We start from the raw sequence: 144,179 nt of genomic DNA, 5'->3' as shown, positions 1-144,179 counted from the left end.
AACATATACCCCTGATAGAATTCGCCTACAATAACAATTATCACGTCAATATTGGGATGACTCCATTTGAAGCCTTTACGGACGAAAGTGTCGATCACCACTGTACTGGGACAAAATAAAGGAGACATCTATGACATGCCAGAACTATTCCAAGCGACAATGGAAAAATTGGCCATTATCAAAGACATACTCAAAGCTGCATAGGACCAGCAAAAGAGTTAGTCTGATCTTAAAAGAATACAAGTGGAATTCACAGTGAGTGAAAAGGCTTATATAAAGGTCTCATCAATGCAAGGAATCCTTAGATTTAGTAAAGCTGTAAAAGTGAATCCTCGATACGTAGGACCGTTCAAAATTCTGGATAGATTGGCACGTTGTCTTACAGAATAGCATTGCCATCAGATATGTCTAGAATCCATAATGTATTTCAGAAGTCCAAACTAAGGAAATACACCTCGAGCCCAGACCATGTTATGGAAATTGAACCGCTCATGATCAAAGGTAACATGGGGAAAGAGCTGAAATATGAAGATGTCTCTATTTATATTGTGGTTAAAAAGACCAAGTACCGAGATGATGTATCATTCCCTATGTCAAGGTGCAATGGTCAAACACACAGAATGAGAAAACTACTTCGGAGTTTGAAGAGAAAATGTGCAAGCAATATCCCTACCATTTAGAAAGTCAAGCCGACTCAAGTTTCGAGGACGAAACTTCTAATAAGGAGGGAGGGATGTGAGAACCCAAATTTTTGGACACGTAATTAATTAAATATAGACATGTATAAGAATTTATTTTCGAGTTATAATAAATTCGAAAATAAAAATAATACATGGAAATTCCAAGTCAATAAATACATGAAATTCAATATTCAGTACAAATCGTGTATTAATTTCGAAATAAGGCTGGATATCAATCAATTTGGAAGGAAATATTACACACAAGGTAGATTTTCTCAACAAGGTAGCATCCTAATATTTAAGGAATGAGTATCTCGATAATTATGGAATAATTATCTCGAAATTATGGAAGAAATATCAATCGAATTATGGTAGGATTTTTACATCACGCTTATAAATAGGAGGACCCTCTCATTCAGAATTTACTTGAATTTTTCGAGTTCCTCCCCAAATTTTCGAAATTTTGCTCCTAAAATTCTGCACGAGTCATCAAAATTCTTTCGAAGTTCAGAAATTCGTTTCTCTTGCTCTAGTATTCATAATCCGATCTTCACCGTTCAGAACATGCTTCGGTATGTTTTGCATAACATATCCAAATTTCAGCAAAATCCAACGGTTAGTTTTTCGTTTATAGCCTTTGAAAGAAAACTGCTCAGATTTTAGGCGGGAATTCAGCATACCTACGGTTTTTCTGTATGAACAGGTCTAAACGACTACCAAACCCGATCTCCACCGTTCATAATATATTTAACGTACTTGTGAACGTACTGTAAAATTTTGAGTCCGATCCAACGGTGAAATAAGGCGCAGTGAATTTTTCAAAGACGGCTGATTTTCCGGTAGATGTGCTGCTGTGTCTTCGAGGGGTTGGTTGCATGATTCTTCTATAGTTTCAGAGTTCTTCACGTTTTCTTCCAGTCTAAGGTAAGTGGGCTTGTTTTTAAAATTAAACTTTCGTTTATGCATATTTATTTCGTGTGTTTTTGAAAATACGGTCGAGTACATGTTCTTCTCCTACTCCTTCTTGTATTGTTGTCATTCGTTTTTAAGCACTGTGAGGAGTCGACTGTATATGGGTGGGAATCCCAACCAGGACGTACCCTTACGCGGTGGGGGATATAACCGCTATACGGCCTCGCTCCCTTAGAGGAGTAAAAATTAGGGACTGATATCAGTAAACCATAGAAAGTTAGATAAATCACAGTGGCTGGTAAATGTTATGCATGTGATATGAATGATGTTATGTAAGTGCAAGTCATGTGATTTTCGAAATTATGCATGTTGTTATATTGTGCTCGAACGGCCCCCACTTGCTGAGTGACGACCATATCACTCACCCCTTACTCTACTCTCCCCAGATAAATCAGAAAAGAAAATCGAGGAGGATGAGCAAGACCAGTTTTGGGGCTGATAATAAGATGATTCAAGAAGTTTATTTTAATTTTGGCTTAGTAAGTTGTAAAAGCTTCCACATATTATTTTTATCATTTTAAGAATCTACGTTGTAAAGACAATCTTTTGATTGATTATGAGTAATAAACTGGTTTTTGGTTTATACTGTACTACGAGGCTTGTTGTTTTCAATTGTGTGGTTGTAAAACAACGTCGATGTCAACTAACCCCGGTCTCGGGGCGTGACATATTGCATATTTTTCATGGCATATTTAGGTTGCAGCGAGCCTGGGAGCGATCCAATCCATTCAGTAAAATTGTTACAGGATATTTAATTCAGTTATTTAATTATATTACGTGCAAAAATATAAATTTTGAGATTTATGCGATATGGCTTGTGGTCACTTTACTATCATGATTAAATCCGGTCGCCAGTTACCGGTCCGGTCGTTAGTTACCGGTTATGAGAGCATTACTAAGTCCTGTCGCCAGTTACCGGTCAGTTCAGTTGTTTCACCCAGTACTGTGGCAGTGGTCTGATCAGACGTACATTACTAAGTCCTGTCGCCAGTTACAGGCCCGGTCGCCAGTTACCGGTCAGTTCAGTTCAGGGACCACATGCGTAGACCATAATCTCACCAGAAAATTATTACAGGCTATTTTAGTACAGGGCTCCAAGGAGCAAATATTTTCACTATGATTTTCAGTTCAGTTATGCACGTATTATAATTAATCATGACACGATATTTTTACGTTATGCCTCATGACATGATATTTTCACTTGCATGCAAGCTTATTATTTATTTATTTACTTGCTATTTACGATATATGCATGTTGAGTCTTTAGACTCACTAGACTTGATTGTTGTAGGTGCTGATGATGTCGGGACCGAGGGCGGGGACCAGTGAGCAGGCTCGAGTCGGCAGTAGTAGGACCCGAGGACCTCAGTTCAGCATTTATTATTATTTGATGGCTCAAACATTTTAATTGTCGTTGGAAAAACCTTTTACTGTTATTTCGAAAATGTTATTTTCTTCCGCTGTCACTTTGAACATCAAACTTTATTTATCAGTTCAGTTATGATTGAGGCAATTTTAATTATTTAAAAGAAAAATTTTAAATTTTCCGTAAATTTTCAAGTAAGGATTTTTAGGCCTCGACATGATGGGAATAGGGAAGATGGTAACATGGGTAGTATTAAGATGAAAATTCCTTTGTTCCATGGGAAATCTGACCCGGAGGCATACTTAGAATGGAAAAAGATGGTAGAGTTCGTGTTTGAATGTCACCACTACTCAGAACAAAAGAAGGTGAGGTTGGCGGTGGTGGAATTTATAGACTATGCTCTCATTTGGTGGGATCAATTAGTGACCACTAGGAGGAGGTATAATGAGAGACCCATTGAAACTTGGGATGAGATGAAGAGGGTCATGAGGAAGAGGTTTGTGCCCAATCATTACTATAGGGAGATGTTTAAGAGGCTACAAACTTTGAGGCAAGGCTTTAAGAGTGTTGAGGACTACTATAAAAAGATGGAAGTAGTCATCATTATAGCAAACATAGAGGAGGATAGTGAAGCGACAATGGCACGTTTTCTTTGTGGTTTGAACAGGGAGATTCAAGATCAAGTGGAGCTTAGGCACTACATGGATCTAGACGAGATGGTGCAAATGGCCATAAAAGTGGAGCAACAACTCAAGAGACGAGGAGTTGGCCGCACCAATCAAACGGGGAGTTCATCATCTTCTTGGCAACCAAATGTGGCAAAACGTGATGAAAATAAATTGGTGACCAAGCCCAAGATTGAGACCAAACAAGAGACGCCTAAGCAAGGAGTGCAAGGTAAATCTGAAACTCCTCTTAATCGTTCTAGGGATACTAAATGTTTTAGGTGTCAAGGGTTGGGTCATATTGCTAGCCAATGTCCTAATAAGAGGGTGATGATTTTGAATGACTATGATGAGTATGAATCTCAAAGTGAGGGTGATGACAAGGGTGATGATGATGAGATGCCTGCGTTAGAAGATCCTGATGAGGGATATGGGGCGGTTGTAGGTGAAGCACTAGTGACTAGGCGGATCATGAGTGCCCAAGTCAAGAAAGAGGAGACTAACCAAAGGGAAAACTTGTTCCATACTATATGTTTTGTGAGTGGTAAGGTTTGCAATCTTAACATAAATGGGGGAAGTTGCACAAATGTGGCTAGTAGTGAGATGGTAGAAAAGTTGGGTTTGCCTACGTTAAAGCACCCTCAACCATATAGGCTTCAATGGTTGAATGATTGTGCGGAAGTGAAGGTGAACAAACAAGTGTTGGTGTCTTTTTCGATTGGGAAGTATATTGATGAGGTCTTATATGCTGTAGTGCCAATGCATGCTTGTCATATCTTATTGGGAAGGCCGTGGCAATATGATAGACGAGTGACACATGATGGGTTCAAGAATAAATATTCATTTGTATTAAAGAAGGAATCCATTGTATTACTTCCTTTGTCCCCAAAGCAAGTGTTGGAGGACCAATTGAAAAAACAACAGAGAGATGAGGCCGAAAAAAAGGAGTGAGAAAAAAAGTAAGATGGCCTTTGAAAGAAAAAATGAGATGACTGAAAAAAGAGTGACCAAAAGAGTGAGATGGCTATACAAAGGAAAAAAGAGAGGAAAGAAAATGAGGGGAAAGAAAATGAGAGGAAAGAGACCAAGAAAAAAACATATATGGCCCAAAAGAGTGAGTTGAAGCAATTGATAAACACACATGAACCACTTGTGTTGATTGTTTATAAGGAGATCCTCCTTAACACAAGTGATATAGCCGGGTCCCTTCCGAGCATTGTTGTTTCACTTTTACATGAATTTGAAGATGTATTTTCGGAGGAGTTACCTCAAGGCTTACCACCATTGAGGGGAATCGAGCACCAAATTGATTTCGTGCCTGGGAGTGCATTGCCAAATCGTCCAGCCTATAGGAGCAATCCGGAGGAGACTAAGGAGCTTCAACGACAGGTAAGTGAGTTGTTGGATAGAGGTTTTGTGCGTGAGTCCATGTCTACTTGTACTGTATCTGTTTTATTAGTTCCTAAGAAAGATGCTCATGGCGTATGTGTGTAGATTGTAGGGCAATCAATAACATAACCATTAAGTATAGGCATCCCATAACTAGACTAGATGATATGTTATATGAGTTGCATGGTGCTTGTATCTTTAGCAAAATTGATTTGAAGAGTGGTTATCACCAAATTAGGATGAGAGAAGGTGATGAGTGGAAAACTGTTTTTAAAACCAAGTATGGGTTATATGAGTGGATGGTTATGCCTTTTGGCTTAACTAACGCTTCTAGCACCTTTATGAGGTTAATGAACCATGTTTTGTGTGCATACATAGGAAAATTTGTTGTGGTTTACTTTGATGATATCCTAGTGTATAATAAAAACTTGGATGAGCATGTTAATCACACTAAGGGCTAAAAATTTGTATGCTAACTTAAAGAGATGTGATTTTTGTACAAGCAAAATTGTTTTTCTTGGTTTTGTGGTAAGCTCACAGGGAATACAAGTGGATGAAGACAAGGTAAGTGCTATTCGAGATTGGCCAACGCCTGCTACTGTTGGTCAAGTCCGAAGTTTTCATGGTCTTGCAAGCTTCTATAGGAGGTTTGTAAAGGATTTTAGCACACTGACAGCACCAATGACGATGGTGATCAAGAAGAATGTTCCATTTTATTGGAGCGAGGAGCAAGAAAAGTCTTTTAATCTTATCAAGCAAAAACTAACTAATGTTCCTTTACTTGTTTTACCTGATTTTACTAATACCTTTGAGATTGAATGTGATGCTTCAGGTGTAGGTATTGGTGGGGTGTTGATGCAAGGAGGACGGCCGGTGGCATACTTCAGTGAGAAGCTTAATGGAGCAGCATTGAATTACCCGACATATGACAAGGAGTTCTATGCACTTGTGAGGACTCTAGAGATGTGGCAGCACAACTTGAGGTGTAACGCCCCGAAAATTTAAAGGTCCACACGAACCACATGTATTTGAATTATTAAATTCTCTTGTATTTTAATTAAATGTTTTAATTACATTAATTAATTATGTTGTGTATAATTGCATGTTTAAAATATATTTTTCTACATGATTGCATTAAAATGTATTTTTAAAGGTTATTCGAGTTGCGATCGAGGAACGGAGATCGATGGTTGAAAATGTAAAATGTTTTTATTAAATAATTACTTTTAATTATTTAAAATATGGTTGATGCTTTTTAGTATTTTTTTTTTTTTGAAAATAAGAGGTTTTGAGGTGATTTTATACGCCGAGACGTAAATTTTATCGGTGTTGGCTTTTCAACTAAAATACAGGACTTTTTGGCAACCCGGCTAATAAATTCACTAAGTTATTTAACCAAAGTTATGGTAATATTTTATTTAAATCCTAAACAAGCACTAATGGGCCTAAACTTGGCTTAATAGGCCTAAGTTTGAGTTGATGACTTTATCTACTATATAATATACAAATTTCCACAACAAACCCTACTCATTCTCGCCCCACTTTTCTGAAAATCGGCCTAAGCTATTTAAAATTCTGAAAACACTCTTCCAAGCCTCACAACTCCACGGCACACACAACACAACACCTTGAAGGGCTTTCTCGAAAGGGGTAGAGGAAAAGCTAGCCAAAAGGTCCCCTCCGTTCTTCGTCGTCAACGGATTTTCGAGCGTATAAAACGCAAAGGCACGCCTATTCTTTCCTTCAAACCATCATCACATCATATTATATTTTTATGAATGAAAAGTTTTGAAATACGTAACACTTTGAATTATTTTCGTATGGATGGCTTATGCCAATATTTTTGCATGAACTTTCCTTCAAAATCCATGTGTTTGTATTGCTTAAGGGGTGCCATGACTTGAGGTATCATCACACACGGTTTTACATGAGATTGGAAGCCTTAGAAACCAACAAAAACACCACACGCATTAGAACAAAAGCTGTGCAGCAACTTGTTGTCATGGAGCAAAGGGGTTCGGTTTTATTGTTGCAGGGGCTAGGGCTTGGTTGGCTGGTTCCAGGGGCTAGCCAAGGTCGTGGGTGAGTCAGGGAGAGAGTCCGAGCCATGCTGGGACTCGCGCTCAAGGGAAATCGCGTGCAGGGGCTGTGCTTGTTGCAGGCTCGTGGGCGCTGTCCAGGGGGCCTGGGCTGGGTCAGGTCGAGTCCTAAGGGTCCTAGGCGAGTGCTGGAGATGCTGGTTAGGGAGCCCAGTTGAAACAGTCTGCCCTTTTTATTGCTTTAAAAGTGCTAGAAATATTTTTTTTTACACTCAATTTTCAGTCATATACATTTTCCATATGAAAATATTTTTATAAAATATTTTACCCTTTTAAAATAAAATACCAACCATCTAGCCTTTTAAAAATCAAGTGAAATAGTCATAAAAATTGAAATCGTCTACTGTTTTACCAAACCTAGAAAAGCACTAATTTGAAAAGTATAGCCCATACTAAACCTCTCAAAAATCCCTCAAAAGCATAAATAAATAGTTTAAAAATCTTTAACTGAAGTCATAATCATAAAACGTAAATGCGGAAAAATAGAAGCGATGGTCCTCGGGTTGTGTGCGCCATTAATCCAGTCAAATCATCCGTCAAGACCTCCCTCAACCTCACCTGCATCCATCACACCTAGTGAGTCTAAAGACTCAACACACATAATCTTGATAACAAATAATACGTAATACAGTCAACATATAACAGTGAAAAATATTTGTACTTAAAATATCGTTTTCATGAAGATGCATAAACTTCAAACATGAACATTTTCGTAAACCTTTTATGATGCATGAACTTTAAATAGGAACATTTTCATAATGATGCATCAACTTTAAATATAAACATTTTCATGACATGCATAACATAAACCTTAACCTTTCCTTTTTCCTCAACATGGCATAACATAAACATTTTTCATGATCATAAATATTTTTTCTTTTCTTTTTCCTTTGTTGAATTCAGATCGTTAATTGTGACTTTCCTGATCATGATCATAAATCGATGGATCCATCTACATGTAACCACAGTACTGGGCGGCGGGGGACACCAGCAACACTTTCACCGGTCAACTGGGCCCTGGCCTATCATTTTTCGAATAGAAATACGATCGTCAGGGCTCCCTCTAGGGCCTTTTCCCATAAATGGGCTCCCTCTGGGGCCTTTTCCCCTCACGATATCCTCATTCTTACCGTTACCACATATTCGTAATGATGGAAACACGATCGTCGGGCTCCCACTGGGACCATAACCCTCACGACGTCGCCAACATTAACGAATTAGTCACAATTACTTCACTTCCTTCAACATTTACATTCTCATCACTTTATAAAAATCATGCATAACATAACATTTTGTTTTGAAACCAAGCATGCAACATGTCTTATAAATGTCTTCCTTAAATCATAAAAATCTCTTAGACATTTAAAAATCCTAACTTAGTCATGAACATTTCATAAACATTTAAAAATAAAAAAAAACATTTAGGGCACTGCCATGATGTTTACTAATTTTAGGTTTAAAAAGACCGTTTTACCCCTGGACTCGACATTTTTCGATTTTGACTTTTTTCTTGATTTCATGACTCTAACATGTCCCACATGATTATTGAAGCTTACATGAATTTTTTTCATAATTTTATTTAGCTTAAATATTAGACTTTTTTATTTATCTTTAATTAACTGTTTTGATGGTATTTTAATCCCGAAAAATCCCCAATACTTTAATATAAAATTCCTAAATTCTAAATTTAGTCTTTTATATTATTTTAGCCCTTATGGACTATGACTCAACCCCCGTGAGCTGTTTTCTAATTTTTTCTTAGTTAAATACCCTAATTTGATACCTAAACTTCGACCCCGAGCCAACTTACGATTTTCACGAGTTACCCCCAAACCATGTCGACCCAAAACTTGACCAACATCCTAAATTAACCTACTGGACCCTTAGACCACTAAGAAATCCATCCTAAAGCCAAAAACGAAGACCCCCTCTACTGCCCATAATCTGGCCGAGAGTTACACTTTGTGCGGGCTCAAGCTTTGTGCACTTAGGGACCTAGCCGTCAACCTAGCACCCAAAACAACCCCTAGTGCACCTTCATATGACCCTAATGAGTCACCCTAGCCTAACCCACGAGCCCTGGAACCTGCCTTCCCTCCCCTGCAAGCCGCGCACCCCTGCACGTCCTGCTGGTGCTCCTCGGGTAGAGTCCTAGCGTGGCTAGGACTCTTCCCCAGCCTTTACCGTGAGTCCTAGCTTGGCTAGGACTCTCCCCCTGACCCATGACAGACTCTATCTGAGCCCTGGCCCAAGCCAAGACCAAGCCAACCCCTGGAACAAGGAACCTGATCCCCTATACCCTTGACAGCAAGGTTACGGTTCTGGTTGTTCTTGTTTCCTTCTTTCTTTGATTCAGCCGAGTATTGTGTGGTGTGTGGGACTTCAAATCATACAAAAGCTTTACTTAACCATACCTAGATGTCATGGAAGCCCCTTCAGAAAAAAACGTGAATCATGGCCTCAACAATTTGCGTAAAAATCGAATGCATGACAGGAAACAAAAACAGCAAGTTCTAGGCTTCATGTTTTCATACAACTATTTTTAAAACTATAATATGACATGATGGATGAGAAAAGGAGATGTATGGCGTGCCTTTGCGTTTTATACGCTCGAAAATCCGTTGATGATGAAGAACGGGACACAACCTTGGCTTTGTTTTCACTTGAACCTTCGAAACACCCTTGAATGTGATGTGTAAGTGTGCTGCCGTGTGTTTGTGAGAGTGCGGGGAGAGTTTTTCAGATTTTAAAAAGTGGTGGCCAATTGATTGTGATGCTAGGAGTGTAGGGTTTAATATATTTTATACACTAATTAACTACTAACTAGGCTTTGGCCTATTAAGCCAATTAAATTAAGTCCATTAGTCTAATTAGGTTTTAAATAAAATATTAACAATGTTTTGTTTAATTAAACATGTGAATTTATTAGTCGGGTTGCCAAAAAGTTCGTATTTTAGTTGAAAAACCAACACCGATAAAATTTACGTCCCGGCGTATAAAATCACCTCAAAACCCTTTATTTTCAAAAATACTAAAAAGTATCGACCATATTTTAAATAATTAAATATAATTATTTAATAAAAACATTTTTCAGCCCTCGGTCCCCGTTCCTCGATCGTCACTTGAATATTCCTAAAAATATAATTTTATGCATGATGACAATAAGAATCTCATTTAACATATAAACATGTATGTCACATAATTAATTAGCAATTAAAGTCACTTAATTACTCATTTTTCATTATTTCCTAGATTCGCATGCAGTTGGATTACGTCGTCTTAATTTTTGGACCTTACAATTCCTCCCCTCCTTAAATAAAATTTCGTCCTCGAAATTAGAACTTATCGAATAGAATAGGATAGCGACTCCTCAAGTCTCTCTCAGTTTCCCAAGTAGCTTCCTCTTCCGAGTGATTCAGCCACTTGACCTTGACTATTGGAATGACTTTGTTCCGCAATCGTCTTTCTTGCCTTGCTAAGATTTGGACAGGTCTTTCTTCATATGTGATATTTGGAGTTAGTTGAAGAGGTTCATAATGAAGAACATGTGACGGATTCGACATGTACTTCCGCAGCATTGAAATGTGGAACACATTTTGAACTCCTGCAAGTGCTGGTGGCAATGCCACTCTGTAAGCTAGTGTCCCAATCCTCTCCAAAATCTCGAACGGGCCTATAAATCTAGGACTAAGCTTGTCTTTCTTGCCAAAGCGCATAACACCCTTCATAGGCGCTATTTTCACAAACACATGGTCGCCCACTGCAAATTCTAAGTCCCTTCGTCTTTTGTCTGCATAACTCTTTTGTCGGCTTTGTGCAGTCTTCATTCTATCACGAATTTTGAGTACAAGCGCGGCAGTGTCTTCAATTACATCTGGACCAATATCTCTTCTTTCCCCAACCTCATCCCAATGAATAGGAGATCTACATTTCCTTCCATAAAGTGCCTCAAAAGGAGCCATTCCGATTGATGATTGGAAACTGTTATTGTAAGTGAACTCCACTAGAGGTAACTTTGGTTCCCAACTGCCTTGGAAATCAATAACACATGCTCGCAGTAGAGCCTCCAAAATCTGAATAACCCTTTCTGACTGACCATCGGTTTGAGGATGGAATGATGTACTGAATAGTAACTTGGTCCCCATCGCTGCATGCAGACTTTTCCAAAAAGATGACGTGAATCTCGGATCCCTGTCAGAAACGATGGATACAGGAATCTCATGTAGCTGAACTATCTCTCGAATATACAAGTCGGCATACTGAATCATGGTGAATGTCGTCTTAATAGGTAGAAAATGCGCTGATTTCGTAAGACGATCCACAATCACCCAAATGGCATTCGATCCTTTGACGGTTTTTGGCAATCCCACTACGAAGTCCATAGTGATATTCTCCCATTTCCACTCGGGAATAGGGAGTGGCTTCAATTTTCCCGCTAGTCTCTGATGCTCTGCTTTGACTTGCTGACAAGTCAAACACTCGGATACATATCTCAGAATGTCCCTCTTCATGCCTGGCCACCAATATAACAACTGCAAATCTTTATACATCTTTGTACTGCACGGATGAATGGAATATGGTGAGTCATGAGCTTCCTTCATAATAAGATCTCTCAAAGAATCGTCACTAGGAACCCATAGACGGTCTCGATAACGGACTAAACCATCTACTACTGAATATAAACTCCAGGCCCTTGGCCTCATCTCTTGCTCTCCACTTTCGCAACTGCTCATCAGTAGACTGTCCATCACAAATTCTGTCTCTTAAAGTCGACTGCACTGATAATGTGGCAAGATTAGGGGCCTCGCCCCTAGCATACACTGTAAGCTCAAACCGCTGTATCTCGGACTGCAACGGTCTTTAGAGTGATAAATGAGTGATAACTGCTGCTTTTCTACTCAACGCATCTGCAACTATATTAGTTTTCCCCGGATGGTAGCTAATGTCACAATTATAGTCCTTTACCAATTCAAGCCATCTGCGCTGTCTCATATTCAACTCCTTTTGGGTGAAGAAGTATTTCAAACTTTTATGATCGGTGAATATTTTGCACTTCTCCCCATAAAGGTAGTGTCTCCAAATTTTTAGTACAAAGACTACTGCTGCAAGCTCAAGGTCATGAGTAGGGTAGTTCTTTTCATGAATTTTCAATTGTTTTGACGCATAGTCGATAACTCGGTCATTTTGCATCAGAACTGCGCCCAAACCAAGTTTAGAAGCGTCGGTATAAAGAACATACTCCCCTTGCCCTGATGGCATAGATAATACTGGTGCTGATATCAAGGCTTGCTTCAACTTGTCAAAACTGTCTTGACACTCGAGTCCCCAAATAAACTTTGCATTTTTCTTTGTCAAGGCGGTCATAGGTACCGCTATAGATGAGAACCCCTGAATAAACTTGCGATAGTAGCCTGCTAGTCCCAAGAAATTGCGAATCTCGGTAACACTTTTCGGTACTGGCCATTCTTTCACTGCTTCTACTTTACTCGGATCAACTTCCACGCCATCACTAGAAATGATGTGGCCTAAGAACGCTACTCTATCAAGCCAAAACTCGCACTTGCTGAACTTAGCATATAGCTTTCTGTCTTGCAATACCTGCAGTGCGATCCTCAAGTGACGGCTATGCTCTTCTCTGCTCTTGGAATAGATCAATATGTCATCAATGAAGACAATAATAAACTGATCCAGATACGGCTGAAATAAGCTATTCATGAGATCCATGAAGATCGATGGCGCATTGGTCAACCCGAATGGCATGACCATAAACTCATAGTGCCCATATCTCGTGCGAAACGTTGTCTTGTGAACAACAGACTCTTTGACTTTCAATTGATGGTATCCAGATCGCAGATCAATCTTAGAAAATATCGATGCTCCTTGCAACTGATCAAATAAATCTTCGATTCTAGGCAGTGGATACTTATTTTTTATGGTAACCCGATTAAGCTCACGATAATCGATACAAAGACGCATGCTACCATATTTCTTTTTCACAAACAATACCGGAGCGCCCCATGGAGAGTAACTAGGGAGATGAGACCCTTGTCTAGCAATTCTTGAATTTGATATTTCAATTCTTTCATTTCGGCAGGTGCTAGACGATATGGTGTTTTTGATATAGGAGCAGTGCCCGGCATAAGATCAATAGAGAATTCCACTTCACGATCGGGCGGAATGCCAGAAACGTCCTCGGGAAAGACGCTAGGAAAATCTCTCACAACATCAACATCTTCTAACTTCTGACTGGTAGATGCATGTGTAGTAGTGACACATGCTAGATAAGCTTGGCATCCATGCTTAATAAGCTTCCTCGCACATAGACAAGAGATGATATGCGGCATTTGCTTGTTTCTCGCCGCCTCAAAGACAAAAGATTTACCACTAGGTGGCCTAATAGATACTGATCGCTGACGAAAATCAATCGAAGCTTCATTCGCTGATAACCAATCCATCCCAAGTATAATATCGAATTCGGGCATAGGAAGGACAATAAGATCTGCCCGGACAACATCTTTGAGTAAACGAAGCTCCAAATTCTTAACAATCTTAGTCGTGAGCATTTGATCACCAGAAGGGATAGTAACTTTGAAACCCAAACCCATATCTTGAGGAGTAATTTTCAATCTTTTTATGAAGGTTTCAGATATGAAAGAGTGTGTAGCTCCTGAATCTAGCAACGCATAGGTAGCTACACCTAAAATGATGATCCTCCCTGCGATGAAAATTGTCTTTTATATCATTTCGCGTTGAATCTTAAGGATTTACTATCATTAATTCCCAAGGTTATATGAAAATTTCGTGTTGAACTTAAACATTTCTTGAAACAAATTGCACTTTAGTCCCTCAATTCTTTTTTTGAAATTTACATTATTGCCCCCAAATTTTCGAATTATTGCAATTAAGTCCTTATACTATTTCGAAATTTTGTATTAGTCCTTTATGTTTCGAGAATTGCACTTTTGATCCTTAAGAATTCAGAAATTGCACTTAGGTCCCTTATATTTCGAAATATTGGAATTTGGTCTCTTAAATTTTTGAAATTGCATGTTAACCCCTCCAAAAATTCGAAATCCTTCCCAAACCCCTTAATTCTGATTTCCTTTAATTTTGGCCCTAAAACTTTTTATTTGGAATCATTTCATCCTTCACATAAAATAAGGCACAAAATTCAAATCATTTTTCATGGTTTCTAAAATCATAACTTAAGTCCAACTAAGTAGAACATGCAACCTAATTTTTCACTAGGTTGAATCTTGATTCCCAATCAATTCTAATAACCAATTTAACACTTCATGCAATAATAAGCAATATAAAAATGTTAAATGACTAGGTTACCCGTGATGAGTGTAGTGTCTGCCTCTTCCTCAGCTTCCTCGGCATTCATAACATAAGCTCGGGCCAGTCGTAGCTGCCTTCCTCTTTGGGCAATCAATAGCTTTGTGACCAGCCTCCTTGCAGTAGAAATATTTAAATGATCCCAACTCGCATTTGCCAAGATGTAGACGGTTGCACTCCTTGCAGGGTTGCCTTTCAGCAGGCTTTGGTGCTCCAGAATTTTGTGGCTTTGGTGGAGCTGACTTCTTGACTGAACCTTGGGACTTTTGAGGCCCTTGAGGTCTAGGAGGACCCGTGTATGGCTTCTTATTCGACTGATTATTATTCTGATAGTGCTGCCTCTTGCGCTGAATCTCAAAATCGATGTCCTTCAAAGACTGCTCAGCCTGATATGCATAGGTAACTGCTGTAGCATAATCCCCAGGGCGCTTCATCATAACTTTATCCCGAATGGTAGGTCGTAGGCCATCCATGAAATGTCTAAGCTTTTCTTCTGCATCCCCAGCAATAAGGGGTACGAAGTGGCAACCCCTATCAAACTTCTTCACAAAATCAGCAACAGATATGTCTCTCTGACGGAGAGTCATAAATTCCCTCTTTATCCGGCTTCTGACATCAGCAGTAAAGTATTTCTCATAGATTTTGTCTTGAACTGTGCCCAGGTGAGTGTAGCAAGGTCAACACCATGCTCGGCTCCTTCCCACCATAAAGAAGCGTCGTCCCTAAGCAGATAAGTAGTACACCTCACACAGTCGGCGTATCCCATGTCCAGATAGCGAAAATGTACCTCGAGTGAACGGATCCAACTCTCAGCAGCAAATGGATCGGTGGTGCCAAAAAATTCCTTCGGCCCTAGCCTCTGGAACTGCTCATAAATATCTTGTTGTGGCCTAAGTGGCTGCTGTAACTGCTGTTGTTGCATCTGTTGTAACTGCTGCTGTAGCTGCTGCTGTTGTAATTGCTGCTGCTGTAACTGCTGCTTGAAGAGACGAGCCATCCCCTCAAGAGCACGAGTAGCAGCATCTGGTGGTGGTGGTGGTGGTGGTGGTGGTGGTGCATTCCTTTGACTATTCTCTCGACGATTAACATTGTTCTCTTCCTGATTCTCAATAACGGGAGCGCGTCTAGGAGGCATTTTATCTGAATGTTTTCCAATTTCTAACGTAACCAACATGCATTTAAATCTAGGTTCTCTAATCATGTGACATGTCCTAATTCATTTTAGCAATTTAAGCATGCAAAGCATAAATACTCAAAAAGCTAATAAAAATGTATCATAAACATAATATTCATATCGTCATGCAGGTAACAACATATTAAATCACATAAAGCATGTAAAACTTACAACTCTGAGGCTTGACGACTGATCTTCCCGGCGCTGATGGTGGCACAACCCTTTACAGGACCTTTGCTCTGATACCAACTGAAACGTCTGCCCTTTTTATTGCTTTAAAAGGGTTTCATGTGGAAAATGTATATGGCCGAAAATTGAGTGTTAAAAAAAATATTTCTAGCACTTTTAAAGCAATAAAAAGGGCAGACGTTTCACCATTCATGGGCTAGAGTCCTAGACACAAAAAACGTAAGGGTAATGCACACGCAATTCTCGGCCAGCTTAGAGGTAGGTGTGTGAGGGCTTCGTTTTTCTTTTGGGGGTGTTTTCTGTGGGTTCTTATGGGTCAGTAAAGTACCTAAGTGTGTTGGTAAGGGTCTGGTTTGTTATTGTTCGAGGGTGGCCCGATAAAATCGAAAGATGGCTCGGGTTGAACCTTCAAGGGTCAATTAAGGGTTTTAATTACTAAATTAATTGAAACACGGCTCACTGGGGGTCGAGTCATGGTTCACGGGGACTGAAATAATATAAAAAGACTAAAATTAGAATTTAGGAATTTTATATTGAAGTTTGGTATTTTTCGGAATTAAAACGCCATCAAAACGACTAATTACGAATTAATTAAAAAGCCTAGTTTTTAAGCTAAATAAAATTATGGGAATTTTAATTTAGGCTTAAATAATTATTTGGGACATGTTAGAGTCAAGAAAATCAAGAAAACGTCAAAAACGTAAAACGTCACGTCCAGGGGTAAAACGGTCTTTTTATACCGGAAAATTAGTAAACGTCGTGGCAGTGCCCTATTTGCTGTTTTATATGCTAATATGATTATTTTTAAGGTTTATGAATGTTTACATGTTAAAATGATTATTTTATATGTTTATGGATTTTTATAACAAAATGTTTATTTTAAATGTTTATGATTTAAAATACTAAAATGTTCATTTTAAATGTCTATGGATTTTTATGATGAAACGATAACGTTAAAAGACATGTTGCATACTTGGTTTAAAATGGAAAATGTTATATGCATGATTTTTATTAAGTGATGATAACATGTTGAAGGAGGTGAGGGGATTGTGACTAACACGATGATATGTTGGAGATATCGTGAGGGTTATGGTCCCAGTGGGAGCCCGACGATCGTGTTTTCTTGGATACGGATATGTATATGTATATGATGATATGTTAATACGTAAGGCCAGGGCCCAGTTGACCGATGAGAATGTTGCTGGTGTCCCCCGCCGCCCAGTACTGTGGTTACATGTAGAAGGATCCATCGCCTAACACGTATATGAAAGTCACAATCAACGATCTGAATTCAACAAACACGAACATGAATATGAATATGAATATGGACACGAATACGAATATGAACTTGAATATGTTTAAGTGATATGTTTAGGTCTTTTGAAAATGTTTTTATGCATCATGAAAATGTGTACGAAAATATTTAAGTTTAAGTTTATGCATCCCCATGAAAATGATATTTTACGTACAAGTATTTTTCACTGTCATATGTTTACTGTATTACGTATTACTTGTTATCAAAGATAGGACGTGTTGAGTCTTTAGACTCATTAGGTGTGTATGATGCAGGTGATTTAAATAACAATGATATTGGAGGTCTTGACGAGTGACTTGCTGGACTGTCGGTGCACATGACCCGTGGACCAGCGCTTCTATTTCCGCATTTAAAGTTTATGATTTTAAGTTAAAGATTTTTACGACATTTTATTTCATGCTTTTTGAGAGATTTTGAGAGGTTTGGTATGAGCTATACTTTTCAAATTTATTGCTTTTAGGTTGGTAAATCGTCTTACGATTTCTTGTTTTGACTTTTTCCTTTGGATTTTTAGTGGATGGTTTATTTTAAAATGGTGTAAAAGTATTTTATGTATATGTATATGTTTAGGCCGAAATTTGTGAGGTTTTAAAAAAAAAATTCTAGTACTTTTTAAGAAAACGAGTAAGCAGACGTTTCAGTTGGTATCAGAACAAAGGTCCTGTAAAGGGTTGTGCCACCATCAGCGCCGGGAAGTTCAGTCGCCAAGCCTCAAATTGTAAGTTTACATGCTTTATATGATTTATATGTTGTTACCTACATGATCAAATGAATTATATGTTCACGTCACATGTTTAATAGCATTATGAGGATATATGTTTATATATACGCTATGAAATAAGAAATTATTTGATTTCAACGCATGTTGGTTTTGTGGTGGAATTTATGTCGATTTTTGGGTTTTAGTATTGACATTCTACTTTTGGGGCCGTAAGTTTATCGTGAATATTATGAATGTTTTTGGGACATGTAGATTTTCTAAGAAAATATTTATGATTCGTGGTTACTAGTTGAATTAATTTTTGGGAATTACTAATAAGAAATAATGATTCGAGGATTTGTGATGACTTTGGGAATAAGAAAATGTATAAATTGGGATTTTAAGTTTTGATGAAAGGTAAAATTGGTTATAGGAATTGATTTTGGGTAAATAAGTTTAAATTATCAAAATTTATGATATGGAAACTGTAGAAGGAAATTAAGAATACCAAAAACTTATGGGTTAATCGTAGGATTTTTTTTCGAAATTTGGGACCAATTAGGATGATTTTTGAGGAAATTAAGAATTTATTTTGCAATTATTACGGAATTTGGGAACTAGTATAACAATAAGTGAGAATTGAATGGGTTAAATGATAAGAGTTTTCGATGAAGAATAAGAATATTTGGAAACCTTGGGATATCTTAGGTTATAACGTTATAAGGAATTTTAATTAAGGGTATAGTAAGATGAATCAATATTAGGCTTGGAAATCTAAGAATTTTTACATGTGTTTGGGATTTTAAGATTGAAAATTGATATGTTGATGAATATTTTGGGTATAAAGTAAGGAAAATAATATACGATAAGTATGGTCATCCATCTTTTAATATTGGGAATTGTAAGAAAAATTGAAATTCGAGGTTATAATAGTAATAGCATTAAGTCATTTGGGTCTTTTTAAGTTGCGATTTGAAAATAAGGATTTAGAAGATAAAATTAATTGGGATCAAGGAGATGTAAAGACAATCTAGAACTTAAGTTTTATCAGAGTAGCGCAGCGGAAGCGTAGATTTTTGGGATACTAGAACTGAATCAAAACTTTGGGTTATTTAAGATAAGCGAATTTCGAGGACGAAATTCAATTCAAGGGGGGAGATTGTAACGCCTCGAAAATTTAAAGATCCACACGAACCACATGTATTTGAATTATTAAATTCTATTGTATTTTAATTAAATGTTTTAATTACATTAATTAATTATGTTGTGCATAATTGCATGTTTAAAATATATTTTGCTACATGATTGCATTAAAATGTATTTTTAAAGGTTATTCGAGTTGCGATCGAGGAACGGAGACCGATGGCTGAAAATGTAAAATGTTTTTATTAAATAATTACTTTTAATTATTTAAAATATGGTTGATGCTTTTTAGTATTTTTTTTTAAAACAAGAGGTTTCGAGGTGATTTTATAGGCTGGGACGTAAATTTTATCGGTGTTGACTTTTCAACTAAAATACGGATTTTTTGGCAACCTGGCTAATAAATTCACTAAGTTATTTAACCAAAGTTATGGTAATATTTTATTTAAATCCTAAACAAACACTAATGGGCCTAAACTTGGCTTAATAGGCCTAAGCTTGAGTTGATGACTTTATTTACTATATAATATACAAAATTTCCACCACAAACCCTACTCATTCTCGCCCCACTTTTCTGAAAATCGGCCAAGCTATTTAAAATTTTGAAAACACTCTTCCAAGCCTCACAACTCCACGGCACACACAACACAACACCTTGAAGGACTTTCTCGAAAGGGGTAGAGGAAAAGCTAGCCAAAAGGTCCCCTCCGTTCCTCGTCGTCAACGGATTTTCGAGCGTCAAAGGCACGCCTATTCTTTCCTTCAAACCATCATCACATCATATTATATTTTTATGCATGAAAAGTTTTGAAATATGTAACACTTTGAATTATTTTCGTATGGATGGCTTATGCCAATATTTTGGCATGAACTTTCTTTCAAAATCCATGTGTTTGTATTGCTTAAGGGCTGCCATGACTTAAGGTATCATCACACACGGTTTTACATGAGATTGGAAGCCTTAGAAACCAACGAAAACACCACACGCATTAGAACAAAAGCTGTGCAGCAACTTGCTGTCATGGAGCAAAGGGGTTCGGTTTTATTGTTGCAGGGGCTAGGGCTTGGTTGGTTGGTTCCAGGGGCTAGCCAAGGTCGTGGGTGAGTTAGGGAGAGAGTCCTAGCCATGCTAGGACTCGCGCTCAAGGGCTGGGAAGGAGTCCTATCGCTTGCAGGGGCTGTGCTTGTTGCAGGCTCGTGGGCGCTGTCCAGGGGGCCTGGGCTGGGTCAGGTCGAGTCCTAAGGGTCCTAGGCGAGTGCTGGAGAGGCTGGTTAGGGAGCCCAGTCATGGGCTAGAGTCCTAGACACCAAAAACGTAAGGGTCATGCACATGCAATTCTCGGCCAGCTTAGGGTAGGTGTGTGAGGGCTTCGTTTTTCTTTTGGGGGTGTTTTCCGTGGGTTCTTATGGGTCAGTAAAGTACCTAAGTGTTGGTAAGGTCTGGTTTGTTATTGTTCGTGGGTGGCTCGATAAAATCGAAAGATGGCTCGGGTTGAAACTTCAAGGGTCAATTAAGGGTTTTAATTACTAAATTAATTGAAACACGGCTCACGGGGGTCGAGTCATGGTTCATGAGGACTGAAATAATATAAAACGACTAAATTTAGAATTTAGGAATTTTATATTGAAGTTTTGGATTTTTCAGAATTAAAACGCCTTCAAAACGACTAATTACGAATTAAATAAAAAGCCTAGTTTTAAGCTAAATAAAATTATGGGAATTTTAATTTAGGCTTAAATAATTATTTGGGACACGTTAGAGTCAAGAAAATCAAGAAAACGTCAAAAACGTAAAACGTCACGTCCAAGGGTAAAACGGTCTTTTTACACCAGAAAATTAGTAAACGTCATGGCAGTGCCCTATTAGCTGTTTTATATGCTAATATGATTATTTTTAAGGTTTATGAATGTTTACATGTTAAAATGATTATTTTATATGTTTATGGATTTTTATAACAAAATGTTTATTTTAATTGTTTATGATTTAAAATGTTAAAATGTTCATTTTAAATGTCTATGGATTTTTATGATGAAACGATAACGTTAAAATACATGTTGCATGCTTGGTTTAAAATAGGAAAATGTTATATGCATGATTTTTATTAAGTGATGATAACATGTTGAAGGAGGTGAGGGGATTGTGACTAACACGATGATATGTTGGAGATATCGTGAGGGTTATGGTCCCAGTGGGAGCCCGACGATCGTGTTTCCTTGGATACGGTTATGTATATGTATATGATGATATGTAAATACGTAAGGCTAGGGCCCAGTTGACCGGTGAGAGTGTTGCTAGTGTCCCCCGCCGCCCAGTACTGTGGTTACATGTAGATGGAACCATCGCCTAACACGTATATGAAAGTCACAATCAACGATCTGAATTCAACAAACACGAACATGAATATGAATATAAATATGGACACGAATACGAATATGAACCTGAATATGTTTAAGTGATATGTTTAGGTCTTTTAAAAATGTTTTTATGCATCATGAAAATGTGTACGAAAATATTTAAGTTTAAGTTTATGCATCCCATGATAATGATATTTTAACTACAAGTATTTTTCACTGTTATATGTTAACTGTATTACGTATTACTTGTTATCAAAGATAGGACGTGTTGAGTCTTTAGACTCACTAGGTGTGTATGATGCAGGTGATTTAAATAACTATGATGTTGGAGGTCTTGATGAGTGACTTGCTGGACTATCGGTGCACATGACCCGAGGACCAGCGCTTCTATTTCCGCGATTAAAGTTTATGATTTTAAGTTAAAGATTTTTACGACATTTTATTTCATGCTTTTTGAGAGATTTTGAGAGGTTTGGTATGGGCTATACTTTTCAAATTTATTGCTTTTAGGTTGGTAAATCGTCTTACGATTTCTTGTTTTGACTTTTCCCTTTGGATTTTTAGTGGATGGTTTATTTTAAAATGGTGTAAAAGTATTTTATGTATATGTATATGTTTAGTCCGAAATTTGTGAGGTTTTAAAAAAAAAATTCTAATACTTTTTAAGAAAACGAGTAAGCAGACGTTTCATGAGGCCTAAGGAGTTTGTGATCCATACGGATCATGAGTCTCTAAAGCACCTTAAGGTCAACAGAAGTTGAACAAGTGATATGCCAAGTGGGTGGCCTTCATAGAGACTTTTCCCTACATGATCAAGTACAAGCAAGGTAAGGAAAATATAGTGGCCAACGCACTATCACGGAGGTACGTACTAATCTCTACCTTGGAGTCAAAAATTTTGGGTTTTGAGCATGTGAAAGAGTTGTATATGCTAGATGAGGATTTTAAGAATGTGTTTGAAACTTGTATGCATGGTCCACATGAAAAATTCTATTTTCATAATGGTTTCTTGTTTAGAGAAGATAGATTGTGCATCCCTAAATCATCCATTCGTGAATTACTTGTTAGGGAAGCACATAGGGGTGGTTTGATGGGACATTTTGGTGTGGCTAAAAATTTAAGTGCATTGCATGAATATTTTTATTGGCCACATATGAAACATATGTAGAGCGTGTGTGTGATAAGTGCATAACTTGTAGACAAGCTAAGTCTAGGACGCAACCACATGGATTGTATACACCACTTCCTATCCCTAGTGAACCTTGGATTGACATATCTATGGACTTTGTTTTGGGGTTGGGATGCGATATTTGTTGTTGTTGAAAGATTTTCTAAGATGGCACATTTTATTGCTTGTCACAATACTGATGATGCATCTAACATTGCGGATCTGTTCTTTAGAGAAGTCATTAGGTTGCATGGCACGCCTAGGACTATTGTTTCTGATCGTGGTGTTAAGTTTCTGAGTTATTTCTGGAAAACCTTATGGGCTAAACTTGGCACAAAATTGTTGTTCTCTACTACTTGTCATCCTCAAACGGATGGACAAACTGAAGTTGTTAATAGAACTTTAGGAACACTTTTGCGTGCAATACTTAAAAAGAACTTAAGGAATTGGGAGGATTGTTTGCCATTTGTTGAGTTTGCTTATAATCGTTGCGTGCATTCTACTACCAATTATTCGCCGTTTGAAATTGTGTATGGTTTTAATCCTTTGACTCCGTTGGATTTGATGTCTTTACCTGTGAGTGAAAGGTTAAACATGGATGGCAAAAAGAAGGCTGAATTTGATAGGAGTTTGCATGAAAAGGCCAAGGCCAACATTGAGAAGAAAAATGAGCAATATGCCAAGCAAGCCAACAAGGGGAAGAAGAAGGTAGTATTTGATAAAGGTGATTGGGTGTGGCTGCACTTACGGAAGGAAAGGTTCCCCGATAAGAGGCGCTCGAAACTACTACCTAGGGGTGATGGACCATTTCAAGTTCTTGAAAGGATCAATGAAAACGCCTACAAACTCGACCTACCAGGTGAGTACAATGTGAGTTCCACTAACAATGTTAGTGATTTGTCGTTGTTTGTTGTAGGCGATGAACAAGATTTGAGGACAAATCCTTTTAAAGAAGGGGAGGATGATGCGAACATGGTTGGTCAAGCACCAAGGAAAGCATGGGACCCTTTAGAGTTTCTGGAGGGACCAATCACGAGGGGACGTCTGAAGAGGTTCAAAGAAGCATTGAATGGGCTTATGATCAAAGAAGATGGATTTACAAGCGAGGTACAGAGTGATGAAAGGTTCGTGATGCATGGGAATCATATGAACATTATTCAAGCATCCATGCAAAACGGAGCGCAAATCTGGACAGAAGATCTCGCGCACATGTGAGAAGACAAGGCGCGCATATGCGCGAGCCCGCGCACATGCGCCAAGAAGGGGCGCGCATATGCACGAGAGGTACTGGACACCGAATATTTTAACAGAGGACTTCGCGCATATGCGCCGGATTAGGGTGTGCATATGCGCGCGGCGCAGAATATTTTCCTTGTTTAGAATTTCAATTCTTTTGGCAACTTATCTTTTTGATATCTTTTTGAGTTTGTATATGGACAAAATTGAGGAACACAATTCAGATTATTGATTAAGTTTATATCATAGTTTTGAGTTTTCTCTCAACTTTTTCAAGGCTTTAGCTTTGTGTTCAAAAATATAACTTATCAAAGTTTTTAACTTTATGGCGTTTGTCGATCGTTCTTAGGCGGATTGTCAAAGACGAGTTCTTTGAAGGTTCGATTGAATTTCGATTGTTTTTTTTGTGATTGTTTATTACTAAACCACGTAGTTTAGGTGTGAAGATCACGTAATTTCTTGAATCAAAAGATCGGGACATCGTAACAACGATTCTTGTTCGTTATTAAATTGAGGGCGTGATTCATATTTAATCGTGTTTGTTTTTCTTCGTACGAGGATTCATATCAACCTTCTTTGATGATTGGCATAATGTTCGAGTTTTCCATCCTCTTACTTTCTTCAGAACAGGAGGTGCATTCAGTAAAATGGTGAAGAATGAAGAAAAGGTGTTTGAACTTGCCAAAACTGAAAATGTGATTGAAGCTATGAGACGCCGAGGTTTCATTCTTGAGCAGCTGAAACAACAGAAGCTGGAATAAATTTTAAAGACTCTTCAGTCTAATTTTGATGCTATGATTCCAACTGCTGCTCAGGATCAAAATGTGATCCATTTTTTGGCCGAGAGACTAAGATTGATAAATGAGCAACTTCTTGCTCAAGAACAGATGTTTGGAGAACCTGTTCAATATTCAGTAGGCTTCGTTCCAGACTTTGCTCAGACTAAGCCAGTTGAGGAAAAGACTACAGCTCCAGCAGAAGCTAAGGTCTCTAGTACTCCTGCATCTCCGAAGCAGCCTACTCAGTCTTCATCTCTTCTATTTGTTCGTGAATTGGCTTCAGTGGATAAAGTCATTCAATCTATAGTTGTTAATGTCTCTGCTGCACCAGAAGCAGCTCAAGCTGATGACATGGTTCAACCAGCAGCTCTAGCAGAACAACGTCTAACAGAATCAGATGCTGCCCCATCTCAATCATTGCCAAATTTGGAGATTTTCTCTGCTGAACATCAAGCAGAAATGGTAGCCATCTTGAGCGATCAAATTCCAGCAGTTGAACAACTAGAGGCCATGGAAGCCGAGCAACCAGAAGAAAGAGCACTTCTTAAACCTTTTGCTGCTGCTGAAGGATCTTCTGCTGAACAAACTACTGCTGTTTCTACTGGTCCAACAGATCCTACTCCTTATACTGCCTTAATCGTCCTTCCTACTGAGTCACCAACTCGCATTGCTCACATTGCGCATCTAGCTGAAATCTCAGAACGTATGCTCGCTAGAAGTCCATCCTCCGACGAAGAACGCTTTAATCTTGAATTTGAGATTGATATGCTGAAACGAAACATTGACAGACTTTCAGAGATCATCAAACAGATTTCCTTTGAACATGCTGGTGAATTCGACGCCACCAAATTCTTCCGAGAACGCATGAAGAAAAATGTCATTAAAACGGTAGAATCGTTGGTTAAGATTGAAGTTGAATCCGAACTCTTCAGAAAGAATGTTTTGGCCAGTGACGCCAACATCATTCTTGGTCAATCTGATGTTCTACAAACTATCGCTGATCATGAGTCGTCTCTACAGCTCAATTTCAACTAAAATGGAGGCTACTGATTTGAAACTGGAATCATTGATACCAAGATTGAGTCTCAATCTCAATCTCTTCAGACCCTGAATGATCGTGTTTCGAATCAAGTCCCCTTCTTGGAGATGATGAATGATAGCATTATCCGTCTTTCTGAACGAATGGATGAACTGCTAACTCGCCTTGATGTCAAAAAGGGGGAAGCAGTGGGTAGAACAGAAGTAAGGACAGAGGAAGGTAGATCAGGAGGACATCATCAAGCAGAATCATCCTTCAGAAGCCAAGATTCTCAGGATGATGACGATGCACTTTTCAAAGATATTGGGACTGATGATTAATCTTTGAGATTAATACTCTTTTAAAACTCTGATTTTCTACTTATTTTATTTTCAATTATTTGGTTATAATTGCTATCTATTTATGTTTTTAACAGTTCTCTTCATCATACTAATTTCTAGGTTTTGGAATCACCGCAAAAGGGGAAATTGATAGATTGATAGACTTAATTTAATTGTGGTGATGATAGTCAAAACCAGTAGATCTCGTTAGTAAAACCAGAAGATAGTATAAAAGCAAAAGTTCGCGTATCGCCTTAACAAAGCAGTAGTCTTCGAGTACTTATCAGTTTAGAAAAACAGAAGCAGAACTTGACTTTTGCTAAATCAGAACCTATCGTTGATATATTAAATGTTACCGTTACTTTACCAAGTACGAGTATTTAATGCATCATTAAATACTGAACAAGTCATTTAATACGTTTTACCAAATGTGGTATGAAACAAGACTGATTGTTCTGAAGCTTTTTGCAAGAACCTTTTTGGGCAATAAAGCTGATCCTATCAGAAGTCAAAGAAGCTGTTTTCTTTATAGACGTTGGATTCAAGACTTCTATATATACGCAAGATCAACGACATTTATAAGTTACCAAAAAACTACGAGCACATTCTTTAACATACGAACGTTGATTTGAGCACTCAGATTTTCTTATCATCTTCAAGCTCAATTTACAGAAAAACAGCACATGCTTCATATCAGTTATCTGATCTTTTGAGATCATATTGTGCTGACTGTTTCTTACTCTCTCTACAAACATATTCACGTTACTATATCTTTGAGAAGAGTTTGTAAATCTGGAAAAGAGTCTTTTCCAGAACTTTGCTGTATTCGTTTTATACTGTTGAGAAACTAAGAGTTTCAGTAGGCAAATGATAAGTCCTATTGAAGTGGGTGTGTACAAGTGTTGTACTGTAAAAACCAAAGTCTTTTAGTGATACCTTCTGGAAACAGAAGAAGGGGAGACGTAGAAGATTTTATCTTCGAACTTTCACAAACAACCATTGTCTACTGTCTACTGTTTTATTGTGTTTCACCGTACTCCATCGGATCATTTCCGCACGTTTTATTGTGATCTGCTGGACTTACTCTTGAACAAGAATAGCTATAATCTCTAACAGGATTCTAGCATCCTTTGCAAAAACGACCGTCAAAAGAAAGAGTATACTCACCCCTCCCCCCTCTAAACTCTATATCGATCCCCAACAAAACGGTTTGAAATATGAGCATATACCTCTGGTATATGACTTGGATGCAAATCCAAATCCCTGGTCGGCTCTTCAGCAGCCGGTTGTTCTGTCAGCGGAGCGTGAACCTCTTCCTTGCTTGGTAGAGACTCCCCATCCCCTTAATTGATGTTTTCTTACCTCCTTGGCGGCATAATGATGTTCCACTGGGCGTGCCGAAAATTGTTTGCACAATATTTTGATTTTCGGGCGTGTCAGGTGCAAAGATGTACCAATTTGTCTAAAAATAATGAAAAATATAATTTCTAAAAACTCGGCGATTGTTGATAATAAATTTGACCGTCCGTTATTATCTCCTAAACAAATGTAATGCCATAAATAAAGAAAAGTAGATAAACACTATTGAAAATTAAGAGATGAACTCCTAATATGATTTATTTTAAATAAAATTTAGAAATTCACAAAAAAATTGACATATACTAAATAATGTTGCTGAAATTTGAAGGGAATTTCAGGGAGATGACTTGAAATATTGAAAACTGGAATGAAAAACTATGAAAACGATTGACTAAAACATATGAGAACTCTGTAGGGAGTTTGCTAGAATTTGTGCGAGATATTGTTTGTCTCTTCTGTTGCTTTGGCCGACCTTTTTTCTTCTGAATGTTGACCAGTTCTCTCCACTCTCCCATGATCCATGATCTTCCACCCTTTCATCCCACAATCCTTATCTCTTTCTTCCCACAATCTTATCCTCTTTCAGCACTTCGTAATTAGTCCAAATCGATAGAAATTGATTTGTCATTTTGATGGGCTTGCATAATTTAATCGGGCCTGTCTAATTTAATTTTAGCCCAAACAGATACTAGGGTGAAAAAAATTGGAAAATATTATTACATTATACAATTATGAAATAAAAAAAAATAGAGCTTTCAAATTTAAAATAAATTGGAAAAAATGAAGAGCAGATAGTGAGAAATAAAAAGAAGAAATTTATATACTAAATTATAAATTACAAAACGATGGTCTTCACATGCATATAAATATAACACGAACACCCATAAAGTGCGAAAAAATGAATCCGGTTCCGGGATTGCACCATTTTTGTAAATTAATTCTCTTGCATTGCATCAATTTTGCAAAATTTTATTATTTTTATATTATTATTTTTTTCTTGCATTGCATCAATTTTGCAAAATTTTATTATTTTTATATTATTTTTTAAAAAAAAAAATTAGCCGAACTAACACAGACAGCTTTCTATGTTTAGTTTATAATCTATTAAAATTTATATATAACTTTTTCTTAAAATAAAAACTGTAATTTATACATATATTTAAATTTTACTTATTTTGATTAATTATTCTTTTCTTGAAAATGATATGAGACTAATTGCCCATGCATGTGGTATTCCCTTTTCGGAACCATATCGTGTATTAAAAACCCTACGATGTGTCACAGCATTTGCATGTGATTTTCTATTGAAGACACATGCATCATCATAGCACTTCATTAAATTTATATGTATGATTCAATGATTGATTAATTAAAGAATCACATTTTATAGAATTATATAAAGTTCATTGTAGAGACTACACAAGATCCAACCATATCATAATATAGTAAAATTACAATTATTCTGAGACCTATGATTTAAGGATTTCATTAATTAATCGCTTACATGCATAAACAAGGATTATTCTACGCTATACTTGGATATTTTTCCTCCTATGATCTGGTCATATGTTAACTTTTGGATAGTCTAACACATATGTCAATTTTCATAAAAATGTGAGGAACTCACATGATTTAATGATAATTGAATAGGGGAGAAACACTCTCGTTGTAGCATAGACTAATCCTAAATAAAGAGTTGTTCTCTTGTGAGACGTTCTCATAGTTCTATATCCGTGAAACAGATTGACATGGTCCACAACTATAATGAAACATAATATTTTTACTTTTAAATCAAGTGCCACGGTCAACAGATCAAGTGGCTTTTGGAACCGTGGCTGTTGGAAATCAACGACCACGATTTAATGACTGTTTGTCGACCTGACGGGTCGATCATTTGATTTTTTTATTTATTATTGACTTTGAAATCAACGACCAAGATTTTTGGTTGATGATCATCAACGGCCATGTCATGTGCAATGGTAGACCCGCCAAATCGATAATTGAATTTTTTTCCGATTTTCCCCTATAAATACCTCCTCGGCCCTTCATTTTTTTTTCACACAATTTTATCTTTATCTCTAATTCTCAATTCATTTTTATTATCGAAATATCAAGTCTCGATTATTGTTTTATTGATTGTTGATTTATTTTCATATTTATACAAATGACCGGAGCCGAATCAAGTTGTAGGTGTGGCAAAGCAAAGGGAAATGTCATTATGCCACCTGAGTTCAAGCATCACGATTTTCCTTCATTCAATGTCGACGACTGTGATCTTGATTTTTTTGATGAGGAACATGAAGAACAAGAACAAGATGCTCAACAAACACACCATCATCAAAATAAGAAAGTATGAGCAATTCGACGATACCTAAAAGTAAAACTCGAGTGTTGTTTTGCTCGAAATTCGATTTCTTCATCAAATATTTCGAAATGGTTACGCTTCCCTCCAGTGATTTGCAAGCCAAATGCAAATATTGTACAAAAAGTTGCAAATTTCAATAAAGAGATGATTATAAACTTTAACGCGACACGTCATGAAAAATCATCCAATGAAAATTGGTATTGATCATTATCAAACTCAAATTACACATTTTCTTCTGAATCAGGTAACAATTCTCAACTTTTTTTTTATTTTTCGAAGCTAAATTTAGAGAAGAAACGACTAAATTTTGTGCAGTCGAACAACTTTCTTTTAGTTTTAGTTTTTAGTGATAAATTATCTTTTGAAAAATTGACTATCTACAAATGCAAATCGAAATATACTCAAACGCATACTTTAAAAATTAATCGTTGAACAAAATATTTAATTAAAGAATTTGCTAATTTAAATAATAAAGGTTTTTTGTGTTCGGATATTTGAAGTGATAATTAATTGACAACGTTGTTCATATATGAGTATTATAAACAATTGAATTGATAGTTTTTGGAAGATTTAAAAAAGATTGCTTACATATAGACGTTTTAACGAATCACACTTTTAGAATAATATGATCTAACTTCTCAAGTTTTCCAATTTCTTTTGATAATGTCAATGCAAATACTTCTAATATTAGTTAGCTCTCAAACGTGTAACCATTACTACATGGTAAATTTTTTCATATTAGGTACACATGTCATATTTAAAATTTGTGTACTCAAAATGAACTAAAAAATTTAGGATCACATATTCAACCAATTAAGATCACAATTCATTATCTATAAATACAAGTTATGAAACAATATGATAAATTTTGCAAAATAAATGATATGGGTTTAAACGGTTTGTACACGACGTTCCAACTCATTAGAATTAAACATATAAATTGTTATTATCGTCTTTTTGGTATAAAAATTTATTATGTATATTTTTTAATCAATATGTTCAAGTTCATGATATTTATTTGTTTTCAAATCAATCGAACATATGTACTAGTATTTGTGAAATTTTAAAAGTATATGATGTTTATAGTCCTACTTCTAATTTAGTTTATCACATTGTCGCAAAATTGCATGTATTTTTATTGAACATATTAAATATAATTATGATGTTTTAGTTCAATATATTTATGTCAAGAAAGCAAAATAAGAAAAATATTTTTTAGAAATTCTTGAAATATCTTTATGTGCTTTTATTTTATATCATATATATAAATTAGACGATTTACAAAAAATGTTTACATTATATTATGATTCTTTAGAATCTATTACGGAAACTGTTCCTTCTATAATTCTATTTAATTGATTTTGTTTAATACTAGAACTCATTTATATGATTTTTATAATGAATATAATATCAAATATGATGGATAAATTGTTCCACATGAAGCACAACCTACTACCACTAGTAATATTACTTTTAAGCTTACTAAAACACAAGTTTTGTATAAGGAACGAACGAAATGTCTACGAGGATTGGAACTCGAATTTTTTGATAAAAATTATTGATAATACCATATTTTAGGAGTTTTAATTATGATTTGATTCATTGAAGACTTTTGGAGAGAGATTTTTATTGAGATATATGTTTTCCATTTTTAAGAAATATTTGTTAAAGTTTTTAAAAGTGCAAGTCCTCTTTTATTAATTTTTTTATTCTTTACATTTTTATTAACAAATAATAAAAAAAAAATCAAGGGATGACCGGACCTGGACCCGAACAGCTGGGTTCATAACATGGAGCGTAACCAACCACGAGCAGGCCCATTAAGAGTCGAGATTCTCGACCGGAATGGGAACAAATCCAGTTTAGTTGATGTATGATTTATATTTCATCTTTCATTTCCTTTTCGTTTGTTTCGAGAAATCTATCAATCAATTCCGGTTCTTTTTTTCCTCTTGATTCTTCTCCGATCGAGTTATATAGATCATGTTCATGGATTAACAAAAAGCACAAAATTTCGACCCGGGCGTTTCTCTGCGTATGCTAAATATTTGATTGTTTCGTGCAAAGGAGATGCAAAACGAATATTAAAGAACGATATCCGAAATGCCCAACTAATCAAACAACAAAAATCTAGAGAACTGAGAACCAAATGGTCGGAATCACCAGAAGTTACAAGATCACGAAACAACGCTTCACACAGGTTCAACGAAGTCTTCACACTATTAATTGAAGAAACGAAAACTTGAAAGAAAAACTTTTATTTTAAGAGCCAGGATGTAAAATCTCAACCACGGAATCTAGGCATCAAGCTGTCATTTCTGTTAACCAAAATACTTGTTCTCTGTCAAATTCAGGCTGAAATCCCACAGTTTTTTAGCCAAATCTCTATCTCTGGCCAGTGAACTCGGATAAGCAATATTGCTGTCCGCAAAATACTTGCCACTAACTCCCTTAACCTGTGGATGGAGAGCTACATAGCATGTTGTTGCCGCTCCCTAATGTCAATCAACTATATGACTTCAGTTCAAGAATGCAATCTAATAGAACACGACGTCTATTTTCTTTACATATGCATTAAACACAAGCAGGGGGAGGACCAAAAGGCTTCAAAATTTTCTGACTATTATTTTATAAATATGTAGAGCTTTCAAAATAAACGACGACTACTCTTCTTATCAAGATTTCTGAGGTCAAAGATTGAACAAACCTGAGGAATGTTTTTAATGAAGTATTTGCCAACCCAGTTAACAATGCCTGTAAAAGATTAACATATATTAGTCGAGGAGCATTTTATGCATGCAAAGGCAGTAACTTGCTTTGACCGGACAAATTCCTGTCACATATCATCAAGCGATAACCATCACTTTACACTTTATTCTTTCTAATTCGTGAGTCCTTTCCATTTTTTAAGACGCGATACATCAATTTGCACACTCCCTTCTTTGAGAAAACCAACTATTAAGGTTAGATTCTTTTGCGTGCTACTAGCTCGACTGGTGGATAATGCATTTCAAATGCCACTATCTAAGTATTTGGTGAATCTTACTTTACCCTTTGTGATGCACCAAAATGGTAGATACTTACATGGAGTACATGGTGAATTCCTATAACATGATTTGTCAATACGACGAATTATACTATGTGAATGTAAATTGACCTAGTACTTCCATAAGTTATTAAATAAGTTGCAAATAGAATCCAAATGCACATAGTTACTCGTACCATTTTTCCCCAACAGAGTGGAAGGTGTATGATAGATGACTTAATTTCCCACTTTGTTTTTTCCAGGAGGGTAATCGGCTATAAAATCTTGAAAGGATTAACTTTAACATGCTGATACATCACAATGTGTAACTCACTCATATTTTCTCACCATCATTGGGTTTTTGAACACGTGACACAAATCATGCTTGATCCCCATTTTGTCTATATTATTGAACCCATTTAAAAGTATTTCTCAACCATTATATGCGATAATAAAAATATTTCAGAGCTTCACCTTCAACAAAGCCATGATGTCGCATAAGGTTGGTGGCAATTGCTCCAGGATGCAAAGAATTTGCGGTTATTTCAACCCCTTCTTCCTGCCATTGGAGATATTACATCTTTTTAGTGCTACTGAGTACACATCAGTGAAACAGCTTTCCGGAACGCGTGAACCACATTTCCACGAATGCAGAAACTTTACCAGTATCCAAAAAGATCAAGTCGTCAATTTCATAATAAACATCCTGCTCACTCCTTAACACAAATTTTGGTCTCACATGATCTGATAGCCTAAAGCTGTGATGACTTTTGTCAGCATTCTAATGTGAAGAGTTCCTATTATTACCAGTAAAACAAGTGTAATCAAGACCAAACAGCAGTCATCAGTTCAATTTAGATGAACTAAAACTTCAGCATCTAGGATGTTCACTGTTTAGGCAGAAGAGCAAGCAAGGATTTTATGACCAGTTTAGTTACATCCCAGTTTCCTGGAGCAGAGAAACTAGATGGCTCTAGGCTTAGGCAGAAAAACAAGCACGAATTTTTAGGTACATCCAAGTTTTACTGGAGCATCAGACTAGACGGCTCCAAGCTTCATGCTAGGTTCTCAAACGAGTAATGACATGTTAACAACAGAAATCACCCATTTACAACCCAATTTTTTCTTCAAAAAATGAAATAAATTAAAAATATTTTGGTCCCTTGACTTGCAAGCCGATGAAAATAGAAGGCAGAGTCGCAGAGAAATACAAGCATTAATCCATTATTCCAAAAAAAGATCCAATAGACTTGAGTGTGTCGACATTTTTTAACTTAGTCCTAGTTTGATTTCAAGATCCAACTCAAACACTGTCTTTAGAAAAAAATTCAGCAGGTGAAAGAAATCAGAAATCAATGGCAGTATGATATCCAACTCAATGAACCATAATAGGTGATAAAAGAAAAAAATATAGTCACACCAAATGTAACTTTCATTCAACTCTCTCCGTGTTCATTCGAAAGAGATCTAAATGTACACTTGCAAAACAAATTGAAGCCAAATTACTATTGCAATTCTTATTGGATCCAAAATCCAATGATCAATGAAGGAAAAATCTTTCATGCCACAATACCAGGCTGCATACATTACCTTCAAGCGACTGGCGAGTTCATTGGCATGCAATATGTTAGCCAGCTTCGACTGTCCATATGCGAATAAGGTGTTGTAACTATAGATCAAAGGCACATGACAAAAAGTATTAAGCGACTTCCCATTATTGAAAATTGTTTGATGAAAAGTATTTAAAGATAAAAAAAGTAATCAGGAGGCATTTCACTATCTCCAAAGAGGTGATCATTCAGATGTAATTTATTTGTTATAATAAACAAATGAAGTGAGTAATAATTGATAAAAAAGTTTGACACTTAGCTCGGACCATTTGACTGAAGAAACTCTAAACTGAAAAAGAAATTAAATATATACATACATATAGTAAGTTCATGCAAGTTCCTCTTTCAATTAAACCAAAAATGTCAATTTTCCATGCTTAATATCCCCCTAGTGGCCCACTATAGCAAATAGATAATAGAAAAAAAAGGTATTTTCATAACATAGTGTCTGCCTTTTCTAGTGGACAAGGTTGTTTTTATGCACCACAGAATTGAAAATAGCTTTGTGCATTTCTTGATTATACACTTCACTCAGATAAATGTCTAAACCTATAATTTTGGAACAGCAAATGTAAGACACGGTCTGTAATTACCAGTTGCTTCGAAATGGCATTTTTGAGTGACTAATATTAGTTGAACTAAGGATAATCAGTGAAGCTTACCTCGAGCTATCATTAATTTGATCAAAACGAATTCCTTCACGATATGCAAAACGATGACCCTCTGATGAGACAATGACAATCCTTCCTTCTTTCTGGCTCTCACTAGCAGTCTTTTTCATGTTATCCAACAAAAGATTTGTCAAAAGAAAATGGCCTGCACCAGAATGTAAATTTGTTTATTAAAATTGGAAAATGTCCTTGGCAATTGAACAGGGAAAGTAGATCATGATCGAATATATAATGATATTGACAGAAGACACACACGTAATAAATAAATAAATACAACTTGAAAAGTCCGTGAATATACGTTCTAGGCTTCTAGCACAAACGACGTAGATATGGTTTAGGAGAGATTGTTTCCTGCAGGTTTACCCCTTTCCAAGGAAAGAGCTGTTATTTGTCAGCTCTTTTTCAAGGATCCTCCTCAGTTTCTACGAATCACAACGCTGATGGCTACTGAAAAATGAGATGACAGGAAAGCTCATACTCTGAAGTCTGAATATTTCATCGACTAGAATTTTGAATGATTTAACAAGGAACCAAACTGGAGAAACAAAACCCAGACATAATTCGAGATGGGTAACTTTATAAAAAAGAAAGATTTCTGAGGTCCTGAAGAGGACTAATTCACACCATCTTATCTGCTCGCATAATTAATGCTAAGTACGTTGCACATCAATATCCATAAGTTGCACTCGAAAATATAATTGTCTATACTATTAATCCATTAGATGGTTCAAACTGGAAGAAAATCCCTATAAAAGATTATATTACTTTAATAAATTTGAATAATCATTTATAAAAAATCAACTTTAATTCTAACATCATCTAGAGAGTCAAAATAAGTTTTTCTTGATAAATTTACTTGTCAACAATCTAAAGAGCCCCAAATAAAAAAAACACTCTTGGAAGAAGATTTGTGGGAAGAAATGTTTGAGGGGAGGATCTGGGGAAGGTCTTCTTGTCGAACAGAAATTATGGTGATGTGAAGTAGACAAGATGATTACGTAATGCCATATGGTGAACATACCAAAATAGATCATTCTTGGTTTTGTTATAATAAAGATATTTAGGAACTCAACCATAAATTTTCAACAAAGCCATACAGATCAAAAGATCAAGAGATCCCCGCCAAAATCAATTCCAAAGTTGAGCTAAATCTTTATTACTCAATACAACAACCCTTTATTCAAAAAACAATGTGATAGGAAAATAAACTTCAAATTAAGTTTGGATAAGATGCAGGAAGGCATACCTAAATGGTTCGTTGCAAATTGCAACTCTATGCTGTCTTGTGAAAGTGTGAATGGTGGAGCCATTACCCCTGCATTATTACTTATAAATAAGAAAGATTGTAAGATTTTAGTAGTTAAAATTTCTACTTATGAGAAATAAAGTGAATCAACTTAGTTGATGGTTAAGAAACAAGAGGCTGTTGGTGCAACAGAATGAAGTGAGTCGTAAATCAGGAAGCTACTAAATATTAGGAAACTTACATGAGGATGTTTAGCCGTAACGACAAGTTGTTGTATTCCAACGCAAATTTCCGGATTGATGACATAGAGCTGAGATCAAGTTCCATAACATCAACCTTAGCATCATGATTTTCCTTTATTATGGTTTCTTTAACTTTTTTACCACTGTCCACGTTGCGTACTGCCATAATCACGTGGACGCCACATTGTGCAAGGATTGTGGTAGTCTCTATTCCAATGCCACTAGATGCTCCTGACCATGCATAAACAAATTATTCTATGACAGCAGCTTTTTAACCACCGGACATCTAAGTGCTTGACACAATACAGATTGCTGAAAGAGATGCATTTCCACTATTGTAAGCTCTTGAGAACAAAATTGTCCAGCTAAGTAAAAACATAAACATGCAGATATATGAATTCATCTCATTAAAACTCAATCCTTTACTAGCATAATGCGACTGTTATATCCCTTTTTCCATGCTTTATACCATCAAATAAAATACCCATGGTAAAATCACAAAAAATTTGCATTCTACTAGAGTAAATTGCTCGATGAAATTTAGGCAGGTATATTCAAAAAGACAAGAATGTGGTAAAATAAATTCAGGTCACCAAACTATTCATTTGAGTAAAAAAGTACAATAATATGAGTACTATTACATGAGTACCACTGTTATTTTAGAGTAACTAAAGATGGCAGCAAAGAAAAAAGGATAAGAAACGGTTTAAAATAGCAAGATACTCAATTCCTAGTTCAGATTTTTAATAGCTGCAATTCATGTACTGCCATAACTTCATTCTTTCACAACGGACTAATCTGTAGTGAGGGAAAACTGAAATAAGACACCTCTACCAATACAACATTTACCCCAATGATGCAAATTTAATCTTAAACAGGTAAAGTCATCCAGCACACACAAAACACATTCCAAGAAACTTAAAAGCACTACTTCCATTTACAAACAAACAAGTATCAGGACGTATAGTTTACTCAATAAACAACCTAACAAAAGATTTATGGTAAAAATATATACCAAAAATATTATTGCAAAGCAAAATCTTTGCAAAATCCTCAATACGAGTACCCTTTTTAATCAACTAACTAATCAAGAATCACAACATAAGAACCACGACGATACTAAAAAAAAAATCGCCTAAACCCCAATAATAGTAACAAACCGGTAACAATGGCCGTAAGGCCTGATGCATCAATCCCTTGAGCAACTTCGGCAGCTGTCGAACACGCCGAAAAACCCGATGCCCCTTTTCTTCCAAAAATCCACATGTTTCGCTCAAAAGTTTAAAGCTTTAAACACCGATTGCTGCGGACCTCTGACGAAAGGGTTGCTAAAGCAGAAAATTTTGCAATTTATATAATTGTGCAGGAGAGTTTGATTCCCATGTATAATACAGACGAGAGGAAGCCGGAAGGTGACAAAAACAAGAGAGAATAGATATATACAAACAGGAACAATATGATTTATAGGGAGAGATAAGCAGAAAAAAACCGTGAAATAAATTAACGAATTTTGAACAACAAAGTTGGCTGGAAATAAATTATTTTGGAAGAACAAAATAAATAGTCGAATATAATTTATTTGTTTTTTTATTTTTTTTTAATATAATATAGAATTTTCATTTTTTTAAAGTAGATTAAGCTTTTGGGTATTAATGTTTGAATAATTAAAATTGTGACAAAATTCTCCAAGAAAATAAAATAAAATCAATATAGAAAGTTAATATATATAAGGAAATTGATTACTTTAGCACCTATTAAATTATTTTTATTTATATAAAAGTTGTAATTAATTGAGAGAGTGGAAAGGGTAAATGAAGGTATTTTAGGATTTTTATAATATTAAAAGTTATATATATAATATTTAATATATAAGGTTATATTTAAAATTACGAGACGATTTCACTTATTTACAATAATATGTAATATTTTGTACTTAAAAAATAATATTTTTTTGCGTGAATCAAATACGAGATCTGTTTCAAAAATTGACTCGTGAGATCGTATCATAGAAATTTTTGTATTTTAAAATATATCCTTAACATGACCTAAAAAAAAGAAAATTCTCTTTTATTTATTTGAATGAATTGGTTAACTATTGAATGTAAACCATAAGCTCATGCTTGATATGATTGAATGAAAAAAGATTGGAATGAAATGAATTTTGAAATGGAACGAAGATAAGAATGAAATAGTATATATATTTAATTTTTATAATTAACATGAAAAAAATATTAGATACAATTATTTATAATAATTAAATCATTAATTAAATCAAAGTTCAATTATTTATTTGCAGCAACCAAGTAACATATTGTTCCATGGAGCTAAGGTCCAAAATATAGAAGAAAGAAGCGTTTCCCCCTTGTTCAAGGGATTATTTCCTAACAAGGGAAGTGTTAGGTTAATATTTATTCTATTTTGTTCATAATAATTGAACAATTCTGTTCGTAGGAACAAAGAGAAGCAGGTTTATTCTATACTCGATAAGTACCAATACGCAACGGAGGGTTGATACCATTTTCAATGATTACACGCGTCCATCCTTAATTTATCTTAAAAGAACTTATTCGTCAAAAAATTCCTTCATTTATTTTTTCTTTATTTTTGAATTTTTCTAATCTATGGATAAAATTAATTATGATAAAGTCAATATTATAAATACAATAAAACCCTATTGTTACGTTTTTATATCAAACTGAAAGAAATAGAGTATTTAGTTCTTTTTTCTTTTAATACATGCCTATTGGTGTTCCAAAAGTACCTTTCCGAATTCCTGGAGAGGAAGATGCATCTTGGGTTGACGTATAGTGCGACTTGTCAGAAATATGGGGTCATATGGGATTTCCCCGTTCTCTTCCCCGATCGAGATATCCTCTGTTTCGCCCAAGAAATAAAAATGGAATCATCAAAAAATTGGAGCGTGAAGTGCATGCAATTAGATCCATTGTTTGGGGGGGATTCATAGTACTATTATCAATTAGAATAATTTATAGTTGGCTTTGGTTGGACTAAAAAAATGAAAAATCCATGCTCTATTTATAAATAAACCCAATTGGTAATATATCTACGATTACTGCACGTATGAAAAAGGTTCCTCTTTGTTATTTGTAAAGATATCATATCTGAGAAACGAGGGAATCTCAAACTAAATACTTGGTGAAAGATTTTGAATTAATTGAAAAAGTCCTAAAAAAGAAATGGTGATCAGAAGATTTGTCCTATATGTGCAAATCAATATCGGGCAGATCTTTACTCGGAGTAGAGCAGAAACCTAAAAAGATGAAAAAGACCTATTCATGAACAAGAAAATACCATCGTGGTTTGGATTGAATCTTGATGAAATAATACATCAATGAGAAGTTAATTCGATTAATTTAGTGACCATTTTCTATTCTAAGAAAGGAAAAATGTCCAAAACGCGTCTTTATTAAAAAATCGAAGAAAAAGTCCTTTCGTTAGAAGTTAGAAAAAACCTGCTATAAAAAAATAAAGAATAGGCAAAAATAAAATGACTAGAATCTATACATTGATTCTTTTTTTTTTCGCAATCTTCTTTGAACCGTATGCATCAAAAGGTGCACGTACGGTTCTTAAGGGATGCAATTTTACCCTAATCAATCGAATTTATCGAGAAAGATTACTTTTTAGGCCAAGATGTTAATAGCGAGATCTCGAATCAACTTATTGGTCTTATGGTATATCTCAATATCGAAGATGATACTAAGGATCTGTATTTGTTTATAAACTCTCCTGGCGGATGGGTAATAGCCGGATTAGCGATTTATGATACTATACAAATTGTGCGACCAGAAGTCCATACAGTATGCATGGGCTTAGCTGCGTCAATGGGATCCTTTCTCCTAGCTGCGGGAGAACTTTCCAAACGTCTAGCATTCCCTCACGCTTGGCGCCAATGAGGTTTTTTTATTTGAGAGAAAAAAAAGAACTATGCCTTCGCCATATAAATATTAAGTAATAATAGCATGGCACTTCGAATTCGATATGAAAAATTTTTTGTATTGTCTTTTTTCCAAAAGATTCGATTATGTATCGAGAGAGAAGTATGAAATAACAAGGATTTCCGATTTTCAATTATCTATCGGAAGTAGAATCCAGCGTCATAAACTTTTTTGTTTTCACGCCGAAGGGCTCTTATACAATATTTTTGTTACAAAAAAGAGCGCGAAAAAGATTTTTTGGATAAAAAAATAAACTTTGGGATTGCTCACTCAAAGATATAACAAATAATCCATTTTAAAATAGAAAGCAACGGAGCCATCATAGTATTTTTTATAGCATTTTTGAACTTCTACGAAAGGAAGGGTGGCAATTTGATCATTTACCCATCTCGGGCTGATAAATTCTCTTTTTATCTTTCTTCAATCTTCAATGGAGGGTAAAAGAGTCAATTTGATTCTAGAGCCGTATGCAATGCACAAAAGATGATGCCCGTATGGTTATATAATTCTATCTTTTTTCCTATTATTCTTTATCTTTCTTTTCTGTTCGCTTCATCACACCAGATAGAAAACCCTTGTATCATCAGGGTAATGATCCATCAACCTGCTGCTGCTTCTTTATATGAGGCGCAAACGGGAGAATTTATCCTGGAAGCGGAAGAGCTGCTGAAAATACGCGAAACCATCACAAGGGTTTATGCACAAAGGACGGGCAAACCATTATGGGTTGTATCTGAAGACTTGGAAAGAAACATTTTTATGTCAGCAACAAAAGCCCAGGCTTATGGAATTATTGATCTTGTAGCAGTTGAATTAAAAAAAATGAATTTTGTTCAAATCCGTGATTTTATATTTTATCTCCGAGTTTACTATTCTATATATTAAATAGAAAATTCATAATCATTCGGTTAGGATCAATCTAAACCAGCCCATTATGTATATGATTCAACATGCCAACTATTAAACAACTTATTAGAAATACAAGACAACCAATTCGAAATGTCACGAAATCCCCTGCTCTGGGGGGATGTCCTCAGCGTCGAGGAACATGTACTAGGGTGTATGTGCGACTCGTTTAGATCATAAGCTGGCACAAAAAAAGAAAGAAAAACGCTTTGCAATATGAATGATCAGTACCTATGAATAGGATAGAATAGAAGAAGGAACGCCCTTCACTGTCTAAAAATAAGCAAATTGATCACTTATATTGTGTATTAAAGTTTATGGTTTCTGTTGGTGCAAATCTAATCACCTGAATTTAAGATGATAAACAATTCTCCAGTGGTAGCAAATTTATCCATTAAGCGGAAGAAATCTTATTTAATTTAAATGAAAAAAACAAAAAAATGAAGATCCCACTCGGTCAAGAACGGACTACAAGGGTCAGCTACCCATCTAACTTTCATAATTAAATACCGTTACTGTTATATGTGAGTCTGACTGTGAAAGACCTATTACTGGATAATTCAGGGGTAGAGCCAAAGAGCGTGGTGTGAACCATACAAGTTCTCAATAACATTGATTAAATGAAGTTAAAGGCTCCGGTGTATAGAGAAGACCTCACCGTTTAAGAAGTAACCATAGAAACGATGGAACCCACTATTTCTTTAATCCATTTAATTTATATTTTTTAATTGACTCTATTTTTTTGACACCTAGCAAAAGAAAATTTATTATTTCTTTCGTATTTTGCAGTAAAATGACTACAAAAAAAGAAAAAATAGTGGTTGGGAAGGTTATAGTAGCCAAAGCCGTTGGAATCTTTTTTATATATATTGAAAAAATTCGTTTGATTATTAATAGACCAGGAAAGTGGAAAAGAATAACTGAAAGAAATGAAATCAATTAGTTATTTATCAAAGTCTTATTTATTAAACGACAAGAATTAAACGCGAATATATAGCTCGGAGACGTAGAACAAAAATTCGTTTATTTGCATCAAGCTTTCGAGGGGCTCATTCAAGACTTACTCGAACTATTACTCAACAAAAAATAAGAGCTTTAGTTTCGTCTCATCGGGATATGAATAAGCAAAAGAGAAATTTTCGTCGTTTGTGGATCACTCAAATAAACGCAGTAATTCGAGAAACGCGAGTATCCTATAGTTATAGTAAATTAATACATGATCTATACAAGAGACAGTTGCTTCTGAATCGTAAATACTAGCACAAATAGCTATATCAAATAGGAATTGTCTTTATCTGATTTCCAACGAAATAAGAAGAAAATAAGTAGATTGAAAGAATACACCGGAAAAATTTAAACGAGGTTCCCCGGAGAATGAACTCCGGGAAGAGATGAAGTCGAAATTACTATGAGAAAATATGTTTGTTAAAGTAGTCAAAACGAATGAACACGTTCAACAAAAAAAATCATTTTTTTCCGATTCGGTTTTTTTTCTTACAACACGCGATAATAAAATATGGATTCTCATATTTGTCGAACAAAATACCAATCTGGGTTTGTCCAAGTGGCTTTTCTTTTTGTCTAACCCACTTCTTTTTTTTCTGTGTGAGTTTGGGGAATATCTCCATTCATAGGTTCGAGATCTACATCTATGAATTGAAAGGTTCGAATGATCAACTATGCAATCAGTTGTTAGAATCAATAGGTCTTCAAATTGTTCATTTGAAAAAATGGAAACCCTTCTTATTGGATGATCATTATACTTCCCGAAAATCGAAATTCTTGATCAATGGAGGAACAATATCACCCTTTTTATTCAATAAGATACCAAAGTGCATGATTGACTCATTCTATACTAGAAATAATCGCAGAAAATCCTTTGCTAACGCAGATTCCTATTTCTTAATGATATTCCACAATCAAGACAATTGGCTGAATCCCGTGAAACCATTTCATAGAAGTTCATTGATATCTTCTTTTTATAAAGCAAATCGACTTCGATTCTTGAATAATCCACATCACTTATGCTTCTATTCTAACACAAGATTCCCCTTTTCTGTGGAAAAGGCCCATATCAATAATTATGATTTTACGTATGTACAATTCCTCAATATCTTGTTCATTCGCAACAAAATATTTTCTTTGTGCGTCGATAAAAAAGAAGATGTTTTTGGAGGGAGAGATACTATTTCACCAATCGAGTCACGGGTATCTAACATATTCATACCTAACGATTTTCCACAAAATGGTGATGAAACGTATAATTTGTACAAATTTTTCCATTTTCCAAGTCGATACGATCCATTCGTTCGTAGAACTATTTACTCGATCGCAGACATTCTGGAACACCTCTAACAGAGGGACACATAGTAAATTTTGAAAGAACTTATTGTCAACCTCTTTCAGATATGAATCTATCTGATTCAGAAGGGAAGGACTTGCATCAGTATCTCAATTCAAACATGGGTTTGATTCATACTCCATGTTTTGAGAAATATTTACCATTCGAAAAGAAGAAAAAACAGAGTCTTTGTCTAAAATATGCGTTGAGAAAGGGCAGATGTATAGAACATTTCAACGAGATAGTGCTTTTTCAACTCTCTCAAAATGGAATCTATTCCAAACATATATTCCATGGTTCCTTACTTTGACAGGGTACAAATATCTAAATTTTATATTTTTAGATACTTTTTCAGACCTGTTGCCGATACTAAGTAGCAGTCAAAAATTTGTATCCATTTTTCATGATATTATGCATGGATCAGGTATATCATGGCGAATTCTTCAGAAAAAATGGTGTCTTCCACAAAGTAATCTAAGAAGTGAGATTTAGAGTAAATGTTTCCATAATCTTTTTATGTCCGAAAAAATGATTCATCAAAATAATGAGTCACCATTGATATCGACACATATGAGATCACCAAATGTTTGGGAGCTCCTCTATTCAATCCTTTTCCTTCTTCTTATTGCTGGATATCTCGTTCGTACATATCTTATCTTTGTTGCCCAGGCCTCTAGTGAGTTACAGACAGAGCTCGAAAAGATCAAATCTTTGATGATTTCATCATCTATGATTGAGTTGCGAAAACTTCTGTATAGGTATCCTACATCTGAATCGAATTCTTTCTGGTCAAAGAATCTCTTTTTAGCTGCTCTGGAAGAATTAAGAGATTCTCTAGAAAAAATACGGGCTTCTGGTGGCAACATGCTTGGTCCCGCTTATGAGGTCAAATCGATACGTTCTAAGAAGAAATATTTGAATATCAATCTCATTGATATCATCGATCTCATACCAAATCCCATCAATCGAATCACTTTTTCTAGAAATACGAGATATCTAAGTCATACAAGTAAAGAGATCTATTCATTGACAAGAAAAAGAAAAAACGTGAACGAGGATTGGATTGATGATAAAATAGAATCCTGGGTCGTGAACAGTGATTCGATTGATGATGAAGAAAGAGAATTCTTGGTTCAGTTCTCCGTCTTAACGGCAGAAAAAGGGATTGATAAAATTCTATTGAGTCTGACTCATAGTGATCATTTATCAAAGAATGACTCTGGTTATCAAATGATTGAACAACCGGGAGCAATTTACTTACGATACTTAGTTGACATTCATAAAAATTATCTATTGAATTATGAGTTCAATACATCCTGTTTAGCAGAAAGACGGGTATTCCTGGCTCATTATCAGACAATCACTTAATCACAAACTTCGTGCGGGACTAGTACTTTGCATTTCCCATCTCATGGAAAACCATTTTCGCTCTGCTTAGCCTTATCCCCCTCTAGGGGGGTTTTAGTGATAGGTTCTATAGGAACTGGACGATCCTATTTTGTCAAATACCTAGCGACAAACTCCTATGTTCCTTTCATTACGGTATTTCTGAACAAGGTCGTGGATAACAAGTCTAAAGTTTTTCTTATTGATGATATCGATATTGATGCTAGTGACGATATTGATGCTTATTAAATAATAATTATTCTATAATTAATTCAATTGCTATCATCAAGAATGAAATGAGATTGATCACACCTCATTCCATCCTATAAATTATGCCCCAAAAGTATCATATACGGGATAATCATTTTCAAAAAAGAGTTTCTAATTTTTGTGTGTTCTTTAGCCCAATAATATATTAAATTATTTATAATAGAGATATTACTCATTTTCGTCCTTATTGTTTACCGCTTTTTCCATTTCAGTCCCTCTTCATTTTTTACTGCTTAATTAATCCTTCAAGTTTTCAAAATCTTTCCGAATTGGTCCCTATCGTTGTTTTGACGTTAAGATTAACGTTGACCCACATCATGTGCCTCTCACATGATCATTTCTTTGTGAAGGCAGTCGATTACTCCTTTTCATTTTACTCCCCACATGTACAACAACCCTTACTCCCCACCTTTACAACCCTAATTCCAAACCCACGACGAACTCGAAGAAAATTTAGCAATTCCATATTCAATCTACTACAACATCTGCCATGGTAAAGGCTTTTCATTATTTTCCATGATTTTGTTGTTGCTTCTCGATTAGTATGTTCGTAGCATTCTTATTCTGTGAACTTTTATGTAATTTTGAAGTGGATATGAGTTGATCCTAAATGGTAAATGGAATATATATCTATATACTGTATCTCAACATTTTGGAATATAAATTTTGAAGGTGGTTTATCAATATTTTTCTAATTTGTTAGGCACATCCTGGTAGCATAATTATCATGCTTGGATTTATTTATTTGGTGTAGTTTTATGTAATTCTCCTACTTAGTTATATTTAATTTTTGATTTTTGCGAAATTTTTCAACAGATTACTAGCATGATTATTTTATTACAAATTTAGTGTGTATTTTGTAACTTTCCCTGTGATTTGCTTATGTGATTATCATGTTTAGTTTATGAATTATTTTTAAAATTTGAAATTTCTTATTTAATGTAGAGGAAAACATATGTTGTATTTGTTGGACAAAAACCCGGTGTTTACGACAATTGGGAGGAGGCTCATGTGCAAGTGAATAAATACAGTGGAGCTTCTCACAAATCCTATTGGACTAGAGAAGAGGCATTGAAATCATTTGATGAGTATATGAAGAAACAATCTGTTGGAGCTGCTACTTATAACTCTAACGAGGCAAAATGTTCAAGTTCAACATCTGATGCAAGTTCGAGTAGAAAACCAAAAGAGTATGAAAGAATAGCCCACTTAGTAGATGCTCAAATGGAATTGGAACGTGAGAATCACAAAAATGCATTGAAAATGGAAGAGTTATCTAAAGAGCTCAAAGAAATATTAGAGTCTCTACACCTTGGTGAAGATAAATAGAGTAGTTATTGCTTCTGTTGGTGGCGCAGCTAATGAGGCACATCTAAGTGAGGAAAGGAAAGAAGAGAAGGAGGAGAGTGATGATGCATGTGTTTCTATCATTTTCGATTATGTTGCACTTGTGTAAAAACTAAAGTTTGTTTTTTGGATTATGGGATTTGAATTAAGAATGCAACAATCTGTCTTTAACATTGACTTGAGTAAGATGTTTAATATTCATCTTATGTTTGCAACTGTGATTGGTCATTCTTTGTGTTCAATTTTTTATTTTCATTATTTTTTCAAATTGTTATTGGTGGAAGCTTAGCATAGCTATTTCCTTCTTTTTATAGTTCTAAGAATCTGCAGCTACTTACTGCTTTATAAAGAAAGAAATGCCAAACGAGGGATTAAGAAAATAGAGAACCATTCCATGAAAAAAGCAGAAGAAGAAGAAAGAAGATGCATACCATTGATTTGTTTGGTTTTTCTCTTGCATCTAAAATCATGTTGTTGAAACATTCACACATGTTGTTAAGAAGTATATCACATTTTGGAATTGTGCTAAAGTATGCCTTGGACCAGTGTTGTTCAGGTTTTTTTGTCAACCAGATATAGGCATCATGATTAATCTTCTTCAAGTCTTCCATCCGCCTTTTGAACTCTTCAACTCTTGTTGCCCTAGCCGCAGCCCAAAGAGCATTTTTTATCACCACACCTTTGAAACCATCATATTTCATGTTGGTGTATAGATGCCTAACACAAAATCTATTTTCGGCATTTGGAAACAATTTCTCAAATCTAGGAATCAAGACTTTTTGCTTATCAGACATGAAGGTCCAACCATCTTGATTCTCAAAGCCAATATCGTTATCCAACAACCATAGAAACCACATTCAACTATCCTTTGTCTCTCCTTCCACCAATGCATAAGCAATAGGAAAAATGTTGTTATTTAGATCTAGGTCAACTACTGTCAATAACTGCCCACCACTATTAGTTTTCAAAAAACATCCATCAACTCCAACCACAGGTCTACAAGACTCTTTAAAACCTTGTTTACAGGCCGAAAAGCACACATACAGCCTCTGAAATCTTGGCCCATCATCTTCATCAGTCAGTTTCAGAATCACAGAAGCACCTTCATCGGACCTTCTCAGTTCAGCACAATAATTTCTTATTCGGCTAAATTCTTCCGCTATGCTACCATCAACTAGCTTCAATTCTTTTTTCCGACCCAAATAAGCTTGTTTATATGTGAGGGCTACATTCAAAGTAGATTTAACCTCTTCTCTGAACTCTCTGGTACCTAACTTAGGATTTGATATTTATTCACAAAAGTTTCACCTAACCAGCTTGACTTGATGTTTTTTTTCTTAACATTCCAATAGCAGTTTTTCTGCTCAGATTCAAATGTCTTTATCTGCCAGCAATTGTCCTTATTCATTGGTGACACATGAATAACCCATTTACATCCTTGATTTTTGCACACACCTCGAAGCCTACTTTTGTCATTCTTGACAAAGTTCACTACCATCCCTCGTCTAATACAATGACTTTCTATAACAAACTTTGCCTCTTTTTTTGAATTAAATGTCATACCAAGCTTCAAATCAGGATTTTCCAAATATTCATACGTTTGGAATTTTTGTGGATCTTCCTCTTCAGAATCAAATGCACTCTCTAACTCATCACTTTCTGCACAATCATCATCTCCTTCATCACCTTTCATTCTCTCAAACAAATCATTGGAAATATCACCATCAATGACTATATTTTTCCCCTTTCCCTTAAAATTTTCATCTTCATCAAAATCAAATTCACTATCATAAAATTAGACATCATCTTCATCATTGATTCCAACCCTTGTTTTCGGTTCAACTTCTTTTGGTTTCTCTAGAACACCAGATGCATATATCTGATTTATTGAAACAAATTCATCATGTTCAATATAAATTTCCACTTCAAATTTTTTGGGGACATGGTTCCTAATTTCAACCACAGCAGCATCACTTTCCAAATATCTACCATTGTTCAAAGATTTACCCATTTTGTGCCAAAATCTGAACCTTTCTTTCTCCAGGCATCCTACTTCCTCAGCATAGCCCCAGAGTTCAATCAAGCCTATCTTATCCATATCTATAAAATCAAAGTATTCAGTGCTCCCACCTTTGTACATTTTCCTCTTGCAATCGGTTTCCATTGAACCATTGTAGTACAATTTAATTGTAACAAGAGTGAGTTCTCCCATCCAGCCTAACAAACAGAATATTAACATGTAAATGTGATAAATCTCAATAAATTTATCCACAAAGTCATCACATTAAAAAAGAGAAACATTACCATAATTCGGGTGAATTCAAGAGAATGTATACTTCTTTTAGCCATTACCGACTTCCACTTTAGCAAATCTACCAATATGTAATTTCAAAAAAAAAATCTGTGAAATAAAAATTTGCGTCAAATATTTGTTGTGTATATCCAAGGAAAAAAAATTCAATGGGGCCAACACCCTTTCACTATCCACTATAAATAAATGGTTGCACATGCCTTGTTATATGTCATTCAATTCTAGAATTTTGAATTATAGTTTTTTTAAAGAAATAGATAGGGGAATTAGCCAAGAAAATTTCTTGCTCACTCGAGATCAAAGATGGTCACTCAAAGGAATGACCGCTCTAGTCACTGGTGGCCACAGCTATGCATGTGCATTCAAATAGAATGATTTTAGTTGAAACGAAGAAATATTTTCAACAACTGCAACAAATTAATCAAGGAAAGCTTGCTTACTTCTTTGAAAACAGTATACTTCTTCAAGCAATCAGTAGTGTCTCCAACCATTCGCCCTTCCCTTTCCTTCCATCGTTTGATTTGGGGATTAGGGTTGTTGTACATGTGGGGAGTAAAATGAAAATGAATAATCGACTGACTGCCTTAACAAAGAAATGATCATGTGAGAGGCACATGATGTGGGTCAACATTAATCTTAACCTCAAGATAACGATAGGGACCAATTCGGGAAGATTTTGAAAACTTGAAGGATTAATTAAGCGGTCAAAAATGAAGAGGGACTGAAATTGGGAAAGTGGTAAACAATAAGGACTGAAAATGGGTATTATCTCATTTATAATATTATTTCGGGGTCAGGACGAGAATCCTATCGGGTGGAAGTTATTTGCTCGATCCCTCTCTGATGTTGATTGAGACGGGAAAAATACCGAAAACTTGATTCAGAAAAAATTCCGTTCATGACATTTTATAGTCAGGATTTCGAGAGATTTTTCCAGCCATATATAAGATGCCTTAAAATCCAATAGGATACATGTGCACGAGAGAGTTGGCACCAACTCACACCCACCAACTCACACCCAGAGGGGAGGACGTTTATTTCTGCCTTATTTTCAGTATCATTGCATTTTAGTTGTTTTATAATTGAGTGCATTAAATATTTTCTTTGAAATAAATTCTATATCAAGAAATTGGTTAACCGAAATCCCCAAAAATCCCGACTCATCCCAAATCTCATCTTATTTCTGTCTCGAAGATATTTCGACCCGTCTTTTTCCCGACCCGAGCTGTTGGGATTGTTCCCGTTCCAATCTACATCGAGAGAGGGATCAAGTATATAATATCCACCAGATGAGATTCTCGTCCCAAATCGATTATATTAATAATAATATTTTTATTATTTTTGAAAATATTATAATATTTGTTGGATAAAATAATTGTCTCTACTTAGACGGTCGAACCGTGGTGCTTGAGCTGCTGTGCAGTTTAAAAGATTTGAGTTACACCATTACCACCAGCTATAAATTTTGGAAAAGCGGCAAGCGTTCAGTCCTACAATTGGTATCAGAGTTAAGGTCACGGGTTCGATTCCTATTGATTGTAAGGAGTGCAATTATATAGGGAGGAAGATTGTTGAGTGCAATAATTGTCTCTACTTAGTAGATCGATCGAATCGTGGTGTTTGAGCTGTTGTGCGGTTTAAAAGATTTGAGTTGCACCATTACCACCAGCTATAACTTTTGGTAAAGCGACAAGTGCTCCATTCTACAATATTATTATTACATTGGATTCGGGATATAATTTTGAATAGAATATTATTGAGTTGAAGCCCATACATAAATTATCAGATGCATATAAAAGAGGCTAGCTTATAGATGAAGATTTTAAGGAATAAATCATGTTTGGTGAATGTGATTTTTATTCATAAAATATTATTTCTATATGTTTTTTTATATTTATTCATAAAATACTATTAGTGAATAAATAAAATTATTTAACAACATTCAACTAGCAGAATATTGATTGATGTCAAATGGAGCTTTGGGAAGGTTGTGTGGTGATTTAATGAGATAATAATTTGGAATGTTAAATTTTTTTTCAGTTACCTTATAATCAAGAAGTTGTTTCAGTTTATTTATAATGTACCAGGAAAATGATTTACTTATTAATGATTAAGTACATTGTTTGTCTTGCTCGTGATCATCAGAACTAAAAATGTGACGTGTGTTATCCATAATACATTATTGATAGCAATAAGATTCATGTAATTTTTTTATTAATAACAAGGTTTAATTAAAATAAGTAGCAGAAATAATTTTTATTGTTAAATAATTGAAATATACATTAATAAATTATTACAATTAAAATGATAGAATTCATATAATATATATGAAAATAAATTATAGCTATTATATTTGGATATAAACAACGAAAATTCATAAATCAAAATATTTGTCATGAAAAATATCGATTCCATGAAACAATCTCAAACAAGCTAGAATTGATGAACTTCACAATGTCAAAATAGTCGTCGAGCACAAATGAAAAAGCATATGATGCGTCTAATAGTTTCGAGATAACCAAATATGATTATTGGAAGAGCCTGTTATAAAATAGAGAATTTCCGAAGAAGAAGAAAAATTAAGATGGTCGAGAAGACGTAAAAAAGTTTAATCAGTATTATTAGAATGCATTATTGTTCTCGACTCACCGTGGATGTTCATCATCTAAAGTAGAGACGTATCCAAATATATGCTCACACCTCAACACATTTCTTCTCAACCAAGGAGTACTCACCTTCGAGCATCAGAGCACAACTTGGATGTCTATGTTTTCGTCCTTCCTGCACCCAAACTCAAACTTTAGACATGTTCGACTCAGTAGATGAAGAACGGTCATAAGAGTGAGTCGATTTCCAAACTTGTCGTCTGGAATATTGATTTTAGGTCGGTTTATCGTCCTGACTGATTGAGAGTACTAGAAATTCTAACTAAAAGTGTGACTCGAGTTAGATCGGTTTTGTACAAAATGATTGTATAAATCAAAGTCTTCTAATTGAATCTTTCAAAAACGAAGGGATGAGAGACATAGAAAGATTTGGTCCTCGAACTTTCATAAAAAAAACTCGTGTGTTAATTTACCTGCTTTTAAATAATCAGTTCTGGCACACACACCCCTTATTTTCATGCTTTGTATATCAGTTTAACCAAAATATTTGTTGTATCAATCGAGTTTGTTACACCTAAAATCTAGTAAAGCCATTCAGACATGAAGGCCCAAATGTTGCTACATCCAGGAGAGATATAGTTGGTCCAAGAAAAAGCACGATGGAGGAATTGATCCACGACGCATCATGGATGATCGTGGAATGTGGCTGGAACTGCTCCTGGAGTGTAACAAAAACAGAAAGAAGAATCAGAATAGGGACATGACAAACATTCAACAAAGAAACACCAAAGGGAATTATCTACATATTTTCCAGTTTCCAGCATCCTAGATTCTTTAGATTTTGGCATATTCCTCCAACTTTCTTGTAAAAATGTAGTTCATGTTCATAACAACGTAATTAAATTTGATGTTGTTCATGGATTTACTCTACAATTTCATTATATTCGTCAGTTTATAATTTTCACTTTGAAGCCATGCCAAGGGAATTAGAACTAACGGTAGCACAATGTTTGACAAAGAATTTGGATCATTTCATATTTGGCACGATTACGTGCCTGGCACGTCCCACAAGTTTCGTGAGAAAAAAATTTACATTCCCGGTGGGACTGAAATGCCTCCAAAGCGTACTGAGAAACATGAAGGAATTTCTCCATCACAGGGTAAAGGCCATCGTTCATAAGAAGAAGAAACCGATGCTGACAAAAAATCAGTGGAGCGACTGGTGCACATGTTTGAAGAAGAGGCTATGAAGGAAGGAATTTCATTTTCTGGTGGTGAGGGACTTCCAGCAAACATTATGTTGTCCATGGAGAAAAATAACTATGGTGATCACAACGAAATGATCAAACCTTCTACTGCTGTTATGATGGACTTTGTGGCAAAAATAAGGGAATGGATAAAGTCTTCGAAGGAGGAGAATAAGTCACCAGAAGTTGGTAAACTTAAGGAAATTGAAACTAAGCTGTGTGAAGACCAAGGCTAGGGGTCGGGGACTTCTCAAGCAGGAGAAAATCGCCACTTTGAGGAATCACCGATTCTGAGGTCTGTTAGGGAATGAAAGTATACTCAAACAAGAGGCACTGTGGATGCAGCAACTGGTGGCACGATATTTGCCAAATCACCTGATCAAACATTTGATTTGCTTGAACAGATGACCATTAACAGTTATCAGTGGCCGTCTGAGAGGTCAGGAGTAAAGAAGCCAACTGGAATTTATGCCGTAGATCCTATTACATCACTCATCGCACAAGTTTCAACTTTAACAACTCAAATTGTAGCTATGAATAAAGATAGTACAACAGAGGTTGAAAATGCATCGGTTGTTATTGAAGAACCACATATTCCTGATAAGGCTCATTATGTCAACAATAGGAATTTTGGTGGCTACGGAGGATATCGAGGTAACCCTCCCCCTAATACTTATCATCCTGGGTTGTGAAACCATGAAAATTTTTCTTACGCAAATAATGAGAATGTATTGAATCCTCCACCGGGGTTCAATACATCAAATGGGGAAGGGAAGCCATCATTTGAGGATTTGGTTGAAACATTTGTTGCTGAATCTAGCAAGAGAATGGCTAGGATTGAGTCTAGACTTGACAACCTTGCGACACACATGGCGAATATTGGTGCTTCCTTGAAAATCCTTGAGTCGCAAGTGGGGCAGATAACAAAGTAACTCACATCTCAACTGTCAGGCGCAGTTCAAAAGATTGCAGACCCAAATCTGAGAGAAGTGAATGCCATTTTTATACAGCACGAGGAGATTGGTGTGGTAAGCAGAGAGGAGAAAGAAGTTAAATTCACACCTATCCGGGATGAAAATCCAACTCTAACCAAAAGAGTCCGAGGTAAGAAAAATGAGAAGTATGATTCAAATCAATGCATTGATATTTCTTTATTTCCCTACCCCCATAGATTTTTACAATTACAAGCGAAATTTCAAAAGAAAAAAGTTCTGGGCGATCTCAAGAACCTACACACTAATATTGATTCTGCAGATCTTGGGGAAGTGAAATTTCAAGGAGGAACACGAAGAAATCTTCCTCAGAAGCTGCTAGATCCCGGTGAATTTGTTGTGCCATGTGAAATAGGGGGTCAATTGGGGGAAAAAGCTATCTGTGATTCAGGAGCAAGTGTGAATATAATGCCAAGTTCTCTTCACGAGAAACTTGGACTGAGCGGGATCAAACCCACAGAAGTAATCTTGCAGCTGGCAGATAAATCGGTGAAGGTGCCATTGGGTTGTGTAGAAGATGTTGAACTTAAAATTGATAAATTGAGGCTTTCAGCAGATTTCGTGGTACTAGACGTGGAGAACAGTAAGAATGTTCCTATCATTCTAGGAAGACCATTCTTGGCTACTGCTGGAACTATCATCGACTTGAAACAAAGAAAATTGACAATGGATATTGAAGGTCAAAGGGTGGAAATCAAGGCATCTAAAATTTCTCACGACCCACCTTGAACAATGCAGTGACAGTCGGGCTGACGACGTTAAACCAAGCGCTTATTAGGAGGCAACCCAAATTTTTGTTTCTTTATTACATTTCGTTTTCGGTTTTGCTTCTACTCTTGTATTCTTATTTTTGGTTGTGATTTTTTGGTTTAGTGTGTTCTTGTATCCCCCAAATCTTATGAATTCCAATTGTGTTTTTCAGGACTAACAATTAGAGGAGAAAACAATTTCAAATAGTGCACCCGCGCTGGAAATATACCGCACCAGCAGTCGTTGAAGACAGAAAATAGAAAAATTTACAGTAGCCATACCGCACCCACGGTACTTTATTGAGTTCACCCGCAGTGTTTGCTGAATGAAAACTGAAAATTTTCAGCAGGCAAAGCGCACCCGCGGTCTAGTTTGTAGTGCACCCGCGATATGTTTCCAAAACCAACACCGCAACCGCGGTAGAATATTCACCGCACCCGCGGTAGCTGAAGGTCGAAAATTCAAAAATTTCCAGTAGCTACACCGCACCCGCGGTATGTTCTGGACCGCACCCGCGGTCGATGATTTTAAAAACAGAAAGGGGCAGATGATGAGGATGACAATGACCACTGACAGTCGTTGCCCGAGGTATGTGTATTTTTCTAAATTTCATGATCATTTACATCGAGGGCGATGCACATATTTTAGTTTGGGGGAGATGTTATTTATTTTATTTTGTGTGTTCAGTTATTTATTTAGTTTTATTTGAGTGTTTTATTTACTTTTGAGTTATTTGCTTGTGTGTTTGTAGTGTCATAGTCATGAAATTTTTTGAAATGGCCAATGATGAACAAAATTTGTGTATTGAGAAGAAAGGTCATGTATTTCATTCATGTTCATCAATCAATTTGAAAAATTTAGAGAACAATCTTGAGATTTGATGAATTTGAGACTTATAATTTCTAAACAACTCTGTGATTTTCATTTGATATTGAAATAAATTTTTGCAAACACATATATGATTGAGGAAATCTTTGATATAGGTGATTTGCAGCTACACCGGGGCGGGGGAAGAGTAGGTATCTATATTGTTCATAAATATTCATTTGAAGCCCTCTGGAGCTTATATGAGAAAAGAATTGTGTTCTTGAAATTTCTTGGAAGCCAAGCACTTTTTTTTGAATATATATGTATTTGGTTGATGCATTGAGACACCATTTTTCACGACGATTAGATTCTACTTTGTGTTGGTGAATTGAGAATTTGTCTAGAACTATCCAAACAACACTCGAGGCGAAATACGGACAAACTATGATTTAGAAATGATTCAAGTGATTTTTTTTGGATCGATTGAGCCTTTCAAGCCACCAAATAAAAATAATTTATCATTTGTCACCTCTTTGTAGCTTATATGAATTCAAATGGCACACGTGAATATGTGTAAAAGACCCCCATTCGATATCATTTCAAATATCCCACATTTACCACCCCTCTGAATATCTTATACATTAATTTCCTACCTTTTCAAGGGAGTAAGAATTCAAAGGATTAAAGAAGTTGAAATTATCCTACAAAAAAAAGAATGATATTTGATTGAAGAAGTTGGAGAAAAAGGGGAGAAAAAGAGATGAAAAAAAATTGGAGATAAAAGAAAAAGTGGAGTATGCAAAAGAGATAAAAATTCAACTTACTCCCTTACTTGAATTCCTAATCTTCATTTGTAGCCATAAGCTAAGGCCTAACATTACAAGCATTACAAATCCTATTGACCAAGTCATAGTTGTCCAATATACTAGTGGAGAAGGATTGGGAGGATCAAGCCTATGGACAATCGATAAACACTTCCATTGAGTACGAATCTTGATCAACTTTACACACACCTCATTGCATCAAATATTTATTGGGTACTCCTTTCTTGAATGAATATTACTTTGAACCAAATTTTTTTAAAAAAAGACTTTTTTATTTGTGTTTGTAAAAATTGAAATCGATTGAGAATGTTTTGAAACATGAGTTGAAGAGATTAGAAGTTAAGAAAATTAACAGATTGCATGATTATATCCGGATGAAAAATTGGTTGGATTGATTTCACTTGTGAATGCATGAAGAGTTAGTTAAATTATCTTGAGGCCAAGTTCTTTTAAAAATATTTCATGACTTGTTTGTTTGTGTTGTTTTATTTTGCTCGGGACTAGCAAAATCCTAAGTTTAGGGGAGTTTGATAAGTACAATTTATTGCACTTTTATTACTTGTATTTAACTTGGAATTTTGTGATTCTTGAATAGGTTTTATGCGATTTGTTGTTGTTTTTGTTGTTGTAGTTTGGAAGCTTCTGATGAGAGTTTGAAGTATTAAAATGTTGAATTGGATAGTACAAAAGATGCAAAAATACAGAAGCTACAGCGCACCCACGTTTATTAATACACCGCACCCACGGTAAAGCACCACACCCGCGCTAAAAACCATATCACACCCGCGCTCACACACCAGTAGAAGCACCGCACCAGTGATGACTTCTTAATCGCACCCGCGGTCCTTGCACGACAGAATCCGAAAAATCTGTATTTTGGTGTGCTGCGCATGGAAGTCTAAGATTTTGGTGTGCGGCGGATTGAGGCTTGTCTGGGACTATAAAATACATCATTTACATACCATCTAGGGTATTGGGGAGCCAAAGGAAGAGTGGAGGCTGCTGCTAAAAGATTGAAGACTCAAGTTCATCAAGTTTTTGGGAAATCTTTTGCACAACTCCGGGGACGGGATCAGCACTTCAAACTCTTGTTCTAAGTTCTTCTTTTTTTTATTTTTCCTTTGATATGTCTTGTTTTAGAACCATGTTTTGTTGTTTTGCTTGTGTTATTATGAACTAATTTTTATTTCTAGAGGAAAGATGGAACAAAACTAGAAACCATGTGTTAGAATCTATGAACTAAACTATTTAAGTTCTTCATATTGTTCATTTGTATTGTTCTAATCTTAATGCTTTCAATTTATTGGCCATAATTTGAATGATTTATATGTTTACAATTTATCGCTCGGAAGAGGAAATTATAAACAAGAAATGAGAAAAATACATCAATGGTATTTATAGAGTTCGGGAGGGCCTATAATGCTATCGAAGCCCATAGAGAATCTAGTGTTTGATGTGTTATTTATTTGTAGATTGTTGATGGGAACGTTGCGATCCATTTTTAGATAACTAATATCTACTTAACATTCAGGAGAGGGAGTAGATAATTATAGGATTCTTGGCTAATGAATAAGAAGGATTTTTATAACATAGCTACAAGAAATTACACATGGTGGACAATTGCCTGAAATCGGACCTCTAGATCTTTTATTTCATTGTTATTTGTTACAATTTGGTGTTACATTTAAATCCATTTTCAATTTAGTTATTCTTGCAACCAAATCTTTTAATTGATTTTTCTAAATAAAGTCGAGACTATTTTAATCACAAGCATTAATATACATTTATATACATACTCCTCGTGGGATCGACACTTGTACTCAAAAATACATTGTACTATAACTTGACGTCGTGCGCTTGCGAGCAATTAAGAAACCACGCAACAACAATACTTCTGGTTTGTTCCAGCTTCACAAAGTATTTGTCTCTTGTACCCCTACCCAACTACTGGGATAATAATGTTTCAAGTACTTGTCATTGATGCATCTCCTATGTGGCTCTCCATCTAGACTTGCCAACCAATATGTGTTTCCATCCAACACTCTATGAACTTTGAATGGTCCTTCCCAGTTGGGTGACCATTTACCGAGTTCCTTATCTTTCGATCCGAGGGCTAGAATTACTTTCCACACTACGTCTCCCTCCTCGAATACTTTCTTATTCACACGCTTATTGTAACTTCTAGCCACTTTGGATTTCTTAAGCATCAAAGCATTATACGTTTGCATTCTCAACTCATCCAAATCTTCAAGTTCCATAATCATCGCCTCCGAGTAAAGCTCTGGCTCCAACTCATTTTGCTTCATAACTCTCAAAAAAGGAATCGCCACTTCCATATACAACACCGCATCATGTACGTAAGCCGAGGTGAAAGGGCTTAGACCAATAGCACTTCTCTTCGATGTTCGATAAGCCCACAAAGTTTCTGACAACAGCCGGTGCCAATCTCTGGGATTATCCTCCATAATTTTTTTTCAACATCTTAATAAATATTTGGTTCGAAGCTTTAGCTTGACTGTTGGATTGGGGATAGTGAGATGAAGAATTAATAAAATGGATTCCGTATTCCTCAGCGAACTCCTTCATTTCTGATCCTATGAACATAGTTCCCTGGTCGGTTGTGATCGATTGTGGGATTCCAAATTTGTGAATAATATGCTCATTCACAAACATAACAACATCTCTCTGCTCTACTATTTTCATGGGGAGGGCTTCGACCTACAAAGGTAAAGAAATCAGTAGCCACAATTATAAAGGAATGCCCTTTAGATGAATGGGGACAGATTTTACCTATCAAATCAATGCCGAGCCCTGAAATGGCCACGGCTTTATGACAGCGTGAATTTCATCAGATGGTATCCTCTGAAAATATTCCCATGTTTTTGACACTATTGACATCCTCTTGAATATTTTATACATTCGTAGAATCTATGTCCAGTAATGGCCATGTCTGCGGATTAATCACCTCATTTTAATCCATGATTGGTGTGCTCCACATATTCCTTCATGTACTTGCTGCATTATTCTCATGACCTCTGGAAAAACCAAACACCGCAACAATAAACCATCGTAATCTTTCATGTATAGTTCATCTTCAATCAAGACATAATGTAGAATTCTCATCTTCAAACTGTAATGCAAGTTCTGCTCAGGATTCCTCAATGCATCTTTTATTTCGTCTCTCCAATCCCCGGCAAGCTCAGCATCAATATCAAAGATATCTACTTGTATTCCTCGCTGGTGAATAGAAGGATGATTTCTCCTTTGTACCAACAAAAGCTTGTGGGTGAGCTCAGGTGACATCTTTAAGCCAGAAGCAATATGAGCCAATTCATCAGCTTCCCAGTTGTCTTGTCTCAGCACGTGTTGAAATGCCACGTCTTCAAAATCATCAAGGAGCTGTGAGGCAGCAGTAAAATAAGGGGCTAATACCAAACTTGAACATTTATATTCCCATGACATTTGTTTGAGAACCAACTGGGAATGTCCAATAATTAAAAAATCTTTAGCGCCCAAATCTCGTAAAATCTCTAAGCCAATCACTGATACTTCATACTCGGCCTGATTATTGGTACATGAAAAGTCCATAATAAATGACAAAGCCATCTTAACTCCGGTTGGGGATGTTATCACAACTCCAACTCCTGACGCCTTCTCTATACTTGAAGCATCAAACTTCAAAATTCATGGCTGATTTGCATAATATACAGGGATATCAGCTGGCACACTCCCTGCCACTTCGACCATAGGGTGATCTGCTAGAAAATCAGCCACAGCTTGGCCTTTCAAAGATTTTTGAGGGAAATAAATCAAAGTGAATTCAACCAGGGCTAGTGATCATTTACCAATCCTCCCGGTCAAAATAGGCCTATGAAGCATATATTTGACAATATCTGTATGTGAAATCACGTAAACTCTCGAATGGATCAAATAATGTCTTAATTTCATACACGAATAATACAATGCCAAACACGATTTTTCTATGACTGAATATCTAACCTCAACATTTGTAAGTGTTCGGCTTAAATAGTAAATGGTCTGCTCATGATTCTCTTGGTTATTCTGTGCCAAAAGACATCCAATAGACTCCTGAGCGGCCGATGTATACAATTTGAGGGGAAATCCATGTTTTGGGTGCATTAGCACAGGAAGTTTGGACATGTACTACTTTATTTTATCAAAGGCTTTTTGATGACATCTCTCCCATTTAAACTCTTGCAAGATCTTTTAATTTCAATAACAGAGAAAATTCCCAAGTCTTACCTGCCAAATTTGAGATAAATATTCTTAAATAATTGACTTGGCCGAGGAATCTTTGCAGCTCTTTTTTATTCTTTGGTGGCATCGCCTCTATCATAGCTTTGACTTTGTTCTTATCCACCTCCACTCCCCTTTGGTGAATTAAGAAACTAATAAAATTTCCCGTCTGTACAACGAATATGCACTTTAAAGGATTCAACTTTAAATTGTGTTGCCTCATCCTTATGAAACTCTTCCTAAGTGACCGAGGTGATCTGATGCTCTTTTCAACTTCACGACAATGTCATCAATATACACTTACAAGCACATGCCTATCATGTCGTGGAAGATTGCATTCATGGCTCTTTGATAAGTTGCTCATGTGTTTTTCAATACAAATGGCATGACAAGCCATTCGAATGTGCCAATCGCCCCAGGACATCTAAAGATTGTCTTGGACACATCTTCCCCTGCTATTTTTATTTGATTGTATCTTGAAAATCCATCCATGAATGACATCAAATCGTTCTTTGCCACTGCATTAATGAGCATATCCGCCACTGACATGACATAAGCAACTTTCGGGCTAGCGCAATTCAAATCTCTGAAATCTATACAAACTCGACGATTCCCATTCTTCTTCATAATAGGGACGATATTTGCAAGACATTCTGTGAATCTCACTGGACGGATGAATTTGGATTTGAGCAGTTTTTCAATTTTTCTTTCACCCTCGACTCAATTGCTTTGGACATTCTTCTAGCCAACTGCTGATATTGTTTAAAATCATCTTTAATTGGTAATCGATGCTCTACCAATTTACGATATAAGACTGACATATCTCCATACTCCCATGCAAAGCAATCTTTGAATTTTGTGCAAAGTTCCACAATTTCTTTCTTCATTTCTTCCCTCAACAATTCATCAATATATGTAGGTTTGGGGCATTCCATCGTTCCTAAATTCACTTATCTCAAGGGGTCTTGGGTTTCTAGATGCCGATCCTCCATTTGTGTCGGGCTAAGATTTTATCTTCCATTTGTAGCTCTTCTTCCTCGCAACCTCCATTTTCTTCTTCAAATATTACTTCAGCTCCATCGATACACCACAACTCTTGAGATTGCACTTCGTTGATTAGATGCTGCAATGTGGCTTTCCACTAGGAAGTTGAAGCGACTTCCATCTCTTCTTTAGTAAACTTAGTCATCGACCTCCCCTATGATAGGTCGGACCATGGGTCTAGGAGAGACCATGGTAGTAGGCTTGATGACCTTCTCAACTGCTTCTTTAACTTTCTGGGTGTCCACGTATACTGTTCTTGGCCTGTCGATGCACCTTGTAGTTACGAAACTTAATTAGACCAAAAGTTCCATCATAATATCTAGCTTCCACGTCATTGGAATTAGATTGATACGGCTGTGAATCAGCCTATACCACTTCAACCTCATCCTTCTTCCACAATAACAATAACTGGTGCATGGAAGATGACACACAATGGTTGGTATGAATCCAATCCCTTCTTAACAAAGCATGGAAGCTAGCACTGAAATTTATCACGAAGAAGGCTGATTGAGAGGATCGAGACCCTACAATGACATTTTTTGGTAACACTCCCAAGGTTTTGGTGGATTCTCTAGTAAAAGCTGCCACATAGACTTCCATCGGAATCAAGTCTTCCACACTTTTACCCATCTTCTGAAGAATTCTGTAGGTAGAATATTGAGAGCAGATCCATTATCTATCAGTAACCTAGACACTGGTTTACCGTTAACATGTGCTGTGATATAAATTGATTTGATATGTCTAGTCATGTAATTGGTAGGTTTCTTCATAACCATTATTTTCTCTTCATCAACAAGAACTCCAACACAATCTTTCAAAATGTTATTCTTGACGGATTCTGTAACAATTTTATTTCCCACGGAGCCATCATACTCAAACATTCTTTTGCGTTTGAACTCATCTTGTAACATTAATGAGCCTATGACACACTCAAATGAAACAAGAATCTGCCCTACTTTGAAGGTAGCTTTCTTGACCACGTTACTATCTTCATCTGACAACAAGTCATCACATTTCTCTTCTTTATCCTCAATAGCCTTCCTGCCGAACTTCTTCTTCTCTTCTGACGACTCTTCCACTTTCAACCTTCGCTCCACAGTTTTTTCTCTCAACAAACGTCTTTTTTGGGTTTGAGAAAAAGGCTTTGGAAACTTTGGATGTTCCACACGTCTCCATTGTCCATTTGGGGTTACCATAGGACGAAAAACAAAACGAGATTTCATTTCATATTTTTGATGATTATTCAGGAATGGGGACCCCTGAAGTATATTCTGAAATGACTGTTGGTCATATTTTCTTTCACCATTATTGATTTTAGTAGACGAGTTTCCTCCGAGATAATGGTTCACCGACCTCATGGTCATGGATTCCCAATATACCTTCAATTCTCCCTTCTATAAGACATATTCTTATTGCTGTAATGACGATCTCTTTCATTTAAAGTTTTTCTTCTTCTGTCTTTAACATCAAATATCATCTTACTGGGTACCCAACACTTCCTTTTAGTAACTCTTGGCCGGGAGTAAAACAATTGAATTTGTACTCAATCTTCAAAACCATGGTTTGGACACCTCCTCAATAACTCCTTATACCGTTCCCATGCATCATATAATTGCTCAAAGTCAGTCTGCCTAAAATTACTTATCTCAATCTTCAACTGTGCAGACTTCGCGGGTGGAAAATATTTAGCAAGGAACTTGGTTGCTAACTCCTGCCATGTAGTGATACTCCCCAAAAGAAGCGATTGGAGCCATGCTCTTGCTTGGTCCCTAAGAGAAAAATGAAACAAGCGCAATCAAATTATATCATCAGAAACACCATTTATTTTTACCGTGTCAGTGATTTCAAGGAATGTTCTGAGATGTAGATGATGATCTGCATTAGCGGCTCCCCCAAACTGGTTCTGTTGAACCATGTTTATCAATGCGGGCTTGAGCTCAAAGTTCTTTGCATTCATAGTCCCTCGTGCTATGCCCGAATAATGAGCATTTAGTACCGGCCTAAAATGATCTCTGATTGGTATTGCAGGAGGTGGATTTTCGTTATCTCTGTTGTCAGCCATTGCTTGAATCGCTTCTCTTCTTGCCTTTCTTAATCTTCTTTTGGTTCTTTCGATCTCGGGATCAAAGATAAGCAAGTCAAGATTTTGCGATCTTCGCATGCACTGTCAAACAAAGATAAGAAACAAATCATTTAATTAATTTAATACAATAAAAGCATCTCTAAATTAAAATCTATATTAATTGGTAACAATACTAATATAAATTTAAAATAAACACTCCCCGGCAACGGCGCCAAAAACTTGTTGCGTATTTTCTTAATTGCTCGCAAGCGCACGACGTCAAGTTATAGTAAAATGTATTTTTGAGTACAAGTGTCGATCCCACGAGGAGTATGTATATAAATGTATATTAGTGTTTGTGATTAAAATAGTCTCGACTTTATTTAGAAAAATCAATTAAAAGATTTGGTTGCAAAAATAACTAAATTGAAAATGGATTTAAATGTAACACCAAATTGTAACAAATAACAATGAAATAAAAGATCTAGAGGTCTGATTTCACGCAACTGTCCACCATGTGTAATTTCTTGTAGCTATGTTATAAAAATCCTTTTTATTCATTAGCCAAGAATCCTATAATTATCTACTCCATCTTCCGAATGTTAAGTAGATATTATTTATCTAAAAATGGATCGCAACGTTCCCATCAACAATCTACAAATAAATAACACATCAAGCACTAGATTCTCTATGGGCTTCGATAGCATTATGGGTCCTCCCGAACTCTATAAATACCATTGATGTATTTTTCTCATTTCTTGTTTATAATTTCCTCTTCCGAGTGATAAATTGTAAACATATAAATCATTCAAATTATGACCAATAAATTGAAAGCATTAAGATTAGAACAATACAAATGAACAATATGAATAACTTAAATAGCTTAGTTCATAGATTTTAACACATGGTTTCTAGTTTTGTTCCATCTTTCCTCTAGAAATAAAAATTAGTTCATAATAACACAAGCAAAACAACAAAACATGGTTCTAAAACAAGACATATCAAATGAAAAATAAAAGAAAGAAGAACTTAGAATGAGAGTTTGAAGTGCTGATTCCGTCCCCAGAGTTGTGCAAAAGATTTCCCAAAAACTTGATGAACTTGAGTCTTCAATCTTCTAGCAGCAGCCTCCACTACTCCCTTGGCTCCCCACCCTAGATGGTACGTAAATGATGTATTTTATAGCTCCAGACAAGCCTCAATCCGCAGCACACCAAAATCTTAGACTTTCATGCGCAGCACACCAAAATACAGATTTTTCGGATTCTGTCGTGCAAGGACCGCGGGTGCGGTTATGAAGTCATCGCGGGTGCGGTGCTTCTACTGGTGTGTGAGCGCAGGTGCGATATGGTTTTTAGCGCGGGTGCAGTGCTTTACAGCGGGTGCGCTGTAGCTTTTGTATTTGTGCATCTTTTGTACTTTTCAATTCAACATTTTATAATACTCCAAACTCTCATCAAAAGCTTCCAAACTACAACAACAAAAACAACAACAAATCGCATAAAACCTACTCAAGAATCACAAAATTCCAAGTTAAATACAAGTAATAAAAGTGCAATAAATTGCACTTATCAATTGTACAAAGTAGGCCAGATGGCCACTTTGGTGGATTTTATCATATTTACTGACAAAAAGTTTCTGTAAATATGTGAAGAATATGTTTTTAAGCCATTCTTTTTCTTTTTAACTTGTTTGTAAATAATACCGGAGAATTTGTGAATAAATAAAAATAATTGCTCATGGAATCTGCTGTAGTTAATAAATTTTGGGGATGAATAATTGTTGTATTAGTTGGCCAAATTGATGACCAAGTGGAACATGTTTATTGCATAACTTGAAGCATCGGGGATCGTTTGGAAATTATTTTCTAAATGTTGGATAATAACAAGTAGTTTTGATCAATAATATTTGCGTCGATGTCGAAGAAAACAAGCTATTTGGCAGTTTTTACAAAATTTAGATAGAGTTTCCCCTGTAAATGTGATATGCCGAAAATACAAATTCATGTAAACAAGTCCCAAGCAGCAATTATAATGTTAACAATATGTTTTGAAGAACAAATTTTGGCTTTGAAGCCACTTTTTCAAGTCTTCAATTCATAAAGACACTTATCAAACTACGACAAACAAGTGCAAAAAAGTACAACTACTATACCTAGGCTGCGTGTTTTATTTCCTCTCAATGTGTATGATATTCCATACATATATGCTCAGTCAGTTGAAAAAATATTCATCCAAGCTTGGAAATTTATTTTGGATTGGCCGGCGGCACTCCCAAGAGGCAAGATTTCTCATCTCCATTGGTATTTAAGGTACTATCTGCATAGGCCTTTGAGATAAATCATCGATTTCTCCAACTATGTTCCTGCAAAATAAATGGGACCAAGTGATAAATAATGACGTGTTGATCAACAAAACTATGAATGCTCAAATAATAATGCAACATAATAAAGTGAAAAAGAGCATATACTAAGCAGGATGGAAGAAACCAAAAGAATGAAAGTTGGGTGATTTATACATACCCCGTTTCCATCTTCTGAAATCCACCAGACTCTGCCATCTCAATCAGAGCTAATTTATACAGTGCTAACTAATGATTTGCATAAAGGAAGAGCAACTCATGTAGTTGTGTTCTCAATATGAAGATTACAGAAGTTGCACCAGCTATAGGCCAAGCTCTGAATATGCACACCAAGGGAGCCGCTCTGTTGATGTGCAAGCAGTGGGTGTTGCAAGATGTTACTTATCAAACAATAATTCAGACATATTCACAAACACCTTGAGTACAACATGAAATGTCACATTCTACAATGTTCTTGTGATGGATGATTGGGAAAAATGGTGAAATATACCAACCTTGAGAAGGTGTGGCTTGATGTAAAGGAGATTGATAATGGCAATTTTCAGAAACTTTGATTGCATCACAAAGGCGATGTAATCGGCAGTGATATGGGACATGAGATCTCCGTGAGTGGTCGATAATTGTCTCAAAGATCGGTTGTGAAAACCGTGAATAATTGGAGGATTTTGGGGAAAAAAGAGAAAGAAGAAGTTTGGGAAGCAAGGTGTTGTGCACTGCTTTCTTTTCTTTTTTCTCCTCCTCCTCATATATGTCGTATTATGAATTTGGGCCAACTTGTAAATGGGCCAATACAATATATTTGAATTACTAAACATAGCCAAATTGGCTACGGGGCATTTGTCACAACTAAAATCTAGTAAATCTCATCAGACATGAAGGCGCAAATGTTGCTAAGTCTAGGAGAGATATAATTGATCTGAGAAAAATTATGATGGAGGAGTTGATCCACGATGCATCATGGATGACCGTGGAATGTGGTTGGAACTGCTCAGTGGAGTGTAAAAAAAAACAGAAAGAAGAATCAAAATAGGGACATGACAAACATTCAACAAGGCAGCAACAAAGCTTGTTCAATTCATTTCTATATTTTATCTACATATTTTCCAATTTGAAGGATCTTAGTTTCTTTAGATTTTGGCATATTCCTCCAATTTTCTTGTAAAAATGTCGTTCATGTTCATAACAACATAATTAAATTTGATGTTGTTCATGGATTTTCTCTACAATTTCATTATATTCCTCAGTTTATATTTTCGCTTTGAAGCCATACCGAAGGAATCAAAACTAACGATCGAATCGGGACACACAACGTTTGAAAAAAAAAAATCGGACCATTTCATATTTGGCATGATTACGTGCCTAGCACGCCCAGCGAGTTTCGTGAAAAATAGAGTTATTTTCTCTCTTTATGACAAAGTTACTCGAGTGATCAACTTCTATCAAAAATAGCTTCATAGCTTGTTAACCCAAGCATTAAAAACTCTTTTATAAAATCTCTAACCTATCTTGATACACATTGTCACATTTCCGAACTTAATGGCGACAACCAAAAGAATTGGATAAAAGATACTTCCTTCGGTTACGGTAGTTGGACTTGGACATTATTTATATGTCATAAAGAAAGACAAACCACCTCGTGTTTCCGAAACCAAACTTCTTGATGATGTTGATCTATATAAAAAAATTGGAACAATTTAATTACGTTTGTGTGGTATTCATAAACAAGATTTCTGCTGGTCATCATGGCATAAATATGTTAAAAGGCCTAAAGTAATTGACCAACAATTTACAAGTTCAGACAGAACCCTTTCTACCATCCTAATTAAGAAATTTTTGCCATTAAGACTTGCTAATAGATGAGATGTGCAAGAGCACATGATGAGAGAGATCACAGTTCGACTCAAAGACACGCACCATTTACATTGAGCTTTATCTTTGATCTATAGCTATAGCCCTTGAAAACATCATTAGATCAAAAATTTCTGAAAATGCTTAGCTGATGGACCACCACCAATTCACATTAACATAAATGATACACATTCCCACAAAAATTTGGCAAATCCCGGTCCAATGATGAGCGAGATACAAGATTTACAGCAACACACATCTGCAAAAATAGATAAAAAGGCATAAGCCTACGTTTTCTAGGTTACTGCAAGATGGTATGCACAATCTCAAAGGTTTCGACGGCTGAAAAGTAAAAGAAAGAGAAAAAATAACCTAAGCTTAGAAAGACACCAAGGAATTCAAGAAAATAAGATAGTGATATCGATTGCATACCTGAAAGTGAAAAGGCCCCATTTTAGATTGAGGTTTTGCTCAAATTTCCACAAAACAAGGCTGTTCTAACAAACGTGGTCTTTTCTGGAAGCGCATTGGTTTCATGCTAGTTTGCCATTATAGCTCTCTATCATCATCTGGTCCGAACAATTGAGGGATAGATGACTAATGGCTCTCGGGTAACCTGTGGCACAGCAGACACACAGTAACACGCATTCAGCACTTGATCTTTCATATTGACATTATTTCAAATCGCATGTTGCCACATTCAAATGCTACATCGTTATAATCTACTGCATTTTTGTTTCTTTCTTCTTGATTTATGAGTTGGAAGTGAAACACGTCGTCCTATAAGAAGAGTAACATTCACAAAATGTGCAGGCAGCATTTGATGTATATAACATACCTCCATGGGAATTCACTTGTATCAATTCCAGCTCGGTGAAGCTCGTCAACGTACTGCAATGCCTCCCGGCATTCCTCCCTATCATCAAAGAAGTCCTTCTTTGAACCTAGTATCTGATATGTTTCATGGCCTTTACCAGCAACCACCTGCACAGGAAAAATCATAATAAATGGAGGATTGGCAAGAACGAGTATGCCTAATACATAAGCTAAACTTTCTAAATAAATCAAGAGGGCTAATCTCTGCTCCACATTTTTTCCCAGGCTTTCATCTAAGACAAGGATATCAGGCCTATATTTTCTTTTCACAAAAAAATATGCACGCATAAAATGCGAAACATTAAGTGGAACAAACATAATGCACTTAAACGTACCACCATATCGCCTTCCTCGCCCATTGCAACAGCACATCGTACAGCTACTAGTCTAATATCATGTAGAAACAGTCTATGGCCATTAGGAAGAGGTGGATAATAATCATTTTCTCCATATTTCAAGTAATCTTGCATTGTCCAGCCTACACCGGCCAGCATGTCATCCAAGATGTCCACTGATATGAAATTAAACCAGCCATCGTCAAATAAAAACTTTTACACAAACGGTAAAAGAGATGTGACAAAAACACTATATTATCAGTTGTATGGCTACAAAAAAAATTTCTTCTCCTATAATCTATCGAGTGAGTTGGGAGTGAGAATCTTCCGAATGAATAAGGGAGAGGTGAATTTTTGTCTAAAGGTGTTAAAGAATTTGCATCAACTAATGGATAATAAAATTTACATCAACTAATGGATAATAGTCACTTAAAACAAATGAGCGATGCCAAACACTTCGACATTTTATGTGAAGAAATAAGTTCTTGTTCAGATATGTGGCATTAGCCCATTGTCCACAAAGTTGTTTACATATTTATTTACTTTTTCCCCTAGGATGGAGCTATACAAAAGGAGATGTCCTATAATGAATACATTGTCCTAAATAAATTCAACTTTCGTTCGAAATTTTGAACAAATTATTTAAGAAACTAAAAGCACTAGAACAGGAGATGATAATTTTTGATTCATTCATAAAAAAAAATTAAGATACAGACTTATCTATTTATATTGTAGGTTACAAGAGATAAAAAAGGAAAGAATAAAACTAATTAATCACATCCTAAAATATTGCAATCACTCTAACAATTAGCCTAAGATTTCTCTAGACCTAAACTATTGCAATTATTCTAGCCTAAGATTTCTCTAGACCTAAACTATTGCAATTATTCTAACAATTAGCCTAAGATTTCTCTAGACTGCGTCAACACTCCCCCTCAAGCTGGATGGTAAATGTTGTACATCCCAAGCTTGTCAATCAGTCTTTCGAACATAGGCTTGAACAAAGCCTTTGTTAAGATATCAGCAGTTTGTTGCGACGTAGGAATATAGGACACTTCAAGTATCCCCTTATCAATCTTCTCCTTTATGAAATGCCGATCAATTTCAACGTGTTTGGTACGATCAAGGTGAACCGGGTTGTGAGTAATAGCTATGGCACCTTTCTTGTCGCATAGGATAAGCATAGGGCTCTTTTTCTCTATTCTCAGTTCTTCCAATAACAGTTTGATCCAAAGAGCTTCACAAATTCCAAGAGCCGCTGATCGAAGTTCTGCCTCCGCGCTACTTCGTGCAACAACTGATTGCTTCTTGCTGCGCCAAGTAACCAGATTTCCAAAGACAAAGGAGCAATAACCAGACGTGGAGCGTCGATCATTTGGGCATCCAGCCCAATCGGCATCAACAAAGACTTCAACACACCTCTTTTCTTGCTTTCTGAACATGAGACCACGGCCCGGAGTGCCCTTTAAGTACCGTAATATCCTGATTGCAGCATCAAGATGACATTGGTATGGTGAGTGCATAAATTGACTAATGCAACTCACGGGGAAGGAAATATCCGGCCGGGTGTGCGAGAGGTATATCAATCTGCCGACTAACCGTTGAAATCTCCCCCTGTCGACAGGTGTATCATCTGGTTTGGCCTCGAGTTTGATGTTAGGATCCATGGGGGTATCGGCCGGTCTACAACCCATCAATCCGGTATCATTGAGTAAGTTAATGACGTACTGTCGCTGTGAAACAAAGATTCCAGCCTTGCTTCTAGCTACCTCCATTCCGAGAAAGTATCTCAAGTGACCGAGGTCTTTCATTTCAAAAGAAGTGGCCAATTTCTTCTTAATTCGCTCTATTTCAGCCACGTCATTCCCGGTGATTATAATATCATCAACATATACAATAAGAATAGCAATCTTATCCTTGACCCGATGATAGAACAATGTATGATCACAATGAGCCTGTTTGTACCCGAGAAGATGAACAGTGGTGGAAAATCTGTCGAACCAAGCTTTCGGAGACTGTTTCAAACCGTAGAGAGCTTTCTTTAGCCGGCAAACCTTGTCGTTATTTCCCTGATTGTGAAAACCGGGTGGTAGATCCATGTACACCTCCTCAACGAGATCGCCGTTGAGAAACGCGTTCTTGACATCGAGTTGGTGAAGTGGCCAATCCAAGTTTGCTGCGAGAGAAAGCAACACTCGGATAGTGTTGATTTTGGCTACTGGTGCAAATGTCTCTAGGTAGTCGATACCATAGGTCTGCGTGTATCCCTTAGCCACAAGTCGCGCTTTATATCTGTCAACGCTCCCATCACTATTGCACTTGATGGTGAACAGCCATCTACAACCAACCGGTTTCTTGCCATCGGGTTTCGGAACAATCTCCCATGTCCCATTTTTTTCGAGGGCTTTGATCTCGGCAAATACTGCTGTACGCCACTTGTCATCGCGAAGGGCGTCATCAATGGTTGAGGGAACGGTGGAATGTGACAGGTTAGTGACCAGGGCTTGTAGCGGCTGCGACAACTTAGAATGCCCCAAAAAATGTGAAATAGGATGTTGAGTACATATCCGAGTACCTTTGCGGTGGGCGATCGGGATATCCAAATTTGCCAATTCGGTGGTATCCGGATCGGGCGCTGGGTTTGACGGGGGCGATGCAGAAGGTGCAGGTTCGATATTCTTGTGCTTGCGTCTGCTGTAAGTTGCTGCAAAGCGGTCAGTGGTTCCACGAGGAGGATGAGTTGGTGTTACAGAAATTTCAGCGGGTGGACTTGAAGGTGGAATTGGATTTGGAGCAGGAGTAGTAGGCGGATTTTGTGGTATACTGGGTGAAGGCTGCGGATTTTCTGGAATTAAATGTGGCTCCAAGGTGGACGGAAATCCCAAAAATAATTCTGGCTCTAAGGAAGAGGGAGATTCCTGATTTTGTGGGATTTGAGTGTTAAGTTGGGATGGAGTTGGGATTTGTGACTCTTGTATTGGATTCGGTTCCCATAAATATTCCCAAAAAAAATTTTTGGTTCTAGGCGAGGAAGTAGGATCAGGAGCATAATTATGAGTGGAGATGAGAATTGGATTCGGAGTAGGGGGATAGAACGATTGCGATTCAAGAAATGTGACATCCCGTGAAATAAAATATTTTCTTTTGGATGGAGAATAACATCGATAACCCTTTTGTGTAGAAGAATAACCAACAAACATACATTTGTGGCTACGAGGATCCAACTTAGACCTAGAATTATCATGAATATGAACAAACGCCGAACATCCAAACGTACGTAGAGGAAGATCAGTGAATATTTTGGACTTTGGGAATGATTTTCTGAGGGTATTTAATGGTGTTTGGAATTTTAACACCCGAGACGGAAGTCTGTTGATTAGGTAACATGCGGTTAAAATAGCATCCCCCCAATAGATTTTTGGAACATTGTTTGTGAAAAGAAGGGCGCGAGCGACCTCTAAAAGGTGTCGATTTTTTCTTTCGGAAACCCCATTTTGTTGAGGGGTATCAACACATGAACTGTGATGAATAATACCATGTTTTGAAGAAAATTCATTGAGTGATGAATTGAAATACTCGGTGCCATTGTCAGACCGAAGGATTTGTATTTTAGAGTTAAATTGAGTAAGGATCATATTGTAGAACTGTTCAAAAATTTTCAAAACTTCAGATTTGTTAGGAAGGAGAAAAATCCAACAGACACGAGAGTGATCATCAATAAATGTAATAAACCATTTTTTATTAGAAATTGAAGCGACTCGAGACGGACCCCACAAATCACTGTGTATGAGAGAGAATGGCCTAGATTCATGATAAAGATGAATGGGAAAAGGTATGCGAGTATGTTTAGCTATCTGACATACTTCGCATACAAACCTATCACAAGAGTGAAACAACGAAGGAAACAAATGTTTTAAATAAGAAAAACTTAGGTGACCAAGGCGTTGATGAAGTAACATTATTTGTTGGGGACGAGATTGATGTGTAGAATCATGGACCACTTGGCAGCACCGAACAGTAGAATCAGCTCGTAGAAAGTGATATAAACCCGACACCTCAGCAGCACGCCCAATCGTCTTCCCCGAGGCCCGATCCTGAAAAATACACAACTTAGGTGAAAAATTGGCAATACAATCGGAGTCAAGGGTGAGTTTGCTGATCGACAGCAAGTTGTAAGTCAATTGAGGGACAAACAAGACATTCTGTAATATCATACGGGGACTCAACGAAACAGTGCCAATACCAAGAACAGGAGAAATTGAACCATCTGCCAAAGTTACTGATCTAGATCTTTGGCATGGTTGATATGATGAGAAAAGGGTGCGAACTCCGGACATGTGTTCGGATGCACCTGAATCAATAATCCAACACTCACCAGAGTTACCAGGGTCGGTAACAGAGGAAGAAGTACCGTGCGCCATCAGTGAAGTCGAGGTGGAAAGGAACTGGCCAAGTTGATTGAGTTGTGCTTGAGAGAATGTTGCAGCGGATGATGGTGTGTTGTTGTCGACTTTCACCGGTACGGCTGGCTTGGTGGACTCGGCGTTACGCTGGCTGCGTGGCACCCAGTCAGCTGGCTTGCCGTGGAGCTTCCAACATGTGGCTTTAGTATGATGAGGTCGGTTGCAATGTTCACACCACAGCTGCGGTTTGCGGGATCCTCGAGCGGCCATGGCAGAGGCATCATGATTGGTGGCAACGGGTATGGTAGCTTCACCGAGCATAATTCGTTTCCTCTGTTCTTCTCGACGGACTTCGGAGAAAATGGTATCAAGGCTCGGTAATGGCTTGATACTCAGAATCCGTCCACGAGCATCATCCAGGGATGGATGTAGGCCGGTGAGGAAGTCATAGGTTCTTTCTTTGGCGAGCAATTTTTGGTAGATCTCACAGTTGGCAGCATCGGTCCACTCAGGTTGAGTGAAGAGATCGAGTTCTTGCCACAGTTTTGTTAGCGAAACGAAGTACTGAGTTACAGTACCATCGTCTTGTCGCAGATTACGAGAGCGAGTCCGGAGGTCGAACATCTGATTCGAGTCTTCAAGATCTGAGTAGGCTAAGGCAACAGCGTCCCAAATAGCCTTTGCTGTTGGGTAATGGAGGTAGATCTCTGCAATGGAGTCGTCCATAGAGTGAAGAAGCCAGGCCATAACCATGGAATTCTGAATATCCCACGCTGCAAACGAAGGATCAGATTGGTTTGGTGTCGAAATGGAACCATCAAGGTATCCAAATCGTCCTTTCCCGCGGATAATGAGTTGGACGGAACGAGACCACTGTAAGTAGTTCCGGCCACTGAGTTTAAAGCTGGTAATTTGGAATGGAAGGGAGTTATCAGAGGCACTGAGAACAGGTTGCATCTCTGATTTTTCCATAGATGAAAAAATATTCAAAAAAGGCTTTTATTGCTCTGATACCATAAAAGCACTAGAACAGGAGATGATAATTTTTGATTCATTCATAAAAAAAAATTAAGATACAGACTTATCTATTTATATTGTAGGTTACAAGAGATAAAAAAGGAAAGAATAAAACTAATTAATCACATCCTAAAATATTGCAATCACTCTAACAATTAGCCTAAGATTTCTCTAGACCTAAACTATTGCAATTATTCTAGCCTAAGATTTCTCTAGACCTAAACTATTGCAATTATTCTAACAATTAGCCTAAGATTTCTCTAGACTGCGTCAACAGAAACATTTCAGTTTGTGAACAAACTTGCGTTCTTGCGCAGAGTACAGAAGAAAAAACAATAGAAAAAATACCACAGAATGAGAAAATAAAGGTTGTAACTAGATCTTGGAACCAGTAGATGAATATATCATAGATACACTTACAAGGATCTTCATTTTTTGGATTGTCCGATGTCAAAATAGTAATATCACTTTTATCTGTTGCGATCTTTGTCATCGTTGGCCTTTTCCCTCTGTCAGTCTCGCCAGGACAACCAAAAACTTGAGAAACCATAAGACTGGGTTAGACAAAAGAAGAATCAACTTAATCAACATCGAATGCATTTTACTTGCCGTCGATATCAACACAGAACCAAACTTTCAAATTAAGAACAAAATATGGATAATGCCCCCTAGGGCAAGAAAGATATCCATAAAAGAATATATTTCTATTATTTCCCTAGAAATGTTAACTACAATCACTCTGAAGCTGAATACCGAAAAATAACAAACTCTGTTTATTCCCCCTGCTACATGCATAAAGCCTATCCACTCCTTTTTTAGGACCCTCCTAGTGACAATGTAATGACCCGAATTTTTATATGAATGAAGTAGTAATTAATATATATTTAAAAAATTGTTAATTCGACATTATTAAAGAATTGATTAACTGAGGATTAATATATTGAGATTCACCGAATTTAAAATGGACTACTAAATCGAATTCAGATTATATTATATCGAGAAATACAACTAGACGAATAAGATTATGACACGTGACAGATAAAATCGAGCTCAGATTATATGAACTAGTCCGGATGGAGCCAATAAATTGAAACTGATTTCATTTGTTTCCTACACTGTTTTCCCTCAGCTTCTCTCTCGAGTTCTATCCATATACATTAGGTTTTCAGCCAGTTTCTAGGGCAGTTTAGTGTCGGAAATCTTCGACTCAAAGAGGGGTCAGTGATGCGGGACACGCAGATCGAGACGTCATCATCGGACTGACGACGGACACATGTATAATCCTAAATCCTCAAATAGTGATTTAAAAATCAATAGAAAGAACTTTGAAGCACGTTTATAAATTCTGGATCTGACATGATAGTGATTTCAGTATGTTGGTCTTGTTGTCAGCTTATTTTTGTGAGATACGCGATGTACTGACTGAGATATCCAAGCATAGTATATATGCTTATATGCTGCATATTTATCTATTGCATGATATATGTTATACTACTTTGACATACTATGAATGACATCACGTAGGGCCTGATATCTTTTGAGATATACCTCGTTCATTTGGGTCGCTCAGCCCTTTCATGTTTTGCGGACAGGTTGGCTATCCAGGTTTACAATGTCCGACGGGACCACAGACTCTGATGACTTTGTACAATGTAGGTCTACGTCTTGATGATGAGCATGAGAGCCAAAACATGCCTATGACATATCACAGATTACACACTCAGACGCCTCTAGATTGAGCATTAGATTCTTAACTTGATCATTGATATCCGAGCATAATGCATTTCACATGCATTAAATCGATTTGTATACTCGTACATTCTCGTATTGGGCGATTGTTGCTCATGTACTTGTTTTCATCTTGGACACCCTATTCCACGGGGCAGGTCTTAGGTTGGACATTTCGGACGGCCAGGACAGTGGCTAGAGCAGTTAGGTTTTTGATGGTGATCCGGTAGAGTTTTTATTTGGTTTCGCGTATTATCGTGCATGATTATGAATTCGATATGATTGTATTAACGAATAAGACCGAGATTATCGTTTTGTTTTAATATGGGTTGTTAAGTTATTTGGTTTATGCTACGTAATTGTTGTTATTAAGTTTTAATCATGCATGCTTATTAGTCTGTTCAGTAGTGGCTCGGGTAAGAGTGCTACATTTAGTGGTACCAAGGCATGCAAAGATATTTGGGACATTAGTAATTCCGTTTCGAGAATTTAGAGATTGATTTTGGTTTCCTTTCAGATGTCAGGAGAAAGAAACAGTAACGGAAGTGTGAGACATGGCTGTTATGGCGACGATGAGGCAGACCGAGAACATTGTCGTAGAGATCGTGACTGAAGGCGTCACCGAGAACATGATGAAATGAGATGAAACCGCGTCAACATTATGGATTCCATGAAGATTGGACCTCTACCATTGACAGTAGATGAGAATGCTGATTTTGATGAAGCATGGGTCGTTATCATGAAGCAGTGTTTTCGAGTGCTGCACTATGACGAAGATGAGAAGATGGAGGTATCCGTTTTCATGATCGGAGGAAAAGCTCGGAAATGGTGGAAATCATTTTCTGTCATTCAGGTACAGCATCATGGGCGGATTCGTTGGGAACATTTGCCAACGGCCTTCATCAATCATCACTTCCCGACAGCTCTTTATCAAACGAAGGAGATGGAACTGTTGACCATTGAGCAAGGAGATTTGAGCATTGAGGACTACCAGAAGCGTTTTACGGATCTGTAGCCGTATGCTCGTCACATCAGCGAATATTTTGCAGCAATATATTCGCATTTCTGAATGGTTTGAACCAGGAGATTTTTTATCGAGTTTCTGTATGTGAGGATCCGACTTCGTATGAAGGATTAGTGAATTCGTTGTCGTCTGGCCAGATCAGTATTGTTAGGAGGAAAGCTATGCAAGCTAGCAAGAGTTCTAGTTCGTTGGGACCGAAGGTCAGTCTTTTATTAAGTTTGTATCTTTTTCTTCCGGTTCTGGAGGAGTGCACAGTTTTGGTAGGAAGAAGCTGCAATGTGGCCATTGCAGAGGCAACCGCCAAACGGAGAAATGTCAAAGGGTGACAGGTGTTTGTTTCAATTATGGTGGTTTTGGTCACATGAAGAGGGATTGCTTTAACTTGGAGGATCAAAGTGGAGGCAGGCTCTATGGTAATGTCTCACAGTGGAAAACAGTCTGACGTCACTGTGCTGCAGAAAGGTTTTCCTGCTCAAGGTTTCCGTCGTCGAGGGACATCACAAGGATCTCAGCAACGCCCATGAGTCCAGGGGCAAGTGTTTGCCCTAAACTAAGAGCAAGTCGAGGAGGAAAACGAGAGATTCACTGCATGTAATTTCCTTTTATATATTAACTGACACTGAGACATCGCATTCATTCATACCATCAAGGTTTGTTAAGAAGTATAAACTACCCTATGTGTCATTAGATGTTTTAATCTCGGTGTCTGCACCTATAGGACAAGAGGTTTTAGCTAAGCAAGCAGTCGTAGACTGCTTGTTAGAGTTTTAAGGAAAATACATGTCCGTCATTTGATGATATTGGTCATGGAAGATTTCAATTGTATTTATGGGAATCGATCTATTGACTAAGTATAGAGCAACCGTAGATTGTTATATCTCGATCTTGGTTCTTCTACGGTGTGGGCCAGTAGTGTCTGCTGTAAAGGCACATCGGGCTTTGGCGAAAGGGGAGAAGGAAACTTCATTTATACCGTAGACGTATTGAAGGATGTAATCGACGTGAAGAACATTCTAGTTGTCGATGAATTTCCTGATGCTTTCCGAGATGAAATTCCTGGATTTCTTTAGGAGAGAGAAGTGGAATGTGAGATCGAATTGGTACCTGGAACCGCACCTATCTCCAGAGCGCTTTATAGATTGTCACCATCGAAGATGAAAGAGTTGAAGTAACAATTATAAGATTTTCTTGACATGGGGTACATTAGACCCACTGTTTCTCCTTGGGTAGCACCGGAATTGTTCGTTAAGAAGAAGGATGGGCATAAGCGGCTTTGCATAGATTATCAGCAGTTGAACCGAGTTACAGTAAAGAATAAATACCCGTTACCACGAACAGATGACTTGTTTGGTAAACTACCAGGGACTTCAGTGTACTTGAAGATCGATTTATGCTCTGGATATCATCATCTTCGAGTTCATCAGCGTGATATTCCTAAGACTGCATTTCGTAAAAGGTATTGGTATCACGACTTTTAGTGATGCCGTTTGAATTGACAAATGCTCCAGCAGTGTATATGTATTTGGATGAACCAAGTATTCCAGGAGTACCTTGACAAGTTCGTCATTGTCTTTATTGACGACAGACTGATATACGCCTGTAGTCTTAAAGAGCATGCACAACATTTACGTATTGTGTTGCTAACATTGAGGAATCACCAACTGTATGCTAAGTTGAACAAGTGCGAGTTTTGGCTCGACAAAGTTGTCTTCCTGGGATATGTCATATCCAACTATGGGATATCAGTGGATCCTAGCAAAATCGAAGCAGTGTTGAGTTGGGCACAACCGAAATCAGCTCAAGAAATAGAAAGTTTTCTAGATTTGTCATGTAATTACTGGAGATTCATCGGGGGATTTTCTCAGATTGCCAAGCCATTGACACAACTTACGTGTAAAAATGTACAGTTCGAGTTGACACAGGATTGTGAAAATAGTTTCAATGAACTGCGCCAACATTTGAAAACTACACCAATTTTAGCTTTGCCATCTAGATCAGGAGGATACATTGTGTACACCGATGCATCAATTCGAATTTTAACCCAAAATGATCGTGTGATTGACGATTGAAGAAGCACGAAGAGAATTATCCAGTTCACGATCTAGAATTGGCAGCGATTGTGTTGGTTGAAGATTTAGCGACATTATCTCTGCGTTTAGAGATCACAAGAGCTTGAAATATATCTTCACTCAAGCAAGTTATATATGCGCCAAAGAAGATGGATGGATTTCTAAGGATTATGATAGCGAAATCAAGTACTATCTAGGTTCAGCAAATATCACAGCTGACGTTTTTAGTCGCAAGGTGAGATTATCTGCACTTCAGATAAGTCCCATATCAAGTGCAATCCAAGATTGTTGATCTCTGGGATTTCACTTCTGTCATAAGAAATGAATGGAAAACATTCGATTAACGAGCATTTTATCTGAACCTGCATTGTATGCCAAAATAAGAGAAGGTCGGTCTTCTGACCCAAAGGTTAAAAAGTTAGCTAACGAAGACAACACCTGGTTTCGCGTTTCAAGCTGGTGGAACCTTGTGTCCGTCGTCTGTCAAGGAGAATCGTAGTTTCAAAGGATTTTTATTTGAGAGGCAATATTTTATCTCAAGCCCGCAGGTATAAGGATTTGAAGACCATGTTTTGGTGGAAATATAGAGAAGCGTTAACAAGTTTGTAAATAAGTGTTTGGCTTGTCAGCAAATGAAAGTTGAACATCAACGACAAAGAGGATTACTTCAGAATCTTCATATCCTTGATTGGAAATGGGAGCATGTAACAATGTATTCTGTCACCCATTTGCCGTTGTCTTCCGAGAATTTTGATGTCATTTGGGTAGTTGTCGACCGACTAACAAAGTAAGCACATTTCATTTCGTACAGTCAAGGGAATATAGTTTTGATCGCATGTCAAGACAATACATCCAAGAGATTCTTAAATATCATGGTGTGCCAACAAGTACAGTCAGTGACAGAGGCCCACGTTTTGACCAAATGGAATTGACCAAGAAGAGAATTAAAACTAAACAAGATTGTCATGCGAGTTGCGCAAATACCAAAAGTAGACTCCTACAATTTCAGGGAAACAATATTCCTTGAAGTTTTACCATTCCCCAGGTGATGATATTTGGGAAAATTAGACCCCAATTCCCCAGGTGATGATATTTGGGAAAATTAGACCCAAGATTCATCGGACCTTTCGAGATCTCGGAATGTGTTGGAAATTTGGCATATCGATTGGCGTTACCATCATGTATGTCCAGCATTCACATTGTCTTTCATGTATCGTTGCGACGAAGGTATGTAATAGATAAATCGCATGTTCTTGACCAGACTGATGTTCAACTTGAATTAGGTCGAGCAGCCGCTCATAATTCTGCGTAGGAAAGAGAAAAAACTCAAACAATTCGATCTAATTTGTTCTAGTGCAATGACAAAGCCGAGGTACCGCAGAGGCACCTTTGGAGTTAAAGAGCCTTATGAGTATCCGTATTTGTTTTGAGTTATATCGTCGTAATCATCAGTTGTATGTTATTCAGTTGCATATGTCCTTCAATTCTGATTTCGAGGACGAAATATTTGTAAGGAGGGGAGGATGTAATGACCCGAATCTTTATTTGAATGGAGTACTAATTAAAACATGATTAAAGAGTTAATAATTAAACATTATTAAGAAACAGATTAATTGAGGATCAACATGTTAAGATCCACCGAATTTAAAATGCACCACAAAATCTACTTCAGATTACATTATTCCTATAAATCCAACTAGAGGCATGAGATTATAACACGTGACAGATAAGATTGAGTTCGAATTTTCTGAAATAGTCTAGACACAGCATATAAATAGAAGTTGATTTCATTTGTTTCTTACAAAACTTTCCCTCAGCTTCTCTCTCTCGAGTTCTAGCCATATACCTTTGGTTTTTAGCCAGTTTCTATGGCAGTTTAGTATCGAGAAGCTTCGAACCTCATGTCGAAGCAAGGTGGGGTCGGTGACCCGGGACACGCAGATTGAGACGTCATCAGCGGGCTAACGACGAATCCATGTATAATCCTAAAGCCTTAAATAATGATTTAAGGATCAATAGGAAGAACTTTGAAACATGTTTAGTAATTTGGATCTGACATTATAGTGATTTCAGTATGTTGGCATTGTCTAGGTTCAGACGAGTAGACTTTCTGTCAGATTGTTTTATTGAGGAACGTAATGTACTAACTGAGATATCCAAGCGTAGAATACACACTTATATGCTACATATTTATCTGTTGCACGATAACTGTTTTACTGTTTTGACATATTATGCATGACTTATCATGTTAGGCCCGATATCTTTTGAGATATACCTCGTTTGTTTGGGCCACTTAGCCATGTTCTGTTTTATGGACGGTTAGGTATCGAGAGCTACAATGTCCGACGGGACCCGCAGGCTCTGATGACCCTAGACATTGTCGGTCCACGTCTTGATGATGAGTGTGAAAGCCAAAACATGCTTATGAGAGACCAAAGATTATACACTTAGGCCCCTCTAGAATGAGCATTCTTGACTTGATCCTTGATATTCGAGCATACTGCATTTCACATGCATCATATCGGTTTGTATACTTTACATTCTCGTACTGGGCGACTGTAGCTCACGTCCTTGTTTTCATCTTGGACACTTCATTCCACGGAGCAGGTCTTAGTTTGGACGGTTTGGACGGCCAAGACAGTAGCTAGAGCAGTTGGCTTTTTGGCGGTGATCTAGTTGAGGTTTTTATTTGGTTTCTCGTATTTTTATGAATTCGATATGGTTGTATTAACTATTAAAACTGAGATTATTGATCTGTTTTCGTTGCGTTGTAATTGTTTAATTGTTGAGATTAAGTTTTAAGCATGCATGCTTATTAGTTTGTTTGGTAGCGGCTCGGGTAAGGATGCTACCAAAAAACTTTTAATAAAGGAGGCTTTGACCTCATTCCACTTTACCATATTTCATTATTTCTTGTCTTGGCCCAATTCTTCAAATCCTCAACCTCAACCTTTATCACAATAAAACATAAAATCTTCATTTGATGTTTCAGTGCACTCAACTTTCTTAACTAGCACCAGGTCAAAACTGTTTGAGAAAGGATATATGAGTTTGAAGAAAAAATGATGGCAAATCGACCAAAACACTTCCAGACTACTGAGAAACAACAAACTTCGATGCATTCCAACTGAAAGACATCTTTAGAAAGTGAAAAGGTTATGAATCTCATACCGGTTATAATTCGCCTAGGGGAAAGTTCTCTAACATAATCAAGAAGTCTAGACAAAGCACCAGGAGTTTGTGCATGGTCGACAATCACTCCAAAAGCCTGTTCCTCATCTATCAACTCACACCTGCCTGGCACTGCATCAACCTCTTCAATCCCTCGTACAATATCCTCCAAAGGAGCCCCAACCGCAATCCCAACAGAAACAGCTGCAAGCATGTTATAAATATTATGCCTTCCAAGTAGCCCTGACGAAATTTCCAATATACCTTGAGGTGTATTAACTAGAACTTGTGTCTCAAACAATGACAATTCAAACTTTAGAGGATGTACATCAGCATTCTTATTCTCCATCGCAAAGGTCACGACGGGTACCTCAGGATTCCCTTGTGAGATAAAGAAAGTTGCATTTGGATCATCAATATTTACTATCTTGCGATGGCGTTCTGGATCAACCATCCTTGAAAAAAGCTTGGCCATGGCATCTCTGTACTCCTCCACCGTCCCATCACAATCCAAATGGTCCCTTGTCAAGTTAGTGAAAACTGCAATGTCAAAGTCAACCTCGTCACACCGTCCCAGGGCCAGTTCATGAGAAGAAGCCTCCATGACCAGCGCCTCTGCGCCATTGTGTAACATTTTCGCCATCAACCTCTGGATCAAAACTGAATCCATTGTAGCCTTAGTTGACTCCAGCTTGTTGTTTCCATGAACATAATTTGCCACCATGCTCAACATTCCTGTCCTCAATCCCATTGCCTCGTACACCCCTTTGATTAAATACGAAGTTGTTGTCTTCCCATTTGTCCCAGTGATCCCAATGACATACATGCTCTTTGAAGGATACCTGAAAAAAGAAGATGCTAAATTAGCTAATACAGCATCTGTATCCTCCACCATTACCAGTGCCTTACATCCCAAAGTCTCTCCTATATCCATCTCCTTACTCGCCACAACTGCGACAGCACCTCTCTTATCTGCTTCCGACAAATACAGATGCCCATCAGTTTTCTTCCCGACACGACAGACAAATAAATCTCCACTCTCAACAAGGCGAGAATCATGTGAAATCCCACTAATTTCCACCTCCAAATCACCAGACACCAATATAGGAACAACTTTACTATCATCCAACAGTTCAGCTAAGCTCATCTTAAACTTAGGTTCAACAATCCTAGTCTTGGTCTTTCCAAAATCATCCAAATCAATATCAAATGAAGATAAATTGCTCGAAAAGTCACCATCAGCCACCTCAAAATCCAAACTTTCCTCATTTTCCTCCACGCTTTCAACATCAGAAACCTCGGTCATCCCTTGAAGCTCACTAATCTCCTCCAAATCAACAACTTCCTCCGGCTCCAACTCGTCCACACTCTCAACTTCGGGCACGGGCTCTTTCTTTGGGGCTGGCTTAATCAACCCCTTCTTGATAAATTCTTGGCGTTTCAACGCAATAGCCTTATCAATCTCCCCAAAAAGATCATCCCCAGAATAATCATTGCTAAGAGAAGCGGGATTATCCTCTGTCTCCTCAAGGGCTTTGAGGAAAATGGGCTGATCTTTTTTGTACTCTTCTTCTTGAACCTTGCGAGCACGGGCCGCCTGGCGTTGGATTTGCTGAAACTTGTTGATGCCGTGCATGGAGTCCTCAGCAGCTTCAGGTGGGTCATCGTCAGATGAGGTGGGGTAGTATTTGCCATCAGGGCCTATGGCGGAAACGGTGGAGAGAACGGGTGGTTTAAGGAGGAGGATGTGGTGGTTGATGGAGTTGGATGTGAGCTTAGGAGAGAAGCAGGGCCATGGTGGTGGGAAAGGCCGCAGAGAAAGAAACGCAAACGCCATGGTTTTAGTGTGGAGCTTTGGTAAAGGCAGAGCACTGGATAAAGGGTGTTCATTGTACATTGAAGGCAAACGAAACGACGTCGGGTTGAAGATATATATATTTTTTAAAAAAATTAAAAAGAATATTATAAAAAAAATTATACTTTATTCTTTTCCGCAATTGAATCATAGTTTTGAATAATTCAGTTAATTTTAACTTAAATTTAAGTAAGATTTTGAATCTCAATTATATTAAACTTTTCAGTAATCAAGCCATGACATTAAGTACTTGACTAATGCCGTTTGTAGCAAAAATTGTATTAAAAATATGAATAAAACATTAAGTTGGAATATGCAATGAAATATAATTCAAAAATAATAATTAGAAAACAATTAAAGCATCTATTGGCTCTAGAGATAAAATGATAAATTAAAAAATAAAGATAACTGTTGTGCCTAAAAAATAGTTAAAAAGCCCAACAGATGAAGCCCAAATGATGAAGCCCAATGTAGTTGCAGTTGGCCCAGCGGAAGAACGTTGCTGCCAGTTACGGTCAGTACCCAAGGTGGAAGATCGTGGCAGATCGTGGGGTGATCGTGGAGAGGAGAAACTGATGTGCGGAATGTGACAAAATGGAGGGAAAGGAATCAGAGAAAACTCTCGACAAAATTCACAAAAAATCAATAGCAAACTCTCTGCAGAATTTCTCTCATTTGGCTGTTTGTTTACTTCCATTCCTAGTAATCTTCTTCTATAGATTTTAGTATGTCCATCCACATTTTATGTAAAAACTTTGTTCGAATTTATAACAGCATAATGAACGTTGATGTTGTTTATGAATTTCTCCTTTAATTTCATTATACTCGTCATTTCGTGTTCATATTTTGGAGTCATTTCGAGGGAATTATAACCAACGATCAAATCGAGACTCGCAACGCTTGGTAAACGGAGTCAGATCATTCACAAACTTGGCACAAACACGTGCCTAGCACGCCCGCAATTTTCGAGACAAACAAGTTGGCACGCCCAGTGGGACACAATGCCTCCAAAGCGTACTGAGAAGAGTGAAGGAATTCCCCCATCACAGGGGAAAATTCATCGCTCACAAAAAAATTTTCAGGAAACTGATGCAGATGGAAGGACTGTTGAGAGACTCGTACATCAGTTTGAAGAGGAGACTATGAAGGAAGGAGTTGTCGTTTCTGGTGGCGATGGACCTTCAACCAACTTCATGTTGAACATGGAAAAGAATATCCGCAGTGACCTCAGAGAGATGACACAAGCTTTCGCTACTATGATGATGGAATTTGTGGCAGAAGTGAAGGAATGGAGAAAGTCTACAAAAGGAGAGGGTGTTACACCAGAAAATGAGAAACTTCAAGAAACTGACGTTAAACTGTTGAAAGATCAAGGCCAAGGATCAGAGATTCCTCAAGCAGGTGAAAATTGCCGCTTGGGAGAAGCACTGATTCCTGAATCTGCTAGGGAAGGCAGGTACACTCCTCCGCACAAAAGGGATGAGGAATTGGGGTTCAAATTCCAAAATTGCGGTAACAGTAAGCAAATGGTTGGTAATATGTTTTCTGTGACGTCTCCTAACTTACATCCAGGGATATATGGTGATAGGGGAATGCGTGGATATTCAGTGCCAGGTTCGGGGAATAACACTCGGGGGGCATTCTATTCTCCTCACCAGTTACGACAAAATCCAGTGTTGGATTTTGAGATGGTACGTGATGTTATTCAAGAGTTGTATGGCCCAGGAGTGAGGCCAATCAACCGACCAGAATTCCATAAACCGTATCCTGATGTTGTGGATCGTGACAACCCTTATCCAAGAGGATACCGCATTCCGGACTTCACGTTGTACTCCGGGGAAGATGGTCAATCTAGCGTGGAACATGTGGCCAGGTTTACAATTCAGTGTGGGGAGTTAGCAATCTTGGAGAACTTTTCTAATTATAAGCTACGTTTGTTCCCCAATTCCTTGACCAGCACTGCTTTCACGTGGTATGCAACGCTACCTCGGAACTCGATTATGGCTTGGCATGATATGGAACGGCAGTTCCATACACAATTCTTCAGAACAATGCTGGAGATCAGTATAGCGGAATTGTCAAGCGTGGTCCAAAAACCCGGGGAATCTGCTAATGATTTCATTTGTAAATTCAAGAAGGTGAGAAGCAGATGCCGAGTTTTCCTCCCCGAGTCAGAATATGTGAAGATGTCACAACGAGGGCTCGATTTTGAGCTTAGAAAGAAATTCCAAGGGATGGAATTCCGTGATTTTTATGAACTTGCTGCCAAAGTATCGGAGTATGAGGAATTGTTACGAGAGGAGAGTCATAAAAGAAAGTCTACAGTGGGCTCTTATTTCCAGGAAGTGGAGGAAGTTGCATTGGCAGAAGTAGCAAATTCCGGATCACGTATTGTCCCTTTCTTGAAACGCAAAAGTGAAGAGTTTTCCAAGAAAAACATTCCTCCAGTGCAAACACCCTATACTTTCGATGCATCAAAGACGGAGGAAATTTTCGATCACCTAGTGAAGGAAAAATTTATAACATTCCCCTCAGATCACAAGCTACCCACTACGGAGGAGTTAAAAGGAAGAGATTATTGCAAGTATCACAATTCCTTCAACCATAATACTAATGCTTGTTGGGCTTTCAAGAATGTCTTGCAGGAAAGAATCAACAAGGGGATCTTGAAATTTCCTGAGAAGAAAGAAACAATGATAGTGGATGAAGATCCCTTTCCCCCGGTGGCCAATGTGAATGTAAACAACACTGACTTACGTTTCTTAATCAATGAGAGGAGAAGGAATGGGAGTGGGACATGTCCATTAAACCAAGACTTACCATAAAAAAGTGTTGGGTGCCTCGAAAAATGATATTTGAGGCCAAAGAGAAGAAGACAGTAGCTGCTCATGGAAGATACAGCTATTACAGTGGGGGCGGCCTGCATTATATTGGTAGGAATATGAGGTATAACAGAGAATCCATGGCCAAAAGGCCGGAGAACCATTACCTCAGAAGGAGTTCACATTTTTGGTCGGTGAATGGCGAGAGAAGAAATGACCCACAATTGGTCCAGAAGATAATCCAGAGGCCAGCACCTCTAGGCGCTGATAGAAAATATGAAAGGAAACCTCGTTTTGTTGTTCCTCCCAGAGCAATCCCTGATGGTGTATGGAAGCGGGTAGAACATCCAAAGTTACCCAAACCTCTTTCTAGGACCCAAAAACGACATTTGTTGAGAGAAAAAGCTGTTGAACGCAGGTCTGGGATGGAGGAGTCATTCAAAGAGAAGAAAAATTTTGGGAGGAAGGCTACTAAAGATAATGAGGAAGAAGATGATGATTTGTTATCTGAGGAAGACAGTGAACCAGTCAAGAGGGCTACTTTCAAAGTGGGGTAGATTCTGGTTTCGTTTGAGTGTGCCACCGGCTCTTTAATGTTGCCAGAAGAATTCAAACGCAAAAGGGTGTTTGAATCCGATGTATTCACTGAAAATCAAAGTGGCACAGAATCCATTCAGACGATACTTTGAATGAAAGCGTTGGTGTTCTTGTGGATGAAGAGAAAAGAGTGTTGATGAAGCGACCTACCAGTGAGATGACTAAACATATCAAACCACTCTATATTATAGCACATGTTAATGGGAAGCCCTTGTCTAGGGTACTGATAGATAACGGTTCAGCTGTGAATATTCTACCCTACAGAATTTTTCAAAAGTTGGGAAAGAATGTGGAGGACTTGATTCCTACCGAAGTCTCTGTGGCGGCTTTTACCGGAGAATCTACAAAAACTTTGGGAGTGTTGCCAGCGAATGTTACTGTAGGATCTCGATCCTCACTGTCAGCATTTTTTGTAGTCAATTCTAGTGCTAGCTTCCATGCTTTGTGTGGGGACCCGAACCTAATCCATCTTCTTAATCATTATTATGATCATTTAATTAATCTGGGTCTAATTTTTTTTTTAAATACAAATGCGGAAACGTAAAGTAATCAATCTGATATAAATATCAACATAAATTACAAATCATGTACAACATATGTTTATCGCAACTAGAGTTCAGCCACTACATCAAGTACTGAAAATCAATCTACTCTAAGTCTGGATCTCCCCGCTAATCTTGAATCTCTCATTCTCTTCGTGACCCTGATCCTGTCCCACCTGTTGTCATGCACACATACAAACAAGACAATAGCCGGATAACTCTGGTGAGAAATACATCCCAGTATAAACAATGTAAACACGCAGTAATATAAAAGCATATATAAAAGCATGAAACACATATCCATATCATGTATCCATTCAGAAGACATGTATGAATATAAAGCTGTAAATAAAACTCTGGACTCGTCATCTCAGACTCGACTCATCTCTAATCTAGAGATCCCGGTTCCTGGACATTGTTAAGATATACCGAATTTCAGCGATAGGAATGAATCAACTCCTAAGCGACATCGATATAAACCAAACATCCAGTGTCTTGGCGAATCAGCCGAAGACTTGGCATATCAGCCAATGACTAGGCACATCAGCCCCTGACTCAATACATGCTCTGCTATAATCAATAGACTAAGCATACTAATCTCAAGAATTGCAAATATCAATGCAATAATCCTTCAGTATGTGATTTTGGGAAACTCAAGTTAAATCAAACTCGAGTTGTTCAATCCATAATCAACATTGATTTATACCTTTCTTTCTGTCAATCTGACTCTGTCGAAGTCTCGGATTCAATGCCTGTCAATACTCAATCTGGCAATGACAATATCAAGGGTATCGTATCAATATACAACTCAGATCAATACTGGATATAATCAGAACTGAATCAAATTCTGTTTCACAGCATAACTGCACAATCTCAATATACCCAGCAATACACATCAACAGATATCAATTCCCTCAACTCACAATCAATAACGATACAAATATGATATCAAATCTCAATCAAATCAACTCAGAAAATCATAACAATTCTATACGGTATTTGTTCTTCAATCCGGTTTCGATTATACGATGTCTAATATCGCAAGAACATCATATATGATTCCTTCAATATCATAATTTCAAATCATAATAGAACATAAGAAAACTTACGTCCAGTTGAAGTTCTCGTCGATAGGAACTCGGTACTGAAGTCGGATTGAAATTCTGACGGGCGGATCTTGCACAAATTTCAATTTCATAAAATAAAAGGCGTAAGGATTTTTCACAATTCTCTGAAGCCTTTTCTCGATTTCCTCTTGCTGTCCAACTGAATGAAAGAGTTATATATATATCTTGCATGTTAAGGGGCAAATGGCTTCCTCTTTGCCCAACACGTCTCGCGCAAATGCGCGACCTCAACCGGCGCATATGCGCGAGACCTACTGGTCTCGGCAATGATCTTCTCGGCAGCTCGCGCATATGCGCGCACTTACTCGGCGCATATGAGCGAGGTCCTTCACAACTCTCGGGTACCCTCGCGCACATGCGCGGATACATGTCGCGCATATGCGCGAGGTTCTTTGCCTGCCTCGCGCATATGCGCGAGGTTCTTTGCCTGCCTCGCGCATATGCGCCCTCTCCGGTCGCGCATATGCGCGAGGGGTCCAGTCCTCGCACATAATTCGGTCTTCTTTTCGCTTATCCCGGTCTGATCCGTTCCGTCTATAATCACATCAATTTATCAACAAATCATATCAGATTACAGCAATCAAAATCTCGGGCATTACACTTTTTAGGGAGGGATTGGATTCACACCAATCATTGTGTACCATCATCCATGCACCAGCTACTGTTGATGTGGAAAGGGGATGAGGTGGAAGTGGTACAGGCTGATTCGCAGCCGTATCAATCAAGTTCCAACGCAGTAGAGGCCAGGTATTATGATGGAGCCTTCGGTCCTATTAAGATTCGGAATTACAAAGTGAATGGACAGCAAGGAGCAGTCTACATGGATACTAAAAAAGTAAGAGAAGCAGTTGAAAAAATTCTCAAACCCACCGCCATGGTCTCTCCTAGACCCATGGTCCAGCCTATTATCGAGGAGGTCGATGATTAAGTTCACTAAAGAAGAAATGGAAGTGGCTGCAACTTCCGAATGGAAAGCCACATTGCAGCATCTGGTGAATGAAGTAAGATCTTAGGAATTGTGGGACATTGACGGAACTGAAATAATATTCGAAGATGAATGGGATAACAGTGAGGAGACAGAATTACAATTGGAAGATATAGTCTTAGCTCTGGCTCAGATGGAAGATTGGCAGCCAGAGACTCAAGATCCTTTGAAAGAGGTGAATCTGGGGACTGTGGAATGCCCTAAGCCGACATATATCAGTGACTTGTTAGAAGAAGAGAAGAAGGGAGAAATTGTAAAACTCCTCATAGAATTCAAAGATTGTTTTGTGTGGGAGTATGAAGATATGCCAGGTTTAGATTGTAAATTGGTGGAACATCGGCTACCAATTAAAGATGGTTTCAAACCATACCAACAGCCGGCTAGGAGGATGTCCAAGGAAATTGAAGCAAGAGTAAAAGAAGAAATTGAAAAATTGCTCAAAGCGAAATTCATCCGTCCAGTAAGATACACGAAATGGCTGGCAAACATAGTCCATGTTATGAAAAAGAATGGGAAGCTTCAAGTTTGCATAGATTTCAGGGATTTAAATTGTGCCACCCCGAAAGATGTTTATGTTATGCCAGTAGCTGATATGTTAGTTGATGCAGTGGCAAACAACGAGTTGATGTCGTTCATGGACGGATTTTCAGGATACAACCAAATAAAAATAGCAGAGGAAGATGTATCCAAGACAGCTTTTAGATGCCCTGGGGCGATCGGCACATTCGAATGGCTTGTCATGCCATTTGGATTAAAAAACGCGGGAGCGACTTACCAAAGGTCCATGAATACCATTTTCCATTACATGATCGGCCAGTGTTTGGAGGTATATATCGATGACATTGTTGTGAAATCAAAAAAAACATCAGATCACCTTGGCCATCTCAGGAAGAGTTTTATAAGGATGAGACAAACACAACTTGAAGCTGAATCCTTTGAAATGTGCTTTCGGTGTACAGGCGGGGAATTTCCTTGGTTTTTTGGTTGAGTAGAGGTGGACAAAATAAGGCTAAAGCTATCATGGCAGCAATGCCACCGAAGACTAAAAAGGAGCTGCAAAGATTCCTCGGTCAGGTAAATTATTTAAGAAGATTCATTTCAAACGTGGCAGGTAAAACTCGAGAGTTTTCTTTATTATTAAAGTTGAAAGATTCTGAAGAATTTAAGTGGGAAAAGTGTCACCAAGAAGCTTTCGATAAAATAAAAGAATATTTGTCTAAACCTCCTGTTTTGATGCCCCCAAGGCGTGGTTTTCCCCTCAAACTATATATATCAGCCGCTCAAGATTCTATCGGATGTCTTTTGGCACAAAACAACCAAGAGAATCATGAGCAGTCCGTTTATTATTTGAGTCGATCACTTACTGAGGTGGAGGTTAGATACTCAGTCATAGAAAAATTGTGTTTGGCGTTATATTATTCATGTACTAAATTGAGACATTATCTGATTCATTCAAGAGTTTATGTAATTTCACAGACGGATCTTGTCAAATACATGCTTCACAGGCCTATCTTGACTGGAAGGATTGACAAATGGTCGCTGGCATTGGCCAAATTCACTTTGATTTATTGCCCCCAAAAATCGATGAAAGGCCAAGATGTTGCTGATTTTCTGGCAGACCACCCTATGGTCGATGTCACAGGCAGTACACCAGTGGATATCCCTGTGTTTTGTGTGAGTCAATCATGGACTTTGAAGTTTGATGGTTCCAGTACGGAGAAAGCGTCAGGGGTTGGAGTCGTGATAACCTCCCCAATGGGAATTAAGACAACTTTGTTATTTAATTTGGACTTTTCATGCACCAATAATCAAGCTGAATATGAAACGCTAGTGATTGGTTTGGAAATTCTACGAGATTTGGGCGCTAAAGATGTGTTGATTATTGGAGATTCCCAATTGGTTCTGAAGCAAATGTCTGGGGAATATAAATGTTCAAGTCTGGTTTTAGCCCCTTACTTTACTGCTGCTTCACAGCTCCTTGATGATTTTGAAGATGTGACATTCCAACATATGCCAAGACAAGACAACTGGGAAGCTGATGAATTGGCTCAGATTGCTTCCGGTTTAAGGATGTCGCCCGAGCTCACCCACACACTTTTGTTGGTACAAAAGAGGAATCATCCTTCTATTTATCAGCTAGGAATACAAGTGGACACCTTTGATATTGATGTGGAACTCGCCGGATATTGGAGAGATGAGATAAATGATGCATTGAGGAATCCTGAACATAATTTGCATTATGGTTTGAAGATGAGAGTTCTACATTATGTCTTAGTGGAAGATGAACTGTACAGAAAAGGGGATGATGGGTTATTGTTGCGATGTTTAGGTTTTCCAGAGGCTATGAGAGTAATGAAGCAAGTCCATAAAGGAATATGTGGGGCACATCAGTCAGGGATCAAGATGAGGTGTTGATCCGCAGACATGGCCATTTTTGGCCATCAATGTTAAAGGATTGTATAAGATATTCGAGAGGGTGTCAACAGTGCCAAAAACACGGGAATATCCAGAGGATACCAGCTGATGAGATGCACGCTGTCATAAAGCCATGGCCATTCCATGGATGGGCCATGGATTTGATAGGGAAAGTTTATCCTCCTTCATCCAAAGGGCATTCCTTTATAATTGTGGCTACTGATTTCTTCACCAAGTGGGTTGAAGCCCTCCCCATGAAAAAGGTAGAGCATAAAGATGTTATTGTATTTGTGTAAGAGCATATTATTCACATATTTGGAATCCCACAATCGATCACGACCGACCAAGGAACTATGTTCGTCAGGTCAGAAATGAAGGAATTTGCTGAGGAATATGGGATCCAGTTGATTAATTCCTCACCTCATTATCCCCAATCCAACGGTCAAGCTAAAGCTTCAAACCAAGTGTTAATCAAGATGTTGAAAAAGATGATGGAGGATAACCCCCGAGATTGGCACCGGCTGCTATCGGAAACTCTATGGGCTTATCGGACATCAAAGAGAAGTGCTACTGGTCTAAGCCCTTTCACCTTGACTTATGGACATGATGCAGTATTGCCTATGGAGGTGGTGATCCTTTCTTTGAGGGTGATGAAGCAGAATGAATTGGAGCCAGAGCCCTACACGGAAGCTATGATCATGGAGCTTGAGGATTTGGATGAGCTGAGAATGCAAACGTATAATACTTTGATGTTTCAGAAATCCAAGGTGGCTAGAAGTTACAATAAACGCGTGAATAAGAAAATATTTGAGGAGGGAGACGTAGTTTGGAAGGTAATTCTACCCCTCGGATCCAAGACAGGGAATTCGGCAAATGGTTGCCCAATTGGGAGGGACCATTTAAAGTTCATAGAGTACTGGATGGAAATGCATACTGGTTAGCGAGTCTAGATGGTAAACCACACAAGAGGTGCATAAATGGGAAGTACTTAAGCATTACTACCCCAGTAGTTGGGTGGGGATATCAGACACCAAGGGTTCATGAAGCTGAATATGAAGGAGTTTGGTACAGAGTAGGCTAGATGACCACTTTGTTGGAATCTGTCATATTAACCTGTAAGAACTTTCTTGTAAATATGAGAGGAATAGGCTTTTAAGCCATTCTTTGTTGAACTTGTTTGCAAATAGTGACGGAGCATCTGTGAATAAATAAAAAGAAAATTTGTTCATTGAATCCTTTGCAGCTGATGTGTTTTTAAGAGATTAATGTTTTGTCTTGATAGCCGAATTGATGACGTGTAGAGTACGTTTATTACATATTTCGATACTTTGATGATGTTTGGAAAGTATGGATGTTAATGAGCATTGGTGATAGCGTGTTGTGAGAATCTTAAGGGAAACATGCTAGTTAGCCGTTATTTTTAAGTGATTTTTTACAAAAATTTGGGCAGAGTTTCCCCTGTAAACGTGACATCCCAGAAATACAAATATGTGTAAACACATGTGAAAAAACCCAAGCAACGGACATAACATAATTCCATCAACAAAATTTGATTTCCAGGCATTATCCAACATCCAAAATTCAACATTAAGCCAAATCATGGCAAATAAAGATCTACTACAGAGTGGTCCGAACATCGAACAAAATACCAAAATGAAATGTTAATGGTGATGCATGAGCGCTTAAGAAAGGTCAAGACGACGTAATTCTTCCCACTTGGATATGCACTCTGCCCGAGTCTGCTCCGCTGTTTACAAGGTGTGCTCCTACTGCTGGTAAGCATGCTTTGTTACACCAGATCATCACCCAAGTGCTGGATATCGGCCTTGAGCTTATCGGAGAGAACTTTCAAGGCTTCATTGTCATGCAGAAAGGCCATCATGTTGGTTTTATGCTGAGCGAGTTCGGCCTCCAATTTCTTTACCAGCTCTTCCTTGGAGTCAAAGTTCACATTCTTCTATTGGAGAGTTGCTAGAATAACCTTTCTTTTAGAGTGCATACTGTCCAACCTCTCTCTTTGTGCTTTGAAATCTCCCACTAGAATCAACGTCTCCGAATAAGTGCGGCTTGAATCCTGAAAAGTTGAAAACATTGAAAGCAGATTATTTAAGATATCATGTCGGGTGTTGCTCATCAAAAACTTATTCAGGCATATTCACAAACATCTTGAGTGCAGCATGAAATGTGATATATTCTACAATGTTTTTGTGATGAAGATTGGAAAAATGGTGAAACATACCTACCTTGAGAAGGTGTGGCTTGATGTAAATGGGATTGATGATGGCAATTTTTAGAAACTTGGATGGCATCACAAAGTCGATGTAATCGGCGGTTTCTTCGGGAAGATCGGTGGGCTCCCTCCGATGGAGATTTGGGGGAAGAAAATGAGGAAAAAAGAGATAAGGATAGGGTTCAGGGAATGCACACTCTATTGGAGGAAGAACGTGCGTTTCATCTGTCAATTTTTCTTCAAGTCTGTAGAACTATTCCTTGTAACCATATGATTCTACGTTGAGCTTTGAATAGGTAGGATAACGAATAAAGCAAAGAAATAGTCAACTTGGCCCACTGGACCGAATTGATAAAATTAGTCAAATAGCCAAAATGGGCCAAATTGACCATTGGCTCAAATTGGCTAGGGGGCAATTGTTGTGCCTAAAAAATAGTTAAAAAGCCCAACAGATGAAGCCCAATGTAGTTGCAGTTGGCCCAGCGGAAGAACGTTGCTGCCAGTTACGGCCAGTACCCAAGGTGGAAGATCGTGGGGTGATCGTGAAGAGGAGAAACTGATGTGCAGAATGTGACAAAAGGGAGGGAAGGGAATCAGAGAAAACTCTCGACAAAATTCACAAAAAATCAATAGCAAACTCTCTGCAGAATTTCTCTCATTTGGCTGTTTGTTTACTTCCATTCCCAGCAATCTTCTTCTATAGATTTTAGTATGTCCATCCACATTTTATGTAAAAACTTTGTTCGAATTTATAACAGCATAATGAACGTTGATGTCGTTTATAGATTTCTCCTTTAATTTCATTATACTCGTCATTCCGCGTTCATATTTTGGAGTCATTTCGAGGGAATTTTAACGAACGATCAAATCGAGACTCGCAACGCTTGGTAAACGGAGTCAGATCATTCACAAACTTGGCACGAACACGTGCCTGGCACGCCCCAATTTTCGAGACACAACAATAACATAACTATTTTTAAAATTATAATTATAGTAAAGTTTGAGTCAAATATGAAAAGATGTAAGAATGTTGAATCTCAACCATTTGCACTAAATAATGACAAGCAATGTTCAAAAGATATTGACTACACGATTGAATAAATATTAGAAAATACAAAAAATCTTATGAGACATTCTCACGTATCAATTTTTTGTAATAAATCTCAAACCTCATCCGGCCTACGAAAAAATATTATATTTTATGTCAACCAATGATCAACAGCCTCGTTAACTGGATCAACATCATTTTGAACCGGAACCGTGACAAAAACAACCTTAAGGCTGTCCAGTCACGGTTTACGGGTAGAAAATCTGCCGACACGGCGAGCCCAATCCTGTTGGTCGTATTATTTAAAAAAAATAAAATAGAGTGACAATTACGCAAACAATGCTTTCTGCATTGAAAGTATTAGGAATGACAATTTTGATATTTTAACAGATTGACTTCTCATTTTATACTTCTACATGTTTTGTCTCACATCGAAATTTTAGTGAAAGAGATAGATTGCAATGATATGAAATGAGAATCATATCGCTTACTTCTACATGTTAATTAATTAATTAATAATAAAAGTAAAAATAATTTAAGAAGGAAGAGTTTATACTTTTAATATTTTTAAAATAAATAAGTCGAATCTGAGCCGGAACTGAAGGTTAACCAGACTTGGACCCGAGCCTGAACCATTGGTTCCATGACCTGGACTGTAACCGGCCCGTCGATTAAGAGTTGGGATTTTCCTACCCCGGACCTATTGGCTCCAACCCGGACCCGTCGGTTCCAACGTGAACTGGAACCAAACTCAGTTCGTAGTCAGGTCTTCTCAAATTTATTGAACCAAAATTTCCAAACGTCGATCCGGAGAGAACTCAAAATTTATTAGATAATTTACCTGCCCGATTTCAATAACATATAATCAAAGGAATACATTTATAGGTAATATAAATAGTGAGTTAAATTAATTTGATCCCTTAATTAGATACCAAGTTCGTTACATAATCGTTTTGAATTAAAAGCCCATGATAAATTTTTTTTATTGCAAAAGAACCCTTTCCATTCCCGCCACATATAAAATTCCTTTCCAAAACCCTAGCCACCTCACATGCTAAAGCCCTCGTCCACCCCAAGAAATCCGAATCCCAGAAAATTTCTGCGGCGGTAATGGATCCTCAAGAAGTGAAATCGAACCTCGTACTGATACTGGACTTCGGCTCGCAGTACACCCACCTCATCACCCGGAGGATTAGGGCTTTGAACGTCTTCTCCCTCTGTATCAACGGCACTTCCTCCTTGAAATCAATCACAGACCTGAACCCACGAGTGATCATTTTATCAGGTGGTCCCCACAGCGTTCACGCTCCCAACGCGCCGTGTTTCCCGCCGGGGTTTATTGAGTACGTGGAGTCTAACAAGGTTCATGTTTTGGGCATATGCTATGGGCTGCAATTGATTGTGCAGCAATTGGGGGGTGTGGTGAGGGTTGGGGATAAGCAGGAGTATGGGAGGATGGAGATTGAAGTGGAGAAGGTGGGTGGGTTGTTTGGGAATAAAAAGGAAGGGGATAGGCAGAGTGTGTGGATGAGTCATGGGGATGAAGCGGTGAAGTTGCCGGAGGGGTTTGAGGTTGTGGCGAGGAGCAAACAGGGGGCTGTGGCAGGGGTGGAGAATGTGGACAGAAGGTTTTATGGGTTGCAGTATCATCCTGAGGTATGATAGTTCTCGTTTATGTGGAACTAGATGGATGCTTATGGCAAAAAGGTTTTTATGCGTAAAGGCGGCAGCTTTTTTAGTAATTGTGGGTGAAGGGGCAGCTTTTTAAGTAATTGTGGATAAAGATGGCAGCTTTTTTAGTACTTTTTATATTAATGAGTAGGTTTGTGTGTGTGTGGCATGTTTAGGCCTTTTTGTTTTGCTCATTTGTTTGTCTGTATGACCGTTCTTGATCACATATTGAATCTTTTGTAGGTAACGCATTCTCCAGAAGGAATGGAAACTTTGAAATACTTCCTCTTTGATGTATGCGGAGTAACTGCTGGCTGGAAGATGGAAGATGTTCTGGATGAAGAATTAAAAATTATCAAGGACACTGTTGGAGCTGAAGATCATGTCATCTGTGCATTATCTGGTGGTGTGGATTCTACGGTAGCAGCTACTCTTGTTCACAAGGCAATTGGAGACAGGCTTCATTGTGTTTTTGTTGACAATGGTTTGTTAAGGTTGAATAAAATTCATCAAGTTTTACTTATTTCATGTTTTTTCTTAAAAAAATACTCGAAGTTTTACTAGAAGTTGGATTCGAAAATATACCTGCTCACAAATGAAGTCGGTGCTGTTTTCTTTGTATTTGTCCTCTTTTATTATTATGTGATATAATATTCATATGCTAGGTGGAAGGAGAGAGAAAGAGTGATGGAGACCTTCCAAAGGGATCTTCACTTACCCATCACTTGTATTGATGCCACTGAGCAATTTCTCAGCAAGCTAGAAGGTGTTACTGAACCTGAAAAGAAAAGGAAAATTATTGGAAGTGAATTCATCAGCACCTTTGATGCATTTGCCCATGATTTAGAGCAAAAATTAGGAAAGAAACCTGCTTATTTGGTTCAAGGAACCTTGTATCCAGATGTGATTGAATCGTGCCCGCCCCCCGGAAGTGGAAGGACCCACTCCCACACCATCAAAAGCCATCATAATGTTGGAGGACTCCCTAAGGACATGAAATTGAAGCTAATAGAACCGCTTAAACTTTTGTTCAAGGATGAGGTATATGGTTTAAATTTCCACCGTCCACGTAGTTGTGTGAAATTTATCTCTTACTCATCTTTGTTTTTCCTCAACATCTGCTAAGCTGTTGCTTTCATACAATACTGTGAGTGCTTGTTAGGTTCGTAAGTTAGGAAAGATAATGGGGGTACCTGAAGCCTTCTTGAAGCGTCACCCATTCCCTGGACCTGGCCTTGCAGTACGAGTCCCTGGTGACGTTACTTTAGAGAATCGGTTGGATATCCTTCGCAAGGTATATAAAGCTCATGTCTAGCATAGTGTTTGTGGTGCTTGAATGATCTATTTAGTATGTTATTCTATGAATGATCTGTATCAGGCCGATGAAATTTTCATCCAAGCCATCAGAGATGCTGGGATTTACGACTCCATATGGCAAGCATTTGCTGTGTTCATGCCAGTATTAACTGTTGGAGTTCAAGGGGATCAAAGAACCCATAGCTACGCCATTACACTTAGAGCGGTCACAAGCCAAGATGGAATGACCGCAGATTGGTATTACATTGCTTCTAAACCTGGTTTACTACATCCATTAGCATTTGGCTTGCTAACATTACTCGGTCCTGTTTCGGTCCTGTTTCGGTCCTTGATGTTGTCTTTCGAAGTTTGATTTAAGATTTTTCAATTTTTTGTATTACTTTTCATTCTGCAGCGAATTTTTTAACAGTTGCGTCCCTGCCATCCCAGGGCTCTCATTTTTATTTCTTGATTAAGAATTATTGCATTTTACGTTAGATGTATTATTCATGAACTGAACAGAGTGTACTTGTCTAAAAGAAGATGGAAAAGCAACTGAAATGAGTGAAAACGGTGGAAACGAATTATTGACTGAATCAGCGAGGATCGTAAAACTTGAGCGTCATTAGTCCCACCACAAGTGGTCATGGTGTTGGATCTGATTTGAAAGCCTTAGGTGGTCACTAATGACTTACCCTATGTTCCACGTGCAGGTACTACTTTGATCACAAGTTTCTTATTGATCTTTCCACTAGGATTTGCAACGAAGTCCCTGGAGTAAACAGAGTTCTTCTCGACATCACATCGAAGCCTCCTTCAACTATCGAGTGGGAATGAGTTGGTATCGACTATCAAGATGGCTGGCTGCCTTTGCGTAAATCCAAGTATTATCCATACATAAACTTAATTGTGGCTAATATTCAAGAGATACATCAAGTCCTAGGAAATGAAAATCACTAAACCAAGAAGAGACGTCAACAAAATCATTTTCCGCCTGTAACATACTTAATTTTGCATTTATTTCCCAATTTGTTGGTGAAAGGTCAATTTGTCTAGCCATCGTGCTTGAGTGAATACTTTTCCATGTCAAATCTTTTGATATATTTTAGCATCACAGGATTTATTAAGCTAAACCATTTGTTTCAGCGCAACATGGTAATGTTATGAATCTGTAGACGGTGTAGTATTAATAGTTTCATTTTTACTATTTTTGTAGCATTATAATTCTTCAGGATGGAAATTACACTCTTGTATTTGTGTTACATTTTCAAGAAATTTCAGATCTGGGGATTATTTTTATACCTAGAATGTAAAAATCATATTCGAATTGAGTTCATTGTCTTTTCGAATGTTCATGTATAATTGAGTTTATCTATTCAAATCTATTTCCACGTGAATTTGAATGATATTAAAATAAGAAATAATGTAATCTTAAAGGGCTCGTTTTGACCATGAACACATGTTTAGTTCTGTAAGAGGATCTAAAATTGAGCAGCACAATTCCTTCGAAATGGTTAGGGATCTCTTGTAACGCACCGTACTTTGTACTATTTAAAATTTGGGGAAAAATAAAAATTTTCTTAAATAAATAATAAACTTTCAAATTGCGATAAAAATAATCTGCTTGTCTAAAATATTTGAAATAAAACAACTACAATCAAAGTTTGCAAAATCACTTGTTTATAATGCTTTACCGGGGTGGAGAGGTCCTTAGCCACGTTCGCCGTCTTTCAAACCCGTCCATAATTGGTCACAAGAGATTTAGCATACCTCAAAAATATAAACATTTTCTTTTGCACGTCGAACATACTTACATGGCGTTGAGAGATTCGTTGGATCTCGCTTGGGCTACTGCTGCACATACTTACTCAATTTCAAGCACTTAATTTTTCATAACTTAGACGTAATAGTCGTGCTCACCCCCGAAATAACAATTGTCTTATGACGTTCAAAATCACTCGGGACTTGACCTCGTTTAATCATCGTACTAAACCATGACATCGAACCCCGAAACAATCTCTATATGAAGTGTGCACATTTCTTAAAACATGGAAGACATTGACATAAAAGAGTGGTTTAAAAATCATGGACAAGTGCCTAGGCGCTAGGCATTGCTGCGCCACGGCGCTAGCAGTGCCGCACCACTAGCGCTGCGGCGCCACAAGGGCAGCGCCGCGGAGCTAGTCTTGCGCAGAACGGGCGCTGCGGCGCTCCCTGCCGAGCGTTGCTACGCTAACCCCGCGCACAACCAACACAATGAACGCATTTTGATGAAATTTCTATGCCACGCCCAACGACTCGAATCGATGCAACGCGACTCATCCTAGGATGCTATGGCAATGATTCAAGCTCACACAAATGCCTCAAAACAACGTCGCACAACATACAACGTAATACAACCCATAAACACGAATTTTTTGCCACCAAATGCCTCCTACGACTTCTAATACAACCAAGTGCCTAACGACATGCAACGAAGCACCAAAAATTGCCCAAACGCTACACTCAACATGTCTAGACGCAGCAGTGATCAACCGGCGATTTTCAGCCAAGCCTGCAACAAACAATTCTCAAGAATACGTAAAGAACACATTTTCATAACTTCGCAGTTTGAGCAGTCCCACGAAAATGATCATAACTCACTCGTTTCTTGTCCAAAAATTACGAATTTACCGTCAAATTGAAGCCATAAAAAATTAATACGTTTTATATGTTGAAAGTTTCCCAAAAAATCAACAGAAAATTTACAGTAATCAAAATGACAACAAACTCGGTTTTTGAGATCTAAAAATCGTTTCAAAATCAATCCAATCATTTTTGCTCAAATTTTGCATAACATACATGGATTCTTGTACACAATAAACATCAAAACATATAATATGACAAGATCGATGCAAAAACGAAAGAATATACATGCCTTTGATCCTTAAAACTCACGACACGCCGAATAACAAAACAACGAGATGCCAGGGCCGATCGGAGACGACTTGTGGCACGTTTTCTTGAAGAAAAATGGACGAGGGATTGCTGGAAAATTGAAGAGGTAGGGGGCTGTTGCTGCTTACTCTTAGAACCCTAAGTTTTACTCTAAAAAAATTGAAAAACACAAGAAATGTGTGTGTGTGTGTGTGTGTGTGTATTGTGTGTGTGTGCAGAAGTGTGTGTTTCAAGTGTTAACGTGTGTGTGTTATAATTAAGGGTAATTAAGGGCTAATTGGGTTAATTAAATAAATAATAACCAATTACATGATAGTTAGAATGCTAATACCCCAAATTTAATGAGATACACAAGTCTCAAATTTTCAAAGTTCAAAAATCCCCAACTAAACAAATTTCCCAATAAGTTAAATTAGGCTTTAAAAAAATGCCAAAACTTCATTAATCATTTAAAATAACTATTTTCTTGACTTGAAATAAAATACCACATTTTACAAATCATCCAAATCGTCGGGTCTCTTTTCCTCGATCCCGCATCGAATATTCGCCTGCAATATATAACTCAAGAAAACATTTTAACGTGCATCAAATAAACATATAATAGTTTAAAATAATTCAAATCATTAATCGTGCATTGCTAAAATCATTTTAAAATTAGATAAATAATTTATCAATTCAAATAAATGCATGAGTTTTACGTATACTGATTTTGGGCTCTACAATTCCTCCCCCAATTAAATAAATTTCGTCCTCAAAATTAAATCTTACCAAACAATTCCGGGTAGCGGCTTCTCATACATGCTTCGGCCTCGCAAGTGGCCTCCTTCACCGATTGATTCAGCCATTGGACTTTGACCAACTTGGTCACTTTGTTCTGAAGTCTCCGCTCCTGTCTGTCTAGAATTCGGACAGGTCTTTCCTCAATGACAGATCCGGAGTAAGCTGCAACGGCTCATAGCTCAAAACATGCAAATGATTTTCTGTATAATTCCTCAGTATTGAGACGTGAAATACATTGTGTACTCCAACCAAATTCAGCGGTATGGCTACATGATAAGCTAGTGTCCCAACTCTGTCAAGAATTTCGAACGGTCCAATGAATCTCGGACTCAACTTGCTTCTCTTCCCAAACCTCATAACACCCTTCATAGGTGCTATCTTCACGAATATGTGACCTCCTACGGAAAATTCGAGATCTCTCCTTCTCTTGTCAGCATAACTCTTTTGATGACTCTAGGCGGTCTTCATCCTGTCTCGGATCTTGACCACCACATCTGCAGTCTGCTGAACGATCTCTGGACCAAGTTCTGATCTCTCACCGACTTCATCCCAATGAATCGGCGATCTGCACTTCTTTCCATACAGTGCTTCGTAGGGAGCCATATCTATATGTGATTGGAAACTGTTGTTGTAGATAAACTCAACTAGAGATAGCTTCGATTCCGAATTCCCATGAAAATCGATCACACAAGCTCGCAGCAAATCTTCCAATATCTGAATCACTCGCCGTACAGAATAGCAACTTCGTCCCCATGGCTGCATATAAACTCTTCCAAGAGGACGATGTGAATCTCGGGTCCCTGTCAACACAATAGAAACTTGGATCCCGTGCAATCTGACTATCTCCTGGATATAGAGTTCTGCATATTGAGTTATGGAGAAAGTCATCTTCACCGGTAAAAAATGTGCTGATTTAGTAAGTCGATCCACTATAACCCAAATTACATTGGATCTTTTGACTGACCTCGGCAACCCAACAACGAAATCCATGGTGATATTCTCCCATTTACACTCGGGGATAGGGAGCGGCTTAAGCATTCCTGCTGGCCTCTGATGCTTTGCTTTCACTTGCTGACAAGTGAGACATTCAGACACAAATCGACGGATGTCCTGCTTCATACCTGGCCACCAATGCAGTATTTGCAAGTCCTTATACATCTTGGTACCTCCAGGATGGAATGGAATACGGAGATTTATGTGCCTCTGACAAGATATCTTCTCTGATCGAATGAACATTAGGCACCCACATCCTTTCTTTGTATCTCACAATACCATCAGACACTGTGTAGAGTACACTGCCCTTGGCTTCATCCTTCAGTCCCCATTTCTGTAACTGCTTATCCGATGGCTGACATCTGCGGATTCGGTCTAGCAAAGAAGACCGGACTGTCAAACTAGACAATTTGGGAGCTCTGCTCTTAGGATAAATTTCTCGGCCAAAATTCTGAATCTCTGACTGAAGAGATCTCCGAGCCGATAGCTGTGCTACGACTGCTACTTTCCTGCTCAAAGCATCTGCCACAACATTAGCTTTCCCTGGGTGATAGCTAATTTCACAATCGTAGTTTTTACCAACTCCAACCACCGTCTTTGTCACACCCTTACTCTATACTTGACATGATTAATGATATTTATACTTGTAATCAAAATAGGGTTTGAATGATATACCTATATTATGAAGTAATTTCAAATGAGGGGCATCAATTTGACGATTTATAAAATTTTAGGCATGATTTCCCTATATTTTGTAAAAGTCAAAAAATAAACTCAAGCAACAACATCAAGCATATTTTCAACCATACACCATGTTGTTATACATATACATATTCTCATATACAAGCATACTTTGTATCATCATAAACATCGTAAAACTTGTTCAAACCCTGACATATTTTAGTACAATACATATGCGGAAGCTATACAATAATAAGTCCCGGTTCTTGTCGAGGTGAGGCACGTCACAAGCATCCATTGGCAAACCGGCATCCTACGTCTCTTCACTACCTGATCCTGTAATACATGAGCTACACAAAGTTTATAAAACTCAATAAGTTGGCACTTGTACGTATCAATATGCGTCGAAGGAACATACATATCAAGTCGTGACACAATGAATCTTTAAACCATGTCATATCATAGCATATATTCATGTTCATTTTTGTACTTGAGCCTCATTAGTTGACATGTACTACCGTGCTTGCTTTATTATATATCTACTATTGTGTTAGACGTTAGGGAGCAACCTTTGGCAACCCCACGCCCCATGAACATATATTGGCCAATAGGTTTGGTAGACTTAAAACCACCCATGATGTCAACAAGCTCTATATCATGTAAAAATCAGTCATTTTCCTTTCATGTTCATGTTCATGTTCATAAAATAGCATCCATCATCAATATTCATGAGTTTCTTTCATATTTAATACATAACAACGGAATATGGTGCTAGGTTTTCATCAATAAGATACTAACAATGTACATATAACAATAATCAATGGGAAGTATTTGAAATCATAATATTAATCATGTATTACTTCAAGAACATGCCAACTTACAGTCCAAGCGTACGAATACAGGTTTGAGATGATGTTTTTCACTTCTATACTGTCAAATACATCAATAAACCAATTACTATGTATATACTAGGTGAAAATCATTCATTTATTGTCCTCTACATGTAGAAGAACTAAAAGAGAAGAAAAATTACACCCTTAGGAAGTTCTTGGGATGGATAACTTAATTCTAACTTCAAAATGATGAAAGGAATGAAGAAGGAAGCTTTTGGTAGGAAGAAATCTTGTTTTGCTTCGTGTTCTTGCTGTAAATGAAGGTAAGAATGGTAGGAATGTTTGAAAAAGTCGATACTTATCTTTTTATACATGAGGCGGCGCACGGGCGGACGTCTTTTACCGTCCAGGCGAGGAACTCTCGGCCCTAAACATTTTAATTTTTGTGCAGGTCTGCACGGGCGGACATTCACATCGGCCCGGGCGCGCAAATTTTGGCTCTTCACACTGTTACATCAAAAATTGCTCCAAAAACGTTTCTTCCTTTCATAATCTGAAAAAGTGGTAAACATAAAAGTTGTAGCCCTATGCCTTGGCTTGAATCTCCAACTGGTTTCATGTCATTTGGAGGTCTGAGTAAAAAGTTATGCTTATTCTCCCAACATGTATCAGTGAAGGAATGATGATATACACGACACACTTCGGGACGCTTTTGGCTTGTCTTCCACAATGATTTGGACAAAACACAAAACATCAAAGTTGTAGCATTATATCTTAGCTTTCTAATGGTTATGGCCTCACATAATTTGGATGCATATTCTAATCATTATGCTAAAACCCTTAAAACCCTTAAAACTGCCATATTTTAATCTCATTTCCTACCAATTTCATTACACTACTTCTATCTATACATCTTACTATCACTATTTAGACACATATTCATTCTCAATACACCATGAAAAATCTAGAAATCATATTCAATCTCAATATCGACACCTCAATCAACATATAAAACATAATGAACTAAATAACTACATATTAAATGACATAAACGCATTATTATCATTTGTACGAGTAACCGGGTATTACAATTCTCCCCTCCTTCAAAGAATTTTGTCCTCGAAATTTTACATACCATATAGTTCAGGATATCTCTGTTGAATCTCGTATTCTCACTCCCAAGTTGCTTCTTAAATTGCATGATTGCGCCATAACAGTTTTACCAAGGGTATTTCCTTGCCTTGTAACACTTTTGATTTCCTATCGAGGATTTCGACTGGTCGTTCTTCATACGAGAGATTCGATGCAAGCTCCAATGGTTCGTATTGAAGAACGTGAGAAGGATTGACCAAATATTTCCGTAGCAAGGAAACATGAAAAACGTTATGCACATTTGATAAGTTCGGTGGTAAAGCAACTCGATAGGCTCTGTCTTCTATTTTATCCAAGATTTCAAATGGACCGATATATCTTGGACTTAATTTTCTCTTCTTGCCGAAACGCAAAATGCCCTTCAATGGTGATATCTTTACAAATACATGGTCACCGACTTGAAATTCTAATTGACGACGTCGCACATCAGCGTAATTTTTTTGTCGGCTCTGGGCAGTGTGCATTCTTTCTCTGATCTTGGTTACCAATTCGGCTGTCTGTTGTACCAATTCAGGACCTAATAATTTTCTTTCTCCTACTTCATCCCAATGTGCTGTAGAGAGACATTTTCTACCATATAATGCAGTATACGGTGTCATTCCAATGCTTGACTGATAGCTATTGTTATATGTAAACTCAGGTAACGGTAGTTTACTGTCCCAACTACTTGGAAAGTCAATAGTACAAGCCCTCAACATATCTTCTAAGATCTGATTCACTCGTTCTGATTGTCCATCAGTTTGAGGATGGAACGTCGTACTAAATGACAATCGAGTTCCCATAGCATGATGTAAACTCTTCCAAAATGCAGACGTAAATTTGGGATCTCTATTAGATATAATGGACACTGGGATGCCATGAAGTCTCACTATCTCTTTGATGTATTCTTCAGCATATTGATTCATCGTGTATGTGGTCTTCACCGGAAGAAAGTGAGCTAATTTCGTAAGTCGATCCACAATAACCCATATAGCATTGAATCCTTTTTGTGTTCTTGGCAAACCAAGGATGAAATCCATAGTGATATGTTCCCATTTCCATTCAGGAATAGGCAATGGTTTCAGGAGTCCTGCTGGTCTTTGATGTTCAGTCTTGACCTGTTGACAAGTTAGACATTGTGCAACAAATTGTGCAATGTCCTTTTTCATACCTGACCACCAGAATAATGGTTTCAAATCTTTGTACATTTTTGTGCCTCCAAGATGGATCGAATAGGGTGTAGCATGAGAATCAATAAGGATGTAGCATGAGAATCAATAAGAATGTCATTTCTGATCTTCCCTTGCTTTGGTACACACAATCTACCCCGATATGTCCATATTCCTTCTCCATTCAATTCAAAGTTCAAATTTCCTTTTTCTTCATCTCGCTGCCTCAGTTGTTGTAATTCATTGTCTACACTTTGTTCGGCCTTGATTCTATCTGCAAGTGTTGGTCGAACCATGAGAGATGATAAATGGATTGCAGCTCCCTTTGGCATAACATCAATCTTCAAATTCTGTAAATCCCATAAGATTTGTTCTTGTACTTGCATTGCAGTAATAGAACTGGACTTTTGACTTAACGGTGCTGACGTCAATTTTATTTTTAACTCTTGGAAACTATGCTCACATGCTTTGTTCCATGTAAATCTCACATTCTTTCGTGTTAAAGCAGTCAAAGGCAATGCTATCTTGGAAAATCCCGCTATAAAACGACGGTAATAACCAGCTAATCCGAGAAAACTGTGTACCTCAGTAACAGTAGTTGGTCATAGCCAGTTATTAACAGCTTCAATCTTACTTAGATCCACAGATATGCCTTCTTTTGATATGATATGTCCCAAGAATGCTACTTGTTCAAGCCAAAATTCGCATTTCTTCCATTTAGCATATAAATGTTTATCTTTCAAAGTCTGCAAAACTAGTTTCAGATGTTCTCGATGCTCCTCTACAGTTCGTGAGTAGATGAGAATATCATCTATAAGCACAATCACGAACTTGTCTAAAAATGGCTTGAAAATTCTGTTCATTAAATCCATAAAAGCTGCTGGTGCATTTGTTAGTCCAAATGGCATTACAAGAAATTCATAATGCACATATCTCGTTCGGAAAGCAGTCTTTGAGATATCATCGGATTTCACTTTTAGTTGATGATAGCCTGATCGTAAATCAATCTTCGAAAAGATGGCAGCTCCTTGTAATTGATCAAACAAATCATCAATTCTGGGGATTGAATATTTATTTTTGATTGTCACTTTGTTCAACTCCCTATAATCAATACATAGACGAAGGGTACCGTCTTTTTTCTTCACAAATAAAACAGGTGCACCCCACGGTGAAAAGCTCGGTCTAATAAATCCTTTATCAAGTAACTCCTGTAATTGTTCTTTCAATTCTTTCATTTTGTAGGAGCTAATCGATAAGGAGCTTTTGAGATTGGATGAATTCCCGTCACAACATCAATCACAAATTCGATCTCTCTATATCGGGATAAGCCTGTTACATCATCAAGAAATACCTCTGGAAATTCACAAACAACATCTGTATCTTTTAATTCACGAACATGTGGGTCAATAGTTACAACAGATCCTAAATATTCTTGACACCCCTTCTGTAGTAATTTACATGCCTTCATACAAGAAAATATTCGAAGAGGTAAGGATATACCTGCACTTGCTACTGTGAATGGTTCAGCTCCTATTGGCGTAAATTTGATCATTTTCATGCCACAATCAATAGTAACTCTATACTTCGAGAGCCAATCCATTCCCAATATCACATCAAAATCGGTCATATTCAGAACTATCAAGTCAGCATACATCTGATGGCCTTGGACATATATTGGACACCCTCACACAATCTGATCTGTTTGTAATTCTTGGCCGGAAGGTAAGGCTATGACGAGTTGTGTCTCTGTTGTACTTGCTGTAATGCCCAGTCTCCTTACAAACGATTCCGAAATAAAAGAATGCGTGGCTCCTGAATCTAGTAAAACAATAGCAGTAATACCAGAAATCAAGAACATACCAGTGATCATCGATGTATCCGCATCCACTTCCTCTTTAGTCATGGAGAAAAGGCATCCTTGTACTTTCTCAGAACTCCCTGGACAATTCCTGGCGAGATGCCCTGGCTTTTTGCAACGATAACAAACATTGAAACCTTGCATACATTCCCCGCCATGAAGTTTTCCACATTTGGGACAAGGTGGGTCTGTCTTGTTCTTTACGTGGAGGGGGACCCTTGCCATGTGGTTCCTATGGTCGAGTACCTCTGCTATAGGTCTTTTTGCCTTGTCCTATACCTTGGATTTTTTGAAAGTACTGCTGCCTTCGCTGTTGCCTGTCTCTGTCAATGTCTTGTTCATCCTGTTCTGCCATAAGTGCTCTTTCCACTATCTCCCCATATGTAGCAACTTTCGACATCCGTACATCTCATTTAATTTCAGAGCGAAGTCCTCGCATGAAGTCTTCGCCCTTACTTGTGTCATCCTGTGCAATATATGGTACATATTGGACTCCATTCTCGAATTGTTGTATGTAATCAGTCATTGACATGGTTTCTTGTTTCAGGTTAAGGAAATCACTGGCTTTCTTGGCTCGTACATCCTTACTGAAATATTTGTTGTAAAACACGGTTTTGAAAGTTTCCCATGTCAATGGTATCGCAGGTAATGCCACCCTTGCACTCTCCTACCATATTCTTGCATGCTTTGTTAATAAAAAGATGGCACAAGTTACTTTGTCATCATCTTCCATATGAAGGTACGAGAAGATGGACTCCAATGATTTAATACATTCTTCTGCTACTGCCGGATCAGTGCTTCCCATGAATTCAGGAGGATTCAGACGTCGAAAACGATCATATACCTCTGTCTGAACATTCACATGTCTGTGTACTATGGCTTGTGCTTGTGCCTGCTCATGAGTAGTCCGTTTCATTTCTAGTAATTGCTGTATCTGCTCCCCATGAACTTTCGCTTGTTGTTGGACCAGCTGAGCAAAATCATCTATAGGTCGTGGCGCACTGCCCTCACCTTCGACTGCTGGGGCCTTGCCCTTAGATGACTCTCCTTCATGTACCTTACGTTTAGGTGGCATCGTATTTTATCTTAACCTACATATAGGTCATGAGAAACACATAACTTAGCATAAACTATGGGATACAAAGATACTTACTTGCCGAGTTCCCCATGTCTGGATGAAGTGCAGTGTCTTCCCTGTCGAAGAACCGTGGTCTCTGATACCACTCTAAAGTGTCAGACCCTTACTCTATACTTAACATGATTAATGATATTTATACTTCTAATCAAAATAGGGTTTGAATGATATACCTATATTATGAAGTAATTTCAAATGAGGGGCATCAATTTGACGGTTTATAAAATTTTTGGCATGATGTCCCTATATTTTGTAAAAGCCAAAAACGCAACTCAAGCAACAACATCAAGCATATTTTCATACACAACCATACACCATATTATTATACATATACATATTCTCATATACAAGCATACTTTGTATCATCATAAACATCGTAAAACTTGTTCAAACCCTGACATATTTTAGTACAATACATAAGCAGAAGCTATACAATAATAAGTCTCGGTTCTTGTCGAGGTGAGGCACGTCACAAGCATCCATTGGTGAACCGGCATCCTACGTCTCTTCATTACCTAATCCTGTAATACATGAGCTACGTGAGTTTATAAAACTCAATAAGTTGGCACTTGTACGTATCAATATGCGTCGAAAGAACATACATATCAAGTTGTGGAAACAATGAATCCTTAAACCATGTCATATTATAGCATATATGCATGTTCATTTTTGTACTTGAGCCTCATTAGTTGACCTGTACTACCGTTCTTGCTTTATTATGTAGCTACTACTATGTTGGACGTCAGGGAGCAACCTTTGGCAACCCCAAGCCCCATGAACATATATTGGCCAATAGGTTTTGTGGACTTAAAACCACCCATGATGTCAACAAGCTCTATATCATGTAAAAATCAGTCATTTTCCTTTCATGTTCATGTTCATGTTCATAACATAGCACCCATCATCAATATTCATGAGTTTCTTTCATATTTAATACATAACAATAGAATATGGTGCTAGGTTTTCATCAATAAGATACTAACAATGTACATATAACAATAATCAATGGGAAGTATTTGAAATCATAATATTACTCATGTATTACTTCAAAAACATGCCAACTTACAGTCCAAGCGTACGAATACTGGTTTGAGACGATTTTTTTCACTTCTATACTGTCAATTACATCAATAAACCAATTACTATGTATATACTAGGTGAAAATCATTCCTTTATTGTCCTCTACATGTAGAACAACTAAAAGAGAAGAAAACTTACACCCTTAAGAAGTTCTTGTGATGGAAAACTTAATTCTAACTTCAAAATGATGAAAGTAATGAAGAAGGAAGCTTTTGGTAGGAAGAAATCTTGTTTTGATTCGTGTTCTTGCTATAAATTAAGGTAAGAATGGTATGAATGCTTGAAAAAGTCGATACTTATCTTTTTATACATGAGGTGGCGCCCATGTGGATGTCTTTTACATCCCGAGCGAGGAACTCTCGGCCCTAAACATTTTAATTTTTGTGTAGGTCCGCCCGGGCGGACATTCACATCGGCCCGGGCGTGTAACTTTCGGCTCTGCACACTTTTTCATAAAAAATTGCTCCAAAAACGTTTCTTCCTTTCATAATCTGAAAAAGTAGTAGACATGAAAGTTGTATCCCTATGTCTTGGCTTGAATCTCCAACTGGCTTCATGTCATTTAGAGGTCTGAGTAAAACGTTATGCCTATTCTCCCAACATATATAAGTGAAGGAATTACGATATACACAACACACGTCGGGGCACTTTTGGCTTGTCTTCCACAATGATTTGGACAAAACACAAAACATGAAAGTTGTAGCATTACATCTTATCTTTCTAATGGTTATAGCCTCACATAATTTGGATGCATATTCTAATCATTATGCTAAAACCCTTAAAAACTGCCATATTTTCATCTCATTTCTACCAATTCCATTACACTACTTTTACCTACACATCTTACTATCACTATTTAGACACATATTCATTCTCAATAAACCATGGAAAATCTAGAAATCATATTCAATCTCAATATCGATATCTTAATCAACATGTAAAACATAATGAACTAAATAACTACATATTAAATGACATAAATGCATTATTATCATTTGTACGAGTAACCAGACATTACAATCTTTGTCTCATATTAAGCTCTTTCTGCGTGCAGAAGTACTTGAGATTCTTGTGATCAGTGAATATCTAGCTTTTCTCGCCGTACAAACAATGTCTTCATATCTTCAATGCGAAGACAACGACAGCTAACTCGAGATCATGAGTCGGTTAGTTCTTCTCATGCACCTTTAACTGTCTGGAGGCATAACTTATAACACTCCATGCTGCATCAATACTGCACCTAAACCGAGCTTGGAAGCATCGGTGTATAGCACAAATTTGTCTGGCCCTGATGGCATGGCTAAAACTGGCGTTGTGATAAGAGCTTGCTTCAGAGTATCGAAGCTCTTCTGACAATCTTCACTCCAAACAAATTTAGCATTTTTCTTGGTCAGTGAAGTGAGTGGCACTGCAATCGAGGAAAACCCCTGAATAAATTTCTTGTAGTAGCTTGCCAAGCCTAGAAAACTGCGGAATCTCTGACGCATTCTTCGTCTCAACCCATTCTTTAACTGCTGCCACCTTAGCTGGATCCACCTCAATGCCACTGCTAGATATTATATGACCCAAAAATGCTACTTTCTCCAACCAGAATTAACATTTACTGAATTTTGCAAACAAATTGCGACACTGCAAAACCTGCAAAACTGTACCCAAGTGCTAACTGTGTTCCTTATGGCTCTTCGCGTATATAAGAATGTCGTCGATGAATATTATGACGAACTGATCTAGGTAGGGCTGAAATACTCGATTCATCAAGTCCATAAAAATTGTTGGAGAATTCTTCATTCCAAATGGCATTACTAAGAACTCGTAGTGCTCATATCTGATTTTGAAGGCTGTCTTATGAACATCTGTGTCTTTTACCTTCAGTTGATGATACCTAGATTGCAGGTCTATCTTAGAGAATACTGTAGCTCCCTGCAACCGATCGAACAAGTCCTCGATCCTTGGTAGTGGGTATTTATTCTTGATTTTTACCTTGTTAAGTTCTCGGTGATCGATACACAACCTCATGCTCCATCTTTCTTCTTTATAAATAGCACTGGTGCGCCCCATGGTAAGAAACTAGGGCGGATGAGTTCTTTGTCTAGGAGCTCCTGAATTTGCTGTTTGAGCTCTAACATCTTCGCTGGAGCTAAAAGCTACGTTGCCTTAGAGATTGGCACAGTGCCTGACACAAGGTCAATGGCAAACTCCAACTCTCTCTCTGGTGGGAGGCCTGTGACGTCATCAGAAAAAACGTCAGGAATATCTCAGACTACTGGTACATCAGATATCGCCGGAGTGTGTAAGTCAGGTACGAAAATAATACTGGCCAAGAAAGTCTGACACCCCTTATGAATAAGTCTCTGTGCCTGCATGCAAGAGATCATGCGAGAGAAACTTCTCCATCTGTCTGGCTCAAAAAGAAACTGCTCCATGCCCAACGGTCTTACCAACACTAATCTTCTCTGAAAGTCAATAAGAACTCTGTTCTTCATTAGCCAGTCCATTCCCAAGATAATATCAAACTCTGGCATCGACAACACAATCAGATCGGCATACAATAGGTGGCCCTACAGTTCAAGATCAATGTCTCTTACCACGCTAGTAGCTGATAACTCTTCCCTTGATGGGACTGTCACTGAATAGTTCACATCGAGTCCAATGGACTTGACATCCAAATGATTAGCGAATGTCTCCGAGATAAAAGATTGAGTGGCCCCGGAATCTATTAAGGCCTTCGTGACGACTCTCTTTATGAAGATATTTACCGAGAGACGTTAGCACAACACACAAAAACTTATATCCCAAATACAAATCTTAACCCCATGCATAGTTGGAAGTTTCTATCCCAAGTCACGAAAAATACGAAACAACATACTAATAATTCCAAGTCAAATTTGAAACATGCATGGAAAAAATAATATGGTACTGAATTAAATAATTTACCAGTCAATCGCTCTGATACCAAATGTAACGTACCATATTTTGTACTACTTAAAATTTGCGGAAAAATAAAAATTTTCTTAAATAAATAATAAACTTTCAAATTGCGATAAAATTAATCTGCTCGTCTAAAATATTTGAAATAAAACAACTACAACCAAAGTTTGCAAAATCACTTGTTTAAATATCGTAAATTAATCCCGTGAAAATCAGAGTATTTGATACGTGCATAAAAATTTCTTAAAACGTAAGCGGTCTTCGGGATTAGCTTCCGTACGGTCCGAGCCAACTCATTGATCCCCACCTCTCGTCTCCTCGTACTCGTCCTTGCCTGCATCGATCAAGTCTAGTGAGTCTAAAGACTCAACATGTATAGACTGAGAATAACAAGTAATACGTAAGAAAATCACATGCAATTTTAAAGTAGACCATACATACTTAAACTTGAACGTATTTAAATAAACATAGACGTGCCATCATTTTATAAAACGTTTCATAAACATACTTGCATCATACATACTTTAACATGCATAACATCATTTTTCTTAGAGATATGTTTCAAAGTAAGTGACCTCTACATAAATCACTTGATCAGACTAAACAACAGTCCTGGGCTGACAGGGATTTCCACTACCACATACATGAGATCTATGGTCATGCTTTATCGGGTGGATTGGTCCCTGGTCATGCTTTACCGCTTTTCAATCCTTATCTAAATCCGGTCATACTTTACCGGGGTGGAAAGGTCCCTAGCCACGTTCGCCGCCTTTCAAACCCGTTCATAATTGGTCACAAGACATTTAGCATACCTAAAAAATATAAACATTTTCTTTTGCACGTCGAACATACTTACATGGCGTTGAGGGATTCGTTGGATCTCGCTTGGGCTACTGCTGCACATACTTACTCGATTTCAAGCACTTAATTTTTCATAACTTAACGTAATAGTCATGCTCACCCCCGAAATAACAATTGTCTTACAACGTTCTGAATCACTCGGGATTTGACCTCGTTTAATCATCATACTAAACCATGACATCGAACCCCAAAACAATCTCTATATGAAGTGTGCACATTTCTCAAAACATGGAAGACATGGACCTAAAAGAGTCGTTTAAAAATCATGGACAAGCGCCTAGGCGCTGGGCAGTGCTGCGCTGCGGCGCTAGCAGTGCCGCACCACTAGCGCAGCGGCGCCACAAGAGCAGCGCCACGACGCTAGTCTTGCGCAGAACGGGCGCTGCGGCACTCCCTACAGAGCGCTGCGGCGCTAACCCTACGTACCACCAACACAATGAACGCATTTTGATGAAATTTCCATGCCACACCCAACCAACTCAAACCGATGAAACGAGACTCATCCTAGGACGCTATGGCAATGATTCAAACTCACACAAACCCCACAAAACAATGTCACACAACATACAACGTAACACAACCCATAAACACGAATATTTTGCCACCAAATGCCTCCTACGACTTCTAATGCAACCAAGTGCCTAACGACACGCAACGAAGCACCAAAAATTGCCCAAACGCTACACTCAACATGTCTAAACGCAGCATTGATCAACGGGTGATTCCCAACGAAGCCTGCAACAAACAATTCTCAAGAAAAATGGACGAGGGGTTGCTGGAAACCTAAGTTTTACTCTAAAAAAACTGAAATGAACACAAGAAATGTGTGTGTGTCTCTCTTGTGTGTGTGTGCAGAAGTGTGTGTTTTTAAGTGTTAACGTGTGTGTGTTATAATTAAGGGTAATTAGGGGCTAATTGTGTTAATTAAATAAATAATAACCAATTACATGATAGTTAGAATGCTAATACCCCAAATTTAATAAAATACACAAGTCTCAAATTTTCAAGTTCAAAAATCCCCAAGTAAACAGTTTCCCAATAAGTTGAATTAGGATTAAAAAAAAATGCTAAAACTTCATAAATCATTTAAAATAACAATTTTTTTGACTTGAAATAAAATATCATATTTTACAAATCGTCCAAATTGTCGCGGTCTCTTTTCATCGATCTCCTATCAAGAAAATATTTTAACGTGCATCAAATAAACATGTAATAATTTAAAATAATACAAATCATTAATCGTGCATTGCTAAAATAATTTTAAAAATAGATAAATAATTTAGCAATTTAAATAAATGCATAGATTTTACGTGTACTGATTTTGGGCTCTACATCTCTAATCTGCATAGTTTAAGATTTCCTTCGCAACAACTTATTCCGTTGGCTTAACTCTCACTATCACGCCAACGTGATCTGAGCGTATCGACATTGGTGCTAACAAGTATAATTCGAAAACAGCAAGCCTCATAACATGATATAAATAAAACCAGTCTTTTTGATAATCAAATCGTCGTTTGTATAATTCCAAATTCAAAGAAAAAACAGAATAGAATACCGAAGAGTTAATACGAAAATCGATAATGATAATAAAACCTTAAACATGCAAGTAAATCTCGAATTGTTCTTTATCACCAGTCCTAGAACAAATTTTGCTTGTCTCTTCCAACTGATATAGGAAGGGAGAGTAAGAAGATCAATGTTTAGAGAAAGGCTCAGCAAGTAGGAACCGATCAAACAAAATATTTAACAAATACACAATATTTTGTTTTTAAAAAACTACATATCATATACAAAACAAAAATCATATAGCACTGAGATTTCATCATAGAAAACTGATCAGTCCCTAATTGCCAATTCTATAGAGGTGGGGGGAGGGGTGAGACAAGACATTATAACAGTTACAATCTCATCATGTAGGAGTCATATAATAATATAATTTCAGAATTCATATCCACTTAAGATTTCAAATCATTAGAATGCTTAAACAAAATTATTATATAGAACATAGAACGAGGAAAAGTATGCTCGATCACTTTAACACACATAATTTTTTTAAAACGGAAGCCCACTTACAGATTTTTCTTAGGACAGATTGCTGCTTGCTCGAACTTGAAGAAATTTTGCAGCATTTCGTTTACTACTTGCGTTTGGTCTGACTATAAAATATGTGAGTTTTGTCTAACTTTTTGGTGTGAATTCTGAATGGCTTGGAGATAGGTATTTATAGGTGTTTTGTCCTTGTCCTTATTTTTGGCACAAAATCGTGCTATTAATGGTCTGATTTCATAATTAACCAAGAATCTCACCCATAATTCCGTGCAAATTATTCTGTGATTAACGAAAAATCTATTCCATAATTCAGCCCAAAATAATTCCAAAATTAGCGAATTCTTGGGCACCAAGTTTGATTTTGTTGGAATATTATAAGTTTCTGAATTTGACAAGATAATCTATAAAAGAAATGAAGAACCAAACTGATCGGACAAATCGAGTAATCATAACTGAAGACTTCATTTAACTGAACTGGAAAAATCATTATCAACTGAAGTATTCATAACTGATAAGACATCAGTTAGAACTGATAATGTCCAACTGAACTGATGAGCTGATCAGTTGACTTCTAATCAGTTGGCCACATCATCAGTTGAAGTATCAGCAGACAGACTGACAGATCGTACCAAAGCAGAACAGATGAATCAGAACAGACTAGTTTGAATACCTCGTACTACTGTCAGATAAAGTAATTAGATGACGATTCAACGGATATTTGTCATTAAATGCTTTCAATACGACAGCTGAGATCGAATGACTATACATAACTGATCGAATAAGATGAAGAAGGTTGGTCAAACACACGAAATGAACAATATACAATCTTCAATCAGTTGCGATACATTTCTCGAGTATTTTCTCAGTTTATAGAGAGCACACCTAGCTCTAAATTAATTGTATTTATTCGTAGCATTTACAAGTTAGAGCGATTTAGTTAATCACTATAAAAGTATTGATAGACTAAGAGTTTCAATCTTGCAGTGTGAAGACCAACCGAAGTGAATTATTACAATATGTTGTAATATATCAAAGTCTTTTAGTAAAAACATATCCTTCTGATAGAAGGGGTGACGCAGGAGCATTTGAAGTCTCCGACATCCGTAAAAATTCGTCTCTTCATTTCAGTTATACTTTCAGTTTTACATTATACCTGAAGGATCGAGTGTGCTAGTGCATTGAAAGGCGAAACGAACACTATATTCTCCAATGAGCTGCAATAGCTCGTGTTCTAAGAATGTTAATACCGATAAATTAAATTGAGTTTGGTTTAAAACAAAGCAGAAAAAACTCAAAGTAATTCTTCATGAAGAAGACTGTTATATTAGAAAATATTTTATTTTATTTAAACTGAATAACCGAAAAGGGTAGATTAGTTTTTGCATTCATCAGTTCAGTTATGATGACCACTGAACTGACGCTAAATGATCCAAATAGTTTGGAAACAACAATTAATCAGTTAAATACACAAGATGTGTTTATGGATGTTCGGAGACTTCAGCTGCTCCTACTCACCCCTTCTACCACCTTGGGTAGGATCAACTAGAAGACTTTGATTTATACAAACTCTTGTACAAACCTACTCAGCTAGACCTTACACTACTGCCTAAACTGAACTCCTAGCTACGACTGAAGGCAGCACCTTCAATCCAACACTTCTTTAACGTCTATGTGTCAAAGACTACATACACAAGTTTAACGTCTTTGTGCAAGACTGTATTTGAGTGGTGGAGAGTGTCTGTGTAGAGCCCAAGTTCAGTACATGTAAAACCCATGTATTTATTTGAATGCTAAATCATTTATTTTAATTTAAAATGATTTTTAGCCATGCATGATTTATTTAAATGCATTATTTTAAATTAATTATGTTTATGTGATGCACATTAAATGTTTTTCGAGTTTTATGTTTCAGACGATCATCCGATACGGGATCGAGGAGAAGAGACCGGCGACGAGTTTGGCAATTCTAAATGTAGTGTTTTATTTTAAGTTAAAGATGTGGCATTTTAAATAATTTATTTGGTTTTATCATTTTTAAAACCCAAATTATTTATGTAGTATTTTATGATCTTTAAACTTTTAAAAGTTTTGACACTTGTGCAAGTTATTTTAAATTTAGAGATTTTATTATAATTAGGGGAGAGTTAGTATTTTTAAATTAATTGCTAATTACTAATTAAGAAATTTATTTCCCTAATTTGACTACACACACACACAAACATGTTTTAACACACAAAACACACACACACATTTCAATTCAGATTTTTATTATTTTTGGAGAGGAGAAAACCTAGGGTTCCTCCAACTAAGAGCAGCCGCCCCCTCCCTCTATACCTTCCAGCAAAATTTTGTTGATTTTATTGCAAGAAAACCGATCCACAAGCGTTCGGATCGTCTCTCGCATCCTTCCTGCTTCGGTATCGTCGTTTCGGTAACGTTAAAGATTTAAAGGCATGTATATTCTGTTTTTCTTGTGTCGATTTAATCATATTATGTGTTGCGACGTTTTTATGCGAGAAAATACATGTGTGTTGTGTAGAAGTTTGAGCAATCATGTTTGGATCACTTTTGAAACCATTTTTGGGATCTCAAATCTCGTTTTTACTGATCTTTTAAATACTGCGATTTTTCGGTCGAGATTTTGGGACAACTTTCAACATATGAAACATAGATCTTTTTGATACCTTCGATTTGATATAAAATTCGAAATATTTAGATGAAAATTGAGTGAGTTATGATCATTTTTGTGGGACTGCTCAAACTGCGTTTTCTGAAAATTTATGTTATTGATGTGTTCTTGAAGTTTTATTGTTGCAGGCTTCGTTGGGGAAAGACATGTGATCGTTGCTACATTTATGTATGTTTAGAATGATGTTGGGATGGTATTTGGTATGCCGGTAAGTGTCGATAGGCACTCGAATTCATTAGAAGTCGTAGGAAACGATTTGGTGTCAATTTCCGTGTTTTTGAGTTGTATTGTGTCGTAGGTTGGATGTTGTTGTTTGGGGGTGTTTGTATGGGTTTGGAACAAGGTAATAGCATCCTAGGATGGGTCTCGAGGTATCAATTCTTAGTCCATTCAGTTGAGTTGGGAGAAATAAGCACAATATAAGAATTTCCCTAGGTTGATTTTATCCGAGGCTACACGGACCCCTACACGGACCTTTACACGGGGGTCCGTGCCTTTGTTCCTTCCTGAAGTGTCATTTTGAGAGTCTACACGGGCCCTTACATAGACCTAGGCACGGGGTCCGTGCCTTCCCTTTTTTGCACGACACATTTTACAGTACCTACACGGAACCGGAGCCGGACCCAGGCACGGGGTTCGTGTACCTCCTGTTTGGGAATAGTTTAGGTTCCCCTTTGAGATTTGTTTTGGGTTCTATGTCTTGGTTTAGTACGATGATTAAATGAGGTCGAGCTCCGAGAGATTTAGAATGTCATAAGGAAATAGTCATTTTTGGATGTGAGCATGACCATACGTCTAAGCTATGCAAGATAAGTATTGAAACTCATATTAGTATGTGTAGCAGTGGCCCCAAGCGAGATCCAACGAATCCCTCAACACCAAGTAAGTATGTTTGATGTGCAAAGAAAATATTTTTAAGTTTTTGAGATATGCTAAATGTCTTGTGACCAATTTATGAATGGGTTTGGAAGTCGGTGAACGTGGCCGAGGACCTCTCCACCCCGTTAAAGCATGAACGAGTTTAGATCAGGATTGGAAAGCGGTAAAGCATGACCGGGGACCAATCCACCCGTTAAAGCATGAACGGAGATCTCATGTATGTGGCAGTGGATTTTTCCCTGTCAGCCCAGTACTGTGGTTTATTCTGATCAGGCGTATTTTGTATGGATCACTTGCTTTGAAACATGCCTCTCCGCAAAATGATGAAGTTTATGAATGTTCAAGTATGTACAAGTATGCAAGCATGTTTAAAAAAAATATTATGATGATGGAACGTCTATGTTTATGTATTTATGTACATGTTTCAAGTATGTTACGTTCAAGCTTTTAAGTATTCAAGTTCAAGTTTCAAGTACGTACGCTATATTTTAAAGTTGCATGTGATTTTATTACGTATTACTCGTTACTCCCAGTTTATACATGTTGAGTCTTTAGACTCACTAGACTTGATCGATGCAGGTGAGGATGCATTTGAGGAGACGAGAGATGTGGACCAGTGAGCTGGCTTGGACTGGGCGAGAGGCTAAACCCGAGGATCGCCAAGTTTTAAGTTTTATGAAATGTTTAAAAGTACTCTGATTTATGTTATTGGTTATGAGATTTTAAGCAAATATCTTTGACAAACTTCATTTGAGATCTTTTGTTGCAACAATATTTGGGGATGAACAGTTTAATTTTATCAAAATTTGAAGGTTCGCCATTTATTTAAGAAAATTTTAAATTTTTCCGCAAATTTTAAGTAGTAAAAAGTACGGTACATTACAGTTGGTATCAGAGCGATGTTCTTGTAAAGGGTTATGTCTACTGCTAGTCGCAAGAAGCTCACGAAGTCACACCTCAAGTCTGTAAGTTTTAAAGTTTTGAATTATGTTATGTATTAAGCATTAAGTCATGATTTCAGCATGTCCATGTTTTAAGTTCGATTTATGTGCATCTTATACTATTGATATTATGTTCATGCATGCATATTGGGTTTACGTGTTGGGTAAATCGTTGGAACAGTATGCCTCCTAGACGCATAATTAACCAGGGAAGCTAGGGATGAGGATAGAGAGGCTCGAGAGGAGGGGAGAGACGCTCCACCTCCTCCATCGCCAGATATGCAGGCACAGATGCTTGCAGGAATGACACAGTTCTTCGCACAATTTGCGGGGAACCAGGCGGCAGTGGATGCAGGGGCTAGGCCCAGACCAGAGGCGGTGTATGAGAGGTTCAAGAGGATGAACCCAAAGGAGTTTTTGGGGACTATTGACCCGATGATAGCTGAAGGATGGGTTAAGTCCATCGAGGTGATATTCGAGCTCATGGAGCTGCAAGATGCAGACCAGGTTAGGTGCGCCACCTACTTGTTGACTGGAAACGCCTAGGCTATGGTGTGAAAGTGCACTAGCGTTAGTTAACTTGCAAACACTGACGTGTAATGGATTTAAGGAGGTCTTTTACTCCAAGTACTTCATTGAAGTAGTACGATCCAGACTGACCAGGGAGTTCATGACGTTGGGGCAAGGGGATATCAGCGTAGCTGAGTTCGTCAGAAAGTTTGAGAGGGGGTGTCACTTTGTGCCCCTGATAGCTAATGATGCCCAGGGGAAGCTGAGGCATTTTATGGACGGTTTGCGGCCAATCTTGCGCCATGATATGAGAGTAGCTGGTCCTACTACCTATGCAGTTGCTGTGTCTAGAGCTTTGGCGGCAGAACAGGATCAACGAGATATTGAGGTTGACAGGCAGGGCAAGAGGCCCTATAATGCACCACAGCAGCAGCAACAGCAACCTCAGTTCAAGAGGCCATTCCAGGGGCAGCCAGGGAAGAAGCCATATCAAGGACCGCCGAAAGGCCAGGGTCTTGTTCCTAGGGCAGCAGGCCCCTCAGAGGCCGGAGTACCCAGTGTGCCAGAAGTGCAACCGCCAGTACCCGGGACAGTGCTTATATGGATCAGGCAAGTGCTTTAAATGCGGAGCTAGTGATCACATGTTAAAGGACTTCCCACAGTGGAGACAGCCAACTCAGGGCAGAGTGTTCGCCATGAATGCACAGGAGGCGAACCCAGACATGACACTGTTGACTGGTAACTTATTCAATTCAGTACAATATTAAATTTTTGCCTTGCATGTTTTGAATTGTATTTGGGATTTTAGTGTGTTAGTTAATATTTTGGTGACTTGGGATATAATTTCTTCTATGCTTGAGGTTGAGGTTAGAATTTGGGATATAAGTTTGTGTGTGCTAACGTCTCTCAGGAAATATATTCATAAAGAGACTAGCCACGAAGGCCCTGATAGACTCAGGAGCCACCCACTCCTTTATTTCGGAGACATTCTCTAGTCACCTGGACGTCAAGTCTATTGGACTCGACGTGAACTACTCAGTGACAGTCCGATCAGGGGAAGAATTGTCAGCTACTAGCGTGGTCAGAGACATCGATCTGGAACTGCAGGGCCACCTAGTGTACGCCGATTTGATTGTGTTGCCGATGCCAGAGTTTGATATCATTTTGGGAATGGATTGGCTGAAAAAGAACAGAGTTCTTATCGATTTCTAGAAAAGGTCAGTGTTGGTAAGACCTTTGGGCATGTAGCAGTTTCTCTTCGAGCCAGCTAGATGGAGGAGTTTTCCTCGCATGATATCTTGCATGTAGGCGCGGAGACTCATTCACAAAGGGTGTCAGGCTTTCTTGGCCAGTGTTGTTTCTGCACCTGAAATACCCACTCCGTCTATATTTGAAGTACCAGTAGTCAGAGAGTTTCTTGAAGTCTTTCCGGATGACGTCACAGGCCTTCCACCAGAGAGAGATGTGGAGTTTTCAATTGACCTTGTGCCAGGCACTGTGCCAATCTCTAAGGCATCGTACCGATTAGCTCCAGCTGAGATTTTAGAACTCAAGCAGCAGATTCAGGAACTCCTAGACAAGGAATTCATTCGCCCTAGCTTCTCACCATGGGGCGCGCCAGTGCTCTTTGTGAAGAAGAAAGACGGGAGCATGAGGTTGTGTATCGATTACCGAGAATTGAAAAAGGTAACGATCAAGAATAAATACCCTCTTCCAAGGATCAAGGACTTGGTCGATCAGTTACAAGGAGCTTGTTCTCTAAGATAGATCTTCGATCAGGGTATCACCAGTTGAGGGTAAAGGATGCAGATGTGCACGAGACAGCTTTCAGAACCAGGTATGGGCATTACGATTTCTTAGTGATGCCATTTGGACTGACGAATGCTCCAGCTATTTTCATGGACCTCATGAACCGAGTATTTCAGCCTTACCTAGACCAGATCATCATAGTATTCATTGACAACATACTTATTTACTCGAAGAACCATGAGGAGCAGAGTCAGCACTTGAGTACAGTTTTGCAGATTTTTCAGAGTCGCAAGTTATTCGCGAAATTCAGTAAGTGTGAATTCTTGTTGGAGAAGGTAGCATTTTTGGGTCATATAATATCTAGCAGTGGTATTGAGGTGGATCCAGCTAAGGTAGCAGCAGTCCAGGAATGGGTTGAGCCGAAGAATGCGTCTGAGATTCGCAGTTTCCTAGGCCTAGCCGGTTACTACCGTAAGTTTATTCAGGGATTTTCTTCGATAGCAGTGCCACTCACTTCATTGACTAAGAAGAATACTAAGTTCGTGTGGAGTGGCGAGTGCCAGAAGAGCTTCGATACTTTGAAGCAAGCTCTTATTTCAGTGCCAGTGTTAGCCATGCCATCCTGGCAAGGAGATTTTGTGTTATACACCGATGCATCTAAGCTCGGGTTAGGAGCAGTATTGATGCAGCGTGGTCGGGTTATAGCTTATGCTACCCGACTCATGATCTTGAGTTAGCCGCCGTTGTCTTTGCCTTGAAGATTTGGAGACACTACTTGTACGGCGAGAAATGCCAGATATTTACCAATCACAAGAGTCTCAAGTATTTCTTCACGCAGAAAGAGCTGAATATGAGACAGAAACGGTGGTTGGAGTTGGTAAAGGACTACGATTGTGAAATTAACTACCATCCAGGGAAAGATAATATTGTGGCAGATGCCTTGAGCCGTAAAGTTGCAGTAGTAGAACAACTGTCAGTACAGAGATCTCTTCAGTCAGAGATTCAGAGATTTGGGTTAGAGGTTTATCCTAAGGGCAGAGCTCCTAAGCTGTCTAATCTGATAGTTTAGTCTTCGTTGCTTGACCAAATCCGTACAGTTCAGCCTTCAGGTGAGCAGTTGCGGAAATGGAGGCTGAAAGACGAAACCAAGGGCAGTGTACTCTATACAGTGTCCGATGGTATTGTGAGATACATAGGTAGAATGTGGGTGCCTAGTGTTGATTTGATCAGAGATGATATTTTGACAGAGGCACATGCATCTCCGTATTCCATTTATCGAGGTGATACCAAGATGTACAAGGATCTGCAGGTTTTGTATTGGTGGCCAGGTATGAAGAGAGACATCCGTCGGTTTGTGTCTGAATGTCTCACTTGTCAGCAGGTGAAGGCAGAGCATCAGAGGCCAGCGGGAATGCTCAATCCGCTCCCTATCCTTGAGTGGAAATGGGGGAATATCACCATGGACTTCGTTGTTGGGTTGCCGAGGTCAGTCAGGGGATCCAATGCTATTTGGGTTATAGTGGATCGACTTACTAAGTTAGCGCACTTCTTGCCAGTGAAGACTAATTTCTCCGTGACGCAGTATGCGGAGCTTTATATCAGGGAAATAGTTCGATTGCATGGAATCCCAGTTTCTATTGTGTCCGACACGGACCCAAGGTTTACATCGTCCTTTTGGAAGAGTTTGCATGCAACCATGGGGACGAAGTTGCTATTCAGTACAACTTTTCACCCGCAGATAGATGGTCAGTCTGAGCGAGTGATTCAGATTTTGGAGGATCTATTGCGAGCCTGTATGCTCGATTTCTAGGGGACTTGGGAATCTAGGCTACCTCTAGTGGAGTTTACCTAAAACAACAGCTTCCAATCTTCTATTGATATGGCTCCCTATGAGGCACTGTATGGGAGGAAGTGCAGATCGCCGATTCATTGGGATGAAGTCGGTGAAAGAGCAGAACTTGGTCCAGAAATAGTTCAGCAGACTGCAGATGTGGTGGTCAAGATCCGAGACAGGATGAAGACCGCCCATAATCGTCAGAAGAGCTATGCTGAAAAGAGGAGAAGGGATCTAGAGTTTGCCGTAGGAGACCACGTTTTTGTAAAGATAGCACCTATGAAGGGTGTTATGAGATTTGGGAAAAGAGGCAAGCTGAGTCCGAGGTTTATTGGACCGTTCGAGATTCTTGACAGAGTTGGGAGACTAGTTTATCGTGTTGCCCTTCCGCCGAATCTGGTCGGAGTACACAATGTGTTCAATGTCTCAATGCTGAGGAAGTACTTAGCTAATCTTTCGCATGTTTTGAACTACGAGCCATTGCAGTTGACTCCAGATCTATCATATGAGGAAAGACCTGTCCAAATCCAAGATAGACAGGAGCGGAGACTTCGGAACAAGGTGACCAAGCTGGTCAAAGTCCGGTGGCTGAACCAATCAGTTGAGGAGGCCACTTGGGAGACAGAGGCAGATATGAGGCTTCGCTACCCAAGGTTGTTTGGTAAGATTTAATTTCGAGGATGAAATTTATATAAGTGGGGGAGGCGCTGTAGAGCCCAAGTTCACTACACGTAAAATCCATGTATTTATTTGAATGCTAAATCATTTATTTTAATTTAAAATGATTTTTAGCCATGCATGATTTATTTAAATGCATTATTTTAAATTAATTATGTTTATGTGATGCACGTTAAAAGTTTTTCGAGTTTCATGTTTCAGGCGATTATCCGATACGGGATCGAGGAGAAGAGACCGGCGACGAGTTTGGCAATTCTAAACGTAGTGTTTTATTTTAAGTTAAAGATGAGACATTTTAAATATATATTTGGTTTTATCATTTTTAAAATCCAAATTATTTATGTAGTATTTTATGATCTTTAAACTTTTAAAAGTTTTGACACTTGTGCAAGTTATTTTAAATTTAGAGATTTTATTATAATTAGGAGAGAGTTAGTATTTTTAAATTAATTATTAATTACTAATTAAGCAATTTATTTCTCTAATTTGACTACACACACAAACACGTTTTAACACACACAACACACACACACATTTCAATTCAGATTTTTATTTTTTTGGAGAAGAGAAAACCTAGGGTTCCTCCAACTAAGAGCAGCCGCACCCTCCCTCTATACCTTCCAGCAAAATTTTGTTGATTTTATTGCAAGAAAACCGATCCTCAAGTGTCCCGGATCGCCTCTCGCATCCTTCCCGCTTCGGTATCGTCGTTTCAGTAACGTTAAAGATTTAAAGGCATATATATTTTGTTTTTCATGCGTCGATCTAGTCATATTATGTGTTGTGATGTTTTTATGCGTGAAAATACATGTGTGTTGTGTAGAAGTTTGAGCAATCATGTTTGGATCACTTTTGAAACCATTTTTGGGATCTCAAATCTCGTTTTTACTGATCTTTTAAATACTGCGATTTTTCGGTCGAGATCTTGGGAAAACTTTCAACATATGAAACATAGAAATTTTTGATAGCTTCGATTTGATATAAAATTCGAAATATTTGGATGAAAATTGAGTGAGTTATGATCATTTTCGTGGGACTGCTCAAACTGCGTTTTCTGAAAATTTATGTTATTGATGTGTTCTTGAAGTTTTATTGTTGCAGGCTTCGTTGGGGAATGACGGGTGATCGTTGCTACATTTATGTATGTTTAGAATGATGTTGGGATGGTATTTGGTATGCCGGTAAGTGTCGATAGGCACTCGAATTCATTAGAAGTCGTAGGAAACGATTTAGTGTCAATTTCCGTGTTTTTGAGTTGTATTGTGTCGTAGGTTGGATGTTGTTGTTTGGGGGTGTTTGTATGGGTATGGAACAAGGTAATAGCATCCTAGGATGGGTCTCGAGGTATCGATTCTTAGTCCATTCAGTTCAGTTGGGAGAAATTAGCACAATATAAGAATTTCCGCAGGTTGATTTTATCCGAGGCTACACGGACCCTTACACGGGGGGTCCGTGCCTTTGTTCCTTCCGAAGTGTCATTTTGCAGAGTCTACACAGGCCCTAACACAGACCTAGGCACGGGGTCCGTGCCTTCCCTTTTCTGCACGACACATTTTACAGTACCTACACGGAACAGGAGCCGGACCCCGACACGGGGTTCGTGTACCTCCTGTTTGGGAATAGTTTAGGTTCCTCTTTGAGATTTGTTTTGGGTTCTATGTCATGGTTTAGTACGATGATTAAACGAGGTCGAGCTCCGAAAGATTTAGAATGTCATAAGGAAATAGTCATTTTTGGGTGTGAGCATGACTATACGTCTAAGCTATGCAAGATAAGTATTGAAACTCATATTAGCATGTGCAGCAGTGGCCCCAAGCGAGATCCAACGAATCCATCAACACCAAGTAAGTATGTTTGACGTGCAAAGAAAATATTTTTAAGTTTTTGAGGTATGCTAAATGTCTTGTGACCAATTTATGAATGGGTTTGGAAGTCGGTGAACGTGGCCGAGGACCTCTCCACCTCGTTAAATCATGAAGGAGTTTAGATCAAGATTGGCAAGCGGTAAAGCATGACCGGGAACCAATCCACCCGTTAAAGCATGAACGGGGATCACATGTATGCGGGAGTGGATTTTTCCCTGTCAGCCCATTACTATTGTTTATTCTAATCAGGCGTATTATGTATGGGTCACTTGTTTTGAAACATGCTTCTACGCAAAATGATGAAGTTTATTAATGTTCAAGTATGTATAAGTATGCAAGAATGTTTAATAAAATTCTTATGATGATGGCACGTATATGTTTATGTATGTATGTACAAGTTTCAAGTATGTTACGTTCAAGCTTTTAAGTATGCAAGTTCAAGTTTCAAGTACGTACGCTCTATTTTAAAGTTGCATGTGATTTTATTACGTATTACTCGTTACTCCCAGTTTATATATATTGAGTCTTTAGACTCACTAGACTTGATTGATGCCATGGTTGGACGAAACGGGAACAGAAACACGCGGAACGGCAAGGAACAGAAGGGATTTGTACAGCTGCAACAAGAACAAAAAATCTGTGTGTAATTTTGAGCACATGCATTGTAGGTCCTAATGCACGTATCTTTGCTTTCTAGTACAAATAATGCAATTTTGAGCTCATGCATTGTGTGGCTTTTTGGACAGTTCACAGTTGCATGATGCTCCAAATAGTAGCACATGCAATCATGCGTTGTAGGACCTAAAGCACGTATCTTTCCTATAGATACATTGAATTTTTCTCCAAACAATTAAAGGATTGCAGCTGGTGCCTGGTAGCTTTCTCCCTTTGATAACTCTCATCTCTCCGCCAGCATAAAAACAGCTTCGCCTCTATTGGAAGCTGCTTTGGCAGAAAAGTGCAACTGCCCAGAAAAGTTCAACTTCTCCACGTAACGTTTCGAGACGCGAACGTATAAAGGCTTCACCATTTTCATGTAATTTTGCACCACTTATTTTGTCAATTTTCTGTTTCCTGAGGTTGCTTTTGAATTACAATCTTATTGATTATTTCTTCGTTCATTTGCCGCCATGGTTACTCTTTGAGCTATTATCTCTGGTAAATAAAGAGACAAAAGGCATTCTTACTTCATCAGCTTTACACAGCAGGGACAATCTTGCATCGCCGCCACCGTACACCGCCGGTTATAGGTAAGCCAACCACTGACTTTAATTTTTTTAGTTTATATAACTCAATTTGTTTATTTTTAATTATTGTCTGAAATTTTAGACTTCGTATTTCGTATTGTTATTGACTATCCTATTTTTCTTCACTTTGCCTGAATATATATGGTCTAGCTCATATTGAATTTTGGGTTTGTTGTGTACGTGTATATATATTTGTGTGTGTGTGTTTGTTGTGCTTAATGTTCATACAAAATGGTAGTGAATAAATTACTACAGTTTGATTTTTCCTTAATTCGAATATATTTCGTTAGATTTGTGTGAATATATGTAGTTGAACTTGAAATATATATAAATTGTAGTGAATTTATTACTTAATTATGTGTACATGAGTATATTTTCTAAAATATAATATAAATATTATATCATCTAAATTGACTCAACGACTTTTATTAATAATAGTTTGGCTCAAATATTAATCCAACTATAAATTTGTATTATATAATTGTTAAAAACATATTCAAACATTCCTGAAAAAGAGAAAAAAACAACCAATTTTTTTCTACTTATATTTTTGTGCATTTAAATAAATATATACATTATTATATATTTGGTTTATTATTTTAAAATGCAAATCAGTTACACTTTCTTCTTGATGCAATTTATCAATTTCTTTATTTTAAAGTGCAAATCAGTAAATCCTATGAACAATGACTCCAAAACACGATATTGGTTGGGAGTTTGGTAAATCCATCGGAGGTGATAGAAAGACAATACAATGCAAAATTTGTGGAAAAATTATAACTGGTGGAATTACAAGATTAAAGCAACATATTGCTCATGTTGCTGGAAATGTTGAGTCATGCACTAAAGCTCCAAAAGAAATATCATTGATGTTCCGGAAACATCTTCAAGATACTAAGAACGAGAGAAATTTAATAAAAAAAAGAAAGAAATTGCTATTAATGCAATTCAACAGAGCATACATGGACTCGATAATTGCAGTGACAGTGGAGATGATGATAAATTTGATAATACCTATGAAGATGCATTTCAGGAGACGAGAGATGTGGACCAATGAAGATGCATTTAAGTAGTAAAAAGTACTGTACGTTACAGTCTGTGTGTGAGAATTGAATAAGGGTGTTTTCACACACTGAGGGAAATAAGCTTCTTAATTAAGCTGATATATCTATGAAGAGTTCCCTCTGCGCTGATTGCTTCTGAAAGCTTATGTGCAATGTGCGTGCCCTTTCTTTTCTCTCTTATTGGCGTTGAGGCTTCTTTTTTTACTCACGCTCTGTTGAGTCTTCACTGATCTTCTCTTGATATAGGCGGAAAAACTGAACGTACAGTGCGACTCATTTATTGTACCCGTTGCATATTGAATTCGTTTCTTGGACTTTGTGTTTCGACTTTCCGACTGCCCTTCTGAAACGTTTTTGTCTTTAATGCTATGATGCAACGTCCATTTATTGTTATTTGATTGGACAATGGCTTTGTACCTTCGCGTACAGCTGGAATCCACTGAAAGAGTTTGTCTTCATCTACAACTGAAGGATTCTGACTGATGCTCCGAACTGGTCAGCTGAACTGATATTCAGTTGGGCTGGTGAAATCAGTTGAGTCGTCAGTTGAACTAATTTCACTCTCGTTCAGTTGAACTGATCTGCTGGGTTTCTTCATCAGTTGAACACTCCTTCGGCTGGCCAGGCTTCTGAGGTTCTCCTGCTGAACCACCTATCAACTGGACAATCAGCTGGCCTGCTCAATTGACGTAACAGTTAGACTGATTCAGTTTGTGCGATCAGTTGAGTCTTTAGTTTGCGATGTAAAGAGCTCGTGACTGATCCTAGCTTCTGCACACTAAGGTAGATTATTAGTAACAAAATTTAACAAGTTTTGTTAACATCAAATCAAAACTGCAAACCTGAAAGTTCCAACAATCTCCCCGTTTTTTATGATCACAAAACTTGAACAGTTAAGCACAATATATTCAGTTCAAGGGTTAGTACATTTAAACATTGTTAAAAGCACCCCTTCAAGAATTGAATTAAAGAAATTTCGAAAACCATTTAGAGATAGAGGGTAAAAGAAAAACTACCCCTCCAAAACTGAATTGAAAACCTCTTTGAAAAGGAAAACCCTTTCCAGTTGATGAAAAAGGAAGAATTCTTCTCAACAACTGAATTTAAAAACTGATTAAAAAAACAACTTTTTGGGTTTGAGGTTAAAAAAAAAATCCCCCTCAGAAATTAATTAAAAGCCCGTATTTGAAAGATACTTATCTAATCGTTCATTCAGAGGTTTATAATCATTCAAGCATCGTAGACAAGAGATCTGGAAATATTCATTCAATCACAATGAAACATAGCTGAATAAATATGATGTTTATTTAAATAGATTTCTTTGTATTTACATCTGAGTACATACATCAGTTGAAGAAAGAAAAAATTGTTACAGAGATAGCATATTTTAAACAACATCAGATATCAGTCGGTTTATGTGATCGAACTGGATATACCATCAACTGGTTGCTTGACTGCTTGAAATGATGCACCGGTCATGAGTTCAATTTGCTAGAGAAACGAGTTAAACTACTTTGAACTTCACCCCTGTGCTTACCCAACTGGTCGAGCATACTCTCATTAGGCTCATGTGGAATTCAGCTGGTGATTAAATCGACCAAAATCCCAACATGGATGAGTTTTGTCTGAAGAACAGCTGACCTGGTAGGCTTGCAACTGAAATCTTGTTCATCGAGCAATTTAGCCGTGCATCTTTGCAGATGATTTTAAGTCCGCTGCAGGCTGATTTAAACCCCAAAGTTAAGAATCTAGAGAAGTGGCTACAACGTTAGTTGAAGAACCAATCCTCTCAACTCTTTACTAAAGAGCGACATATAAATATTTTCAAATAGTTTTGAAAATTGTATGAAATAGTTTTAAATAGCTGTTAACACTATTTTAAAGTAATAAATTTTAGAACACAGTTTTCTTCAAATGTTTCTTCTTAGAACAGCTAGCTCTGATAGCAATTGAAGGATCGAGTGTGCTAGTGACTTGGAAGGCATTTCGAACACTATATTCTCCAATGAGCTGCAATAGCTCATGTTCTAACACCGATGAATTAAATCGAGTTTGGTTTAAAACCAAGCGGAAGAAACTCGAAGTAATTCTTCGTGAAGAAGACTGTTATATTAGAAAATATTTTATCTTATGTAAACTGAATAACCAAAAAAGGGTAGATTAGTTTTTGCATTCATCAGTTCAGTTATGGTGACAACTGAACTGACACTAACTGATCCAAATAATTTGAAAACATCAGTTAATCAGTTAAATACACAAGATGTGTTTATGGATGTTCGGAGACTTCAATAGCTCCTACGTTACCCCTTTTACCACCTCGGATAGGATTCACTAGAAGACTTTGATTTATAAAAACACTTGTACAAACCCACTCATATAGGACTTACACTACTGCCTAAACTGAACTCCTAGCTACGACTGAAGGCAGCACTTTCCAGCTAACACTTTTTAACGTCTATGTGTCAAAGACAACATACACAAGTTTAACTTCTTTGTGCAAGGCTGTATTTGAGTGGTGGAGAGTGTCTACGTGTGAGAACTGAATAAGGGTGTTCTCACACATTGATGGAATAAGCTTCTTAACTAAGCTGATATATTTGTGAAGAGTTCCCTCTGGGGTGATTGCTTCTGAAAGCTGATGTGCAATGTGCATGCCCTTTCTTTTCTCTCTTATTTGCGTTGAGGCTTTTTTTTACTCACTCTCTTTTGAGTCTTCACAGATCTTCTCTTTTTGTAGGGTTAAAACTGAACGTACAGAGAGACTCATTTATTGTATCCGTTGCATCTTGAATTCGTTTCTTGGACTTTGTGTTTCGACTTTCCGACTGCCTTTCTGAAACATTTTTGTCTTTAATGCTCCGATGCAACATCCATTTGTTGTCCTCTGATTGGACAATGGCTTTGTACCTTCGCGTACAGCTGGAATCCACTGAAAGAGTTTGTCTTCATCTACAACTGAAGGATTCTGACTGATGCTCCGAACTGGTCAGCTGAACTGATATTCAGTTGGGCTGGTGAAATCAGTTGACTCGTCAGTTGAACTGATTTCACTATCATTTAGTTGAACTGATCTGTTGGGTTTCTTCATCAGTTGAACACTCCTTCGGCTGGCCAGGCTTCTGAGGTTCTCCTGTTGAACCACCTATCAACCGGACAATTAGCTGGCCTGCACAATTGAGGTAACAGTTAGACTGATTCAGTTTTTACGATCAGTTAAGTCTTTAGTTTGCAATGTAAAGAGCTCATGACTGATCCTAGCTTCTGCACACTAAGGTAGATTATTAGTAACACAATTTAACAAGTTTTGTTAACATCAAATCAAGATTGCAAACCTGAAAAGTTCCAACAATCTCCCCCTTTTGATGATCACAAAACTTGAATAGTTAAGCACAATATATTCAGTTCAAGGGTTAGTACATTTAAACATTGTTAAAAGCTCCCCCTCAAGAACTGAATTAAAGAAGTTTCGAAAACCATTTAGAGATAGAGGGTAAACGAAAAAATCTCCCTTCAAAACTGAATCGAAAACCTCTTTGAAAAGGAAAACCCTTTCCAGTTGATGAAAAACGAAGAATTCTTCTCAACAGCTGAGTTTAAAAACTGATTAAAAAAAACAATTTTTCAGTTGGAGGGTAAAAAAAAAAACTCCCCCTCAGAAACTGAGTAAAAGCCCGTATTTGAAAGATACTTATCTAATCGTTCATTCAGAGGTTTATAATCATTCAAGCATCGTAGACAAGATATCTGAAAATATTCATTCAGTCACAATGAAACACAGCTGAATAAACATGATGTTTATTTAAATAGATTTACTTGTATTTACATCTGAGTACATACATCAATTGAAAAAGGAAAAATTTGCTACAAAGATAGTATATTTTAAACAACATTAGATATCAGTCGGTTTTTGTGATAGAACTGGATACGATCAACTGGTTGCTTGACTGCTTGTAATGCTGCACCGCTCATGAGTTCAATTTGCTAGAGAAACGAGTTAAACTGATTTGAACTTCACCCATGTTCTTATTTAACTGGTCGAGCAGACTCTGATTAGGCTCACGTGGAATTCAGCTGGTGATTAAATCGACCAACATCCCAACATGGATGAGTTTCGTCTGAAGAACAGCTGACCTGGTAGGCTTGCAACTGAAATCTTGTTCATCGAGCAATTTAGCTGTGCATCTTTGCAGATGATTCTCAGTCCGCTGCAGGCTGATTTAAACCCCAAAGTTAAGAATCTAAGAAGTGGCTACAACGTTAGTTGTAAAACCAATCCTCTCAACTCTTTACTAAAGAACGACATATAAATATTTTCAAATAGTTTTGAAAATTGTATGAAATAGTTTTAAATAGCTGTTAACACTATTTTAAAGTAATAAATTTTAAAACACAATTTTCTTCAAATGTTCTTCTTAGAACAACTAGATCTGATACCAATTGAAGGATCGAGTGTGCTAGTGCCTTGAAAGGCATTTCGAACACTATATTCTCCAATGAGTTGCAATAGCTCGTGTTCTAAAACTCTGGACAAAAAAAACTAAGCAAAATCAAAATGTGTAAGTCAGCAAAGGAAATCTGGGAAAAGCTGATTCAGCTATGTGAAGGAAATGAGCAGACAAAAGAAAACAAGCTATCGGTTGCTGTTCAGAAATTTGATAACATCAAGACGAAAGCCGGAGAATCGATGGGTGAATTTGATGAAAGAGTTAGCAGCATGGTGAATGAAATGAATGCACTAAGAAGAATGCACTCAAACATAGTGATTGCCCTAAAAGTAATGTGTGGCCTTTCTAAGAAGTGGGATGTCAAAACCATGGCCACGAAGGAATCTAAAGATTTGAACAAGGTGGAATTACAAGACTTATTTCCAGATTTAAAAGCCTATGAATTCGATATGCAAACCAGAGAAGGCGAACCAATAATTTCACCAGTTACAACTTCTCTAAGAGCATTGAACTGGAACTAGAAAGCTCAGTTGAGAAGGTAGGAGAACAGCTGAGAAATGATGCAATGTCATTGTTTGTTCAAAAGTTTGGAAAGTTAATTAGAAAAAATCAAGGTTCCTTTCATAGAAACTATAATAAAATTGAATCCAAGAAGGAACCAAATGCGTGCTTCAACTGCTGAAAGACTAGCCATTTCATTGCTAATTGTCCAAAACTTAAAAAAGATAGCAAAAGATCAGTTGAGAAGGGTAAAAAGCCCTTCGAGCATAGAAGCAAATTCAAGGATGAGAAGAAATCATCCAGGAAGAAGCATGAAGCTTTGGTAACTGAAGAGAACAAGTCAAAGTGATCTGACTTTGACCGTGAAGCATATTAAACCGAGAGCTCAAGCAGCTCAAGTGATGAAGAGGAGGTGAAATGCCAAATGGCTGATGATTTTGAGTTGGAGTCCAGCAGTGATCGGATATTTGACTTTAGCTCAACTGATTTCACATGAGAAGAACTTATTTCTACACTGCACGATATGGTTAATGAGTACCTCAAGCTAGCTATCTCCTTTGAGGAAGCTAAGGCAAAGCAAAATGACCCCTCAACTGACACAGCTGAAAGCTATAAATCAGTTGAAAGTTTAAATGTCAAAGAGAATATTGCTAAGCTGATACGTCCATAGCTTTTATTTTAAAATGTCAACTAAATTTTTTTTATAAACATGATTTTGAAAATCTACAGTTTAAATAAATTTAACATTTCCATAAATCAAAATACTTTAACATTAAATCTCAAATGCATAATAATATCTAAATCGTCAATTAACCAAAAATCCTACTTCAACCTTTAATAATATCGACTAAAATCATAATAAAGCATAAAATAATATTTCTAATAAATCATTAACAAAATTTTTTAAAATCTTTTAACTCTCAAGCTAATGGGGAAAGTAATTGTCCCATGGGAGTGTACTGTTTGCCTCGATCCACTCAAGCGTCAGCGCCTCCCTCAATGTCATCACCTGCAACATTCAATCCTAATGAGTCTAAAGACTCAACACGTTCTAAACATGAGTAACAAATAATACATATACAAGCACATGTATTAAAACCATACTTTTGTTTAAATTAACATTTTTTCCATAAATAGATCATAACTCGTAAAATCATAAATCTTTCAATCATTTATCATTTTGGGTGAAGTTTGATCCTTGAAAGTGACTAGCCTTTTATCTTCTGGTCAGTCTTAGGTCACCATTGCGCATGGGAACAGGCACTAGGCACCGACGTAAAAATGGAAATACGATCGTTGGTCTCCCTCTAGGGCCTTGTCCCGTAAACGAGCTACTTCTGTGGCCTTCTCCTTTACGATATTTCCAAAAAAAAAATGTATCCTATTTGTCACAGTCAATTCACATCCTTCAAAATATTTTTCCTTTCCTTTTTATTTCGTAAAGTATCATGACTTTCTGAAAATAACATTTTACAGTAAAAATTTCACAGCTTTACCCTAAATCATATAATATCATATTTACATCAAAACCATCATAATATATCATTTAACATGTGTTATGACCCTTCGGACGTAGCCAAGCTTTTTCGTACTACTTAGGTGTAAAATGACCGTTTTGCCCTTAAACGTAAAATTTCTCGATTTTGAGTTTTTCTTACTTTCATTGACTGCCGACCATCCCAATTAATTATTTAAGCTTAAATAAATTTTTAATATTTTTAATTTAGTTTAAATTCGAGGCTTTCGATTTAATTATCTAATTACTAATTTGTGGAGTGTTTAATTCCCGAATTAATTCAAACTTTAATATTTCCTTCTCAAATTTTTAACATAAATTTTTCATACCTAAACTACCCACGTGAATCATGAATCGACCCCCGTGGACCATGGTTCGACCATTTTCTTTTCGTAGCCCTAGTTCGAACCCAAGCTAGTTCTCTTCAAGCCATCTTTCGTTTTTTTCTCGAACCATGGCCGAGCCACCTTGAGCCATTCCTTGACCAGACCTCATAGGGACACTACCAAACCTTCTTGGACCAGCACCGAGCCCCCCAGCCCACGCCAAAGCCCCCTACCCAAGCCCAAGCTGTGGCGTCCTCTCACATGTCGTCCTAGGAGTTTATTCGAACTAGGACTCTTCTACACCAGCAACCACCGATCACGCACCCTCCTAAAAATCCTTGGACCAGCCTCAGAACAAACCTAGCCCAGCCTTGAGCCCCTACTCTACACATGAAGCCGCGCGAACCATCCCCCACGCACATACGGATGCGCACAAGGGTTGTAAGTTTCGCGGCCCATCTCATTCGATCCATCCTGCCCCTAACCTTCTTTGGACTCACCTAGGACTCTACTGCACCCCACTGGACCAACCCTAGCCAATCCCTGACCCTGCCATAGCACCGATAGCGGCTGCTGTCTTGGTCGTCCCTGGTCTCCTTTCCCCAGCCCATTATCGAATATTCGGGTAAAATCCTTTAATTTCATGAAATCATGCCATATAATCATTTAATCATGCAATCATACCTTTAATCATATAATATGTATCATGTAAGAATTTAAAATCAATCAACTAAAACAATTATGTAATTTAATTCATTTGCATGCATGTGGTTTACGTAGGTTGGCTTTTTGGACGTTACATAAGCTGATAGCTGAAAAGAGAGAAATCAATTATCTGATTCAGCAGCTGAGATCAGAAAACTATAAATTGACTGAAGTAATTCAGGCTTGGAATAAGTCATCAATTACGCTAACTTAAATGCAAGGGTCACAAAAACCAGCTGGAGATAAAACTGGTATGTGCTTCAATAGCCAAGATGAACCCTCAAATAGTGGTACAAAGCCAAAACTGAATACGAGCAAAGGAAAGTATATTCGATTTGTTAAATCAATAATGGTACATGAGAATAATTAGTTCAGTAAGCCGGTGGAAAAACCAGTTGAAAAATCATTTGAAAACATGAATAAAGAAAAGCGACATGGAATTGGGTATAGTTCCAAGAGTTCAGCTGAATCGTTCAAATGGTCACCCAAGAAGTCCAGTTATGATAAACGAAATTCAGCAAGAGGCTATTATAATAAATACTATAATATCAAGCTCGTTCAAAAACGATACCGGATGAACAATAAGGATAAAAGAGCACAAACACATGTTGTATCATGCTCACCACACTCACATGTCACACACAAGTCAGGAAAGATTGTCTGGAACACAGAAATTGGTAGATTAGTTCAACTGATCCAAATCTGGGATCTTAAAAGACTAATCAGTTCTGGACCTAAATAGATTTGGGTACCAAATTTATTCGTTATTTGTGATTGTAAGTTACAGGTAATTTGGTCAAAGATTCAGTCTGGTACTTGGACAATGGATGCTCAAGACAAATGACTGGAAACACTGAAATGATATCTCAACTGATCGAATATTCTGGTCCCAAGATCAGTTTTGGGGATGCTTCACAAGGTAAAACGTGGGTAAATGTAAGCTTATCCATGATAATATTTTCATTAATGATGTATTATTTGTTGAAATTTTGAAATATATATTAATCAACATTAGTCAACTATGCGATAATAATCATTCAGTTGAATTTAGTAAGCATGACTGTTCAGTTAAAAATGCAACTGATGATATAATTATGACAGGAAATAGATGTGCAATCACATACAAAGTGAGTTGAAGCAGTCAACTCGATAAGCCAGTTTGCTTCTTAGCTTAAAATCAATCTCAGAACTGGCTTTCAAAGCAATTGCACAACTGAGCAAACATGAACTGGTAACTGGTCTACCGAAATGTGAGTTTTCAAAAGATAAAATTTGTTCAACTTGTCAGTTTGGGAAGCAAGTTAGATCCTCTTTCAAAAACAAACGAAGTAAATCTTCAACCCAATGCTTAGAGCTAATGCATATAGATTTATTTGGTCCAATGCAAGTCATGATCTTAGAAGGAATGAAATACACTTTTGTGATTGTTGACGAAATCTCAAGATTTACTTGGGTCATTTTTCTCAAATCACATGATCAAACTACTTCACAACTGATAAAACTTTTCAAAAGTCTTTTAAATGAGAAATCAGTTGAGATTGAAAAAATAAGATCCGACCGCGGAACTGAATTTGTCAATCATACTTTTCCTCAATGTCTTGAAAATTAAGGAATCGGACATGAGTTCTCAGTTTCAAGAACACCAAAACAGAATGGTGTAGCTGAACGAAGAAATCGAATTTTTAAGGAGGCAGCAAGAACAACGCTAGCTGATTCTGGTATTTTTCAAAGATTTTGGGAAGACGCTGTTAACACCACGTGCTATACTCAGAACAGATCGATGATAAATAAAAATCATTCGAAAACACCATATGAGATCTAACATGGCAAGAAGAGTGGAGTTTCATACTTAAAAATATTCGGGTGTAAATGCTTCATTCATAACAATGGTAAGAATCACCTAACAGCCTTCAATGTTAAATCGGATGAATGATTATTCTTAGGATATTTATCAGTTATTAAAGCATATAGGTTATTCAATAAACGTACTCTCAATGTTGAAGAATCTATACATGTTGTATTTGATGAGACTGTGCTAACTGATAAGCCAACTGATCCAGTTGAGCTGATTAATCGCTTAACAGATATAAGTTTGGAGGATGACACTGAAGACGAAAATCATATTGTCAAAACTCCCTTCAAACACCAGAGCTAGAAGTGGTAGAACCACCAGTTGTACAAGATACAGTTCCTGATAATCAGTTTGATGAACAGCTAGATAACTTTCAACCTCAAGCTGATGTAGTTCCAACTGAAGCAGAAGAAACTGGTAAGTTACAAACTGAACCAGATTTGAAAACATGTCAAATAGATCCAGACTACAGATGGAGCAGAAACCATCCTTAGAACTTGGTATTAGGTAACCCATCTGATTCGGTAAAAACTAGAAATCAGATGTTGAACTTATTTATACCTTTTGCTTTTATTTCGCAACTTGAACCAAAGAAAACTGAAGAAGCTCTAGCTGATCCCAGTTGGGTCATTGCTATGAAAGAAGACCTTAATCAGATTACACATAACAATGTCCGGACTTTAGTTCCAAGACCTTATTCAAAATCTATTATAGGTATCAAATGAGCATACATGAACAAACTAAACGAAGATGGTTCAGTTGTGCGCATTAAAGCGAGACTGGTAGCACAAGACTACAGACAAGAAGAAAGAATAGATTACAATGAGAAATATGCTTCAGTTGCTTGACTGGAAGCAATCAGGATATTCCTAGCCTACGCATCCTTCAAGAACTTTAAATTATATTAGATGGAGGTGAAAAGCACATTTCTGAACGATTAGCTACAAGAAGAATTGTATGTAGGACAACCTTCAGGTTTTGTAAATCACATACTCCCTGATCATCTTTATCATCTTAATAAAGCTTTATATGGCCTGAAATGAAACAAGCACCTAGAGCTTGGTTTGAGACCTTATCAAAATTTTTAATTGATCATAATTTTACAGTGGAAAAAGTTGATAAAACAATGTTCAAATTTACAAAGAAAGATCACTCTTTAATTTTTCAAATTTATGTTGATGATATCATATTTAAGTCAACTAACCCCAAATTATGTGATAAGTTTGCTAAGCGGGTGCAGGATAAATTCGAGATGAACATTATGGTGAACTGACATTCTTCCTATGCTTGCAAGTGAAGCAAATGGAAATTGGTATTTATATCAGTAAGACCAAATACAGAAAGGAATTGCTGAAGCAATTTGGAATGGATACATGTTCAGCTGAATCCACTCCCATGAGTTCATCAGTTAAACTAGATAAAGATGAAGGGGGAATATCAGTTGAGATGACACTCTACTACAAAGTTTTCATAGGTTTTTTATTATACCTAACTGCTAGCCATCCTGATACTATGTTTGCAGTATGCTTATGTGCCAGATTTCAAGCTTATCCGAAACAATCGCATTTCCTAGCTTCTAAACGTATATTGAAATATCTAAAAGACACACAGAATGTGGCTTATGGTATGCTAATGATTCATCTTTTAATTTAGTTGGCTATTCAGATGAAGATTATGCAAGATGTAAGCTTGATCGCAAAAGTACAAGTGGATCATGTCAATTTCTATAAACAGACTGATCTCATGATTTGGCAAAAAACAAACATCCATCGCCACTTCCACAACTGAAGCTGAATATTTAGCTGCTAGAAGTTAATGTGCTCAACTCTGGATTCAACAACGATTGAAAGATTATAGAGTAGTAGTTGAAGAGTCACCAATCTTATGTGACAATACCAGCTCCATTGCGATTACATAATCCATTTCTTCACTCCAAAACCGATCACATTGATGTCAGATATCACTTCATCCGAGATCATGCTCTCAAGAAGGTGTAATATATCTCAACTGAACAACAAGCATCGGATGTCTTCATCAAGCCAGCTGCCACTCCTGGAGCTCTTCTTGAGCTCAAAATACTGCTATCAGGAGCCGAACAACCTCTTCCGGCAGTTCCAATTCAGTTGTTGCAGCCAACTACCATACTCAAACCAAAGACTGTAGCTGACTACCACTCAACCATCATTTCCGAGTTCGGAGAGAAGCTGAAATTGATCGCGATTCCAGCTCCTCTCGAAACTGTTGTCCACCCTACAATCCTACTGCCAGCACACACAAAAGGTGTGATCATCAGAGACGTGGTGGAAACAACTGGTTCAGCTCTAGATTTGCCTCATGCCCTAACTGATCCGAAGGGCAAGGCAAAGCTGATTGAAGAATCATGACCCAACAATGCCATTCAGAATCAAATTGACCTCATTATGGGAGCCATTTATGAGCATGAAGAGATGAAGATAGAGCATTATGACGAATGGGTGAACTTCAGAACAATCACACTGGAAAAAAACTGAAAAAGAAGAAAGTTTTGAAGCAGTTCATCTCTTTGGAATCAGATGTCATGAAAGCTATCAAAGCCACCACATTCGCCCAAGCCATGGAGAGAATATCATACTTCTTCGATCTTATGAGAATCAAGAGGCTGGCTGAGGTGACAGCTGAATTAAAAGCGAATTATGATCCACCTGGCCCTACTGCATATGAAGATAGATCATTTTTTCAATAACTAGACTGTAATCTCATCTCCCTCCAGATGAAAGTTAAGAGTTGGGAGATGTGCCAACAACTACATGTTCCAGTGCAGCCAAGCAGTTTTGAATCAGCCGAGGAATAAGTTCCAACTGAATCAGCTGAGGAGGAAGTTCCGACTGAAACAATTGAGAAGCAATTGACAGATTCAGCTGAATCAGATTCAATTTTGGTCCAACCAATTGAACTGATTTCAGAGGTCCCTCCACTCTCCGCCGATGATCAACCTTCCTCATTCATAGTTTTGATTATCCTTCCAGTTTCCGAACCAACAACACAACCGTCTACATACAACGAAGATGATCTGACATTAGCAAATGAAGATGAACTGCTGCAATCAGTCATTGCGAGTATTCAAATGGAATATAAAGATGATTCAGTTGCTGATGAAGTTGTTGAAAATATTGAAGATCAAGAAATGAAATCAACAATAGACGCGGAGGTCCAAGCTGAAGCAGTTCAGTTACCAACTGAAAAAATTGTCACTCCTTTAGTCCAGGAAACATCAGCTGCACCAGAATTTCCATCATTAAACCTGATGATTCCTGATACTTTCTTTTTGCCTGAAGCTGATCAGAAACTGATTACCAAGAATACTGCTAAGGCATCTAGCTCTGCAACTGCTCAACATGATCAGCATCCCAGTCAGTCAGCTCAAGAAGCAATAGTAGATGAACTTGCAGCAGATATAGACCAAGATGTTGCCCCATATCAGCTTGCTGCAGTGGAATTTTCTCAGAAGGGAAGGAGGAAAGAAAAATCTCCTACTGAAGTATTCTCCCTGAAACGCCACTAGCAGCTGATGTCATGCTGGACAGCATTCTATCAGAACTGAACAATCTTGGTTCCAATATATCTCAGATCAAATCTACTTAGCTGTTGTATCCTTTAAGTCTGGACACATTGAAAGATCACACAATGAAAGACTTGAAGAAGCTGACAAAGGACGGAGTTGCCCTCTTCGACACAGTCGATAAAATGAAACGAGAATCATTTACAATTCCTACACCACTCTCCTCCCAGGAACTACTCAGCAACTAGATTGATTTTTTAATACAAGTATATCTAAGAAGATTGACATGGCATAGAATCAGCTAGCTGAGGTGTCTGCACAGGTCAGCGCATCATTCCTTCTCTTTTCCAAAGCGACAGGTGTTGACAAAAAGGGGAAGAACAGAAGACATCATTAGTAGAGACAAGTACCAAGAAAAGGAATAAACCAGA

At 37.6% G+C, this 144,179-nt stretch overlaps 8 protein-coding genes and 1 long non-coding RNA gene across 9 annotated transcripts; 5 read left to right on the top strand and 4 right to left on the bottom strand.

The window, feature by feature from the left end:
• Positions 1–31,790: 31,790 nt before the first annotated feature.
• LOC142518843 (short-chain dehydrogenase TIC 32, chloroplastic-like) lies at positions 31,791–37,887 on the bottom strand. Its single transcript, XM_075621670.1, has 8 exons — positions 37,606–37,887; positions 36,445–36,676; positions 36,204–36,283; positions 34,949–35,102; positions 34,267–34,345; positions 33,151–33,235; positions 32,359–32,405; positions 31,791–32,146 (listed from the first exon to the last, which is right to left on the bottom strand). Exons 1-8 carry the CDS (start codon positions 37,709–37,711, stop codon positions 31,973–31,975), a joined length of 957 nt encoding a protein of 318 aa, XP_075477785.1. The 5' UTR covers positions 37,712–37,887; the 3' UTR covers positions 31,791–31,972.
• Positions 37,888–47,511: 9,624 nt separating this feature from the next.
• LOC142519649 (uncharacterized) lies at positions 47,512–52,725 on the bottom strand. The gene is made up of 5 exons (XM_075622684.1): positions 52,627–52,725; positions 52,172–52,289; positions 48,480–48,871; positions 48,110–48,404; positions 47,512–47,924 (listed from the first exon to the last, which is right to left on the bottom strand). Exons 1-5 carry the CDS (start codon positions 52,723–52,725, stop codon positions 47,512–47,514), a joined length of 1,317 nt encoding a protein of 438 aa, XP_075478799.1.
• Positions 52,726–52,799: 74 nt separating this feature from the next.
• Positions 52,800–54,539, top strand: LOC142519648 (uncharacterized). The gene is made up of 2 exons (XM_075622683.1): positions 52,800–53,049; positions 53,770–54,539. Exons 1-2 carry the CDS (start codon positions 52,800–52,802, stop codon positions 54,537–54,539), a joined length of 1,020 nt encoding a protein of 339 aa, XP_075478798.1.
• A 3,562-nt stretch (positions 54,540–58,101) lies between these two features.
• LOC142519647 (uncharacterized) lies at positions 58,102–58,656 on the bottom strand. Its single transcript, XM_075622682.1, has one exon. The coding sequence runs from the start codon at positions 58,654–58,656 to the stop codon at positions 58,102–58,104; it is 555 nt and encodes a 184-aa protein (XP_075478797.1).
• Positions 58,657–67,593: 8,937 nt separating this feature from the next.
• On the bottom strand, positions 67,594–84,279 carry LOC142519349 (UDP-N-acetylmuramoyl-L-alanyl-D-glutamate--2,6-diaminopimelate ligase MurE homolog, chloroplastic). Its single transcript, XM_075622339.1, has 6 exons — positions 82,387–84,279; positions 74,815–74,931; positions 68,975–69,150; positions 68,602–68,747; positions 68,196–68,379; positions 67,594–68,022 (listed from the first exon to the last, which is right to left on the bottom strand). The coding sequence occupies exons 1-5, from the start codon at positions 84,221–84,223 to the stop codon at positions 68,361–68,363; spliced, it is 2,295 nt and encodes a 764-aa protein (XP_075478454.1). The 5' UTR covers positions 84,224–84,279; the 3' UTR covers positions 67,594–68,022; positions 68,196–68,360.
• Positions 84,280–87,089: 2,810 nt separating this feature from the next.
• On the top strand, positions 87,090–93,025 carry LOC142519646 (uncharacterized). The gene is made up of 7 exons (XM_075622681.1): positions 87,090–87,616; positions 87,730–88,072; positions 89,988–90,245; positions 90,343–91,094; positions 91,274–91,388; positions 91,791–92,663; positions 92,801–93,025. Exons 1-7 carry the CDS (start codon positions 87,090–87,092, stop codon positions 93,023–93,025), a joined length of 3,093 nt encoding a protein of 1,030 aa, XP_075478796.1.
• A 75-nt stretch (positions 93,026–93,100) lies between these two features.
• LOC142519644 (uncharacterized) lies at positions 93,101–93,670 on the top strand. The gene has a single exon (XM_075622680.1). It carries the CDS (start codon positions 93,101–93,103, stop codon positions 93,668–93,670), a length of 570 nt encoding a protein of 189 aa, XP_075478795.1.
• A 3,321-nt stretch (positions 93,671–96,991) lies between these two features.
• Positions 96,992–100,229, top strand: LOC142518964 (uncharacterized). The gene is made up of 6 exons (XM_075621827.1): positions 96,992–97,663; positions 97,922–98,172; positions 98,344–98,719; positions 98,841–98,972; positions 99,057–99,232; positions 99,688–100,229. The coding sequence occupies exons 1-6, from the start codon at positions 97,118–97,120 to the stop codon at positions 99,809–99,811; spliced, it is 1,605 nt and encodes a 534-aa protein (XP_075477942.1). The 5' UTR covers positions 96,992–97,117; the 3' UTR covers positions 99,812–100,229.
• Positions 100,230–129,422: 29,193 nt separating this feature from the next.
• On the top strand, positions 129,423–130,836 carry LOC142519469 (uncharacterized). The gene is made up of 3 exons (XR_012813771.1): positions 129,423–129,590; positions 129,723–129,804; positions 130,783–130,836. It is a non-coding gene; the product is annotated as an uncharacterized LOC142519469 (long non-coding RNA).
• Positions 130,837–144,179: the final 13,343 nt, after the last annotated feature.

The sequence above is a fragment of the Primulina tabacum genome, chromosome 11, assembly GCF_025594145.1.
Source record: "Primulina tabacum isolate GXHZ01 chromosome 11, ASM2559414v2, whole genome shotgun sequence".
In the NCBI taxonomy this organism is placed as follows: domain Eukaryota; kingdom Viridiplantae; phylum Streptophyta; class Magnoliopsida; order Lamiales; family Gesneriaceae; genus Primulina; species Primulina tabacum.
This window is presented reverse-complemented; position numbering and strand designations above follow the sequence as displayed.

Bases quoted from the DNA above. Each gene is read 5' to 3' on its own strand.
- LOC142519349 (XM_075622339.1), bottom strand. From the start codon at position 84,223: ATGGCGTTTGCGTTTCTTTCTCTGCGGCCTTTCCCACCACCATGGCCC. The intron at 74,932-82,386 runs GTATGAGATTCA...TGGTTTCTCAAG, and splicing joins CCCTAGGCGAATTATAACCG to TTTTTGGTTGTCCTGGCGAG. The intron at 69,151-74,814 runs GTAAGTGTATCT...ATTTCATATCAG, and splicing joins TCCAAAAAATGAAGATCCTT to TGGACATCTTGGATGACATG.
- LOC142518843 (XM_075621670.1), bottom strand. From the start codon at position 37,711: ATGTGGATTTTTGGAAGAAAAGGGGCATCGGGTTTTTCGGCGTGTTCG. The intron at 32,406-33,150 runs GTGAAGCTCTGA...AATCTTTTACAG, and splicing joins ACATCATGGCTTTGTTGAAG to GCATTGTTAACTGGGTTGGC. The intron at 32,147-32,358 runs GTTTGTTCAATC...GATTGACATTAG, and splicing joins TCATTAAAAACATTCCTCAG to GGAGCGGCAACAACATGCTA.
- LOC142519648 (XM_075622683.1), top strand. From the start codon at position 52,800: ATGTTTGAAGAAGAGGCTATGAAGGAAGGAATTTCATTTTCTGGTGGT. The intron at 53,050-53,769 runs GCTAGGGGTCGG...CTCAACTGTCAG, and splicing joins TAAGCTGTGTGAAGACCAAG to GCGCAGTTCAAAAGATTGCA.
- LOC142519647 (XM_075622682.1), bottom strand. From the start codon at position 58,656: ATGGAGGATAATCCCAGAGATTGGCACCGGCTGTTGTCAGAAACTTTG.
- LOC142519644 (XM_075622680.1), top strand. From the start codon at position 93,101: ATGAAGGAATTTGCTGAGGAATATGGGATCCAGTTGATTAATTCCTCA.
- LOC142519646 (XM_075622681.1), top strand. From the start codon at position 87,090: ATGATATTTGAGGCCAAAGAGAAGAAGACAGTAGCTGCTCATGGAAGA. The intron at 90,246-90,342 runs GTCGATGATTAA...GTAAGATCTTAG, and splicing joins TCCAGCCTATTATCGAGGAG to GAATTGTGGGACATTGACGG. The intron at 91,095-91,273 runs GTCCATGAATAC...TTCGGTGTACAG, and splicing joins GCGGGAGCGACTTACCAAAG to GCGGGGAATTTCCTTGGTTT.
- LOC142518964 (XM_075621827.1), top strand. From the start codon at position 97,118: ATGGATCCTCAAGAAGTGAAATCGAACCTCGTACTGATACTGGACTTC. The intron at 98,720-98,840 runs GTATATGGTTTA...AGTGCTTGTTAG, and splicing joins AACTTTTGTTCAAGGATGAG to GTTCGTAAGTTAGGAAAGAT. The intron at 99,233-99,687 runs GTATTACATTGC...TTCCACGTGCAG, and splicing joins GATGGAATGACCGCAGATTG to GTACTACTTTGATCACAAGT.
- LOC142519649 (XM_075622684.1), bottom strand. From the start codon at position 52,725: ATGGAGAAATTCCTTCATGTTTCTCAGTACGCTTTGGAGGCATTTCAG. The intron at 48,872-52,171 runs GTCTGAATGGCT...TCTGTTTGTTAG, and splicing joins AGCAACATTTGGGCCTTCAT to GCTGGATGGGAGAACTCACT. The intron at 47,925-48,109 runs GTGTGTGCAAAA...ATCCTAAGTTAG, and splicing joins TGACAAAAGTAGGCTTCGAG to GTACCAGAGAGTTCAGAGAA.